The sequence below is a fragment of the Trifolium pratense genome, linkage group LG1 (assembly GCF_020283565.1).
Source record: "Trifolium pratense cultivar HEN17-A07 linkage group LG1, ARS_RC_1.1, whole genome shotgun sequence".
NCBI classification, from domain to species: domain Eukaryota; kingdom Viridiplantae; phylum Streptophyta; class Magnoliopsida; order Fabales; family Fabaceae; genus Trifolium; species Trifolium pratense.
This window is the reverse complement of record NC_060059.1, coordinates 29,975,791-30,119,969: the sequence shown is the minus strand read 5'-3', so window position 1 is coordinate 30,119,969 and position 144,179 is coordinate 29,975,791. Positions and strand designations below refer to the sequence as shown.

Below are 144,179 nucleotides of genomic sequence, written 5' to 3'. Positions count from 1 at the left end.
TTATTCTTTGATATTAAGAGTTTAACCTCTATACATACATAACACATGCAGATAGTTGATGAAGGTCTTCGTCTCAAAAACAAGGATTCTAAATTGTCTACTTCATTGAAGCATTTCTCTAGCAAACATCGTGTGCTTTTGAAGGGAACTCCTCTTCAGGTCTATTTTTTTTTTGGCCAATTTAGTAATTAAATTCCTTTTTTGAAATGATTTATGGATTTAATGAATTTCTTTCGAAAATCATTATGGATGGATTTTATTTTTTAATGGTTTAATTGACTATTTTAATCCATGCATTATAATCCAAACAAAATTGTGTCTAATACTTGGTAAATATTCTATTTAGATGATAGAATTAAATCTTGCTTTAATGGTATTGATTTTGAACATCTAAGCAAGATGTCAACATGTAGACATCATACCAGGTTGTTGGAATCTCTCACAGAGAAATTCTTAGGTGAGTAGAGCATCTAGACATCGAGGCAACACCCGTAAACATCCCAATCCTCTACCTATAACCTCCTTGCTTAAGAGCTTTGGAGTTAGTACACAACTTACAACTCAAAACCCTAGTCCTAAGCTTGCATCAAAGTGACACAAGAAAAAACTCACAAATAACAATGAACACCCTAAACCCTAAAACACACGCTTTGTGAAAAGACAGCTTAGATGATTAGAAAATAGGTTTAGGTCTTCATATATATAGTCGGAGCTAGCATGGGCTTGTTGCGCAAGTAAAGGCTTCAAAATACAATTGGATAGTGCGATGGTCAGCTCACAAGATTTACTCCTAAATAATTCTTCAAGAAAGATTCACTTCAAAAAATTAATTCTTCAAAAAAAAAAAAATTGATGCATTCCAAAAATATTGAAACATATTTTTGGACCGAATAAAATAAACAAAATAAGGTGCGTTTTGACGTACTGGATAAGCTCAAGCTTATTCTTGAATCAAATCTTCAAAAGATATTAGTTGAAAAAAAAGGCGCGCTTCTTAGGTGACATATGTTGGATGCACACGTTACATCATCTTGGTCCAACATCTGGCTATTGTTTGTTTTTGCAAAATTGTAGCGAACATACAAAACGCAACATCAACCATAGTCAGTGATTCGCTAACTTATATCGGCAGAATGATTACCTTCGCGGAAGATATGCCATCGAGTAATCTAAAGACCCAACATCAAACAATTACACCAACGGTTATGGAGATACCATGGTATGATGTTTTGTAATTCAAGCTTACTAAGGGATGTTGTAGAATCACTCTCAATCCATAAATAGTTCCAACCACGACGACTAGCAATTTTCGTGGCCATTATGATCACGAAGATTTCAACAAATAGAACTGAAACCTGTCCAAAATTCTTAGCAAAAGGTCCACACGAATTAGACATATAATCATGGAACAAACCTCCACAAGCAGCTGTAGCCGGCGTGCCCGTGACATATTCGTCTATGTTTGCCTTCAACCAACTTATCAAACGAGCTTTCCATAAAACAAGCGTAACCTTGGGGGCATTACGAAGATCTAGATCAAAACAAGCGTAATCTATGATCAAAACAATCCTCAAGCAGATGTTTGGCCATCAAATTCAGGAGTCAAAAGTGTGCTATCTAGGTTCAGGAGTTTACCTGAATTTGAACGAAGCAAAAATATGGTGGATCAAGAAGCCTTCTTAAGGGTAAGTGTAGAGAAAGGCTATTTTCAATTGAAGAAAAAAAAGGAGGAAAATAGGGGGAAGGAAATAGCCAATATAATTTATCATTACATTAATAATCGAGAATTTAGTAGTAATTTAATGAGCAATGGTGATCTCAATGTTTTTTCATGTTTCATTGATGAGAATTATCCGAAGGAAATTGATCGAAAGATGAAAGAAATGCAAATTGAAGCCCAAGATCCTTAGGATCGTATGAGATGTCAAGCTAATGAAGTTAAAAGAACACTTGTTGGGAGGAAACCCAATTTTTTAGTCCTTTGATGTTTACTATTTGAATAAAAAAATAATGTTTATTATTTTCGAAAGTTTCATTGATGTATGAATAAAATGGAATTTTACTTCTATTAGTTGTTCGTTAATAATTATAGGATAATTACATATGAATGAAATGAAAACATGTAACAAGGTGCGCCGCTAAATAAAAGTAATTATCCTATAATTATTAACGAACAACTAATAGAAGTAAAATTCCATTTTATTCATATATCCATGACTCTTTCGAAAATAGTAAACATTATTTTTTGACTCAAATAGTAAACATCAAAGGACTAAAAATTGGGTTGCCTCCCAACAAAAAATCTTTAAACTTCATTAATTGACACCTCATACGATCCTAAGGATCTTGGGCTTCAATTTGCATTCCTTTCATATTTCGATCAATTTCCTTCGGATAATTCTCATCAATGAAAGATGAAAAAACATTGAGATCATCTTTGCTCATTAAATTGCTACTAAATTCTCAATTATGGATGTAATGATCAATTATATTTGCTATTTCCTTCCCCCTATTTTCCTCCATTTTTTTCTTCAATTGATCACGACCTTTCTATACACTTTCCCTTAAGAAGGTCTCTTGATCCAACATCTTTTTGTTTCTTTCAAGTTCAGACAAACTCCTAAACCTAGATAACACACTTTTGACTCCTGAATTTGATGGCCAAACTTCTGCTTGAGGATTATTTTGATCATAGATTATTGCACATGCTTCAATCCCACAAAGAATGCACCAGCAGAGAAGACTGAGATAAATGATAAGGCAATTAGTGTCCAACCCATGTGGAGCTTTTGGGATTGAAACCATGCAATCCAGCCTGTTGTCTACCCATAATGACTGATGACCCTTCATATTTTGAAACTTCATATTTATTTTATTTGATGCATTCCAAAAATATTGAAACATATTTTTGGACTGAATAAAATAAACAAACCGCCTTTAGTAACTTGTAGTGGAAGACGCGTTTTGGCGTACTGGATAAGCTCAAGCTTATTCTTGAATCAAATTTTGAAAAGATATTAGTTGAAAAATAAGGTTCGCTTCTTAGGTGACATATGTTGTACCCACACGTTACATCATCTTGGTCCAACATCTGGCTATTGTTTGTTTTTGCAAAATTGAAGCGAACATACAAAACCCAACATCAACCATTGTTAGTGATTCGCTAACTTATCGGCAGAATGATTACCTTCGCGGAAGATATGCCATCGAGTAATCTAAAGACCCAACATCAAACAATTACACCAACAGTTACGGAGACACCATGGTATGATGTTTGGTAATTTAAACGCACTAAGTGATGTTATAGAATCACTCTCAATCCATAAATAGTTTCAACCACGACAACTAGCAATTTCCATGGCTATTATGATCGCGAAGATTTCAACAAATAGAACTGAAACCTGTCCAAAATTCTTAGCAAAAGGTCCACACGAATTAGACATATAATCATGGAACAAACCTCCACAAGCAGCTGTAGCCGGCGTGCCCATGACATATTCGTCTATGTTTGCCTTCAACCAACTTATCAAACGAGCTTTCCATAAAACAAGCGTAACCTTGGGGGCATTACGAAGATCTAGATCAAAACAAGCGTAATCTATGATCAAAACAATCCTCAAGCAGATGTTTGGCCATCAAATTCAGGAGTCAAAAGTGTGCTATCTAGGTTCAGGAGTTTACCTGAATTTGAATGAAGCAAAAATATGGTGGATCAAGAAGCCTTCTTAAGGGTAAGTGTAGAGAAAGGCTGTTTTCAATTGAAGAAAAAAAGGAGGAAAATAGGGGGAAGGAAATAGCCAATATAATTTATCATTACATTAATAATTGAGAATTTAGTAGTAATTTAATGAGCAATGATGATCTCAATGCTTTTTCATCTTTCATTGAAGAGAATTATCCGAAGGAAATTGATCGAAAGATGAAAGAAATGCAAATTGAAGCCCAAGATCCTTAGGATCGTATGAGATGTCAAGCTAATGAAGTTAAAAGAACACTTGTTGGGAGGAAACCCAATTTTTTAGTCCTTTGATGTTTACTATTTGAATAAAAAAATACTGTTTATTATTTTCGAAAGTTTCATTGATGTATGAATAAAATGAAATTTTACTTCTATTAGTTGTTGGTTAATAATTATAGGATAATTACGTATGAATGAAATGAAAACATGTAACAAGGTGCGCCGCTAAATAGAAGTAATTATCCTATAATTATTAACGAACAACTAATAGAAGTAAAATTCCATTTTATTCATATATTCATGACTCTTTCGAAAATTGTAAACATTATTTTTTGACTCAAATAGTAAGCATCAAAGGACTAAAAATTGGGTTGCCTCCCAACAAAAAATCTTTTAACTTCATTAACTTGACACCTCATACGATCCTAAGGATCTTGGGTTTCAATTTGCATTCCTTTCATCTTTCGATCAATTTCCTTCGGATAATTCTCACCAATGAAAGATGAAAAAACATTGAGATCATCTTTGCTCATTAAATTGCTACTAAATTCTCAATTATGAATGTAATGATCAATTATATTGGCTATTTCCTTCCCCATATTTTCCTTCGTTTTTTTTCTTCAATTGATCACGACCTTTCTATACACCTTCCCTTAAGAAGGTCTCTTGATCCAACATCTTTTTGTTTCTTTCAAGTTCAGACAAACTCCTAAACCTAGATAACACACTTTTGACTCCTGAATTTGATGGCCAAACTTCTGCTTGAGGATTATTTTGATCATAGATTATTGCACATGCTTCAATCCCACAAAGAATGCACCAGCAGAGAAGACTGAGATAAATGATATGGCAATTAGTGTCCAACCCATGTGGAGCTTTTGGGCTTGAAACCATGCAATCCAGCTTGTTGTCTACCCATAATGGCTGATGACCCTTCATATTTTGAAACTTCATATTTATTTTATTTGATGCATTCCAAAAATATTGAAACATATTTTTGGACTGAATAAAATAAACAAACCGCCTTTAGTAACTTGTAGTGGAAGACGCGTTTTGGCGTACTGGATAAGCTCAAACTTATTCTTGAATCAAATTTTGAAAAGATATTAGTTGAAAAATAAGGTTCGCTTCTTAGGTGACATACGTTGTACGCACACGTTACATCATCTTGGTCCAACATCTGGCTATTGTTTGTTTTTGCAAAATTGAAGCGAACATACAAAACCCAACATCAACCATAGTTAGTGATTCGCTAACTTATCGGCAGAATGATTACATTCGCGGAAGATATGCCGTCGAGTAATCTAAAGACCAAACATCAAACAATTACACCAACAGTTACGGAGACACCATGGTATGATGTTTGGTAATTTAAACGCACTAAGTGATGTTATAGAATCACTCTCAATCCATAAATAGTTTCAACCACGACAACTAGCAATTTCCATGGCTATTATGATCGCGAAGATTTCAACAAATAGAACTGAAACCTGTCCAAAATTCTTAGCAAAAGGTCCACACGAATTAGACATATAATCATGGAACAAACCTCCACAAGCAGCTGTAGCCGGCGTGCCCATGACATATTCGTCTATGTTTGCCTTCAACCAACTTATCAAACGAGCTTTCCATAAAACAAGCGTAACCTTGGGGGCATTACGAAGATCTAGATCAAAACAAGCGTAATCTATGATCAAAACAATCCTCAAGCAGATGTTTGGCCATCAAATTCAGGAGTCAAAAGTGTGCTATCTAGGTTCAGGAGTTTACCTGAATTTGAATGAAGCAAAAATATGGTGGATCAAGAAGCCTTCTTAAGGGTAAGTGTAGAGAAAGGCTGTTTTCAATTGAAGAAAAAAAGGAGGAAAATAGGGGGAAGGAAATAGCCAATATAATTTATCATTACATTAATAATTGAGAATTTAGTAGTAATTTAATGAGCAATGATGATCTCAATGCTTTTTCATCTTTCATTGAAGAGAATTATCCGAAGGAAATTGATCGAAAGATGAAAGAAATGCAAATTGAAGCCCAAGATCCTTAGGATCGTATGAGATGTCAAGCTAATGAAGTTAAAAGAACACTTGTTGGGAGGAAACCCAATTTTTTAGTCCTTTGATGTTTACTATTTGAATAAAAAAATACCGTTTATTATTTTCGAAAGTTTCATTGATGTATGAATAAAATGAAATTTTACTTCTATTAGTTGTTGGTTAATAATTATAGGATAATTACGTATGAATGAAATGAAAACATGTAACAAGGTGCTCCGCTAAATAGAAGTAATTATCCTATAATTATTAACGAACAACTAATAGAAGTAAAATTCCATTTTATTCATATATCCATGACTCTTTCGAAAATTGTAAACATTATTTTTTGACTCAAATAGTAAGCATCAAAGGACTAAAAATTGGGTTGCCTCCCAACAAAAAATCTTTTAACTTCATTAACTTGACACCTCATACGATCCTAAGGATCTTGGGTTTCAATTTGCATTCCTTTCATCTTTCGATCAATTTCCTTCGGATAATTCTCACCAATGAAAGATGAAAAAACATTGAGATCATCTTTGCTCATTAAATTGCTACTAAATTCTCAATTATGAATGTAATGATCAATTATATTGGCTATTTCCTTCCCCATATTTTCCTTCGTTTTTTTTCTTCAATTGATCACGACCTTTCTATACACCTTCCCTTAAGAAGGTCTCTTGATCCAACATCTTTTTGTTTCTTTCAAGTTCAGACAAACTCCTAAACCTAGATAACACACTTTTGACTCCTGAATTTGATGGCCAAACTTCTGCTTGAGGATTATTTTGATCATAGATTATTGCACATGCTTCAATCCCACAAAGAATGCACCAGCAGAGAAGACTGAGATAAATGATATGGCAATTAGTGTCCAACCCATGTGGAGCTTTTGGGCTTGAAACCATGCAATCCAGCCTGTTGTCTACCCATAATTGAAGGTGTGAAAACACAAGAAGGGGGGGGGGGTTGAATTGTGTTTTAGCTAAGTTAAAACTTTTTTTAGTTCTTAACTCAACTACGTTAGCAGCGGAAAAGTAACACAATAAATAACAAGATAAAGAGAGAGAGAGAGAGAGAGAACACACAAGCAATTTATACTGGTTCCTCTCACAAAACGAGAGTAGTCCAGTCCCCTTGCACTTCCAAGGGAGTTCACTATAATCACACAAGATTACACCTGCTCAAGCACACAAGCAAGAGACTTCTCAACAATGCTTAAGCACACAAGCTTAAGACTTCACACTTAAGCACACAAGCTTAAGTTTCACACTTAAGCACACAAGCTTAAGTTTCCTCAAGTAAATAGTAAAGTATATAAAAAATATACAAATGCTCTTAGATGAACCTAAAGTGAGCAAATACAAAGTAGTACAGAGTATTTGGCTAAAGTGCAAAAACACTTGACAGAGGTTCAGAGCTTGTATAACACAGAGTTCAGAGTTTGTTCAGCGCACGTTCAAATCTTGATAATTGTCTATATGATGTAGCTGAATCTTCTAGTATATATACCACTAGAAAAGAGTCGTTGCAAAAGGAACCGTTGGAGTTGATAATCTTTTGTCTTCAAGCAGTCTGTCTTGATGCAGTTTGGTTGTATCCAAAACTAAGAAAGAGTTTCAGTTACTTTGACTACTGCAGAGAAGACTTTCCTTATTCAGCTAACAAAACTGAAGACCCACGTTCTCAGGTTAGGACAGACAAAACAGAGGTAGCTGAACTGATCAGGCTTGAAAGGTCCTTTTCTCCATTGGTAGAAGAGTTGACTAGCAAAGGGAATCTTTACAGCTTTCAAAGAGATCTTCAGAGGTTGATGAAGCTTGTAGACAGACAAGAAGTTCTGAAGTCTTCATCCTCTGAATGTTGTAACTTCTGAAGTCTAACATCTTCTGAGCGCTTGTGAACTTCTGAATTCACATCCTCTGAACTTCACTCAGAGCTTATAAATAAATTTTTAGTCCTTCCAATTGTTAATTAATACTTTGTTATCATCAAAACCTTTATAGATTTAGGGGCAAACATTCTTAAATCAATTTTGTTCCAACAATCTCCCCCTTTTTGATGATGACAAACATAAGTATTAATTGACAATTGTTGTTAAATTAACTTATCATGTTTCTCTTAGGTTTATGAGGTTTGCAAGCTCCCCCTAAGATTGATACTTCATAAAGTCTGAACTTTATGTTTTATCCATGATATTTTAATTTAGTATAAGATTAAGATAATTTTGAAATAAAATAAGTTTCATATCTTTCTTCAGAGTGAGAGGTTTGCAAGCTCTCCCCCTAAGTCTCATAAGGCTAAGTTAAAATTGCACTCTTAACTTATCCTTACTTATGAAATTTATTTTAGTTTCAACTAACTTAGTCTCCACCTTGAAATACGTAAAACCACTTAAACGTAACAACTTTTAATCATAACAGATAAAAGCGAGATAAAAGGCGTGGTTTCAGTTTTGGAACTTATCAATTAATGCGTAACTACTCCCCCTTTTGTCATTATCAAAAAGGAAAAAAAATTTGATAAAACCAAGACAGTCAAAGAAAGAAGAGAGGTTGTTACAAAGGTGAATTAATGTCAAAAACGAAAACCAACGCGCTCAAGGTTTTATAAAAAGGGAAAAGAGTTAACATTCCTTCTTCGTAAAAACAAGAATAAGCAAGTGAAGCAAGAGAAGGTAGGAATAATGAAAAGATTTAGTTTAAGCATCGCAGAGTTTAAGAGAAAGAAAAACGAAGAGAAACGCGAAGACGAAGAGAAGGATAAAAAAGACAACAAGAAACCACAAGATGCTGAGATAATAATCATCTCATCAGATTCTGAAGCTGAAGAGAATGAAGATGATGCTGACTATGTTGAGTTCTTGGCTAGCTATGTTCCAGAAGAGGAACAGGAAGAAGAAGAACAAGAGCAAAACCCAGATCCCATTGAAATATCATCAGAGGATGCTGAGGAGAAATCAGAGATTTCTTCTGAGTTTTATCCATCTGATTAGGATTAGGTTGTCTTTTTCTTTTTCTTTTTACCAATGTACTCAACATGGTTAGAGCATTAATAAAAATTTTGTTTTGAAAAGCATCTTGTGTTCCTATGGTCTTAATTAACAACAAAACAAAAAAAATAGCGCAAGCAAAACAAACAAACCATATAACAAACCACATAATCAAGAAAATCAAACATAGCTTAAAAGAAAATTGTTCAGAGGATAATAAAGAAAGAAAACTTAAAAAAAAAAAAAAAAAAAAGGTGCATAGAATCCTAGGGTTTCTTAAGAAAGGCTAAGAGTTGGTCGAATTTATCATTCAAAGATCCCACATTGGAAACTAAACCATCCACCTTGGTTTCCAATGTCTCTTGAGCAGCTCTTTGACGCTCTAAACCTTCTTGCTGTTCCCTCAGGGCTTCTTGAAATATTTGCAACTGACCCGCCATAACAGGAGCTTAATCTTCAATCACAGGTTCTGGTTCTTCAACCAAAGGTGCCTTGCCTTTATCAGAGGGTTCACCTCCTTCTGGATAATCTAACATCAGGACATCATCCTGGTTCAGCACATTCAGTACATCCTCGCCTGTGGTATCTTCATTGTGTAGCTCATTTGCCAACTCAGCAACTCTAGCAGCAGCTTCTTTCAGACGTTCATTCTCAATCCGTTGATCCTCAAGACTTTGCAAAAGAGTAGAATCAACCCAGCAATCTTTGAATTCAGACATACGCCTCACAGCAGCAGCTATAGCGACAAGCTTAGCACGCTCATGCTCTTCATGATTGAATGGCGTTAACCTTTTCAACTCAACCCTAGCCAGACTGTCCCTCATGAAGCTTATACCTTCCAGATCCCGCTTACCAATAACAGCCTTAACCTTTGCAGCAGCAACATCCAAAGCATTGCAAAGCCTTGCCTTAATGCTTGAAACTTCGAGGTCCACATCAGAAGGACAAACTAAGAACCTGTCCTTTATAGTAGATAATCTAAGCAAATCTTCATGAAATTGAGTGGATAGATTACTAAAAGTGTTGGATGATGAGGGTGAAGGATTGGGAATGGTAGAGAGAATAGGTATTTCAGGAGTAGGCTTGGGAGCACAAGTGTGAATACGCTCAGGAGAAACATGTTCAGCACTTGGGTTAGGATGGGGTTCAGGGGTTGGTTCAGATGATGAAATGTCAGAAGTTGATTCAGGGTGAACATGTTCTGGAGATGGTTCAGGAGATTTATGTTCAGGGGATTTATGTTCAGGGGATGGGTCAGGATGTGGAGAGGATGGTTTAGTGACAGGAATATTTGGTTGAGGTTCAGATGGTGGAACGTCAGGTTGAGGTTGAGGTTGAGGTGATGTAGGTTTAGGAGGTGAGCTAGATTTGTGTTGAGTTTCATGAGAAGGAGGGTGATTATTTAGAGGGTCAGGACTAAGATGTTTTTCGAGTTCAGATAGGGGGTTATCAGAGGTTGGATTATCAGAGGTTGGTAAAATAGTTCTGAGAGGTTTGGTGTAACCTATTCCAATCTCATTTTCATTAAAGACATACTTAGTAGACTTACCTTTATCTTTGGAAATAGGAGCAGGTCTTCTACGAAGGCTTTCAGCAATTGTCTCTTCATCAGACTCAGTTTCATCTTCAGAGTCAGATTCCTCAGATGAACTGTCAACTTCAACAACCATAGGCTTTTTGGAAGCTCCTTCAGCAGCCTTGGTTGCAGTTTCCTCATGCTTCCTCTTAGTTCTCTGTTCAGCCATAGATTGCTCAACCTTAACCTTCTTCTGAGCAAGAAGATCTGGCTTAACTTGCTCATCCTGAGAATCAGCTTTCCTCTTTGGTTTCCTCTTAGGCTTATACATGTTTACAGGAGCTGGAGGAACCATACTTCTATCAACAACCAAACCTTCTTGTCTGAGCACTTCTAAGTAGTCCTGAATCACATGCTCAGCATCAGCTTCAGATATAACTGGGTAGCCTTCTACATACATACGATCTTCAGGTCTAACAGATAGCTCTTGTGGAGGTGCAACAGGCTTAGATGCAATAAGGCGCATCTTAGTAAGGAGACTAGCATGAAGAATTTCAGGAGTGAACTTCTTCTCCACAAGCTCTGGGTGAAATTTCTTTAGGTTCTGAACAACATGACCTTGATGCAGAAGGTCTGACAACAACCTAGGATAAACTATAGTAGTTTTCCTCTGAGATTTACTTGCAAAGATGGCTTCACAAATCCTTTCAAAGAAGTAATCTCCCAGATTTACCTTCTTTCCTGTCAGAAGGAAATACAGCAGATGACGATGCGTCCAGGAGATTGTATCAGTCCCACCAACCCTTGGACTGATAGCTGCTATGATGATCTTGAAAAGAACTCGACATTCATCAGTCAAACCCTTTACTTTCCCTTTTAAGGAGAAGTCTGTGCATATGAGATGCAGAAGATCATCTCTGAATCTTGTATCCTTTTCAAACACATCTAACTCTATTCCAGAGTTAGGCAGACCAAGAAGAGCATTGAAATGAATAGGCGAGAGTGCCATGTTCATCCCACAGATATTTGACCTAATCTGTACACCTGTATAATCCAGCAAACCCATTTCCTTCCTAGTTTTACCTTTCAGACTAGGGTCTCTTTCTATAGCAGCAAGCTCTTCCTTCTTAGCTTCATGCTTATCAAACACCTTTGCCTTCATCCAGAATTTCTTCAACAAATCTGGGTAGATAGGACCGTTAAGCATGTCGAAGTACTTATCCCAACCTTGAGTGATAAAGTACGGCTTAACGTCGAAACCATTAGCTTTCAAACCGTCGAAATCAACTATCTTTTCTGACAGAAATGTGAGTTCAGACTCTGGGAATTCCATCTCGTTCCCAACAATCTGAAGGTTCTTGAAAATAAACGGTGGAATCCTTTTTGACGAAGAAGATGAAGTACCAGCCATTGTTGGAGATTAGGGTAAGGTTTGGAAAGACTAACGAGAGAGAAAGAAAGTTTGTTGGAAGTTTAGAGAGAATATGAAAGTGTAGGTTGTGAGAGTGAATAGTGTGCAAGTGTATTGTGTAAGTTTTATTTAAATGCACACAGTTAACACGAAAATAGCAAATTTGGGAAGTTACGCTAATTGACAGAAAGTTGAATACCAAAAATCATCATTAACCACCCACTACCTGACACACGTAGACCACGTGCAGAAATTTACTCGGTAACTGTTATTTTAATGGACAACAGTTCAGCAGTGAATACTAAACGTTTCCCACTTAAATAGTTCAGAGCCTCTGAGTTATTTAAAATTCTCTATCAGAGTTAAGTACTTCAGAGCTTGTGTTTCAGATGTTCTGAATCATAAGTTCTGATATACATAACCTCTTACACTTTAATTGCCAACAAAATTTTCATTCAGAGATTGAAAACATGTTCAGATGTTTCTTTATAAAATCAAATCTTTCAACAGATAAAGCTTTAGTAAAAATATCAGCCCATTGATTTTCAGTATCAACAAACTTAATATCTATAATGCCTCTCTGAACATAATCTCTGATAAAATGGTGTTTAATTTCAATATGTTTGGCTCTAGAGTGTAGGATAGGATTTTTAGATAAATGAATGGCTGCAGTATTATCACAATATAAAGGAATATTGTTACTGCTTACCTGATAATCTTCTAACTGATATTTTAGCCAGAGTAGTTGTGTGCAACACTTAGCTGCTGAAATGTATTCTGCTTCTGCTGTAGACAAAGCTATAGTAGTTTGTCTCTTACTAGCCCAGGAGATAAGGTTTTCACCAACAAATTGACAATTGCCACTTGTGGATTTTCTTTCAATTTTATCTCCAGCATAGTCAGCATCACAGAATCCATTTAGCACATAATCATTGGATTTCTTATAGAGAAGTCCAAGATTAGTTGTTCCTTTCAGATACCTAAAGATTCTCTTTACAGCAGTAAGATGAGATTCTCTGGGATCTGACTGGAATCTTGCACATAAGCAAACACTGAATAAAATATCTGGTCTAGAGGCTGTCAGATAGAGTAAGGAACCAATCATACCTCTGTAGACCTTTTGATCTACCTTTCCTTCATCATCTGACTTGCCCATGTTGGTAGTTGGATGCATAGGAGTATTCATTATCTTGCAGTCATCTAGATTGAATTTCTTCAGAAGTTCTTTAGTGTATTTTGATTGATGAACATAAGTTCCTTCCTTCTTCTGATTGATTTGAATTCCAAGAAAGAACTTCAACTCTCCCATCATGCTCATTTCAAATTCATCCTGCATTATCTTAGAAAAATTCTTGCACAAAGCAGCATTAGTTGAACCAAAAATAATATCATCAACATAAATTTGAATGATTAAAATGTCTTCTTTGGTTGTTTTTCTAAAGAGTGTGCAGTCAACCTTTCCTTTTTCAAAACCTTTTTCAAGAAGGAAATTACTGAGTCTATCATACCAAGCTCTTGGAGCTTGTTTCAGACCATACAGTGATTTCTTCAGTTTAAAAACATGGTCTGGGTTTGAGACATCTTCAAAACCAGGAGGTTGCTTAACATACACTTCTTCAGAAATAAAACCATTTAAGAAGGCACTTTTAACATCCATCTGATACAAGGTTATTCCATGATTAACAGCATAAGATAGAAGTAACCTGATTGCTTCAAGTCTAGCAACTGGTGCAAAGGTTTCAGTATAGTCAATCCCCTCTTGTTGACTATAACCTTGTGCAACCAATCTAGCCTTGTTCCTTACCACTTCACCTTGTTCATTCAGCTTGTTTCTGAATACCCATTTTGTTCCAATAATGTTCTTGTGTGAAGGTTTGGGCACTAGAGTCCATACATCATTCCTTTGGAATTGATTCAGCTCTTCTTGCATTGCTACAATCCAAGCATCATCCTTCAGAGCTTCATCAATCTTTGAAGGTTCCATCATTGAAATAAGACCAACTAATGATTCCTCATTTCTCAGTTGAGATCTTGTCTTCCTTGGACTATCCTTGTTGCCTAATATCAGTTCCTCTGGATGTGATGACTTGTATTTGAAAGTATTTCTTGGGGGCTCATCATCTTCAGACTCATCAACATTAGGTTCAGCAGATGCTTCAGTTCTTGGTTGTTCAGAGTCTGTAGGAACTATTGTGTTCAGAGGTACTTCAGAGAATGGATGTTCTGAGTAGTTAGGAATATCTGAATATTGATCCTCTGATACCTGAAATCTAGACAAACCTTCCACAAGCTCTGACACTTGGTCAGGCTCTTTGTCATCAAATTTGACATGCATACTTTCTTCCACAGTATGTGTTTCAGAAATATACAGTCTGTATGCTTTTGAGCGTTCAGAGTATCCTATAAAAATACCCTTATAGCCTCTAGCATCAAATTTCTTTAGATGGACTTTGTTATTTAAGATGTAACATGTACATCCAAACTGATGAAAATAAGAAATATCAGGCTTTCTTCCTTTGAACAATTCATAAGCAGTTTTGTTCAACTTAGATCTGATATAGATTCTATTTTGAACATAACATGCTGTGTTTACAGCTTCTGCCCATAAAAACTTTGCTACATTTGTTTCATGCATCATGGTTCTGGCCATTTCTTGCAGAGTTCTATTCTTCCTTTCTACAACCCCATTTTGTTGAGGAGTTCTAGGAGAAGAGAATTCATGCAGAATGCCATATTTTTCACAAAAGTTTTCAAAAGGTTCATTTTCAAATTCTCCACCATGATCACTTCTAACTTTTAAAATAGTGTAGCCTTTTTCATTTTGAATTTGTTTGCAGAAGATGCTAAACTCATCATAAGCTTCATCTTTTGTTCTTAGGAATTTTACCCAAGTCCATCTACTGTAATCATCAACAATTACTAATCCATACTTCTTTCCATTGATTGAAGCAGTGTTAACTGGCCCAAAAAGATCAATGTGAAGAAGTTCCAATGGTCTTGAGGTAGAGACAATGTTCTTAGGTTTAAAAGACGATTTTGTAATCTTTCCTTTTTGACATGAACCACAAAGTGTGTTTGAGTGATATTTAATTTTAGGTAAACCTCTGACAAGGTCAAGCTTACTAAGCTTAGAGATTAACCTCCAGTTAGCATGGCCTAACCTCTTATGCCAGATCCATTTTTCTTCACTCAAGGTCAAAAGACACATCACTTTTTGTTCATTCAAATCAGAAAGATTAATTTTATAAACATTGTTCTTTCTCAGACCTTTGAATATAATGGAGTTATCAGATTGTTTAGATACAGTACATGATTCCTTATTAAAGACAACTACATAACCATTGTCGCAAAATTGACTTATGCTCAATAGATTATGTTTAAGTCCATCGACTAACCAAACATCATTAATAGATAGGGAGGAATTACCTACTGTACCTGTACCTATTATCTTTCCTTTCTGATTTCCTCCAAAGCCAACAGAACCTCCTTCTTTCATGGTTAGCTTGGAAAACAGTTGCTTGTTACCAGTCATGTGCCTTGAACACCCACTATCCAGATACCATGAATGATTCATGATACTTCTTTGAGTGATAGGCTGTATGAGAAACAACTTTAATCACTACGGTGAAACTCTTTATCACAGTTAATGATAAAGTCATCCCAATATTCTTCCTCTTCATTTATTAAGTTCTGATTGTTAACTGGAGAGCTTGTCAGCCATTGGTCAAGGACATAAGCCCTTCTTCCTTTGCATAGGACTTGTTTCCATACTCTAGGTAGGACATATCCTTTCCTAGTTGGTAAATCTGAATGATACATAATTTCAGCTTTTGGTACCCATCTTCTGGGTCCACGCTTGTTAGTCCACAATTGTTTACTGTGTTGTTGAGTGTGAGAGAAAGATTTTGGTTTGGAATAATAACTCTTTTGAAAATGTTTCTTAGTTTGAGTTCTGTTATTATTCCAGGACTTGGATTGTTTATGCTCCCAGAGTTTGTATTTATCACCAGTCCATTGATTTGACTGGTTATATTTACTGACTCTAGAATCATAAATAACCTTAGTCCTATGTTGCCTCTGAGGTTTGAGGTTTGACTTTCTTTTAAAAACTTCTGAGCCTTTAGGTTGACTTTTCTCATGAACTAGAATTCCTCTGGTTCCAGAAGTTGAAGCCTCAGATTTTGAAACTTTCAGAACATCTGAACTTATACTGTCAAGTTCTGAATAGCTTTTATCTTCTGAGCTTTTCTTCCCAGATCCTGAGGAACTTGGTTCCTCTGAGTTGTCATTTCCCAAATCTCTCAGATTATTATCCTCATCTTCCAGAGTACCAAATTTCTTTCCTTCTTCACTCTGAGGTACAACATAGTAAACCCAAGATTTTCCAACCTTTTTGGGATAGGTCTTTAGCTTTGAATATGTTCTACCATATTCATAGCCAAGTCCCTCTCCTCTATGTCTTATGACATTATAAACAAGATTAGCAGCTTTGCTCTTACCAAGGTTGAGATGCACAAACTGTTGAAGAGCCATTTCTTGCTCATCAGTAGGTTTGTGACACACAGCACAACCCTTTTCAAGATCATTTACTCTATTCAGAGTTTCTTGATATAGACCTTGAAAATGTTCTGCTTGTTCAGTCAGAGTGTTAAGGTTTTCTTGTAAAACTTTTTGTTTACTTAACACTCTGAGATGTTTCTCAATGACCTTGTTAAGTGCAGTTATGAGTTGAGATTTAGAGCAGTCAGAAAATACCTCATCAGTTACTTCTGAATCTGATTCTGATTCATCGTCTGAGTCTACATCTGAGTCAGTTGAAGCCATCAGGGCTAGATTTGCTTCTTCTTCTTCCTCAACTTCTTCCTCAGATGATAGCTCTTCAAAAGTAGCCATCAGACTCTTTCTCAGTTTACTCTTGAATTGTTGCTTCTTTGAGCTGTATCTTTTGCTTTTGTCTTTAGCAGACATTTCTGGACAATCAGCAATAAAGTGTCCTGGCTTCTTACAGTTGAAGCAGTTCTTCTGATCATCCTTTTTGCTGACAAAATTTCTGGAGCTGTTTCCTCTGAAATTTCTTTTGTTAAATCTGTTCCATTGCTGAAACTTGGTGAATAAAGCAAACTCATCCTCATTCATCTCATCCTCTTGACCATCAGCAGAAGATTCTTCTTCAATATCAAGAAGCTGAGTCTTAAGAGCCTTAGAAGTAGTCTTAGTTGACTGTAAAGCCACTGACTTAGACTTCTTCTTAGTTTCTGAGTCAGCATCCAGAACCATCTCATGGCTTCTGAGATTGCTTATTAGAGCTTCAAGACTCAGAGTCTTGAGATTTTGAGCTTCCTCTATTGCAGTGACCTTAGGTCTCCAAGCAATAGGAAGACTTCTCAGAATCTTCTGAACATGGTCATAGGTTGAATAACTTCTCTTAAGAGCTTTAAGACCAGATACAAGGATTTGAAACCTTGTAAACATAGTCTCAATGTTTTCATCTTGTTGCATAGTGAAAAGTTCATATTGTCTTATCAAAAGACTAGCTTTAGCCTCTTGAACCTTTTCATTACCATCATAGGTAGCACACATAGAATCAAAGATAGATTTAGCAGTAGACTTGTTCTCTATTCTGACATAGTCCTCATGTCTAATAGCACCAACAACAATGTCCTTTACTCTATGATGTTTTGTGTAGATTTTTAGGTTAGCTGGTGTGAGTAACTTTCTATTCTCCATGGACAACCTACCATGTTCATTCAAGTTTTCAAAAGTTACTCCCAACTCAACCAAATCCCACAACTCATGATCAATAGCAGTAATATTGCTATACAGTCTCTCTTTCCACCACTCAAATAATGAAGCATCACCATTGAATATAGGGGCTTTTCTATTGCCACTATGTTCATGTGATTCATTACTTAAGTAGTCATAACCAAAAGCATTTCTAGGACCACCACCAGCACCACTGGCCTCACCTTCACCAGTAGTTCTAGTACTACTATCATCTCCTCCAGACATAGTGTTCTCACAAGATCTTTACTGTCTCACTGTTAAGTGAAAGTAACAGACCAGGCGCTGATACCAATTGAAGGTGTGAAAACACAAGAAGGGGGGGGGTTGAATTGTGTTTTAGCTAAGTTAAAACTTTTTTTAGTTCTTAACTCAACTACGTTAGCAGCGGAAAAGTAACACAATAAATAACAAGATAAAGAGAGAGAGAGAGAGAGAGAGAACACACAAGCAATTTATACTGGTTCCTCTCACAAAACGAGAGTAGTCCAGTCCCCTTGCACTTCCAAGGGAGTTCACTATAATCACACAAGATTACACCTGCTCAAGCACACAAGCAAGAGACTTCTCAACAATGCTTAAGCACACAAGCTTAAGACTTCACACTTAAGCACACAAGCTTAAGTTTCACACTTAAGCACACAAGCTTAAGTTTCCTCAAGTAAATAGTAAAGTATATAAAAAATATACAAATGCTCTTAGATGAACCTAAAGTGAGCAAATACAAAGTAGTACAGAGTATTTGGCTAAAGTGCAAAAACACTTGACAGAGGTTCAGAGCTTGTATAACACAGAGTTCAGAGTTTGTTCAGCGCACGTTCAAATCTTGATAATTGTCTATATGATGTAGCTGAATCTTCTAGTATATATACCACTAGAAAAGAGTCGTTGCAAAAGGAACCGTTGGAGTTGATAATCTTTTGTCTTCAAGCAGTCTGTCTTGATGCAGTTTGGTTGTATCCAAAACTAAGAAAGAGTTTCAGTTACTTTGACTACTGCAGAGAAGACTTTCCTTATTCAGCTAACAAAACTGAAGACCCACGTTCTCAGGTTAGGACAGACAAAACAGAGGTAGCTGAACTGATCAGGCTTGAAAGGTCCTTTTCTCCATTGGTAGAAGAGTTGACTAGCAAAGGGAATCTTTACAGCTTTCAAAGAGATCTTCAGAGGTTGATGAAGCTTGTAGACAGACAAGAAGTTCTGAAGTCTTCATCCTCTGAATGTTGTAACTTCTGAAGTCTAACATCTTCTGAGCGCTTGTGAACTTCTGAATTCACATCCTCTGAACTTCACTCAGAGCTTATATGATGCTTATATCTGCACACTTAAAATAAATTTTTAGTCCTTCCAATTGTTAATTAATACTTTGTTATCATCAAAACCTTTATAGATTTAGGGGCAAACATTCTTAAATCAATTTTGTTCCAACAATAATGGCTGATGACCCTTCATATTTTGAAACTTCATATTTATTTTATTTGATGCATTCCAAAAATATTGAAACATATTTTTGGACTGAATAAAATAAACAAACCGCCTTTAGTAACTTGTAGTGGAAGACGCGTTTTGGCGTACTAGATAAGCTCAAACTTATTCTTGAATCAAATTTTGAAAAGATATTAGTTGAAAAATAAGGTTCGCTTCTTAGGTGACATATGTTGTACACACACGTTACATCATCTTGGTCCAACATCTGGCTATTGTTTGTTTTTGCAAAATTGAAGCGAACATACAAAACCCAACATCAACCATAGTTAGTGATTCGCTAACTTATCGGCAGAATGATTACCTTCGCGGAAGATATGCCATCGAGTAATCTAAAGACCCAACATCAAACAATTACACCAACAGTTACAGAGATACCATGGTATGATGTTTGGTAATTTAAACGCACTAAGTGATGTTGTAGAATCACTCTCAATCCATAAATAGTTTCAACCACGACAACTAGCAATTTCCGTGGCTATTATGATCGCGAAGATTTGAACAAATAGAACTGAAACCTGTCCAAAATTCTTAGCAAAAGGTCCACACGAATTAGACATATAATCATGGAACAAACCTCCACAAGCAGCTGTAGCCGGCGTGCCCATGACATATTCGTCTATGTTTGCCTTCAACCAACTTATCAAACGAGTTTTCCATAAAACAAGCGTAACCTTGGGGGCATTACGAAGATCTAGATCAAAACTAGCGTAATCTATGATCAAAACAATCCTCAAGCAGATGTTTGGCCATCAAATTCAGGAGTCAAAAGTGTGCTATCTAGGTTCAGGAGTTTACCTGAATTTGAACGAAGCAAAAATATGGTGGATCAAGAAGCCTTCTTAAGGGAAAGTGTAGAGAAAGCCTGTTTTCAATTGAAGAAAAGAAAAGGAGGAAAATAGGGGGAAGGAAATAGCCAATATAATTTATCATTACATTGATAATGGAAAATTTAGTAGTAATATAATGAGCAATGATGATCTCAATGTTTTTTCATCTTTCATTGATGAGAATTATCCGAAGGAAATTGATCGAAAGATGAAAGAAATGCAAATTGAAGCCCAAGATCCTTAGGATCGTATGAGATGTCAAGCTAGTGAATTTAAAAGAACGCTTGTTGGGAGGAAACCCAACTTTTTAGTCCTTTGATGTTTACTATTTGAGTCATAAATCCGGTGATCTAGGAGGAATAGTATGCACATAAGGTAAATCTACAATAATAAATACTGAAATTCCTGGCACACAGTGGACAGGTGTTGATCAAGGTGTATCAACACTTGTCTGTTGTAGACAGATGTTGTTACTGGTGCGCCAACACTTGTCTATAAACAGAGTACTTAACATAAAACAATAAAAACAATAAAGTAAATAACACACAAGAGTTGTTAACCCAGTTCAGCCTAAAGCCTACTCTGGGGGATACCAATCCAGGAATGAAGTCCACTATCAGCAGTATTACTTCGAAGCTAAACTCACCCGTTTACAACTTCTCACTTAATCACTACCCAATGACACTTCTACCTAGGAACTCCTAGATATGAGACCCCGTCCCAATTCCCACCTTAACAACACAGACAGCGTTGTTATAAACCTCAACGATTACAACAGGTGGAGACACACTCCTATGAAACTAGGATTCACTCTTGCTTAAAAGCTTGCGAGCAAACCACACAACACACTAGAAAAATCTCCGTACTTCAAAGCTTAGGAGAAGTTCACACTTACAACTCAATAACACTCAGGTCCTAAGCTTGCATCAATGAGACACAAGAAAGGCTCACAATTAACACTCTAAAATCCCTAAAACTCACGCTTTGTAATAACACGATTTTAGATGCTTGAAACCATATGCTTGCCTTCGTATTTATAGTAGTAGAACGACTTGGGCTTCAAGACAAAATTAGGGCTTCTAGAATTGCGGCAGCAGTGATATATTTTTGAAAATAATAGTTCTATTTTTGAAACACAAAAATATATTTTCCAAAAATATAATTCCTTTAGAAAATATAACTAGGATTTCGGCTGCCTCCTGAAACACATTAAACACGTGCGCCTTCCTCTGTAAGAAACCTTGAAACAATTTTTCAATCAAATCTTCAAACGATTGAGTAGAAATTAAAACCCGCTAGCTGGCGCGCACAGATACACAGACAGGTGTTGTTCCAAAGTGTACCCACATTTGTCACAAGACTTGGGGTTACCACATATGTCTCAACACTTGGCTAAAATATGTTTTTGCAAAATGTAGCCAACATACAAAAACCCAACAAATACAATAGGAAATTTAACTTGTGCGTCAGATAAATTGGGTGGAAGAAATGCACAAATGGTGAATGACAGCAATACAAATTTTTTATTGGTTTCCTTTTAAAAATAATTCTTAATTACCATTTATATCCATTTTGTCTATTCAAACAAATATTTCCATTAGGAGGGAGAAGTAAAAAATTCAAAAATTTATTATACCACCTTTTTAAAATTTAGGAAAATTTAATTTCCCTCTAAATTAAATCTTCCTTAAAAAAAAAAGGAGTTGTTTGTTTTTGTTTTCCACCCATTTGACTTATCCATAAGAAGAATAATATCATTTTATTTTATTTTATAGAGTATTTTATTTATTTTTGACTAAATATAGGATATTTCACAATATTTTAAAAGTCGGACCGATGATCGAACCGTTGTGACCTTTGGGTAATGGTTCGATCAGTTCAACCGTTATTAAACAAGTTGAACCCGAATATTAAATAAATTCATAAAAAAATGCACATTTCAACACCCAATTTTTTTTTTATTTAACATAAACAAGCATATTAGTAGGGAAAAAAAGCCCAAATGTATACAAGACCCAAAGCCCAAACCCTCTTCACTAACCTTAAATATAAAACAAAGTAACAACTATGCATATACTTTGTGCGGCCGCCACTCTCCCTTCTTCTTCTTCTTCTTCTTCTTCTTCTTCTTCTTCTTCTTCTTCTTCTTCTTCTTCTTCTTTAGGGTGCTATCTGAAGGCTTTCAAGGCCAAAATAATCAACTTTCATCTTCAATTGACAACGGTCTGAATGGACTGTGGTTGATTGAATACTTGCAGGTTCAACTATTAGAATTTATTCTTTTTGCTTATATGATTATGTTTTTGGTTAATGTACATGTTTTTGAACTTCGGATTTATTTGAAATTCATTTATCCCAAAATGTTATGCAGGAATTTTCATAGAAAAATGATAGTGGAATTCAAACTATTAGTCTTGAATTTAGATTCACTAATCATTGACTAAAGATGTGAGATTGGGTTTATGATTACAAGAAACAATCGTGGGAGATGGGGGCTTAGACCATTTTATAAATTATTGAGATTTTCAATAAAAATAAGTTTATTTCGTGAATCATTTCATTATCGTATTTTTTCTCTTGTCTTCTCCTTAAATTTTTATGAATCATGTATTTCAATTTCCTTCCTCTCTAAAATAATTTTATCATTTTTTGTATTAGACTTGTTAGATAATTTTCGAAGAGAATGTTTCTCCACATCTGGTGGTTGCTCCACTTTCTATACTACGAAACTCGGAGCACAATTTTTCAACTTGGGCACCTCAAATGAATGTGGTATGTATACTTGATTTCTTTGTATCATTTTTATTTATGTATATTAATGTGTGTTAATTTCTGTAGATTATGTATGTTTGTCGGATCTTCCCAAGCTCATGTGGCATTATTAGAGAACATATGGATTTTTTTTCCGGAGAAAAACAGGAAAAATAAATCTTAAAAATAGTTACTACATGAAAGTTGGAAAGCATTAAGTTTGAAATGATAAACCTTTTTTTTTTTATAAGTTGAAATGATAAACCTTGATACCGCATTATTGAATCCTATAAATAATAGTGCATGGTAAAATTCTACTCACTATTCTAGTAGAGCTAGTAAAATTATTTTGACAATTTAATTATATCTATGTTGTGCTGATCAGTGCATTATTCTTTGATGCTAAGAGCTTAACCTCTTTATATACATAACACATGCAGATGGTTGATAAAGCATTTCTCTGCAAAAGATATCGCGTGTTTCTGATAGGAACTCCCTCTTCAGGTTTTTTTTCTTACCAATTTAGTAATTAAATTCCTTTTATTAAACAATGATTACCTTCGCGGAAGATATGCCATCGAGTAATCTGAAGACCCAACATCAAACAATTATACCAACAGTTATGGAGATTCCATGGTACGATGTTTGGCATTTCAAATGCACTAAGGAATGTTGTAAAATCACTCTCAATCCATAAATAGTTCCAACCACGATGACTAGAAATTTCCATGGCCATCATGATCACAAAGATTTCAACATATAGAACTGAAACCTGTCCAAAATTCTTAGCAAAAGGTCCACAAGAATCAGACATATAATCACGAAATAAACCTCCCTAAGTAGTTGTAGTCGGCGTGCACATGACAGATTCTTCTATGTTTGCCGTCAATCAACTTATCAAATGAGTTTTCCATAAAACAAGTGTAACCTTGGACGCATTACGAAGTATAGGAGAGAGTTGTGCATTCGATAATATCTGATGTTCCAGAGAAGATCTAGAAGTAAAACCAATCAGAAGAGGAGCACTAGTTATCAGAGCAGTCATGATTATCATTTTGGCAGCACAAACAGTGAATCGAGAATTATATTTAAACAAATGTCCGATATACATCGTACCAAATCAGTACCCCAACATGTCATCATCGTCGACAATTAACACCAATATCCTCTTTTTAGGGTTGGTATTAATGAGTCTCTCTTTCAAAATTCCATTCAATATCCATTCACTATAACAGTTGTATCCTCTACAAATAATATTGTGTTGTTATTGTTGTTCACTTCTATTTTGAAGAATGGGAAAATAGATAATGAATTGGTTAATACCAACCCTAAAAAGAGGAGATTTAAGGTAGTTGACGACGACAATGATGATGGTGTTGGAGTTTGAAAAATGCGGAAGTTCAAAGTTTGGTTACCAAATAGAATGAGTGTCGAATTGACTAGTAAAGAATGCAGAAAATGTAATGTGTTTTTGAACGAGTGTGGAGTTACATAACATTCTTACATGTCTGTCTCGGATTGCAACTTTCAACATCTTGCAACGGTTCATAATTAATGAATCGGTTCACCTTTCCAGCTTCAGCAATCTGGCCCTAGTGCTTCCTGAACATGGAATAATTCATCCTGGAAAAAGCGACTTGTGAATTTCATGATTCTAAGCTAATCCTCACGGTTTCTAGACCAAGATAGACAAAGTGAGAAACTCTGAAAAAAGAAATTTATCACAAACTTGAGGAGTAATGCAATGTTTTTTCTCTACGGTCCTTAAAATATATATTGTGGTGTTATAGCATCACCACAATGTCTGGCGGTAGTACTTATGATGTGTTTGATCTGTTTGATCATTCCAATAATTATTACTATTATTTTTCTAGGTTGATATATCAGTATAAAACGAAAATAATAAACTTTTTAGGCGCCTTGCCTAAATAGCAGTGGATCACGCGGAAAAAGTTGATAATGTGATGCACATGGAAGCTTTTCTTCGTCCCAAGAGGATGAAGTATCTGAGTACTCATTAGTTTCATCCATCTTTCCTTTCCCTTTATCAAGGATGCTAGATTCATCATCAGCATTATTTGAAGCATTTACCATACCGTTAATTTGACTTTGCATTGGTGTAGAAATAATAATTCCACAAGCAAAATTAGTCTTTTTTGGAATCATATTTTCAACATTTTTGCTCAATTCTTCTACATGCAATTTTGGTGTTCTACGTTGCCTCATATTTTTTTCTTTGTCTTGCCGAAATCCAATTCCTTAAATATGTCAGATAGCATTCTAGTTTTTTTTGTACTTCCTCTACATTGGTTGAAGCTTCCCTTATTTCATCATATTTTTAATCGACATTTTTGTTGTGTAACCTCATCTATGTTCAAAAACATAACTTAAGCATAAATTTGCAACATGAAGAAAATGAGGTTTTGCAACATAGATGTCGATTCAAAATATGATGAGATAAGGGAAGCTTCAATCAATGTAGAGGAAGTACAAAATAAATTGATTGCTCTCTGATATATTCAAGGAATTGGATTTTGGAAAGATAAAGAAAAAAAATTAAGAGGCAAGTTAGAATACTAAAATTGCATGCAAATGAATTGAACAAAAATACTAAAATATGATTCCAAAAATGAGTAAATTTTGCTAGTGGAATTATTATTTCTACACCAATGCAAAGTCAAATTGAGGGTACGCTAAATGCTTCAATTAATGATGATGATGATGATGATTAATTTAGCATCATTGATAAAGGTAAAGGAAAGCTGGATAAAACCAATGAGGACTATGATACTTCATCCTCTTGGGACGAAGAAGAGCCTCCATTTGCATCACATTCTCAATTTTTTCCGTGTGAGCCACTACTATTTGGGGAAGACGCCTAAAACGTTTATTATTTTCATTTTGTCCTATATCAACCTAAAAAAATAATGAGTGGTAGTTATTAGAATGATCAACATATCAAACACATCCCAAGTCCTACCCATTGGACATTGCTGAAGCTAGAAAGATGTATTTGTTCATTAATTATGAACCAATGCAAGATGTTGAAAGTTGCAATCCGAGACAAACTTGAACCGGTGCAAGTGTGAAAAATTGGAATCCTAGAGAAACTTGAACCGGATCTTAAAAGATGATGGTGCATGCGCGAGATTTTTGAAGAATATGTTTTTATTTGTTTCTTGTTTAGGTAGATTTGTTCCTACTTTTAAAGCTATTATTTTTTCTATATATCGAGGACTTGTAACACATAGAAAAATAAAGATTTGAGGCCAACACACAAACAATGATTTGAAGTTAGGCAAGTACTTAATAAACGTATCTCTGATTTACTAACTATTGGACTAGCAGCTTGTATGCAAAATGGATTCATTGCATCAACTACAACTAGCAATGATTCTGTTGTGAACATATGGAAATGAAGCTCTAGTTAAAGATCCGATTGAGACAAAACAGAAAGAGTGAATGGATAAACAAAACGAATCGGGCTGGCCCGAAAGCCTGATAGTCTGTGTCATGCTGGGCTCGAATACTGTTTTTTAACCCACTTGGGTTGGTGCATTGGTATTGGCTTGAGACCTGGGAGTGTGCTCCTCTTGAGGTCTGAGGTTCGATTCTCTCTGGTCTCTTCAACCCGGTCCGATATAGCTAGAAGTTCGTTCAGGCTGCCCATTTTGGCAGCTCTGACGACGATGGTGCTATAAACATGTAATAAAGACTGGTATATGTTGAGTATAACATATATGATTATGCTTGAGAATTACATTTCACATATATTTCTTTATAATGTTTGAGATATGTAGGGTGCAAGGGTTAATATTCCTAAACCACGGGATACAATCATATCATATATCATATAGACATAAAAGGACAAAACAAGAAGAATAGACAACACTCATCACATAAAAGTCAAAAGCCAAATACAAATAAAATAGATAAAAATTAGAACTTAATGCACATAATGCATGATATGCAATTAGATAATGATCCAGATATCATTCAAATTAGGCTTAATAATTCTTTTTGAATAGCAAAACTCAATCTTTGAAAAACTACATTCCTAAACCTAGGCGTCACGACATTACAATGCTTCACCTTTTGAACTCTAGTATTTGGTTATGTTCAAAAGCTTAGAATCATACTTTAATGAGCAAGCTATAATAATTATTATTCGGGAATGAATTAAACACTACATAACTGAGTTGATCATATGGTAAGATGTGAAAATAATTGATAAGCTTCTAAGCATCACTGAAGTAATTTCAGTGCCCTAATAATAAATCATAGTTATTGATCTAACCTGTAACGACCCAAATTTATTATTCACTATGTAAGTGTTTATTTATTTGGTGACATGGTTTTTAAGTAAGATAGTAAATTTAAGTTATTTATCGAGAGTTTTAGTTAACGCGCGAGTAGAGTGAGTTAATGTGTTATTGGGCCAAGCCAATTGGGCTTGAGGCCCAATGGGCCTTGTGTGTGTGAGGGGCGCCCATAAGGGCATAGTGAGGAAGAGAATTCATTTCTCATGATTCTTTTGTGTTCTTGAGAGAGGAAGAGAGAGCTTGAGGAGCTAGGGCAAGGGGAGAGCTAGAGATTCGAGATCTTCGTCGTGTTTTCTTCGAATCCAGGTAAGAGAGTAGATTTCATATTCGTGGGTGATACGAGGAAGGGGAGAATGTCGATTTCTCCTCACCCGAACTTCCTCCACCCCATTTTCGTTTTAGCTTAGAACGGGTTTTCATGATGGAAATCGTTCCTAAGGTTCTTAATATGTTTAACATGCTTTTAACATGATTAATGAACGGATTTAATGGTTAAAAACGAGTTTATGAAAGATTAAACTCAAGAACTTTGTGTTCTTGAGAGTTTTGATGAAAAAGTGTTCAATCTTTACTTTTTCGATGTTTATGATGTAGATCTGAGAAATGAACTGTCCTTTTGTGTTTATCCTTGTTTGTTATGCTTGAATACAAACTCTTTTGGGATTTATAACATGAAAAATGGGATTTTTGGGTGAATTGGTGTGGAAAACGCAGGTTTTGAACTGTCCTGACAGGAGGCGCTCGCTAGGCCCTCGCTCAGCGAACGTGTGGCGAACAGCTCGCCACAGCTCGCTGCAGCTCGCCATGAGCTGGTGACCCACTGGTGTGGTTCGCTGTGTCTCGCTGAGCCTTCGCTCAGCGAAGGCCTCTGTGACAGCAGCTTTTTGATAATTGTTTTGAGTGCAATTAGGCACTTGTAATATGGATTTAAGGTATCCTAACATGCAATTAAGTGTTTGTAACCATGATTGATTGCTTGTTGATGAATTGTTGTTGATTGTGTTGATGATGTTTGTTTAAATATCAAAGAAGTATATTAAGATGTTAATCAACTTAATAAAGAAGGATATTAGAATTATGTTATTCTAATAAAGACGTATATTAAGGTATAGTGTTATCTTAATAAAGACGGACGTTGGATAGTGTTCCACGTTATTGTTGATGGGCTATATGCCAAAATTGTTGATGGATATATTCATGAGTTTTGAGTGCATGCATCATGAATATTTCGGGATATTGGCTTGTCCAATAAAGAAGGATATCGAACTATATTTGTTTGATAAAGACGGATATCAGAGGTGAGATACTCTGATAAAGACGATGGTACCACATGCATTACAGGTGTCTAGAGGACATAACATGAATGTGAAGCATTAGACTGCATTAGGGATTATGTGTGCATTTTATGATAAATGATGTTTGACACATACTTGGTAAATGTTGATTGTTAATCCGTATGTGAGGAGCAGAGTCCGTCATGACTATAAAATGAACAACGCAGGGTCCGTCATGACCATAATCTGAACAATGTATTTGTGGTGTTAGATTACATTAGCAACTTTATGTATATCCCTATTGTAATTGAATTATGTGATAATTGTTGACGTATAAGTGATGTTTGGATTATAATTTGTCTGGTAGATTATAATGGAATGATAGATGTTGGTGAATATGTATAGATGTATGATATATGCATGAATATTGAGAAGTGTTTAAGTACCATTTACTTACACTTATATTTTGAGTATGTTATCTAACTCTCTTTTATGTGTTATGTGCTGGACCGTTGGGGGTCCAGATTTACAGGTTTTGTGGTATTCGATGTCGAGTCGTTGGTGAAGCTCTGCTCTGATTGTGACACGGGAAAGGGTTTTATATTGTATATAAAGTCTATTGTCTAGGTTGTTTTGTATAATCAATAAATACATTATTTGATTCAAAGATTTGTATAAACACTGTTTTTACTAATTAATTACATTAGTATCATTTTGATTGAAGAGTGTAATACTCGAACCACAACTTTTATAATATCAAACATTACTTTCCGTTGCGTATTTTGAAAAAGATTTTATTAAAGGTAGAAATATATAAATAATGGGTTTGGGTGTTACATAACCTGTTGATCAGAATGAAGATGGCTGGTCCGTTGAGCAGTTCGTCCACCGGAGGGGGGGTTTGTACCTGCAGGCACTCCGATGCTTAAGTCAGCAAGAGAATGAGAGAGATACAAGTAAGAGAGAGAGTGAATAGAATAGAATACCTGGCTCTCCTGTCTAGGAGAGCTTATATAGTTGCCCCCGGCGCTGGGCCAAAGGTTGGTCTATTGGGCTGGAATAACCGGCCCAATAGACTCAACTGCCAAGATAGTCCATGTATCGTAGGGGAGGCGGTTATTCGCCTCTATCTTGGTTGGAGTCGTTCCACTATTCACGGATAATAGATAAGCTCCTTGACGAAGGCGTGGTTGAATGGATCAATGTGCGTGGATAGATGAGCACGTGTTTAACGTGATGCCTATATTATGTCGTGGAGGACACGTCATTGGCTGACGTGTCGGGAAGGTCTTCCCTTGTTGGGTTGTGCCCCAAATGTCGGGCAGGAGAGTGATTGGGCCAGCTTTTGGCCCAGTCCAGAACAGTTATTAATCAATCCATACCAAGTAAATGAAATGGTATCGATTTGTGATTTTATAAGTCTTACCGCTGACTACCCGAAGGCTACGACGATGACTGCTGGGAGTCACCGCAATGCACCGTCTTTCTGTTGTTAAAATGTCTGCAGTGTACGTCGTGTTTCTGTTATGAATTTGTGTCTGGCCGAAAATGGAAATGTCTAGTTAGAGGTAGACCTGTAAAATGGTCTGGCAGGGCCCGCCTCGACCTAGTGGGCCACCACATATAAGTAAACTGGACCGATGTGATTTTATTGCTTAATGGGCTACCAAAATTGAGCTCAATCCAAATATTAATTGGTTATGTAGTCCGATTATCAACCCGGCCCATATTTCTATTTGGGTTATGACATTTATTGTTTTTGGTGTGTTGAACGGAAAAAGAAAAGTATCTTTGTTGTTTATCGAATATATTTAAAAATAATAATAATAATAATAATAATAATATTAAAATATGGGTCGAGTTGATCATCAGACTATATAACCCATTAATATTTGGATTGAGCTCAATTTTGGCAGCTCATTAAGCAAGCAAATTACATTGGTCCAGTTTATTTATATGTGGTGGCCCACTAGGCCGAGGCGGTCCATGCCAGACCATTTTACAGCTCTACCTCTAAATTGACTTTTCCATTTGCAGTCAGACACAAAATCACAACTGAAAAATGGCGTGCACCGCAGACATTTCAACAACAGAAAGACGGTGCATTGCGGTGACTCCCGGCAGTCATCGTCGTAGCCTTCGGGTTGTCAGTGGTAAAACTTATAAAATCAGAAATCGCTACCATTTCATTTACTTCATATGATTAATAACTATGATTTATTATTAGGGCACTGAAATTACTTCATTGTTGATGATGCTTAGAGGCTTTCAATTATTTTCACATGTTATGATATAATCAATGCAATTATGTAGTGTTTCATTCATTCCCTAATAATAATTATTATAGCTTGCTCATTATGATTCTAAGCGTAGTATTTGGTTATGACCTTTTGATTATGATCAACTTTCAAAATGTCTTGATTGTTTTTATCTTATGCATTTTGAGACTGAATTTTTTATGACGTAACAAGTGAGATGCTTATGCAACATCTCATTTGACGATACGACTTGGTATAATTTAACAACTAATTTACATTTCTTTCTTCTTCTTTTTTTGACAATAAACATTTCATTTAAATATACATTAATCTACATGCATTTGATCTACTAAAAAATAGAGGACTGGACTGGACAACTTTTGTTGTACCCTGTTTGATTTAAAACTGGTTATGAGACTCAGAGACTGGACAAATTATGTAGCAAGGGACGAGATAAAATCAATAATTTTTGTCCCCCACTAAATCACATGACAACTTTTTGTCCACGGTACAACTATAAAAAATACAAAAATACTCATTTTATTTTCGAATATAAAAATATTATTATTATATCTCTCTCCGGTATAATTTTGTCATGTCCTGTATTATCTTATTATGTCATGTACTATTCTGTCCAGTCCTTACTGTTTTACGAATTTGTAAATTTGAGAATCAAACTTGTGGATTTAAAAACTAAAAAGATCATAATCGTGAATGACGTAACAAAAATTAATAATATTCAACATCTTCTTCGTCTGCCAACCCAAATTAAAATCCTTAATTTAATTTTTCTCTCTTTCATCTAAATTTTTTTTGGTCAAGCTCTTTCATTAAACTTTGTCCCTATAAATTTTCAAAAATAATAATTTCAACAAGTATACGGAGAGAGTATTGATCAAGATCTTTTTCAAAAATAATAATCAATGTATCTAATAAAAAAATTCAATGTGAAATATGTCTTGATAAAACTCCACGTAAGCTCATCTCTTATAATATAAGTTTATATACAAAAGCCTGTTCAAAAAAAGTTTATATACAAAAGCAAACACTAAACCTAATTTTTTTTTCCTTCATTTTTATATTGCAGTTTTTTATTAAAAAAAAAATACAACTTTGTCTTAACTAGGATTCGACCGCATCCATTTATTACAATACAACATTTCAACCACTATTACAATGCAACATTTCAACCACTATGTCATGTAGGCCAATTGAGATTAAAATTATGTCCACAAAGTGTTAAATCTGGCTCACGTTATGAATCAATTAAATTTCTTGCGAAATTAATCTCTTATATTATCTTTTATCTCTTCTCTTTTATTATAAGCTTGCTAACATAAGCTAACCCTAAACCTAATTTTTTTCCCTCTCATTTTCCCTCTCTTTTTATTGTAGTTTTATATTAAAAAAAATACAAATTTGTCTACAATGGGAATCGAACATGCATCTCTTGCTTACAATAAAGTCTTTCAACCACTAGAGCATGTGCTTTAATCATGATAAAAGTAGGAATTCTAATATGTTAACCCTGTTTTTTAATAAATTTGAACGGCACCATCTTTTATATTATAAGCTTTCTGACATAAGCTAAGCCTAAACCTAATTTTTTTTCCCTCACATTTTCCCTTTCTTTTTATTGTAGCTTTATATTAAAAAAATAAAAATAAAAATTTGTCTACAATGGGAATCGAACCTTCATCTATTGCTTACAATAAAACCTTTCAACCACTATAGCGTGTGGTTCAACAGTGATAAAAGTAAGCTTGCTAACATAAGCTAACCCTAAACCTAATTCTTTTTCCTCTCAGTTTCTCTCTCTTTTATTGTCTACAATGAGAATCGTACATGCATCCCTTGATTACAATAAAGTCTTTCAATCACTAAAACATGTGCTTCAATCGTGATAAAAGTTAGGAATCCTAATATGTTAACCCTGTTATTCAATAAATTTGAACGACATCATTTATTATCTCTTATATATTATAAGCTTGCTAACATACGCTAACCCTAAACTTAATCTCTTATATTATAAGCTTGCTAACATACGCTAACCCTAAGAAATACTCGACATAATTTTCTATATTTTTTTCAACTTTTCTTTTCCTAGCTATATGTTTGTACAAAAGTATATCCAGTCTCATATAGTCACAGTACTTTTGAATATTTGATTTGATGGTAACTTGTGATTGTTATCATGCTTACTAAGAGTTGGACAATATCATATATATAATATATGGCTCAAAGGAGTTGTTCATTCATGAGAATGATGCGGTGAAAAAATCTTGTCAAATTCATTTTGATTATGACGACTCACTTAGTTGTATACTTAATTACTACTAGTTGGTGTACGAGTTTGGATCCTCTTCGTCAAATATATATATATATATATATAACGGTCATTAGATTTATCCGATGATTGGTATATTTGGATGAGAGATTGATGTAGAGATTTCAGAAGGAGAGGATTCAGATCCGTTGGAGTACCTGTATAACAAATTAACAATACTATCTCTTTTTTTTTGGGGGGGTGGGATGGGTAGCTCAACTGGTTAAACTAGTTGAGCTAAGGGTTAAAGTAGTTGGAGGTTCGGGATTCAAATCCTGACAAGAAGAAAAACTAACATAACATTGTAATATACTAACATTTGCTTATCAAAAAATAAAAAACAATACTATCTTTTTGTCAAGAAAAAAACAAAGTTTTTTTATCTTATTAATCAACTTTAATATTGATTAAATTCTTATAACACATATCCTCTTTGTGCAAATTGTTGTCATGGGTCTTCCTCCACATATGTTGAAAGAAGAACAAATTGGAACACTCAGATGATTCCAAAACCCACCCGTATGTAACAATTGCACACGACAATATTTTTTTGACCTGAAATTCTTGAATTGGGTATTGATCAAACTATGAAACAATGATGCTTAACTCACATGCACCACTGTTTGAATGAAAGCAATTCACCACTAAGTAGTTGCACACCAAATAAGTTGTCTCACTTTCTTATGCCTGTTGTGCTTCAATATATCGCCAAAAGAAAGAAAATGTTCTCATTCCATCGTATTAAACGTAGTATCAAAACCCAGTCAACTGAAGATTTTGGTGATGTATAACTATCTGGTCTTTGTTTATTTGTTTCAGAGCTCTTTTGTGAGATAATTTCAACTGCAAAAATGAAAACATAATCGAGAATGTAATTGTTGGTGTTGTATAAAAAAACAAATTAATTGCAATGTTGGTCCTCCTAATTTTATTATTGTGCTTGTCTCCTCTTATTTTAAAATATAACAGTTTTGGTCCCTTTATTATAATTTTTAATAATAAATTGACGACGTGATATGTTTTAAACGACGTGAAATATAATCTGGCGATGAGAAAATACCCAACATTGATGAAATTGTAAGAAAAAACCTTTATAAGTTAATTTAAAACATGTGTTGGAGGACCAAAACTATCAAATTTTAAAATAATGGGACCAATTCTGCAAAATGGTGAAAATAAGAGAACCAAAATTGTAATTAAGCCAAAAAAGCTAAATTGTACTTTTGGCCATTTAACTTTCACAAACTTACGATTTTGACTCTCTAACTTTCATAATAGCACTTTTAATCCTTCATCCAAAAAAGGAGATAATTGTAATCCTTCATCCAAAAAAGGAGTTCTGGTGATAACTCGAGTCAAGACAGACCATTGGACCTAAAGCAAGACAAAAAGGGTTCAGAGCTATCTCATGCTAATTAGAGTCAAGACCCGAGTTCCGTAAAACTAAGATTGCGTGGAGTCGCATGTGCAGTCAAAGCTCCACGTATGCTACAGAAGAAGACAAAAGCACTACAGGATGAAGATAAGACAGCTGTCAGATTTCTCATGCGCGGATTGTACTGTCTGTTGTTATCTTAAGGGAATATGTCTTATTCCTTTGGGTTGTCTTATTCTAAGTGGTTATGGCCCATGATCCAAGATTGATCTCTATATAAAGGAGTCAATAACCCTAAATATGTATGCACGAGAAGGGAGTGCTAGCTTGGAGGCAGAATACCTAAGTTTCGTGGAGAGCTACTTGAGCCGCAGCCGCAACTCTGATGCAGTTCCAATAACTGGAGGCGCGACGCTGCTGACTTGGAGGTTGAGACATCCTCTCTAGGCTGTCGTGTTTGTAGGTTTACATTTCTTATCTCTTGTGATATGTAGATTTATTCTTGTTATTTGTGTTGTAAAGCTCACCATGAGCTAAACCTCTTGATGTTGGAATTATGTGAAGTTCAATGAAAGTTTAATGTCATTTATGTGATGTGTTGTGTGTTGTTATGCTATTTTGGTTCATTTGTTATTTTGTTATATATTTGATTCTTAGCTTAACCAACTTAGGATTAGATACAAGTTTATTATTATGAGACATCTAATAGTAAATGGATTGAATGAACTAATATGGTTAAATAGAGGATGGACACATACTTCTTACTCTAGGACTTAGACATAAGCCTTGAAGCCATAGTGATTTAAAACAAGCAAGATCTTTTCTGAACTTAAGTGAATTATGCATGACCTAGACATAGGACCCACCTTATCCCTCATTTTACTACCTAACGTTGTAGACATACACCATAAGGAAGCTTGTTCACAGTAGCCATGACAGCACTTATCACACATAGGCATTGAACCGTAGTTGAACTGATCATTGATTCCAACAACTTCCCAACTCTTGTTATCAAAACCTATTTTCCTTATTGTCATTTATATTTTCTTGTTATAAAAACCCCAAAATGATATTTTGTTACTTTTATGCTCATAAGTTAAGAATTGACCAAATAAGAATTGAAACTAAGTTCCACTCGCAATCCCTGTGGGTACGATACTCTATCTTATTACTTTTCTACAATTGACTGTGTATACTTTCACAAGTCTTACAAAAAGAGCCTGAACAATTTACATGGTGAGCCACCATATATACTTAATTATTATGGTATAAAGAGTAATGATATAGGAAACAAAGAGAAATGATATAGGAAAGAGTAGATAGCAAGTAAATTTGAATATTAGTAAAAAAATCCGGTGATCTAGGAGGAATAGTATGCACATACGGTAAATCTACAATAATAAATACAATAGGAAATTTAACTTGTGCGTCAGATAAATTGGATGGAAGAAATGCACAAATGGTGAAAGACAGCAATACAAATTTTTTATTGGTTTCCTTTTAAAAATAATTCTTACTTACCATTTATATTCATTTTGTCTATTCAAACAAATATTTCAATTAGGAGGGAGAAGTAAAAAATTCAAAAATTTATTATACCACCTTTTTAAAATTTAGGAAAATTTAATTTCCCTCTAAATTAAATCTTCCTTAAAAAAAAAAAAAGGAGTTGTTTGTTATTGTTTACCACCCATTTGACTTATCCATAAGAAGAATAATATCTTTTTTTAAAAATTTTATAGAGTATTTTATTTATTTTTGACTAAATATAGAATATTTCACAATATTTTAAAAGTAGGACCGATGATCAAACCATTGTAACCTTTGGATAATGGTTCGATCGGTTTAACCGTTATTAAACAAGTTGAACCCGAATATTAAATAAATTCATAAAAAAATGCACATTTCAACACCCAAATTTTTTTTTCTTTAACATAAACAAGCATATTAGTAGGAAAAAAAGCCCAAATGTATACATGACCCAAAGCCCAAACCCTCTTCACTAACCCTAAATATAAAACAAAGTAACAACTATGCATATACTTTGTGCGGCCGCCACTCTCCCTTCTTCTTCTTCTTCTTCTTCTTCTTCTTCTTCTTTAGGGTGCTATCTGAAGGCTTTCAAGACCAAAATAATCAACTTTCATCTTCAATTGACAACGATCTGAAAATTGGATGAAGATTTTGTTGTCATTCGACCTGAATGGACTGTGGTTCATTGAATACTTGCAGTTTCAACTATTAGAATTTATTCTTTTTGCTTATATGATTATGTTTTTGGTTAATGTACATGTTTTTGAACTTCAGATTTATTTGAAATTCATTTATCCCAGAATGTTATGCAGGATTTTTCATAAAAAAATGGTAGTGGAGTTCAAACTATTAGTCTTGAATTTAGATTCACTAATCATTGACTAAAGATGTGAGATTGGGTTTCTGATTACAAGAAACAATTGTGAGTGATTTAGACCATTTTATAAATTATTGAGATTTTCAATAAAAATAAGTTTATTTCGTGAATCATTTCATCATCGTATTTTTTCTCTAGTCTTCTCCTTAAATTTTGATGAATCATGTATTTCAATTTGCTTCCTCTCTAAAATAATTTTATCATTTTTTGTATTAGACTTGTTAGAGAATTTTGACACTAAAGTATGTTGCTATTAGACTTAGATTTTATTTTTTTTTGGAATTATTTTTTTTATTAGACTTGTTAGAGAACATAGCCTCAATTTTCTTTCAGGTGGTATGTGTTTCAACTGATCTATTAATTTGGCAATAGCACACCTTTTTTCGTTGTTTTATTAGATTCAAATGATGTTGATTTCATATATTTATCAAACTGAAGGTACACTACATCCATATCAACTCGAAGGAAACTCATGTTATACTTTCAGATGAAATGAAATGGGACTCGGTACTTAGTCTTTGTTCAACCTATTTATTCTCCCCTTAATATTTGTCTTCTTTACTTTTATTATTAATTTGGTGTTTCTAGCTAAAGCGTCACCTTGATGGTTTGGTTTTGTCATCTTCAGGAAAAAACCATATAAAGTATCCCTTTTTGAAAAGAATGTTTCTCTGGTGGTTGCTCCACTTTCTATACATAACACATGCAGATGGTTGATGAAGGTCGACATTAAAGCATTTCTCTGCAAAAGACATCGCGTGCTTTTGATAGGAACTCCCTCTTCAGGTTTTTTTTCTTACCAATTTAGTAATTAAATTCCTTTTATTAAAATTATTTATGGATTTAATGAATTTCTTTTGAAATGGATTATAGATGAATTTTATTTTTTAATGGAACAATATATTTGCTGTTTTAATCCATACATTATAATCCAAACAAAATTGTGTTTAACACTTGGTAAATTCTTCTATTTGGACATTAGATGAATTTTATTTTTTAATGGAACAATATATTTATTGTTTTAATCCACGCATTATAATCCAAAATAAAATTGTGTTTAACGGTTGGTAAATTTTTAGATGATAGAATTAAATATGGCTTCAAGAGTAGAGCTGTCAAAACGGGCGGCCTGGACAATTTCTGGCTGGCCCGGTCGGGCTCCGGGCTAAAAAGTCCGGATAAAAAACGGGCTACCAAAATTAGTGCCCGAGTCCGGCCCGGTACGGGTAGTCGGGCTTTCGGGCCGGCCCGGTTTATTTTAAATTTTTTTTTTTTTTTACTTTTAGTGCTCAAACTCAACCATGTAAATAGCATTAATAATTCTCGCGCGTCCTATTTTTTACTCATCCGCTATATATATATATATATATAATAATTCTTGCGCGCCGTATTTTTACTCATCCCCTATCTACGAGTTTCTCGCGCGCCATAATTTTACTCATCCACTACCTACGAGTTTCTCGCGCGTCATATTTTTACTCATCCGCTACATACGACTTTCTCGCGCACCCTATTTTTATTCTTCCTCTACGTACAAGTTTCTCGCGCACCCTATTTTTATTCATCCACTACGTACGAGTTTCTCGCGCGCCCTATTTTTACTCATCCACTACCTACGAGTTTATCGCGCCCTATTTTTACGCATCCGCTACTTACGAGTTTCTCGTGCGTCATGTTTTTACTCATCCGCTACCTACGACTTTCTCGCGCGCCCTATTTTTACTCATCCGCTACGTACGAGTTTCACGCGCGCCCTATTTTTTTTCATCCACTACGTACGAGTTTCTCGCGCGTCCTATTTTTACTCATCCGCTACCTACGAGTTTCTTGGGTGCCCTATTTTTACTCGTCTGCTACTTAAGTAACGGACGGTGTTTTATAATTTATATTACAAACTAATTTCAAATCATCCAAAATAAATTATTTATATTAATATTTTATTTTATTTTTTTAATTTTAATTTTAATTTTTTTCGGGCTTGCGGGCCGCCCGCGGCCCATTCGGGCTAGCCCATATTTTAATCGGCCTTTGTCGGGCCGGGCTAAAAAGCCCGGAAATAATTCGGGCTAGGATTTTCAATGCCCGAGCCCGGGAAAAATTCGGGCTTGGCGGGCCGGCCCATTCGGGCTAGCCCATTTTGACAGCTCTATTCAAGAGGATAAAGTATATGACTACTCATTAGTTTCATCCATCTTTCCTTTCCCTTTATCAAGGATGCTAGATTCATCATCAGCATTATTTGCAGCATTTACCATACCCTCGATTTGAATTTGCATTGGCTTAGAAATAATAATGCCACTAGCAAAATTAGTCTTTTTTGGAATCATACTTTCAACATTTTTGCTCAATTCTTCTACATGCAATTTTGGTGTTCTATGTTGCCTCATATTTTTTTCTTTGTCCTGTCGAAATCCAATTCCTTAAATATGTCTGATAGCATTCTAGTTTTTTTTGTACTTCCTCTACAATGGTTGAAGCTTCCCTTATTTCAGCATATTTTTAATCGACGTCTTTGTTGTGAAACCTCATCTATGTTCAAAACATAACTTAAGCATAAATTTGCAACATGAAGAAAATGAGGTTATGCAAAATAGATGTCGAGTCAAAATATGATGAAATAAGGGAAGCTTCAATTAATGTAGATGAAGTACAAAAAAAATTGATTGCTCTCTGATATATTTAAGGAATTGGATTTTAGAAAGATAAAGAAAAAAAATTAAGAGGCATGGTAGAACACCAAAATTGCATGCAAATGAATTGAACAAAAATACTAAAATATGATTCCAAAAAATAGTAAATTTTGCTAGTGGAATTATTATTTCTACACAATGCAAAGTCAAATTGAGGGTACGGTAAATACTTCAAATAATGATGATGATAATTAATCTAGCATCCTTGATAAAGGGAAAGGAAAGACGGATAAAACAAATGAGAACTCGGATACTTCATCCTCTTGGGATGTAGAAGAGCCTGCATTTGCATCACATTCTCAACTTTTGCCGCGTGAGCCACTACTATTTGGGGAAGACGCCTAAAACGTTTATTATTTTCATTTTGTCCTAATATATCAACCTAGAAAAATAATGAATGATCAACATATCAAACACATCCCAAGTCCTAACCGTTGGACATTGCTGAAGCTAGAAAGATGAATTGGTTCATTAATTACGAGGATTTGTAACACATAGAAAAACAAGGATTTGAGGCCAACACTCAAACTAGGGTTTATTGAGAATTCCCTTGTTCATAATTAATGAATCTTGCCCCAGTGTTTCCTGAACATGGACTAATTCATCCTGAAAAAAGCAGACTTGTGAATTTCATGATTTTAAGCTAATCCTCACAGTTTTTAGAACATGATAGACAAAGTGAGAAACTCTGAACAAAGAATTTATCACAAACTTAAGGAATAATGCAATGTTTTTTCTCTACGGTCCTCAAAATATTGTGGTGTTATCACTTCGCCACAATGTCTAGCAGTAGTACTTATGATGTGTTTGATCTGTTTGATCATTCCAATATCTATTACTATTATTTTCTAGGTTGATATATCAGTATAAAATGAAAATAATAAACTTTTTAGGCGCCTTCCCTAAATAGCAGTGGATCACGTGGAAAAAGTTGAGAATGTGATGCATATGGAAGCTTTTCTTCGTCCCAAGAGGATGAAGTATCTGAGTCCTCAATAGTTTCATCCATCTTTCCTTTCCCTTTATCAAGGATGTTAGATTCATCATCAGCATTATTTGAAGCATTTACCATACCCTCGATTTGACTGCATTGGTTTAGAAATACTAATGCCACTAGCAAAATTAGTCTTTTTTTGAATCATATTTTCAATATTTTTGCTCAAATCTTCTACATGCAATTTTGGTGTTCTACGTTGCCTCATTTTTTTTTTCTTGTCTTTCTGAAATCCAATTCCTTAAATATGTCTGATAGCATTCTAGTTTTTTTTGCACTTCCTCTACATTGGTTGAAACATCCCTTATTTCATCATATTTTTAATCGACGTCTATGTTGTGAAACCTCATCTATGTTCAAAACATTACTTAAGCATAAATTTACAACATGAAGAAAATGAGGTTTTGCAACATAGATGTCGATTCAAAATATGATAAAATAAGGGAAGCTTCAATCAATGTAGAGGAAGTACAAAAAAAAAACTTGATTGCTCTCTGATATATTCAAGGAATTGGATTTTGGAAAGATAAAGAAAAAAAATTAAGAGGCAAGATAGAATACTAAAATTGCATGGAAATGAATTGAAAAAAATGCTAAAATATGATTCCGAAAAAGAGTAGAAAGATGAAGCTAGAAAGATGAATTGGTTCATTAATTATGAACCAATGCAAGATGTTGAAAGTTGCAATCCGAGACAAAGGTGAACCGGTGCAAGTGTGAAAAATTGGAATCCTAGAGAAACTTGAACCGGATCTTAAAAGATGAAGTGGTGCATGCGCGAGATTTTTGAAGAATATATGTTTTTATTGGTTTCTCATTTAGGTAGATTTGTTCCAACTTTTAAAGCTTTTATTTTTTCTATATATTGAGGACTTGTAACACGTAGAAAAACAATGATTTGAGGCCAACACACAAACAATGATTTGAAGTTAGGCAAGTACTTAATAAACGTATCTCTGATTTACTAACTATTGGACTAGCAGCTTGTATGCAAAATGTATTAGAATTTGAGAGGCCTATACTCAACCACAAAAGCTAGCTTGAAAGTTGAGGTTTGCACTACACTTATAAAGGCTATCTTTACCATATCTCTAGCCAATGTGGGACTTCTAACACACCCCCTCACGTCCAGAATTGAACAAGCTGGAACGTGAAATCAACAACAACGGGTGGCCCAAATATGGGAGGTCTCCACAACAAACAACAAATGGATCTAGGATAGGCTCTGATACCATATTAGAATTTGAGAGGCCTATACTCAACCACAAAAGCTAGCTTGAAAGTTGAGGTTTGCACTACACTTATAAAGGCTATCTTTACCATATCTCTAGCCAATGTGGGACTTCTAACAAAATGGATTCATTGCATCAACTACAACAAGCAATGATTCTGTGGTGAACATATGGAACATCTTAATAATTTCAATCGCCTCAATTGGCACATCAGAACAAATCGCCCAAGTTGGCTTTAAATACTAATCGCCCCATTTGGCCTTCAGACAACATCTATATATCATGCTATGCATGCTATCTACAAAATTCTGAAAATTTTCATCAACTCGATTAAAATTCAAAATTTATTATAAGCAACGAAGAAACACCCTAATGTTTCACTTCAACAATAATTTTTTATTGAATATAATTTTAGTCTTTTTTTTTTAGTTTACGATTTTTGTTCCACTACTTTTAAATCAGTATTTTTGAATAGCAAAAGGTAGACGGGCAACATGTTGCGCCGGCGCCGCTAATTCTTTTTAAATAGCAAAACCTAATCTTTGGAAAACTGCATTCCTAGACATAAGCGTCACGACATTACAATGCATGACCTTTTGAACTCTAGTATTTGGTTATGATCAAAAGCTTAGAATCATACTTTAATGAGCAAGCTATAATTATTATTCGGGAATGACTGAAACACTACATAACTGAGTTGATCATATGGTATAAGATGTGAAAATAATTGAAAAGCCTCTAAGCATCACCAACAGTGAAGTAATTTCAGTGCCCTAATAATAAATCATAGTTATTAATCAATCCATACGAAGTAAATGAAATGGTAGCGATTTGTGATCTTATGAAGTCTTATAGCTGACAATGAGAATCGTACATGCATCCCTTGATTACAATAAAGTCTTTCAATCACTAAAACATGTGCTTCAATCGTGCTAAAAGTTAGGAATCCTAATATGTTAACCCTGTTATTCAATAAATTTGAACGACATCATTTATTATCTCTTATATATTATAAGTTTGCTAACATACGCTAACCCTAAACTTAATCTCTTATATTATAAGCTTGCTAACATACGCTAACCCTAAGAAATACTCGACATAATTTTCTATATTTTTTTCAACTTTTCTTTTCCTAGCTATATGTTTGTACAAAAGTATATCCAGTCTCATATAGTCACAGTACTTTTGAATATTTGATTTGATGGTAACTTGTGATTGTTATCATGCTTACTAAGAGTTGGACAATATCATATATATAATATATGGCTCAAAGGAGTTGTTCATTGATGAGAATGATGCGGTGAAAAAATCTTGTCAAAATTCATTTTGATTATGACGACTCACTTAGTTGTATACTTAATTACTACTAGTTGGTGTACGAGTTTGGATCCTCTTCGTCAAATATATATATATATATATATATATATATATATATATATATATATATATATATATATATATATATATATTATAACGGTCATTAGATTTATCCGATGATTGGTATATTTGGATGAGAGATTGATGTAGAGATTTCAGAAGGAGAGGATTCGGATCCGTTGGAGTACCTGTATAACAAATTAACAATACTATCTCTTTTTTTTTTTTGGGTGGAATGGGTAGCTCAACTGATTAAACTAGTTGAGCTAAGGGTTAAAAAAGTTGGAGGTCCGGGATTCAAATCCTGACAAGAAGAAAAACTAACATAACATTGTAATATACTAACATTTGCTTATCAAAAAATAAAAAACAATACTATCTTTTTGTCAAGAAAAAAACAAAGTTTTTTTATCTTATTAATCAACTTTAATATTGATTAAATTCTTATAAGAGTTTTTTTTTTTTGTTAAAAAAACGTCCTTTGCTATTTTAGGCATAAGAATAATATTAGTGAAATTCTAAAAATATATAATTCAATTTAAGTTTAATAATAAATATATTATTAATTAGTGAATGAAAAACCACTTGTGCATTTTTAACTACGTTATCAACGAAAAATAATAACTTTGGGAAGAAATTGTAAATTATAACCTTAACAAAAATCCTTATTTGTTTCCCACCTGCGTACAAACAACACATCATTCCTGCATCATATCTTCAAATTTATGGCCTCATGGGTCAATATTCCTTATTCACGAGATACAATCATATAGACAGACATAAGCAAAAATCTTTCCAAATCATTCAATGCTTGGAAGAGAGCTCACGTGCCGTGAGTGGTTTGTCTCCCTTGTTCATCACCAAGCGGCCATGAAGATGGTTCTTACAACCATCCACCACGATCATATTCTTGTTGATTGATCTTCACACATATTGAATCCTCTTTGACGCAAGGTTGATGGAGTTGTGACATATCTTCCGATCCATATTTGCAGGGGCGGCTTGCACATACGTGCAAGGTGTGCGACGGTATCGGGCCTCAAAATTTTGAGGGCCTCAGCTCAAAATTTTGAGGTCCTATAATATTACTTATATATTATTTATACCTATAAAATATCATATATTTATTAATAGATTAATTTTTAGGCCCTAAACTAATAGTTATATATTGTTAATGTTCATATAATATAATATTATATGAGTATGAATAGATTAATTATCTATACTCGTAAATATAGTTTTAGTCCATTTTAATCTTTCCATAAAATTTAAACATAGATTATGAGGTTCCTTTTTGACGTTATATACAAAGATAATTATTTTGTATTTCTTATCCCATTTGATTTGATGCAATTGGTTTAATATTGATAATCTATATGTTTACAAGAATAAAAATGATTTTTTTTATATTATACGCAATTTAAATCGACAGTTTTTTTTATAAAAAAAATAAATTTTTTATGTTAAGGGGCCACTTTTATATTTTGCACAGGGTCTCCTAAAATCCGGAGACGCCCCTGCAGATTTGACATATCCTCTTTGTGCAAATTGTTGTCATGGGTCTTCCTCCTTCACATATGTTGAAAGAAGAACAAATTGGAACACTCAGATGATTCCAAAACCCACCCGTATGTAACAATTGCACACGACAATATTTTTTTGACCTGAAATTCTTGAATTGGGTATTGATCAAACTATGAAACAATGATGCTTAACTCACATGCACCACTGTTTGAATGAAAGCAATTCACCACTAAGTAGTTGCACACCAAATAAGTTGTCTCACTTTCTTATGCCTGTTGTGCTTCAATATATCGCCAAAAGAAAGAAAATGTTCTCATTCCATCGTATTAAACGTAGTATCAAAACCCAGTCAACTGAAGATTTTGGTGATGTATAACTATCTGGTCTTTGTTTGTTTGTTTCAGAGCTCTTTTGTGAGATAATTTCAACTGCAAAAATGAAAACATAATCGAGAATGTAATTGTTGGTGTTGTATAAAAAAACAAATTAATTGCAATGTTGGTCCTCCTAATTTTATTATTGTGCTTGTCTCCGATCTTATTTTAAAATATAACAGTTTTGGTCCCTTTATTATAATTTTTAATAATAAATTGACGACGTGATATGTTTTAAACGACGTGAAATATAATCTGGCGATGAGAAAATACCCAACATTGATAAAATTGTAAGAAAAAACCTTTATAAGTTAATTTAAAACATGTGTTGGAGGACCAAAACTATCAAATTTTAAAATAATGGGACCAATTCTGCAAAATGGTGAAAATAAGAGAACCAAAATTGTAATTAAGCCAAAAAAGCTAAATTGTACTTTTGGCCATTTAACTTTCACAAACTTACGATTTTGACTCTCTAACTTTCATAATAGCACTTTTGACCTCTTAATTTTAGGCCATTTTGCAAAAGACTGGCACCCCACTTATTTTGAAAAGTCAATGCACACTGGCCAATGACTCACATCATGTGACTCACACCAGCATGTTGTGTGAGTCGTTGTCCGCGTGTGCGTTGAATTGTTGACGTGGCATGTAAACCACTATATGCATGTGCATTGAATTGCTGGTGTGTCGTGTTGAGGTATCGTGTCATGTAAGTCACTCTCTTCATCAAACTTAGTTTATGATAACTCACTTTATGTGATGTTTGTTATCTCTATTTACATTAGTTATTGTCTTACCATAAGGTGATCATTCAATGTTTTGAGTCATTTTGATGTATTTTGAGTCTAGTATGTAAATAGGAGATAATTGTAATCCTTCATCCAAAAGAGGAGTTCTGGTGATAACTCGAGTCAAGACAGACCATTGGACCTAAAGCAAGACAAAAAGGGTTCAGAGCTATCTCATGCTAATTAGAGTCAAGACCCGAGTTCCGTAAAACTAAGATTGTGTGGAGTCACATGTGCAGTCAAAGCTCCACGTATGCTACAGAAGAAGACAAAAGCACTACAGGATGAAGATAAGACAGCTGTCAGATTTCTCATGCGCAGATTGTACTGTCTGTTGTTATCTTAAGGGAATATGTCTTATTCCTTTGGGTTGTCTTATTCTAAGTGGTTGTGGCCCATGATCCAAGATTGATCTCTATATAAAGGAGTCAATAACCCTAAATATGTATGCACGAGAAGGGAGTGCTAGCTTGGAGGCAGAATACCTAAGTTTCGTGGAGAGCTACTTGAGCCGCAGCCGCAACTCTGATGCAGTTCCAATAACTGGAGGCGCGACGCTGCTGACTTGGAGGTTGAGACATCCTCTCTAGGCTGTCGTGTTTGTAGGTTTACATTTCTTATCTCTTGTGATGTGTAGATCTATTCCTCTTGTTATTTGTGTTGTAAAGCTCACCATGAGCTAAACCTCTTGATGTTGGAATTATGTGAAGTTCAATGAAAGTTTAATGTCATTTATGTGATGTGTTGTGTGTTGTTATGCTATTTTGGTTCATTTGTTATTTTGTTATATATTTGATTCTTAGCTTGACCAACCTAGGATTAGATACAAGTTTATTATTATGAGACATCTAATAGTAAATGGATTGAATGAACTAATATGGTTAAATAGAGGATGGACACATACTTCTTACTCTAGGACTTAGACATAAGCCTTGAAGCCATAGTGATTTAAAACAAGCAAGATCTTTTCTGAACTTAAGTGAATTATGCATGACCTAGACATAGGAGCCACCTTATCCCTCATTTTACTACCTAACGTTGTAGACATACACCATAAGGAAGCTTGTTCACAGTAGCCATGACAGCACTTATCACACATAGGCATTGAACCGTAGTTGAACTGATCATTGATTCCAACAACTTCCCAACTCTTGTTATCAAAACCTATTTTCCTTATTGTCATTTATATTTTCTTGTTATAAAAACCCCAAAATGATATTTTGTTACTTTTATGCTCATAAGTTAAGAATTGACCGAATAAGAATTGAAACTAAGTTCCACTCGCAATCCCTGTGGGTACGATACTCTATCTTATTACTTTTCTACGATTGACTGTGTATACTTTCACAAGTGTTACAAAAAGAGCCTGAACAATTTACATGGTGAGCTACCATATATACTTAATTATTATGGTATAAAGAGTAATGATATAGGAAAGAAAGAGAAATGATATAGGAAAGAGTAGATAGCAAGTAAATTTGAATATTAGTAAAAAGATCCGGTGATCTAGGAGGAATAGTATGCACATACGGTAAATCTACAATAATAAATACAATAGGAAATTTAACTTGTGCGTCAGATAAATTGGATGGAAGAAATGCACAAATGGTGAAAGACAGCAATACAAATTTTTTATTGGTTTCCTTTTAAAAATAATTCTTAATTACCATTTATATCCATTTTGTCTATTCAAACAAATATTTCAATTAGGAGGGAGAAGTAAAAAATTCAAAAAATTATTATACCACCTTTTTAAAATTTAGGAAAATTTAATTTCCCTCTAAATTAAATCTTCCTTAAAAAAAAAAAAGGAGTTGTTTGTTTTTGTTTACCACCCATTTGACTTATCCATAAGAAGAATAATATCTTTTTCTTTTAATTTTATAGAGTATTTTATTTATTTTTGACTAAATATAGAATATTTCACAATATTTTAAAAGTAGGACCGATGATCGAACCATTGTAACCTTTGGATAATGGTTCGATCGGTTCAACCGTTATTAAACAAGTTGAACCCAAATATTAAATAAATTCATAAAAAAATGCACATTTCAACACCCCAAATTTTTTTTCTTTAACATAAACAAGCATATTAGTAGGAAAAAAAAGCCCAAATGTATACATGACCCAAAGCCCAAATCTTCTTCACTAACCCTAAATATAAAACAAAGTAACAACTATGCATATACTATGTGCGGCCGCCACTCTCCCTTCTTCTTCTTCTTCTTCTTCTTTAGGGTGCTATCTGAAGGCTTTCAAGACCAAAATAATCAACTTTCATCTTCAATTGACAACGGTCTGAAAATTGGATGAAGATTTTGTTGTCATTCGACCTGAATGGACTGTGGTTCATTGAATACTTGCAGTTTCAACTATTAGAATTTATTCTTTTTGCTTATATGATTATGTTTTTGGTTAATGTACATGTTTTTGAACTTCAGATTTATTTGAAATTCATTTATCCCAGAATGTTATGCAGAATTTTTCATAGAAAAATGGTAGTGGAGTTCAAACTATTAGTCTTGAATTTAGATTCACTAATCATTGACTAAAGATGTGAGATTGGGTTTCTGATTACAAGAAACAATCGTGGGAGATGGGGGCTTAGACTATTTTATAAATTATTGAGATTTTCAATAAAAATAAGTTTATTTCGTGAATCATTTCATCATCGTATTTTTTCTCTAGTCTTCTCCTTAAATTTTGATGAGTCATGTATTTCAATTTCCTTCCTCTCTAAAATAATTTTATCATTTTTTGTATTAGACTTGTTAGAGAATTTTGACACTAAAGTATGTTGCTATTAGACTTAGATTTTTTTTTTTTTTTGGAATTATTTTTTGTATTAGACTTGTTAGAGAACATAGCCTCAATTTTCTTTCAGGTGGTATGTGTTTCAACTGATCTATTAATTTGGCAATAGCACACCTTTTTTCGTTGTTTTATTAGATTCAAATGATGTTGATTTCATATATTTATCAAACTGAAGGTACACTACATCCATATCAACTCGAAGGAAACTCATGTTATACTTTCAGATGAAATGAAATGGGACTCGGTACTTAGTCTTTGTTCAACCTATTTATTCTCCCTTAATATTTGTCTTCTTTACTTTTATTATTATTAATTTGGTGTTTCTAGCTAAAGCGTCACCTTGATGGTTTGGTTTTGTCATCTTCAGGAAAAAACCATATAAAGTATCCCTTTTCGAAAAGAATGTTTCTCTGGTGGTTGCTCCACTTTCTATACATAACACATGCAGATGGTTGATGAAGGTCGACATTAAAGCATTTCTCTGCAAAAGACATCGCGTGCTTTTGATAGGAACTCCCTCTTCAGGTTTTTTTTCTTACCAATTTAGTAATTAAATTCCTTTTATTAAAATTATTTATGGATTTAATGAATTTCTTTTGAAATGGATTATAGATGAATTTTATTTTTTAATGGAACAATATATTTGCTGTTTTAATCCATACATTATAATCCAAACAAAATTGTGTTTAACACTTGGTAAATTCTTCTATTTGGACATTAGATGAATTTTATTTTTTAATGGAACAATATATTTATTGTTTTAATCCACGCATTATAATCCAAAATAAAATTGTGTTTAACGGTTGGTAAATTTTTAGATGATAGAATTAAATATGGCTTCAAGAGTAGAGCTGTCAAAACGGGCGGCCTGGACAATTTCTGGCTGGCCCGGTCGGGCTCCGGGCTAAAAAGTCCGGATAAAAAACGGGCTACCAAAATTAGTGCCCGAGTCCGGCCCGGTACGGGTAGTCGGGCTTTCGGGCCGGCCCGGTTTATTTTAAATTTTTTTTTTTTTTTACTTTTAGTGCTCAAACTCAACCATGTAAATAGCATTAATAATTCTCGCGCGTCCTATTTTTTACTCATCCGCTATATATATATATATATATAATAATTCTTGCGCGCCGTATTTTTACTCATCCCCTATCTACGAGTTTCTCGCGCGCCATAATTTTACTCATCCACTACCTACGAGTTTCTCGCGCGTCATATTTTTACTCATCCGCTACATACGACTTTCTCGCGCACCCTATTTTTATTCTTCCTCTACGTACAAGTTTCTCGCGCACCCTATTTTTATTCATCCACTACGTACGAGTTTCTCGCGCGCCCTATTTTTACTCATCCACTACCTACGAGTTTATCGCGCCCTATTTTTACGCATCCGCTACTTACGAGTTTCTCGTGCGTCATGTTTTTACTCATCCGCTACCTACGACTTTCTCGCGCGCCCTATTTTTACTCATCCGCTACGTACGAGTTTCACGCGCGCCCTATTTTTTTTCATCCACTACGTACGAGTTTCTCGCGCGTCCTATTTTTACTCATCCGCTACCTACGAGTTTCTTGGGTGCCCTATTTTTACTCGTCTGCTACTTAAGTAACGGACGGTGTTTTATAATTTATATTACAAACTAATTTCAAATCATCCAAAATAAATTATTTATATTAATATTTTATTTTATTTTTTTAATTTTAATTTTAATTTTTTTCGGGCTTGCGGGCCGCCCGCGGCCCATTCGGGCTAGCCCATATTTTAATCGGCCTTTGTCGGGCCGGGCTAAAAAGCCCGGAAATAATTCGGGCTAGGATTTTCAATGCCCGAGCCCGGGAAAAATTCGGGCTTGGCGGGCCGGCCCATTCGGGCTAGCCCATTTTGACAGCTCTATTCAAGAGGATAAAGTATATGACTACTCATTAGTTTCATCCATCTTTCCTTTCCCTTTATCAAGGATGCTAGATTCATCATCAGCATTATTTGCAGCATTTACCATACCCTCGATTTGAATTTGCATTGGCTTAGAAATAATAATGCCACTAGCAAAATTAGTCTTTTTTGGAATCATACTTTCAACATTTTTGCTCAATTCTTCTACATGCAATTTTGGTGTTCTATGTTGCCTCATATTTTTTTCTTTGTCCTGTCGAAATCCAATTCCTTAAATATGTCTGATAGCATTCTAGTTTTTTTTGTACTTCCTCTACAATGGTTGAAGCTTCCCTTATTTCAGCATATTTTTAATCGACGTCTTTGTTGTGAAACCTCATCTATGTTCAAAACATAACTTAAGCATAAATTTGCAACATGAAGAAAATGAGGTTATGCAAAATAGATGTCGAGTCAAAATATGATGAAATAAGGGAAGCTTCAATTAATGTAGAGGAAGTACAAAAAAAATTGATTGCTCTCTGATATATTTAAGGAATTGGATTTTAGAAAGATAAAGAAAAAAAATTAAGAGGCATGGTAGAACACCAAAATTGCATGCAAATGAATTGAACAAAAATACTAAAATATGATTCCAAAAAATAGTAAATTTTGCTAATGGAATTATTATTTCTACACAATGCAAAGTCAAATTGAGGGTACGGTAAATACTTCAAATAATGATGATGATAATTAATCTAGCATCCTTGATAAAGGGAAAGGAAAGACGGATAAAACAAATGAGAACTCGGATACTTCATCCTCTTGGGATGTAGAAGAGCCTCCATTTGCATCACATTCTCAACTTTTGCCGCGTGAGCCACTACTATTTGGGGAAGACGCCTAAAACGTTTATTATTTTCATTTTGTCCTAATATATCAACCTAGAAAAATAATGAATGATCAACATATCAAACACATCCCAAGTCCTAACCGTTGGACATTGCTGAAGCTAGAAAGATGAATTGGTTCATTAATTACGAGGATTTGTAACACATAGAAAAACAAGGATTTGAGGCCAACACTCAAACTAGGGTTTATTGAGAATTCCCTTGTTCATAATTAATGAATCTTGCCCCAGTGTTTCCTGAACATGGACTAATTCATCCTGAAAAAAGCAGACTTGTGAATTTCATGATTTTAAGCTAATCCTCACAGTTTTTAGAACATGATAGACAAAGTGAGAAACTCTGAACAAAGAATTTATCACAAACTTAAGGAATAATGCAATGTTTTTTCTCTACGGTCCTCAAAATATTGTGGTGTTATCACTTCGCCACAATGTCTAGCAGTAGTACTTATGATGTGTTTGATCTGTTTGATCATTCCAATATCTATTACTATTATTTTCTAGGTTGATATATCAGTATAAAATGAAAATAATAAACTTTTTAGGCGCCTTCCCTAAATAGCAGTGGATCACGTGGAAAAAGTTGAGAATGTGATGCATATGGAAGCTTTTCTTCGTCCCAAGAGGATGAAGTATCTGAGTCCTCAATAGTTTCATCCATCTTTCCTTTCCCTTTATCAAGGATGTTAGATTCATCATCAGCATTATTTGAAGCATTTACCATACCCTCGATTTGACTGCATTGGTTTAGAAATACTAATGCCACTAGCAAAATTAGTCTTTTTTTGAATCATATTTTCAATATTTTTGCTCAAATCTTCTACATGCAATTTTGGTGTTCTACGTTGCCTCATTTTTTTTTTCTTGTCTTTCTGAAATCCAATTCCTTAAATATGTCTGATAGCATTCTAGTTTTTTTTGCACTTCCTCTACATTGGTTGAAACATCCCTTATTTCATCATATTTTTAATCGACGTCTATGTTGTGAAACCTCATCTATGTTCAAAACATTACTTAAGCATAAATTTACAACATGAAGAAAATGAGGTTTTGCAACATAGATGTCGATTCAAAATATGATAAAATAAGGGAAGCTTCAATCAATGTAGAGGAAGTACAAAAAAAAAACTTGATTGCTCTCTGATATATTCAAGGAATTGGATTTTGGAAAGATAAAGAAAAAAAATTAAGAGGCAAGATAGAATACTAAAATTGCATGGAAATGAATTGAAAAAAATGCTAAAATATGATTCCGAAAAAGAGTAGAAAGATGAAGCTAGAAAGATGAATTGGTTCATTAATTATGAACCAATGCAAGATGTTGAAAGTTGCAATCCGAGACAAAGGTGAACCGGTGCAAGTGTGAAAAATTGGAATCCTAGAGAAACTTGAACCGGATCTTAAAAGATGAAGTGGTGCATGCGCGAGATTTTTGAAGAATATATGTTTTTATTGGTTTCTCATTTAGGTAGATTTGTTCCAACTTTTAAAGCTTTTATTTTTTCTATATATTGAGGACTTGTAACACGTAGAAAAACAATGATTTGAGGCCAACACACAAACAATGATTTGAAGTTAGGCAAGTACTTAATAAACGTATCTCTGATTTACTAACTATTGGACTAGCAGCTTGTATGCAAAATGGATTCATTGCATCAACTATACAACTAGCAATGATTCTGTGGTGAACATATGGAACATCTTAATAATTTCAATCGCCTCAATTTGCACATCAGAACAAATCGCCCAAGTTGGCTTTAAATACTAGTAATTTCAGTGAAGTAATTTCAGTGCCCTAATAATAAATCATAGTTATTAATCAATCCATACGAAGTAAATGAAATGGTAGCGATTTGTGATCTTATGAAGTCTTATAGCTGACAATGAGAATCGTACATGCATCCCTTGATTACAATAAAGTCTTTCAATCACTAAAACATGTGCTTCAATCGTGCTAAAAGTTAGGAATCCTAATATGTTAACCCTGTTATTCAATAAATTTGAACGACATCATTTATTATCTCTTATATATAAGCTTGCTAACATACGCTAACCCTAAACTTAATCTCTTATATTATAAGCTTGCTAACATACGCTAACCCTAAGAAATACTCGACATAATTTTCTATATTTTTTTCAACTTTTCTTTTCCTAGCTATATGTTTGTACAAAAGTATATCCAGTCTCATATAGTCACAGTACTTTTGAATATTTGATTTGATGGTAACTTGTGATTGTTATCATGCTTACTAAGAGTTGGACAATATCATATATATAATATATGGCTCAAAGGAGTTGTTCATTGATGAGAATGATGCGGTGAAAAAATCTTGTCAAAATTCATTTTGATTATGACAGGGCCGGCCCAACACTATATGAGGCTTAAAGCAAACTTTGAATTGGGGCCTTTTATACTCTAAAAAAAAAATAATTATAATATTTTTTAAAAATTTACTTTTCGAGCTTTTTGAGATGCAAAATCATTTATTAAACTATTATAATCAATTTCAGTTAACATTTCTTTTTCTATCGCTAATAAAGCCAATCCATTTCTTTTTCATTGCTAATAAAGCCAATCCATTTAACTAGTTCGACAACTACCTCTTCTCGGTTTTCATTTTCATCCTGGTTTACATGAGGATCATTATCATCTATATTGTTAACTTGTACGACAACTACCTCTTCTCGATTTTCATTTTCATCCTGGTTTACATTATTAACTTGTTCATTCACGTTGTTTGTTTTAACAAATTTATCCATAGCCCCCTTTTGTGATTCAATCAATGCTTCAACTCTTCTCCTTTTTTTAAGTTTCGAATAACCCGATTCATATTTTCTAGTTGACATTTATATATTTTAAAACAAGTAAACAATTCAATCAAAGATTAAACAAGTAGATTAAAGAATAAAAATGTAATAGACTAAACAATTTTTTTGTCTGTTTGCCTACAATCACTAAACTAATAGATTAAATAAAATAAAAGAGAATAAAAAGAAAGAATGAACCTGTTTGCCGACAGAAACAACAAATCACTTATTGGAGATGGATAATAATAAAGAACCCAGAAAGCCACTTGCTAGAATTGCTGGCTTGCTGCAATACAAAATCTGAGTCGGCAAGAATTGCTGCAATCACTTATTGGAGATAGATAATAATAATAAAGAACCCAAAAAGCCTCAAAGCCACTTGCTAGAATTGCTGCAATAGAAATTGAAAAGGCCTCCAACAAGAGTTGCTGCAGCAGTAGTGTGATAGATGGTTTCACAATATCACAATTTCACAGTTACTAAAATTGCTACACAAAATCGGCAAATCGCAGTGGAAATTGGAAAGTTTTTTGCTTTTGAGGATTGAAGAAGTATGGTGAAAGTTGAAACTTGGAATCATTCTTTTAAAGTAGAAAGTTTGAAGGGAGAATTAAATGATAGGAGGAATTTTGTGAGAAATTGATGCAAGAGACGTTGGTGGAGTTATTGTGGGAAGAAGAAACGATTCACGCGGCCGGCAGAAAATAAAAAGCGTATTCCTTTTTTTCACGCGTGCAGCAGAACATATTTAGGAATAGGGATTTTTTTTTTGGAGGCCTATTTTTCTTTGATAAAAAAAAAATTTTGTTGGGCCTAAAGCCCTAGCTTTGGCAGCTTGGCCCAATGGCCGGCCCTGGATTATGACGACTCACTTAGTTGTATACTTAATTACTACTAGTTGGTGTACGAGTTTGGATCCTCTTCGTCAAATATATATATATATATATATATATATATATATATATATATATATATATATATATATATATATATTATAACGGTCATTAGATTTATCCGATGATTGGTATATTTGGATGAGAGATTGATGTAGAGATTTCAGAGGATTCGGATCCGTTGGAGTACCTGTATAACAAATTAACAATACTATCTCTTTTTTTTTTGGGTGGAATGAGTAGCTCAACTGATTAAACTAGTTGAGCTAAGGATTAAAAAAGTTGGAGGTCCGGGATTCAAATCCTGACAAGAAGAAAAACTAACATAACATTGTAATATACTAACATTTGCTTATCAAAAAATAAAAAACAATACTATCTTTTTGTCAAGAAAAAAACAAAGTTTTTTTATCTTATTAATCAACTTTAATATTGATTAAATTCTTATAAGAGTTTTTTTTTTTTGTTAAAAAAACGTCCTTTGCTATTTTAGGCATAAGAATAATATTAGTGAAATTCTAAAAATATATAATTCAATTTAAGTTTAATAATAAATATATTATTAATTAGTGAATGAAAAACCACTTGTGCATTTTTAACTACGTTATCAACGAACTATACTAAATATTTAATATTGGAATACCAAAATCACACATTGATACTTAAGGTCATAAGTATATACAAATTATATGTTTGGTTTCTGAGAAGGAGAATTGCTCGAAGGTTTGATAGTTGCTCATACTTATTGATTTCTTCATCTATGTCACCATCATATACATGATTCAATTTCTTCAACACATCATCCCCGTCAAAAAATCATGTGAACGGGAAAGTCACCTAAAACTAATTTTCACAATCCAGGACCTCCAAATTCTCAAAATTTGTCTAATCCAATCCACCGTATCTTCAATTCATTCCCTTTTCTCTACTCCTTTCCTGTTTCAACAAGGCTCGGGAACGATCGTGTAACCAAAGTTTGCAAAAGGTGTAAAGTATATTGCACATATACTGTTCGATAAAATTCCTCAACCATGTCAGTGCAATTTACAACAACATCATGAGTTCTCGATCATTCTAGAATGGTGGAACAGGTTTTTGTTTATTGATCTGTACTCTTTTTCCCTTCTATAGGTTTTATCCCACTGGGTTTTACTAGGAAGGTTTTTTAACGAGGCAGATCATACTTTGTTTTGCCATTGAAACTAGAATTCCGTGAATCCGAGTTTTTAACTCCTGATATGTCTTCTCCCTCCTCTCTCACAGTTTTCAACGTTGATTGACTAGCCAAACAAGAGTTTAAAGTCCTAGCCCGGTTTCTCCGGCAACGGAGTTACCCTCGGTTAGGGACCAGTTTTGGCGAAGCAATTGAACGGCGAAAGCTTCTTTTCTGAAGGATGGGGGAGGAAGATAATAACGGATGGCATACTGTTAGAGGTAGACAACGACATCAAAGAGATAACAACAAAAATCACAATTTTGATATAGCAACGGCAAGGGGCTTTAATAAGGAGAACATCAAATTGCTTACGACGTATTTCTTTACCGACTTCCCAGATAACGTCAGGGCAAAGACTTGTTTCAATGCCTTTCTTTCTTACGGGGACATCGCAGAGGTGGTTATACCAGCAAAGCGAGACAAGGGAGGTAGAAGGTTCGGATTCGCACGGTTTGATCGAGTGGCTGACCCACGCAAGCTTGAAATTGACATGGACAATATTTTAATTGGGAGAGTCAAAATCTCAGTTAACTTATCAAGGTTTCACCGACCGGAAGGGAACAATAGTGGTGAAGACAGGAACGCAGAGAGGAAGGGGAAGCATGTAAACAACCATTACGTGCATAACAGACCACGCTATTCATCAACAAATGGCCGGCAACAATCACACCATTCCCGTGAGAATATGAAGGATTCTTACGCTTATGCGGTACGGTCGGGGGATGCATCGAGACTGGGAGATAGACAACAAACTATTGTTCTATCATATGAGGCAGAGAAGAATGATCTTTTAAGGCTGCAGAAGGCGTTCATAGGGGTTGTCGTACATACAGGAATGACATATAACATTCAAAATGCCTTTCACGCGCAAGGATATTTTGGGGTTAAGGCTACACCTCTAGGATCCAATTTAATTTTGTTAGAAGGTCAGGAGGATGGGGAGATGGAAGCGTTGATGGAAGATGCAAAAGATTGGTTGGATCAATGGTTCAAGGAGATTCGACCATGGAATCCAAAGGATGTAGACGTTGCAAGACTAGTGTGGCTACGTATTTTCGGTGTTCCGGCTCACGCGTGGAATGATCTTTTCTTTGAGCAGGTTACGAAACCATGGGGAACTTTTTTGAATACAGACGACGTCACAAGCAAGAAATTAACAATGGATGTTGCTCGCATTTTGATCCGTACATCTTGTCAAAAACCGGTGGATGAATTCTTTGACGTTAAAGTTAACGGTGAGATTTTTCACATGCGACTCATTGAAGACTCAAATGGACCTATGAGACTGATGCTTCCTCAGCCCCAAGGCAAGGATGGGAGAGATTCTGCTAGAGTCCTAACCGAAGACGAGGAGGATGAGACGGAGGAGGAGGAGGAGGAGGAGGAGGAGGAAGAAGAAGAAGATATTGTGAGGAGAATGTTATCGGTGGCGGACGGATTGGAGAGAGAATCAGAGGGGGAAGGAGAAAATTTATTAGCGTTAAATTCTTCGGTTAATCCTAATAATACTACACTCATGGAGGTTGATCATGCCATTGTCACTAATTTTTTAAGGGAGACGGGAGAGGAGAATTCAAATCACTCAATTAATTTAGATACTAATCTAAATTCATGTAGAGTCATTTCTGAAAATTTGAATTCTAAAAGGGGTTATGTGGTTTCGGAGGGAGGCGAGGAGTTGGTGGACAGTTTGATTGTGAAGGATGGAAAATTGATGGGCCGGGAGGAAGGTGTAGGTGAGCCTACGTTTTCTGTCCTTCCAAAACAAAATGTCATGCGGGTTACTGGTAGAAGAGGTTCTACATCTGTGGATTTGGGTCAACTCCATAGTTCCAACAATCAGTTGGGCTGTGTTAGTGGCGATGCAGGAGATTTAAGGGGAGGTGTTTATAGCGATGGACCAAGAGCGGTGTATAATAAATTAAATAGTGGCCCTTCGATGCCCAAAACTCCACAGAAAAAAAAGAGAATGCAACATCAGAAAGGGAAGTTTGTTAATTCAACTGTTCTTCCTTCAGCTGCTTTAAGAAAACAACAACAACTAGCACGCAGCTTACATTCACGGAACTCCCAATCTTTTTCTTCTAAATCAGCCGCGAACAAGTCTGATGCATCAGAGACTAAACATCGTGCAGAACAGGTGTGTGAGGGGGTTACTCGATCGTTACCGAATGGTAAAGATGCCCGGAAAATTTCGTCGCATTCGGTTTCTTCGGCAGGTGAAATTTTGTGTTGCAGTTCCATTAATTCGTCTGATATTCGTAACTGCAACAAAAAATTCTTAAAGAATTATGATAAGAAAGTGGTGTCTAAAGTTTGGCGTGGAGCTTTAGAATTGGGAGTCGAAGTGACATCGAATATTCGGCAGGACAATCAGGAGGCAGGGGCTATGGGAGAGATGGAAGAGGTATGTCTTCAAGAAATACAGGATAATGAAAAAAGAGATTCGGAAGAAAGAATCAGAAGGGAGCAACGACAATATTTACATAAATGAAAATCGTCTCTTTGAATATGAGAGGGTGGGGAGGGAGTGCAAAAAGGAGAAGGTTGAGTTTGTTTCTACAAAAAGGAGCTTTTGATGTTTGTTTGCTTCAAGAGACAAAGAAAACTTCAATAGATGATTTTCTCATTCATAATTTATGGGGGCATCAGGATGTTGGATGGGTGGCAAAAGATCCAGTGGGTCTCTCAGGTGGATTGTTAGTAATTTGGAACTCTGTCACTTTCAATTTACTTAACAACTTTTCTGGCGAAGGTTTTTTGGGCATTAGTGTTGAGAAAGAAGGTGAGGTGATGCATATTGTTAATGTTTATTCTCCTTGTAGTGCTTCAGGTAAGAAAAAGCTTTGGGAAGATTTGTTGGCACTCAAGCAACAAAACAGTGTAGGGGAGTGGTGTGTGGGAGGAGACTTTAACGCAATTCTACACTCTTCGGAAAGAAAAGGAAGTAGTGCTGTCAATAGACGAGGTGAAAAATTGTTATTTAATCGCTTCGTAGAAGAGATGGAGGTAGTAGATGTCCCGGTGTTAGGCAAAAAAAATTCTTGGTTTAGCGCCGATGGAAAATCTATGAGTCGGATAGATAGATTTTTATTGTCCGATGGTTTCATTGTCAAGCATGGTATCTCTGGACAGTGGATAGGGGATCGCGATATATCTGACCATTGTCCAGTTTGGCTGATTGTTTCTCCCGTTAATTGGGGTCCTAAGCCTTTCAGAGTGATCAATGGTTGGTTGGAGCATCCGGATTTTTTGTCGTTTGTGGAGACTTCTTGGAAGAGTTTCGCGGTACATGGTAAGAAGGCTTATGTGTTGAAAGAGAAATTTAAGTTATTGAAGGACTGCTTGAAAAAGTGGAATAAGGAAGTATTTGGTTTTCTTGACCTCAACATTGAGAAGACGGTGAAAGATTTAAACGATATCGAAAACATGATGGATGGAGATGTTAGGGATGTAGAGTTAACAAGAAGAGAAGGGTTAAATAAAGATTTTTGGAAACAACTTCATCTAAAAGAGAGTCTTTTAAAACAAAAATCTAGATTACGGTGGGTAAGAGAGGGTGACTCAAATTCTAGATTTTTTCATGAATCTATCAAAAGTAGACGAAGGAAGAACCAATTGGTGGCCTTAAAAGATGGTGATCAATGGGTTGAGGGAGTGGATGAGGTGAAGGGTTGTGTAAAGAATTTTTATGCGGATTATTTTCAAGAGAAATGGCTAAACCGACCGAATCTTAATGGTTTACAGTTTCAAACTCTTTCCGATGAAGACAATCTTCTTCTAATGGCACCTTTTTCAAGCGAAGAAGTTAAAGAGGCGATTTGGAGTAGTGACGGTAACAAATGTCCAGGACCAGACGGTTTCAATTTCACTTTCTTGAAGGCTTGTTGGGATATTATTAAAGGTGATATTATAGACTTTCTTCATGAATTTTAAAATAGTGCAATACTTCCTAAAGCCATTACTGCATCTTTTCTGTCTCTCATTCCCAAGAAGGATCATCCGCAAACTTTATCGGATTATCGACCTATTTGTTTGGTTTCTAGTTTGTACAAGATTTTGTCAAAGGTCTTAGCGGCAAGATTGAAGAAAGTTTTGGGAAAGGTAATCTCGACCGTCCAATCGGCTTTTCTGCCCAATAGGCAGATATTAGATGGTGTGTTGGTTGTGAATGAATTGATAGATTTGGCAAAAAGAAAGAAAGATAAATGCTTGATGTTTAAAGTAGACTTTGAAAGAGACTATGATACGGTGAACTGGCATCTTTTGGATTATATGATGGTTAGAATGGGTTTTGCAGAAGGTTGGAGGCGATGGATACGTGCTTGCGTTTGTCAGAGTTCTATGTCCGTACTGGTCAATGGCAGTCCTACGGAGGAGTTCAGTGTTGGTAAAGGATTGAGGCAGGGTGACCCAATGTCACCGTTCCTCTTCTTGATTGTTGCTGAAGGTCTTTCGGGACTTATGAATAAAGCGGTTGGAAGCGGCTCTTTTCATGGTTACAAGGTAAACAATAATTTAATGTTTCATACTCTGCAATTCGCGGATGATACCATTATAGTAGGCGAAGGCAATTGGGACAACCTTTGGACTATTAAAACTGTGTTGAGAAGCTTCGAATTAGTTTCTGGATTAAAGGTAAATTTTTTCAAAAGTAAGCTTTATGGTATTAATTTGGATGATAGTTTTTTGCGCGCATCTTCGTCTTTTTTGCATTGTGGTGTGGATTCTATCCCTTTTCGCTTTCTTGGCATACCGGTAGGTGCTAATCCGAGAAGAAAGGCTACTTGGCTACCTATTATTGATTCCATGAAAAAGAGACTTGGTGTTTGGAATAGTCGTCTTTTATCTATTGGAGGGAGAGTCACTCTCATAAATTCAGTTCTTTCTAGTTTACCTCTCTATTTCTTCTCTTTTTTTAAAGCACCGGTTTGTGTGTTGAAGGAAATGGTGAGCATTCAAAGGAATTTTTTATGGGGTGGAGGAATGGATAGATCAAAAATATGTTGGGTTAGTTGGGATAATATTTGCCAACCAAAGGATAAAGGAGGGTTAGGCATAAAAAATTTGGAGTCTTTTAATGATTCACTCTTATGTAAATGGAAGTGGCGGTGTCTGAATGATTTGTCTGCTTCTTGGTTCAATCTTTTGCATTTTCGTTATGGTTCTTTTGCCGCTAATTTCTTATATGGGGAAGGGAGGGAGAGTCTCAAACATGCTTCAATTTGGTGGCGGGATATGTGGAAAACAGGAGGAGCGGAGGAAGGGGGTTGGTTTGTTAATAATATTAGTAGCATTCTCGGCGACGGTAATAATATAGCTTTTTGGAAGGAAAAATGGTTAGGAATGGAACCGTTAAGTGAACTGTATCCATCTTTATTCCAAAAATCAACTCATAAAGATGCTTGCATTTCAAATATGGGGATATGGAATAACAACATGTGGTCTTGGAAACTTAATTGGATGGAAGCACTTGATGATGCAGATATTGAATCCCTCAATGAATTGCATCAATTGCTTGAACAAGTTCGGCCTAACAGAGCTTCTAGCGACAGGCGAAGATGGTCATCAAATTCTGATGGTTCTTTTTCGGTTCGATCAACGTACATGGTTTTGCAGGACAAACGTGTAGGTACTACTCTTGATACAAATACAGTGGCAGCATTGAAAAGATTATGGAAGAACAATGTTCCATCAAAAGTTAGCGTTTTCGGTTGGCGGTTGTTACTTGAAAAATTACCAACCCGGAAGGCTTTATTTTGCAAAGGTATTATCACGAATAATCATGAGAGAAGTTGCGTATTTTGCTTCAAAGAGGTAGAGGACATACAACACATCTTTTTCACTTGCTGCATTACTTCACAAATTTGGCAGAAAATATTTGTTTGGTTGGGCACTAATGTGATCTCTTTTGAGGACGTCACAAGCCATTTCACTTTGTTTGGTGAATTAGCAAAAGGCAACCATAGCAAGCGAATTCGTCATATAATTTGGCTGGCGACGACATGGAGTATTTGGCGCACGCGTAATAACATTATTTTTAGAGGAGACTGTGTCAACATATCATCTTTAGTGGAGCAAATTGTTTATTTTTCTTGGTTTTGGTTTATAGGCCGAACAGGGAACAATGTTAATTTAGTTTTCTCTGAATGGCGTAATAATCCTTTAGATTGTTTTCAACGCATCTAAAGTGATCTATTCTGAATTGTAAGGGTTGAGTACCCCTTGTACTCCTTATAATTCATTTTTTTGCTTATCAAAAAAAAAAAAAAAAAAAAAAACGAAAAATAATAACTTTGGGAAGAAATTGTAAATTATAACGTTAACAAAAATCCTTATTTGTTTCCCACCTGCGTACAAACAACACATCATTCCTGCATCATATCTTCAAATTTATGGCCTCATGGGTCAATATTCCTTATTCACGAGATACAATCATATAGACATAAGCAAAAATCTTTCCAAATCATTCAATGCTTGGAAGAGAGCTCACGTGCCGTGAGTGGTTTGTCTCCCTTGTTCATCACCAAGCGGCCATGAAGATGGTTCTTACAACCATCCACCACGATCATATTCTTGTTGATTGATCTTCACACATATTGAATCCTCTTTGACGCAAGGTTGATGGAGTTGTGACATATCTTCCGATCCATATTTGCAGGGGCGGCTTGCACATACGTGCAAGGTGTGCGACTGTATCGGGCCTCAAAATTTTGAGGGCCTCAGCTCAAAATTTTGAGGTCCTATAATATTACTTATATATTATTTATACCTATAAAATATCATATATTTATTAATAGATTAATTTTTAGGCCCTAAACTAATAGTTATATATTGTTAATGTTCATATAATATTATATGAGTATGAATAGATTAATTATCTATACTCGTAAATATAGTTTTAGTCCATTTTAATCTTTCCATAAAATTTAAACATAGATTATGAGGTTCCTTTTTGACGTTATATACAAAGATAATTATTTTGTATTTCTTATCCCATTTGATTTGATGCAATTGGTTTAATATTGATAATCTATATGTTTACAAGAATAAAAATGATTTTTTTTATATTATACGCAATTTAAATCGACAGTTTTTTTTATAAAAAAATTAAATTTTTTATGTTAAGGAGCCACTTTTATATTTTGCACAGGATCTCTTAAAATCCGGAGACGCCCCCGCAGATTTGACATATCCTCTTTGTGCAAATTGTTGTCATGGGTCATCCTCCTTCACATATGTTGAAAGAAGAACAAATTGGAACACTCAGATGATTCCAAAACCCACCCGTATGTAACAATTGCACACGACAATATTTTTTTGACCTGAAATTCTTGAATTGGGTATTGATCAAACTATGAAACAATGATGCTTAACTCACATGCACCACTGTTTGAATGAAAGCAATTCACCACTAAGTAGTTGCACACCAAATAAGTTGTCTCACTTTCTTATGCCTGTTGTGCTTCAATATATCGCCAAAAGAAAGAAAATGTTCTCATTCCATCGTATTAAACGTAGTATCAAAACCCAGTCACCTGAAGATTTTGGTGATGTATAACTATCTGGTCTTTGTTTGTTTGTTTCAGAGCTCTTTTGTGAGATAATTTCAACTGCAAAAATGAAAACATAATCGAGAATGTAATTGTTGGTGTTGTATAAAAAAACAAATTAATTGTAATGTTGGTCCTCCTAATTTTATTATTGTGCTTGTCTCCGATCTTATTTTAAAATATAACAGTTTTGGTCCCTTTATTATAATTTTTAATAATAAATTGACGACGTGATATGTTTTAAACGACGTGAAATATAATCTGGGCGATGAGAAAATACCCAACATTGATGAAATTGTAAGAAAAAACCTTTATAAGTTAATTTAAAACATGTGTTGGAGGACCAAAACTATCAAATTTTAAAATAATGGGACCAATTCTGCAAAATGGTGAAAATAAGAGAACCAAAATTGTAATTAAGCCAAAAAAGCTAAATTGTACTTTTGGCCATTTAACTTTCACAAACTTACGATTTTGACTCTCTAACTTTCATAATAGCACTTTTGACCTCTTAATTTTAGGCCATTTTGCAAAAGACTGGCACCCCACTTATTTTGAAAAGTCAATGCACACTGGCCAATGACTCACATCATGTGACTCACACCAGCATGTTGTGTGAGTCGCTGTCCGCGTGTGCGTTGAATTGTTGACGTGGCATGTAAACCACTATATGCATGTGCATTGAATTGTTGGTGTGTCGTGCTGAGGTATCGTGTCATGTAAGTCACTCTCTTCATCAAACTTAGTTTATGATAACTCACTTTATGTGATGTTTGTTATCTCTATTTACATTAGTTATTGTCTGACCATAAGGTGATCATTCAATGTTTTGAGTCATTTTGATGTATTTTGAGTCTAGTATGTAAATAGGAGATAATTGTAATCCTTCATCCAAAAGAGGAGTTCTGGTGATAACTCGAGTCAAGACAGACCATTGGACCTAAAGCAAGACAAAAAGGGTTCAGGGCTATCTCATGCTAATTAGAGTCAAGACCCGAGTTCCGTAAAACTAAGATTGCGTGGAGTCGCATGTGCAGTCAAAGCTCCACGTATGCTACAGAATAAGACAAAAGCACTACAGGATGAAGATAAGACAGCTGTCAGATTTCTCATGCGCAGATTGTACTGTCTGTTGTTATCTTAAGGGAATATGTCTTATTCCTTTGGGTTGTCTTATTCCAAGTGGTTATGGCCCATGATCCAAGATTGATCTCTATATAAAGGAGCCAATAACCCTAAATATGTATGCACGAGAAGGGAGTGCTAGCTTGGAGGCAGAATACCTAAGTTTCGTGGAGAGCTACTTGAGCCGCAGCCGCAACTCTGATGCAGTTCCAATAACTAGAAGCGCGACGCTGCTGACTTGGAGGTTGAGACATCCTCTCTAGGCTGTCGTGTTTGTAGGTTTACATTTCTTATCTCTTGTGATATGTAGATCTATTCCTCTTGTTATTTGTGTTGTAAAGCTCACCATGAGCTAAACCTCTTGATGTTGAAATTATGTGAAGTTCAATGAAAGTTTAATGTCATTTATGTGTTGTGTGTTGTTATGCTATTTTGGTTCATTTGTTATTTTGTTATATATTTGATTCTTAGCTTGACCAACTTAGGATTAGATACAAGTTTATTATTATGAGACATCTAATAGTAAATGGATTGAATGAACTAATATGGTTAAATAGAGGATGGACACATACTTCTTACTCTAGGACTTAGACATAAGCCTTGAAGCCATAGTGATTTAAAACAAGCAAGATCTTTTCGGAACTTAAGTGAATTATGCATGACCTAGACATAGGACCCACCTTATCCCTCATTTTACTACCTAACGTTGTAGACATACACCATAAGGAAGCTTGTTCACAGTAGCCATGACAGCACTTATCACACATAGGCATTGAACCGTAGTTGAACTGATCATTGATTCCAACAACTTCCCAACTCTTGTTATCAAAACCTATTTTCCTTATTGTCATTTATATTTTCTTGTTATAAAAACCCCAAAATGATATTTTGTTACTTTTATGCTCATAAGTTAAGAATTGACCGAATAAGAATTGAAACTAAGTTCCACTCGCAATCCCTGTGGGTACGATACTCTATCTTATTACTTTTCTACGATTGACTGTGTATACTTTCACAAGTCTTACAAAAAGAGCCTGAACAATTTACATGGTGAGCCACCATATATACTTAATTATTATGGTATAAAGAGTAATGATATAGGAAAGAAAGAGAAATGATATAGGAAAGAGTAGATAGCAAGTAAATTTGAATATTAGTAAAAAAATCCGGTGATCTAGGAGGAATAGTATGCACATACGGTAAATCTACAATAATAAATACAATAGGAAATTTAACTTGTGCGTCAGATAAATTGGATGGAAGAAATGCACAAATGGTGAAAGACAGCAATACAAATTTTTTATTGGTTTCCTTTTAAAAATAATTCTTAATTACCATTTATATCCATTTTGTCTATTCAAACAAATATTTCAATTAGGAGGGAGAAGTAAAAAATTCAAAAATTTATTATACCACCTTTTTAAAATTTAGGAAAATTTAATTTCCCTCTAAATTAAATCTTCCGAAAAAAAAAAAAGAGTTGTTTGTTTTTGTTTACCACCCATTTGACTTATCCATAAGAAGAATAATATCTTTTTTTTTTAATTATATAGAGTATTTTATTTATTTTTGACTAAATATAGAATATTTCACAATATTTTAAAAGTAGGACCGATGATCGAACCATTGTAACCTTTGGATAATGGTTTGATCGGTTCAACCGTTATTAAACAAGTTTAACCCGAATATTAAATAAATTCATAAAAAAATGCACATTTCAACACCCAAATTTTTTTTTCTTTAACATAAACAAGCATATTAGTAGGAAAAAAAAGCCCAAATGTATACATGACCCAAAGCCCAAATCCTCTTCACTAACCCTAAATATAAAACAAAGTAACAACTATGCATATACTATGTGCGGCCGCCGGCCGCCACTCTCCGGTCTGAAAATTGGATGAAGATTTTGTTGTCATTCGACCTGAATGGACTGTGGTTCATTGAATACTTGCAGTTTCAACTATTAGAATTTATTCTTTTTGCTTATATGATTATGTTTTTGGTTAATGTACATATTTTTGAACTTCAGATTTATTTGAAATTCATTTATCCCAGAATGTTATGCAGGATTTTTCATAGAAAAATGGTAGTGGAGTTCAAACTATTAGTCTTGAATTTAGATTCACTAATCATTGACTAAAGATGTGAGATTGGGTTTCTAATTACAAGAAACAATTGTGAGAGATTTAGACCATTTTATAAATTATTGAGATTTTCGATAAAAATAAGTTTATTTCGTGAATCATTTCATCATCGTATTTTTTCTCTAGTCTTCTCCTTAAATTTTGATGAATCATGTATTTCAATTTCCTTCCTCTCTAAAATAATTTTATCATTTTTTGTATTAGACTTGTTAGAGAATTTTGACACTAAAGTATGTTGCTATTAGACTTAGATTTTTTATTTTTTTGTTTTGGAATTATTTTTTGTATTAGACTTGTTAGAGAACATAGCCTCAATTTTCTTTCAGGTGGTATGTGTTTCAACTGATCTATTAATTTGGCAATAGCACACCTTTTTTCGTTGTTTTATTAGATTCAAATGATGTTGATTTCATATATTTATCAAACTGAAGGTACACTACATCCATATCAACTCGAAGGAAACTCATGTTATACTTTCAGATGAAATGGGACTCGGTACTTAGTCTTTGTTCAACCTATTTATTCTCCCTTAATATTTGTCTTCTTTACTTTTATTATTATTAATTTGGTGTTTCTAGCTAAAGCGTCACCTTGATGGTTTGGTTTTGTCATCTTCAGGAAAAAACCATATAAAGTATCCCTTTTCGAAAAGAATGTTTCTCTGGTGGTTGCTCCACTTTCTATACATAACACATGCAGATGGTTGATGAAGGTCGACATTAAAGCATTTCTCTGCAAAAGACATCGCGTGCTTTTGATAGGAACTCCCTCTTCAGGTTTTTTTTCTTACCAATTTAGTAATTAAATTCCTTTTATTAAAATTATTTATGGATTTAATGAATTTCTTTTGAAATGGATTATAGATGAATTTTATTTTTTAATGGAACAATATATTTGCTGTTTTAATCCATACATTATAATCCAAACAAAATTGTGTTTAACACTTGGTAAATTCTTCTATTTGGACATTAGATGAATTTTATTTTTTAATGGAACAATATATTTATTGTTTTAATCCACGCATTATAATCCAAAATAAAATTGTGTTTAACGGTTGGTAAATTTTTAGATGATAGAATTAAATATGGCTTCAAGAGTAGAGCTGTCAAAACGGGCGGCCTGGACAATTTCAGGCCGGCCCGGTCGGGCTCCGGGCTAAAAAGTCCGGATAAAAAACGGGCTACCAAAATTAGTGCCCGAGTCCGGCCCGGTACGGGTAGTCGGGCTTTCGGGCCGGCCCGGTTTATTTTAATTTTTTTTTTTTTTTACTTTTAGTGCTCAAACTCAACCATGTAAATAGCATTAATAATTCTCGCGCGTCCTATTTTTTACTCATCCGCTATATATATATATATATATATATATATATATATATATATATATATATATATAATAATTCTTGTGCGCCGTATTTTTACTCATCCCCTATCTACGAGTTTCTCGCGCGCCATATTTTTACTCATCCACTACCTACGAGTTTCTCGCGCGTCATATTTTTACTCATCCGCTACATACGACTTTCTCGCGCACCCTATTTTTACTCTTCCTCTACGTACAAGTTTCTCGCGCACCCTATTTTTATTCATCCACTACGTACGAGTTTCTCGCGCGCCCTATTTTTACTCATCCACTACCTACGAGTTTCTCGCGCCCTATTTTTACGCATCCGCTACTTACGAGTTTCTCGTGCGTCATGTTTTTACTCATCCGCTACCTACGACTTTCTCGCGCGCCCTATTTTTACTCATCCACTACGTACGAGTTTCTCGCGCGCCCTATTTTTTTTCATCCACTACGTACGAGTTTCTCGCGCGTCCTATTTTTACTCATCCGCTACCTACGAGTTTCTTGGGTGCCCTATTTTTACTCGTCTGCTACTTAAGTAACGGACGGTGTTTTATAATTTATATTACAAACTAATTTCAAATCATCCAAAACAAATTATTTATATTAATATTTTATTTTATTTTTTTAATTTTAATTTTAATTTTTTCGGGCTTGCGGGCCGCTCGCGGCCCATTCGGGCTAACCCATATTTTAATCGGCCTTTGTCGGGCTGGGCTAAAAAGCCCGGAAATAATTCGGGCTAGGATTTTCAATGCCCGAGCCCGGGAAAAATTCGGGCTTGGCGGGCCGGCCCATTCGGGCTAGCCCATTTTGACAACTCTATTCAAGAGGATAAAGTATCTGACTACTCATTAATTTCATCCATCTTTCCTTTCCCTTTATCAAGGATGCTAGATTCATCATCAGCATTATTTGCAGCATTTACCATACCCTCGATTTGAATTTGCATTGGCTTAGAAATAATAATGCCACTAGCAAAATTAGTCTTTTTTGGAATCATATTTTCAACATTTTTGCTCAATTCTTCTACATGCAATTTTGGTGTTCTACGTTGCCTCATATTTTTTTCTTTGTCCTGCCAAAATCCAATTCCTTAAATATGTCTGATAGCATTCTAGTTTTTTTTGTACTTCCTCTACAATGGTTGAAGCTTCCCTTATTTCAGCATATTTTTAATCGACGTCTTTGTTGTGAAACCTCATCTATGTTCAAAACATAACTTAAGCATAAATTTGCAACATGAAGAAAATGAGGTTATGCAAAATAGATGTCGAGTCAAAATATGATGAAATAAGGGAAGCTTCAATTAATGTAGAGGAAGTACAAAAAAAATTGATTGCTCTCTGATATATTTAAGGAATTGGATTTTAGAAAGATAAAGAAAAAAAATTAAGAGGCATGGTAAAACACCAAAATTGCATGCAAATGAATTGAACAAAAATACTAAAATATGATTCCAAAAAATAGTAAATTTTGCTAGTGGAATTATTATTTCTACACAATGCAAAGTCAAATTGAGGGTACGGTAAATACTTCAAATAATGATGATGATAATTAATCTAGCATCCTTGATAAAGGGAAAGGAAAGACGGATAAAACAAATGAGAACTCGGATACTTCATCCTCTTGGGATGTAGATCAGAGCCTCCATTTGCATCACATTCTCAACTTTTGCCGCGTGAGCCACTACTATTTGGGGAAGACGCCTGTTTATTATTTTCATTTTGTCCTAATATATCAACCTAGAAAAATAATGAATGATCAACATATCAAACACATCCCAAGTCCTAACCGTTGGACATTGCTGAAGCTAGAAAGATGAATTGGTTCATTAATTACGAGGATTTGTAACACATAGAAAAACAAGGATTTGAGGCCAACACTCAAACTAGGGTTTATTGAGAATTCCCTTGTTCATAATTAATGAATCTTGCCCCAGTGTTTCCTGAACATGGACTAATTCATCTTGAAAAAAGCAGACTTGTGAATTTCATGATTTTAAGCTAATCCTCACAATTTTTAGAACATGATAGACAAAGTGAGAAACTCTGAACAAAGAATTTATCACAAACTTAAGGAATAATGCAATGTTTTTTCTCTACGGTCCTCAAAATATTGTGGTGTTATCACTTCGCCACAATGTCTAGCAGTAGTACTTATGATGTGTTTGATCTGTTTGATCATTCCAATATCTATTACTATTATTTTCTAGGTTGATATATCAGTATAAAATGAAAATAATAAACTTTTTAGGCGCCTTCCCTAAATAGCAGTGGATCACGTGGAAAAAGTTGAGAATGTGATGCATATGGAAGCTTTTCTTTGTCCCAAGAGGATGAAGTATCTGAGTCCTCAATAGTTTCATCCATCTTTCCTTTCCCTTTATCAAGGATGCTAGATTCATCATCAGCATTATTTGCAGCATTTACCATACCCTCGATTTGAATTTGCATTGGCTTAGAAATAATAATGCCACTAGCAAAATTAGTCTTTTTTGGAATCATATTTTCAACATTTTTGCTCAATTCTTCTACATGCAATTTTGGTGTTCTACGTTGCCTCATATTTTTTTCTTTGTCCTGCCGAAATCCAATTCCTTAAATATGTCTGATAGCATTCTAGTTTTTTTTGTACTTCCTCTACAATGGTTGAAGCTTCCCTTATTTCAGCATATTTTTAATCGACGTCTTTGTTGTGAAACCTCATCTATGTTCAAAACATAACTTAAGCATACATTTGCAACATGAAGAAAATGAGGTTATGCAAAATAGATGTCGAGTCAAAATATGATGAAATAAGGGAAGCTTCAATTAATGTAGAGGAAGTACAAAAAAAATTGATTGCTCTCTGATATATTTAAGGAATTGGATTTTAGAAAGATAAAGAAAAAAAAATTAAGAGGCATGGTAGAACACCAAAATTGCATGCAAATGAATTGAACAAAAATACTAAAATATGATTCCAAAAAATAGTAAATTTTGCTAGTGGAATTATTATTTCTACACAATGCAAAGTCAAATTGAGGGTACGGTAAATACTTCAAATAATGATGATGATAATTAATCTAGCATCCTTGATAAAGGGAAAGGAAAGACGGATAAAACAAATGAGAACTCGGATACTTCATCCTCTTGGGATGTAGATCAGAGCCTCCATTTGCATCACATTCTCAACTTTTGCCGCGTGAGCCACTACTATTTGGGGAAGACGCCTAAAACGTTTATTATTTTCATTTTGTCCTAATATATCAACCTAGAAAAATAATGAATGATCAACATATCAAACACATCCCAAGTCCTAACCGTTGGACATTGCTGAAGCTAGAAAGATGAATTGGTTCATTAATTACGAGGATTTGTAACACATAGAAAAACAAGGATTTGAGGCCAACACTCAAACTAGGGTTTATTGAGAATTCCCTTGTTCATAATTAATGAATCTTGCCCCAGTGTTTCCTGAACATGGACTAATTCATCTTGAAAAAAGCAGACTTGTGAATTTCATGATTTTAAGCTAATCCTCACAATTTTTAGAACATGATAGACAAAGTGAGAAACTCTGAACAAAGAATTTATCACAAACTTAAGGAATAATGCAATGTTTTTTCTCTACGGTCCTCAAAATATTGTGGTGTTATCACTTCGCCACAATGTCTAGCAGTAGTACTTATGATGTGTTTGATCTGTTTGATCATTCCAATATCTATTACTATTATTTTCTAGGTTGATATATCAGTATAAAATGAAAATAATAAACTTTTTAGGCGCCTTCCCTAAATAGCAGTGGATCACGTGGAAAAAGTTGAGAATGTGATGCATATGGAAGCTTTTCTTCGTCCCAAGAGGATGAAGTATCTGAGTCCTCAATAGTTTCATCCATCTTTCCTTTCCCTTTATCAAGGATGCTAGATTCATCATCAGCATTATTTGCAGCATTTACCATACCCTCGATTTGAATTTGCATTGGCTTAGAAATAATAATGCCACTAGCAAAATTAGTCTTTTTTGGAATCATATTTTCAACATTTTTGCTCAATTCTTCTACATGCAATTTTGGTGTTCTACGTTGCCTCATATTTTTTTCTTTGTCCTGCCGAAATCCAATTCCTTAAATATGTCTGATAGCATTCTAGTTTTTTTTGTACTTCCTCTACAATGGTTGAAGCTTCCCTTATTTCAGCATATTTTTAATCGACGTCTTTGTTGTGAAACCTCATCTATGTTCAAAACATAACTTAAGCATAAATTTGCAACATGAAGAAAATGAGGTTATGCAAAATAGATGTCGAGTCAAAATATGATGAAATAAGGGAAGCTTCAATTAATGTAGAGGAAGTACAAAAAAAATTGATTGCTCTCTGATATATTTAAGGAATTGGATTTTAGAAAGATAAAGAAAAAAAATTAAGAGGCATGGTAGAACACCAAAATTGCATGCAAATGAATTGAACAAAAATACTAAAATATGATTCCAAAAAATAGTAAATTTTGCTAGTGGAATTATTATTTCTACACAATGCAAAGTCAAATTGAGGGTACGGTAAATACTTCAAATAATGATGATGATAATTAATCTAGCATCCTTGATAAAGGGAAAGGAAAGACGGATAAAACAAATGAGAACTCGGATACTTCATCCTCTTGGGATGTAGATCAGAGCCTCCATTTGCATCACATTCTCAACTTTTGCCGCGTGAGCCACTACTATTTGGGGAAGACGCCTAAAACGTTTATTATTTTCATTTTGTCCTAATATATCAACCTAGAAAAATAATGAATGATCAACATATCAAACACATCCCAAGTCCTAACCGTTGGACATTGCTGAAGCTAGAAAGATGAATTGGTTCATTAATTACGAGGATTTGTAACACATAGAAAAACAAGGATTTGAGGCCAACACTCAAACTAGGGTTTATTGAGAATTCCCTTGTTCATAATTAATGAATCTTGCCCCAGTGTTTCCTGAACATGGACTAATTCATCTTGAAAAAAGCAGACTTGTGAATTTCATGATTTTAAGCTAATCCTCACAATTTTTAGAACATGATAGACAAAGTGAGAAACTCTGAACAAAGAATTTATCACAAACTTAAGGAATAATGCAATGTTTTTTCTCTACGGTCCTCAAAATATTGTGGTGTTATCACTTCGCCACAATGTCTAGCAGTAGTACTTATGATGTGTTTGATCTGTTTGATCATTCCAATATCTATTACTATTATTTTCTAGGTTGATATATCAGTATAAAATGAAAATAATAAACTTTTTAGGCGCCTTCCCTAAATAGCAGTGGATCACGTGGAAAAAGTTGAGAATGTGATGCATATGGAAGCTTTTCTTTGTCCCAAGAGGATGAAGTATCTGAGTCCTCAATAGTTTCATCCATCTTTCCTTTCCCTTTATCAAGGATGCTAGATTCATCATCAGCATTATTTGCAGCATTTACCATACCCTCGATTTGAATTTGCATTGGCTTAGAAATAATAATGCCACTAGCAAAATTAGTCTTTTTTGGAATCATATTTTCAACATTTTTGCTCAATTCTTCTACATGCAATTTTGGTGTTCTACGTTGCCTCATATTTTTTTCTTTGTCCTGCCGAAATCCAATTCCTTAAATATGTCTGATAGCATTCTAGTTTTTTTTGTACTTCCTCTACAATGGTTGAAGCTTCCCTTATTTCAGCATATTTTTAATCGACGTCTTTGTTGTGAAACCTCATCTATGTTCAAAACATAACTTAAGCATACATTTGCAACATGAAGAAAATGAGGTTATGCAAAATAGATGTCGAGTCAAAATATGATGAAATAAGGGAAGCTTCAATTAATGTAGAGGAAGTACAAAAAAAATTGATTGCTCTCTGATATATTTAAGGAATTGGATTTTAGAAAGATAAAGAAAAAAAATTAAGAGGCATGGTAGAACACCAAAATTGCATGCAAATGAATTGAACAAAAATACTAAAATATGATTCCAAAAAATAGTAAATTTTGCTAGTGGAATTATTATTTCTACACAATGCAAAGTCAAATTGAGGGTACGGTAAATACTTCAAATAATGATGATGATAATTAATCTAGCATCCTTGATAAAGGGAAAGGAAAGACGGATAAAACAAATGAGAACTCGGATACTTCATCCTCTTGGGATGTAGATCAGAGCCTCCATTTGCATCACATTCTCAACTTTTGCCGCGTGAGCCACTACTATTTGGGGAAGACGCCTGTTTATTATTTTCATTTTGTCCTAATATATCAACCTAGAAAAATAATGAATGATCAACATATCAAACACATCCCAAGTCCTAACCGTTGGACATTGCTGAAGCTAGAAAGATGAATTGGTTCATTAATTACGAGGATTTGTAACACATAGAAAAACAAGGATTTGAGGCCAACACTCAAACTAGGGTTTATTGAGAATTCCCTTGTTCATAATTAATGAATCTTGCCCCAGTGTTTCCTGAACATGGACTAATTCATCTTGAAAAAAGCAGACTTGTGAATTTCATGATTTTAAGCTAATCCTCACAATTTTTAGAACATGATAGACAAAGTGAGAAACTCTGAACAAAGAATTTATCACAAACTTAAGGAATAATGCAATGTTTTTTCTCTACGGTCCTCAAAATATTGTGGTGTTATCACTTCGCCACAATGTCTAGCAGTAGTACTTATGATGTGTTTGATCTGTTTGATCATTCCAATATCTATTACTATTATTTTCTAGGTTGATATATCAGTATAAAATGAAAATAATAAACTTTTTAGGCGCCTTCCCTAAATAGCAGTGGATCACGTGGAAAAAGTTGAGAATGTGATGCATATGGAAGCTTTTCTTCGTCCCAAGAGGATGAAGTATCTGAGTCCTCAATAGTTTCATCCATCTTTCCTTTCCCTTTATCAAGGATGCTAGATTCATCATCAGCATTATTTGCAGCATTTACCATACCCTCGATTTGAATTTGCATTGGCTTAGAAATAATAATGCCACTAGCAAAATTAGTCTTTTTTGGAATCATATTTTCAACATTTTTGCTCAATTCTTCTACATGCAATTTTGGTGTTCTACGTTGCCTCATATTTTTTTCTTTGTCCTGCCGAAATCCAATTCCTTAAATATGTCTGATAGCATTCTAGTTTTTTTTGTACTTCCTCTACAATGGTTGAAGCTTCCCTTATTTCAGCATATTTTTAATCGACGTCTTTGTTGTGAAACCTCATCTATGTTCAAAACATAACTTAAGCATAAATTTGCAACATGAAGAAAATGAGGTTATGCAAAATAGATGTCGAGTCAAAATATGATGAAATAAGGGAAGCTTCAATTAATGTAGAGGAAGTACAAAAAAAATTGATTGCTCTCTGATATATTTAAGGAATTGGATTTTAGAAAGATAAAGAAAAAAAAATTAAGAGGCATGGTAGAACGCCAAAATTGCATGCAAATGAATTGAACAAAAATACTAAAATATGATTCCAAAAAATAGTAAATTTTGCTAGTGGAATTATTATTTCTACACAATGCAAAGTCAAATTGAGGGTACGGTAAATACTTCAAATAATGATGATGATAATTAATCTAGCATCCTTGATAAAGGGAAAGGAAAGACGGATAAAACAAATGAGAACTCGGATACTTCATCCTCTTGGGATGTAGATCAGAGCCTCCATTTGCATCACATTCTCAACTTTTGCCGCGTGAGCCACTACTATTTGGGGAAGACGCCTAAAACGTTTATTATTTTCATTTTGTCCTAATATATCAACCTAGAAAAATAATGAATGATCAACATATCAAACACATCCCAAGTCCTAACCGTTGGACATTGCTGAAGCTAGAAAGATGAATTGGTTCATTAATTACGAGGATTTGTAACACATAGAAAAACAAGGATTTGAGGCCAACACTCAAACTAGGGTTTATTGAGAATTCCCTTGTTCATAATTAATGAATCTTGCCCCAGTGTTTCCTGAACATGGACTAATTCATCTTGAAAAAAGCAGACTTGTGAATTTCATGATTTTAAGCTAATCCTCACAATTTTTAGAACATGATAGACAAAGTGAGAAACTCTGAACAAAGAATTTATCACAAACTTAAGGAATAATGCAATGTTTTTTCTCTACGGTCCTCAAAATATTGTGGTGTTATCACTTCGCCACAATGTCTAGCAGTAGTACTTATGATGTGTTTGATCTGTTTGATCATTCCAATATCTATTACTATTATTTTCTAGGTTGATATATCAGTATAAAATGAAAATAATAAACTTTTTAGGCGCCTTCCCTAAATAGCAGTGGATCACGTGGAAAAAGTTGAGAATGTGATGCATATGGAAGCTTTTCTTCGTCCCAAGAGGATGAAGTATCTGAGTCCTCAATAGTTTCATCCATCTTTCCTTTCCCTTTATCAAGGATGCTAGATTCATCATCAGCATTATTTGAAGCATTTACCATACCCTCGATTTGACTGCATTGGTTTAGAAATACTAATGCCACTAGCAAAATTAGTCTTTTTTTGAATCATATTTTCAATATTTTTGCTCAAATCTTCTACATGCAATTTTGGTGTTCTACGTTGCCTCATATTTTTTTTTCTTGTCTTTCCGAAATCCAATTCCTTAAATATGTCTGATAGCATTCTAGTTTTTTTTTTGCACTTCCTCTACATTGCTTGAAACATCCCTTATTTCATCATATTTTTAATCGACGTCTATGTTGTGAAACCTCATCTATGTTCAAAACATTACTTAAGCATAAATTTACAACATGAAGAAAATGAGGTTTTGCAACATAGATGTCGATTCAAAATATGATGAAATAAGGGAAGCTTCAATCAATGTAGAGGAAGTACAAAAAAAAAACTTGATTGCTCTCTGATATATTCAAGGAATTGGATTTTGGAAAGATAAAGAAAAAAAATTAAGAGGCAAGATAGAATACTAAAATTGCATGCAAATGAATTGAAAAAAATGCTAAAATATAATTCCGAAAAAGAGTAGAAAGATGAAGCTAGAAAGATGAATTGGTTCATTAATTATGAACCAATGCAAGATGTTGAAAGTTGCAATCCGAGACAAACGTGAACCGGTGCAAGTGTGAAAAATTGGAATCCTAGAGAAACTTGAACCGGATCTTAAAAGATGAAGTGGTGCATGCGCGAGATTTTTGAAGAATATATGTTTTTATTGGTTTCTCATTTAGGTAGATTTGTTCCAACTTTTAAAGCTTTTATTTTTTCTATATATTGAGGACTTGTAACACGTAGAAAAACAATGATTTGAGGCCAACACACAAACAATGATTTGAAGTTAGGCAAGTACTTAATAAACGTATCTCTGATTTACTGCATCAACTACAACTAGCAATGATTCTGTGGTGAACATATGGAACATCTTAATAATTTCAATCGCCTCAATTGGCACATCAGAACAAATCGCCCAAGTTGGCTTTAAATACTAATCGACCCATTTGGCCTTCAGACAACATCTATATATCATGCTATGCATGCTATCTACAAAATTCTGAAAATTTTCATCAACTCGATTAAAATTCAAAATTTATTATAAGCAACGAAGAAACACCCTAATGTTTCACTTCAACAATAATTTTTTATTGAATATAATTTTAGTCTTTTTTTTTTAGTTTACGATTTTTGTTCCACTACTTTTAAATCAGTATTTTTGAATAACAAAAGGTAGACGGGCAACATGTTGCGCCGGCGCCGCTAATTCTTTTTAAATAGCAAAACCTAATCTTTGGAAAACTGCATTCCTAGACATAAGCGTCACGACATTACAATGCATGACCTTTTGAACTCTAGTATTTGGTTATGATCAAAAGCTTAGAATCATACTTTAATGAGCAAGCTATAATTATTATTCGGGAATGACTGAAACACTACATAACTGAGTTTTTTTTTTTTTGACAATAACAAAATGATATTCATTCATTCAAATTGATAGATTACATCAAATACAACCACGAAATCAACATCGCTAAAATCATAAAGGATGAATCTGCGAACAAAACTCACAGCATCCGAGTTAATAGCATACAACGGCAAAATGCCTACAACAAATAATATGATAAAGTTAAAGTCACCGAAGTATCCATGCCTCCGGATCTGCAGCGTTGAAGCCCAAATCATTGGTTGAATCTGTAATTGACTGAAGCCGATCTTTTCAATAGAAATCAAATGAACACCGCAACAATACGGGACAACAAAAACGTCGCACAAGACGACGAACAACACAACGCCGCACTCAGACGGTGAAATCACAAAAAAGAAAACACAAAAGAAAAACTCGATCAATGTGAAGATCACTTATTTAAATAAAAAGAAAAGGAAAGACAATTATGAGGGGTGATTTTGGGTCAAAAATTGACCCTAAAACCACCCCTCCTTGGTAGATCAAGAAAAAAAACTAGGTTAAGGTGGAGGTGGCGGCTATGAAGAAAATGAGAAGAAAGGTGAGTGCAAGTTTATTTACTACATAACTGAGTTGATCATATGGTAAGATGTGAAAATAATTGAAAAGCCTCTAAGCATCACCAACAGTGAAGTAATTTCAGTGCCCTAATAATAAATCAGAGTTATTAATCAATCCGTACGAAGTAAATGAAATGGTAGCGATTTGTGATCTTATGAAGTCTTACAGCTGACAACACGAAGGCTTCGGCAATGGCTGCTAGGAGTCGCCGCAATGCACCGTCTTTCTGTTGTTAAAATGTATGCAGTGCACGTCGTGTTTCAGTTGTGATTTTGTGTCTGACTGAAAATGGAACAGTCTTGTTAGAGGTAGAGCTGTAAAATGGTCTGGCACGAAATCCAAATATTAATTGGCTGAGGCGGTTCGTGCCAGGCCATTTTACAGCTCTACCTCTAACTAGACTGTTCCATTTTCAGTCAGACTCAAAATCACAACAGAAACACGGCGTGCACTGCAGACATTTTAACAACAAAAAGACGGTGCATTGCGGCGACTCCCAACAGTCATCGCCGAAGCCTTTGTGTTGTCAGTTGTAAGACTTCATAAGATCACAAATCGCTACCATTTCATTTACTTCGTATGGATTGATTAATAACTGTGATTTATTTTTAGGGCACTGAAATTACTTCACTGTTGATGATGCTTTGAGGCTTTCAATTATTTTCACATCTTATCATATAATCAACCAGTTATGTAGTGTTTCATTCATTCCCGAATAATAATTATATTATAGCTTGCTCATTATGATTCTAAGCTTAGTATTTTGTTATAACCTTTTGATTATGATCAACTCCAGTATTTGGTTCTTCAACTTTCAAAATATCTTGATTGTTTTTATCTTATGCATTTTGAGACTGAATTTTTTATGACGTAACAAGTGAGATGCTTATGCAACATCTCATTTGACGATAAGACTTGGTATAATTTAACAACTAATTTACATTTCTTTTTTGTTTTTTTGACAATAAACATTTCATTTAAATATACATTAATGTACATCATAAAAACAGTTAAGTTGATGCAAGATATCCTCTAGGTAAATTCTTATTTTACAACTCATTTTGATGTCATCAAATAAGTGTAGCATTAACGTTTCACTTTTCACATAATCAAACTTTAATCTCAAAATATATAGGTGAGGAAAGAATCTAACATTTTGTAAATTTGGGAATCAAACTTGTGGATTTAAAAACTAAAAGGATCATAATCGTGAATGACGTAAAAAAATTAATAGTCTCTTAAAGGAAGCAACTCCTTAAAGATGCTCTAAGAATCAAATATTTATAATAAATTCTATCCAAAAAAAATAATTCTATTGAATTTTGAATCTAAATAGTGGAGCTGTATTAAAACTCTTAGTATATATAGTCATATATCTTCTTGGATGTTTTAGTCTTCGCAATTACATCCCTTCAAATTGTATTTTCTTTCTCGTTATAATAAATAAATGTGATTTTCACATATTTCTTTTGATTTCCCGTCTTTTTACCGTGTATTTTGTTGTCCCGTCTTTGTGTGATGTAATTTTGTTTTCCCGTCTTTGTATGGTGTTCATTTGTTTCAGGTTGAAGATTAGTTTCGATATAGTATAAATCCAATCAATGTCGACTTTGGTGTGATCAATGCTACGACTCTGGATGCAAACTTCAATATAGTCATATCCGTAGGCTTATGCAAGATGTCGTTTCATGCTATTAACATGGATACTGTAAATTTATATTCACAAATTTATCCTTTTTAAATTTTAGCAAATTTAAATTTGTATTACAACAATATACTCTATTAATTTGAATAAATGAATAGAAAAATTCACACAAAAAAGTGATAAGCAATTAATTTTGTTTTACTAAAAAAATTGTTATTATTAATGAAGAGTTAGTAGTTGGATTAAGAGATGACCCTAGAAATACATACAACCCTCTAGAATTGAAGTTTGAGATCTCCTAGTAACATGGGGACCACAACCTCATTGTAAAACTATACAATATACAAGTCATATTTGTATTATAGACTTTTAATCAAAAAAACTAAAAATCAAAGCCACCAATATATGTGGTTCCAAATGCTCCTATGTTATGATTCACACTATACTCCAATTCTAAACCATTGGTTCTCAAATTTACACCCAAATATCCCTTCCTTCACATACAAATATTATAAACCATCACAACCATGTATTGAAAAAGCTAATCTTTCCAACAAGCTAAGAAAAAAACCTCTTTTCTTTTATATTCACATAAACAAAACAAAACAAAACAAAAAAAACATAGAAGAAAAAAAACATCGTAGTAACCAAAATGGCTACTTCAATTTCTGTTGGTTCTTCATTTTATGGAAGTTGGGGAACTTCAATGTATGGTGAAGATTATACCTTGTTGGCTAAGTCAGTTTCATCACAAGTTCGTATTGGAAGAAGTAATAAGCCAGTGAGGTTGCAACCTATGATGAAGAATGTTAATGAAGGGAAAGGTATTTTTGCTCCAATTGTTGTGGTTACTCGTAATATTGTTGGAAAGAAACGTTTCAATCAGCTTAGAGGCAAAGCTATTGCTTTACACTCTCAGGTGAATTATATTCATATTGTTCTTGTTAATAGTTGTTTTTATTGTTAGTATAATAATTTTGCATTATTTTTTTAGAATTTTTTTGAGAAATTTCTTTCGGAGGTGTTGGAAATTTTAGTGTTATAACTTATAACTTAGAAACTTGTTTTCTTTGCTTAATATGATTATTTTGGATTAGATATGTGGTTTATATGATAAGAGGAAAATGGATTTGAAAAATGCATTTATAGGAATATAAAGACAAAGAGAAGATAAATATTAAAGGGTTGGAGATGGTTTTAAATTAAGGTTGTGGTCGTGGTAATAGTCATGGTCGCATAGTAATTGTCGATATTGTGGAGAGTTGTGGTCAAATTTTGTTGATATTGCCACAGTTGAGGTCGTGTTGCAGTCGTATAGACATTAAAAACCTAGATTTTATCGGTTTTGGTGTTGGTTAAAGATTGATGGATTGGAATAAATGGAAGATGGATACACACATTTTATGTAATTCATATGATAAGGGATTGAGAAGTGTATGGAAGTGGCCTATGAAACACATCAATACTGATACTAATTTGGAAAAATGAATTAATGAAATGTAATCATATGTGTCGTGTGGTGTTCGGACAACGGACAAACCTTTGATCAAAAGTGTTGATGCTATAAAGAAATAGACTGTTTGAAAATGTTTGGTACCCACTTTATGTGAATACAAAATTGATTGAAGCATGTACTTAATTTTCATGTTTTTCATGTTAGGTAATTACTGAATTCTGCAAATCAATAGGAGCAGATGCAAAACAGAGACAAGGGCTGATCAGGTTGGCCAAGAAGAATGGAGAATGGCTTGGTTTTCTTGCATGATAAATTTAACAAATGTATCACATTTTGTAATTACAATCCTATAAACTTTCATGTTTAAAAACTTGATGGTTTTCAATTGACAGCAGAATGTAAACTAGGAACTCATCTCTAGTTTTGAATTTCCATTCTTATATAATAGCTGTCTATTATTTTGTTCTTTAGAGTTTAGATACATGAATGTCATAAAATTTAATGAGGTTTCTCTTGTCTATCAAGAAGTACTGAAATAGAGGAAAATTTTACAGCATATTTTGTCCTTAAAATTTTTCATTAACCACTTGATTCCAATCATTTGGCTTTTTCCTCGATTCCTCTAAACCCTCACATTCGCTTCCTCTTTAGGAAAAAGGAACAAGTTTCATCCGAGACACCAACATGGTTAGAGTGAAAAGCATTCACCACATTTTGAGAGTCACTCTCAAATATGTCATGTACCATCCCTCTGTGTGCAGCTTCACGAATCCTCTCTAACAAAGCCATAGCCCACACTTTCAATTGTTTAGTGAGAGTCTCTCAAGCACCCATTTGGTACCGCAAGATTAAACCGACCGAGCACCCATTTGGTACCCGCAAGGTTAAACCGACCGAGACCTTCTACCATACACCACCCCCAACTTGTTGGTCAGGTAGCACTGTGGAATCCGACAAAGTTTCTCCTAGTTTTAGATTTACATTAATCTTCTCCTTTACTCTTTCCCATCACCACACTCCACAAAATTGAGATTTTTTGAAGACTTCCTAATTAAGGCTCAGGGTCATAAACTCCCCAGTGGCTTATCCCACTAATATGATTGTACAAGCAACACAATTCAAACTCATTGAGAACTGGACTAGAAATATTCAAAATTTCAAGCTTTTGATAACGTTACAATTAAAAGTGCAAATGAACTATAATGAAAAATGACAGAAAATCTCAAGAATTGGAGGGGAAAAAAGGTATAATAGTATTACACCCAAAAGAGGGAAATGGGTACAAAATTAAATTTGAAGTCTCAACCAAAATAGAAGTGCCTTCTAATACACATGGCGTACAACAGCTTTGCCAGTACAAGCGCGGAAAAATGCTCTGGTAGTGTTTATACAGTGTAACGAGCCTTTGCACCCCGATTTTTAGAATCTTCCTGTAACAAATGAACAAGTAAGAATAACAGATATTTATGCATTAACCATTTAAAATTTATTATGAGCAGAAGTTTACATGAAAGTTATAGGTCAACTTGTCGCTAACATCAATGATCTCCTTCCACTTCCTTCCGATGCCCATCTGCAAGATAAAATTCCCAAACAAAAAGCTCATATCAAATGTCATCTCCTACGAGTTTTGGGATAACACTGGAATACATTTATAGAGACAACTAGGTAGTGGTATAGCATGTAGCTGTATCTGATATGGCGACTAGATTGAAGTTTAGGGAAACAATGCAAGAAATTTATACCATACACATAAAAGATAAAAAAGAGAAAAAACACAAAACTAAAAACATTCGTAACAAATAATAAAAGTTGATTATTACCAATATTCAAATGAATATAAAGCAAATAAGTTTTAGCCTCCAAGGCTTAAAATAACTCATCTAAGCAATTAAAATAAACACAAGAGATTATTTTAATGCAACCAGGCAACCACAAAATTGCAGGAAAGACCATCGAGAAACCTCACAAGGTGAGGAGGGGAGATGAATTCCATTCGAAGTAGATGAAATGACAAGACAGGAGGGCACAAATATAAGGGTGAAACAGAAATGACCAAAAAACCCCAAAAAAAAAGAGAACTATAAATTGAGGGCGCAAAATACAACTATCTTATAGTGAAATGACCAAAAAGTTTTTAAAAAATTACTAGAGCTTCACTGTAGCAGCTGCAATTGGTGGCGCCACGACCACCACTCAAAACCGCAATGCAGTGGAGTTTTGCATAGCGGATGGCCACCATGGACTACAGAGGAATACATAGATGACTTCAGGGAAGGAACTTGTACTTCGTTAGAATAGTGCCATTACAATTCTGGAACTAAAATTTATATGATACGATACATTCACAAATTCAAGATGAAACAGTTACTGACATGCATTAAGAAGGCATTTCAAAGAGCTTATTTGGGATTATTTTAAGCCAAACACTTACATTAGTGTTTGGAAACTTTGGATACACATTAAAAATAACTAAAGTTGTTTTCAGCTTACATTTTTCAATAAATTTAACAGAAAAATATTATAAATAATCCTTAAGTAAGCTGTCTGGAATAGCTTATTGAATCTATTCTTAGTCAAACTGTTAGCCCAAACACACCCTAAGTCAAAAAGTTACCAACATTCGCCATAATTGTTTGACATGTCCCTCACATTGTGGAGGTTTTCTACCAGAAGTAAGAACTAAGAAGAATTACTCACCCATACCATTGACTAGTTACATAAATAGAAATTAGAAAATCATATAAATCCAAGATGACAAAAATTACAATAGCACATAAAATTTGCAAGTATCATTTAATTATCATTAATAAGAGTAACAACCGACCTGGACAGACTCATTAGCTGCTGTTTTTGTCCACAATGAAAGTTTGTCCTGCCACTGGCGCACACTCACAACTACGCCGCAAATGTCTTCGGAGTCTCCAAATTGCTCCCCAATTAAAGCCATCAACTATTCAATAGGACCACCATAATTAGTCACAACAATCTTAAATACCATATCACCCCCAAATTCTTTATAAAAAAGGACAGGTTTAGTAACAAATTACAGTTTCAAGCCACGTGGTATCAAGGTTTCCCTTTCCTTTGCTGGTGAGGGTCCACTTTCCTCCATTGGCACATTCAGGATCTTCCCATTTTGGTTCAATCCCATCCTTAAACAAGTGAAAATCAGCATTGCCAGGTAACTTGCTTGGCTTGAATATCTGATCATGCAAACTACAACATTTCCAAACCACAGTTTCATCAAATTTCTATCAGTATTTACCAAAACCCGAATGTTAAAACACTAATCAATAATAATAGCAGCAATAAATAATTTATTTTTTAGAAAAAGTGCTCATATATATGGGATTTTACCAACAAACAGAAGATATGACCCTTTAAGGGCACATTTGACTACAATAAAAGTTAGGCTCATGCTAAGGTATCTAAAATTAGAAATTAATGAAGTACGGACACTCCTCGGATTCGCATGTCTCGATGTCGGCCATGCGTCAGTGTCTGACACATATGATTACATTGAATTATGACATTTTCTCAAATTATCCGTGTGGACGTGTCATAGTGTCCTATCTGGTGTCCGTGCTTCGTTATCAAATGATTTTAGAGATTGTTATTTGAAGCAGAACCTGGTTTGTGTTTATTTATAACAGTTAAACTGAAAATCACTTTTTATAATCTTCTCTCTTTTTTATACACACACATTAAAATCAAATTATTCAGAAGCTAATAAAGACAACTTTTCATTCAAATCAAGAAAATCAAAATTGGTTAGAATCTGATTAATTCAAAAGGTTAAAAAAGTGAATTTCTATCAAATAATCTATTAAAAACAGACTATAAATTTCACACTCCTAAGATCTACAAAAGTTTCTATTGCATAAATCAAATTGAAACAGAATATTTCAGATTACAAGCTAAAACGCAATCGAAAAGCAACAAATTCAAAAGAAAATAACAAAAACAGGAACAATCCAATCAATAAAACGTACCACCAGAACTCTTCAACGGTATCGAAGGTGTAAACCTTACGAAGAGATGTTCCCCAAGCAGCACCTTGTTTAGGTTTGGATTGGTTATCGAACCAGAAAGTCCACTTTCTCTCTAGTTTGTGCTTTAACCCTGCTTCTGGTGCCGGTACGGCTACCGCCGCCGCCACTTCTTCTGCCGTGGAACCTTCAACGAGTGGTTCTGTTGTTGCCATCTTTTCTTTCTGTCGAGAAAGAAGGAAAGAGATTTGTGAGGTTTTTGGTTTGTGTTGTGTGAGAATTTTCTTTATGGGTTTTGTTTTGGCCTGTTAACTTTTGGCCCAAATTAAATGAGAAAAAAAAAATATATTTAAATAAGTTTTTTCTTACAATATCTTTTAAATATATTTTGTCACAAATTTTTGGAAAACTTAGGTGTATTATTTATGTTTATAATATTATAAGAATATCTTGTATAAAAATTTAGACTTTTTTAACAAAGGATAAATTAAATACTATAAGTTTTTAAGCGTTAGAAACTTTGATTAAAAAAAGCATGAAAGACTTAAAAATTCATATTTAATTTATTCATTGTTAAAAAAAAACTTCTATAATGTATGTACTAAATATGAACATGAAAGAAAATTAATTTTCGAATGATACACGTGAATTGACGTAAAATTAGGATCAAAAGTCGTGACGAAAAATATCTAAGAACCAAAACTTGCTGAAACTTTTTATATAACTAAAAATAAAATTTGAAATATTTATAAAAAAAAATATTTAACCTAAGATAAAATGATGAATCAAATTGAAACTCCAAATAAACCCTTTTTAATATTTGGTGAACACTTTGATAAACCATAATTTTATATTCATAAGTCTAAGTTCAACTGTCAATCGATATTGTTAGGTCAGATGTCTTTATATGAATTTGAAGAATTTGATGTGTGAGTTTCAATAGTTTCAATATATACACATCATCCACGCATTTATAGTTAGATCATAGTTTTATATTAATTTATTTTAAATGTGTCTATAGCTTAGTTAAAAATTAAAAAAAAAAAAAGAGTCTATATAGATAGCAGATCTCCAACCCACTATCGTGATCTTTATATGACATACAAAAGAGTTACAAAAAATTAACTTCAAGAGTTCTCTAAAAACAAGCCTTGATTTCTATCTTTTTCTTTCAATCTCAACAGCAATGTTGTTACAAAAGTGACTAAGAAGTTGTTTTCAATAATATCCAAATTACTTTCCTTTTTTCTCAACCCTTTGATGGTTTTCACTCGATAAGTCGCTAGAAAAAGTTTTTATCCTTCATCAAATCATTCGTTGCTACCAAAGATGTTTGGAATGTATTTCACAATTCTAGATATTATCCAAAAACATTCAATTGGTTCCCATGTTTCCCTAACAATTCCTCTCTTGGCGATGACCTATATAGCCCTCAAAGTCTCAAAACTCTATCAAAAAAATCGGAGAATATATACCAAACTTGACGCAGGAGCCTCCATAACATGAAATCATTCTGTCCTAGGCGCGTCGCAGCCTCTATCATCCATCTCGCATATTAGACAACCATTAGATGGTGTAAATGAAATGCTTTATTCTAACATGAGTTTTTAAAGCGCACACAGTATTAGGGGGTGTATTCAATTGGGATTTCATGGGATTTTAAAAGACTTTTTAAAAATAAAAAAGTCTTATGGTATTCAATTAAGACTTTTATTAAATATAAATAAGTCATGTGGTATTCAATTAAGATAATTAAGATTTTTTTTCAAGGCAATGAAATCTGTTGGTATTCAATTGAGATTTCTTGTCATTTATAAAATGTCTATTGGTATTCAAAAGTCTACCGATTTTCATGGATTCTTTTCTTGAATGGATTTTGTAAGACTTTTTAGTTGAAAATATAAATACTAGACTCTTTCAACAATCCCACTCAAAACCCTGAGATTGTTGATTCACACATCAAGACTTTTTTTTCTCTACCATCAAGTTGAAATGCAACTTCTCCTGCAACTTGCTATATTGTTCTATGTTATTTCTATGTTTTTGCTGCTAAACAACCAATAACAGAAAACATAGAAAAACAAGATTATGCTCTCACTTTTCTTTGTAACAAATTATTTCCCTCAGCAAGATTATTCTCTCATAAAAAACCAATTGCTATATTATTCATACATGATACATATACTTTTCAATCAATTTTACTTATTTCTTTTGAATGGCGATTGATTATATGGCAATCAAACTTTTTTTATATGATTCATTGTTTTTTATATTATAATTGATTCGTATTTTTTTTCCCAGTTTCTTCAATTTATGTTTTTTTTTACGACATTAATTTTTTTACCAGTAATTTTGATAACATTAATTGCTACTTTATTATTATTATTATGACAATAAAAGTCATTTTTAATTAGAATCTCTTTAAATCTTAAAAGTCAATAAAGTTATTGAAATCCTAAAAATCTCTGTTATAAATCCATCAAAATCCAAATTAGAAAATCTTGATTGTAAAAAGATTTTTAAAAAAAGTTTTAAAAGTCAATACAATCCTTCCAAATCTGTTAAAATCTTCATGACTTTTTTTGCCAAAATTGTCTATCAAAATCCCAATTTTTAGAAGTGACATTAACAAATTATATTAATTTCTCTTTACACAATATAGTTACATTAAAATTTTCTTTGTAGTTATCATTTAAAATTTATGCAAACAATACACAAGTTAAAAAAAAAAAAAAGACATGACATGATACTATTCAGATTCTGTATATGAGTTAAAAATTAAGGCATTAAGTTTGATTTAGTAGTTAGGAATTTGGATAGTATGTTAGAGGTACTATAGGTTCGATCATCAACTCCATCGTAAAATACAATAAAAAAATATAGGGTAAATAGGGTTTTACCCCCTGCAAAATAGCCGAGTTTTGCATTACCCCTGCAATATTTTTTTTTGTGATTACCCCCTGTAATATGAAGATTCATTCAATTACCCCCCTAAGTTGCCAACTAGATATGAAATCTTTATTTTCGATGATGTGACACGCATATGTGGATTTTATTTTTATTTTAATTTATTTTTATTGTTATAATGATTCCAAATCATTTTTATTTTAAAAAAAAAATTTAAAAAAATCTGCAACAACATTGAAATGAGTTCACCGAAAATTCATCTTCTTCCATCTCCTTCTTCATCATCTTCATCACAATTGTCATGAGTTCATCACATAAACTCAGAAAAATTCATTGAAATGCAGTTCCCAGAAAAACTCTCTCACTCACAACAATATCACCTTAAAACTTAAACTCAAAAATTAAAACTTGAACATAGAAAAACTCATTCCTTAAAACACATCCAAACAGATCAAAATCGTGAGAGAGAGAGAGCAGTTTTTGCAATTCAATCAAACACGGATGCTTCTAACTCAATTATCGATCTCTAAGAAAGCAGCTTTTCCAATTATCGATCCACCTCCGCCCCTCCACCGTCTGCAAAAATGAAATCAAGAAGCGAACTCATACAACTTTGTTCCGCCGCCATGCACCGGGTAGCCAAAACCGTCGATGAAGTCGCCGCATATGACGAACTAAGCATCACAAAGTTCAACGGAATCGCTATTCTTTAAGAGTAGGCAGAAGAAGAAAGAAGAGGTTTTGGGCATGGTGTGATTTTCCAGATGTATGATTTTGAGAGCAAAAGTTTCATTTGGATTTGAGTTTGAATTTTGAGTAATGGAGCACAAGGCTACTGTTTGTACATAGTTTGGGTTGCTAATTTGTTATTGAAGAATAAACATAAAGAATTAAGAAAAGATGGGGTAAAGGGTGTGAGAGGGATAAGAGTTAAAGATGAAGATGTTATTTGTTCTTCCTAATCTTTCTTTTTTTGTTGTTGCAGATTTTTTTTTATATATAAAAATAATTTGAAATCATTATAACAATAAAAATAAATTAAAATAAAAATAAAATCCACATATGCGTGCCACATCATCGAAAATAAAGATTTCACATCTAGTTGGCAACTTAGGGGGTAATTGAGGGAATCTTCATATTACAGGGGGTAATCACAAAAAAAAATATTGCAGTGGGTAATGCAAAACTCGGCTATTTTGCAGGGGGTAAAACCCTATTTACCCAAAAATATATTAAAAATTGTAGATTAGTTTTCCTTTTTTCAGTTTGTCATAATATAAAATCATTAGTTAGTAAACTAGTACTACTTTTTATCAGTTATAAAATCATTAGTTAGTAATCTGGTAGTACTTTTTATCCCTTTATTTTGTATATAAAAAATTTAATACTTTGTACTATACACAATAATAATCATTTCAGTATTTATTTATTATAAATACAAATTTAAATCTTTATACAATAAGCCTAAAATATTTTAAGTTTAATAAAGAAATAAATAATTTTAAAAATAAATAAGGGTAAATGATCATTTACCCCCCTGCAAAATAAGCAAATTTTCGTTTACCCCCCTGCACAGATTTTTTTTCTGTTTACCCCCTTGCAAAAAATAGATTCCCTCATTTCGCCCCCTGGTGTACAGCAGGACAAGTGACTATGCAAACCTATTGACGTGGCTTGTACATGTGGAAAAAATCATTTATATTTATTTTTTAAATTCCACGTCAGATAATATTTTTTAAAAAAAGAAAAAATATTTTTTTCCTACAAAATAAAAAAAAATTCTGTTTTGTTTCCCCAAAATTTTTTTAAAAAATTCCTACAAAAAAAATTATTATTTTTTTCATACAAATGATTTTAAAAAAATTTCCAACAAAAAAAAAAATTCCTCCCAAAATAAAAAAAAAAAGAATTTTCTTATTTTGCTCCCAAAATAAAGATTTACTCCAAAATAAAGTTTATTTCCGAAATAAAAATTTTAAAGATTTGTTTTCAAACTTTTTGAATTAAAAAAAACATAATCTTTATTTTTTAAAAACAAAACTTTATTTTTTGTTATTCTCTTTGAATTAAAAAAAATAGAAAAAGATTTTCAAAAGCAAACGATTACGGCGATTGAAGATGATTTCGGCGATTGAAGAAGACGACGACGAATACAATCATGACGGTGGAAGCAAACGATTACGGCGAAGATTCTGTTTTTTTTAATTCAAAAAGATTTGAAAATAAATCTTTATTTTTGGAGTAAAATAAGAAAATTCGTTTTTTATTTTATTTTAGGAAAAAAATACTCAATAATTTTGTATGAAAAAAAAAGTTATTTCTAGGAAATGTTTTTTAAAATTTTGAAAAAAAAAAATTCGTTTTCTAAATTTTGTAGGAAAAATAATTTTAATTTTAATTTTTTTAAAAAAATATTATTTGACGTGGAATTTAAAAATAAATATAAATGATTTTTTTCCATGTGTACAAGCCACGTCAGCAAATTTGCACAGTCACTTGTCCTGCTGTACACCCAGGGGGCGAAATGAGAGAATCTATTTTTTGCAGGGGGGTAAACAGAAAAAAAATCTGTGCAGGGGGGTAAACGAAAATTTCCTTATTTTGCAGGGGGGTAAATGATCATTTACCCAATAAATAATTATTTCATCCATATGACACAAGTATACACATTAGTTTAGGCAACATAGTACATTGGATTTGGTAGTTTGAATGTCATTCTAGGACTTGGAATTCCCTCAATACTGCTATATTGGTCACCAAGAATGCCCCAAATGCGATAGCCACCATTCACTAACTTTTTTCTTACATCAGACTTGTACTTTTTCACTGATACAAATTCATTAGCAATATCTCTGCATGCAAAAAGGGGGAAAAATCAGTACAAAAAGTGACAAAACATAACTTATGGATAGCCAGGTTACTCAGTACAAGAAAACATAACTTTTGTTTACTAATTATAGGTGCAAGAAAACATAACTTATTTATATATTTTAAAAATAATTAAATTAAAAAGTCAAATTTGAGTAAAGTAGAAGTGTTGTTAATGGTAAAGGATAAAATGGAATATTTTCCGTCTCTTATAAAGTACTATAAAAGTGGGGAATATTTTCCCTACAAAATAAATTAAAAAAGGGAATATTTTTGTTTCACTATTTATCTAGAATCATTGGTAGAGGCAAAACCTCCAATTGGCAGCTCAATTGGTAGAGGCAAAAAATTCGCTATTTATCTAGAATCATGGGAGACGAGAAGACAATGAGTAAAAAGGCGCTCCCCTATGCTCTCTAGATAAATAGCGAGTTTAAAACTTTGAAGATAGGTAACACGTTTCTTGAACTTCCACTATCAATTGAGCCCAAAGACTACCACTAGAGAGTAGAGATTCTCTCCATTTCTTAAAATAAATGGACATTACAATTACTAAAATTTTGGTGTATAAATATTATATTAACAATTCTCAAAAAACGTACCACTACAAGAAAATCCTTATTTACCGACGAAATTTACTGAGGGTTTAAGCCCTCTGTAAGTTATTGAGGGTTTAAGCCCTCACTAACTAAGAAAACCCTCACAAAGTACTCATACATTAAAAAAAAAATAGTAACTTTTATTTTGTGGCGGCTAAAGCCGCCAGTGAGTGGTTTTGCAAAAAATGTGACATTTTGTGGTGGTCTAGACCGCCAATAAATGTGCTGCAATTTTTTTATTTTTATTTTGATATAATTTGTTGCAGGTAATCTTTTACTCTCTCCCTCATATCTCACCTCCTCAAACCAACCAACCACCAACACAAACTCTTCATTCACGTTCAGAAAATAAAAACACAAACTCTTCATTTCTAATGTTTCTTCTCATCTCTTCTTTTATTTTGTTCTTTTCTCACTATTCTTCCTCTCTCTCTCTACGAACCACACCAACAACAACTACCACACCAAGAACAAATTTCACTCTTCTCATCTCTTCTAATGTTTTCTACCACACCAACAACAAATTTTCACTATTCTTCCTCTCTCTCTCTCTCTGCGAACCACCACCAACAGATCTATTTCACAAATTTTAGATCTATTATGAAGCAATTTTAGATCTATTATGAAGCAATTTTAGATCTCTCTGCTTTCAATTTTTTTTTTAAATTACTAGGGAGTTAATGAAACAATTTGGAAGAAGTTCAAGAGCATGAATTGAATTCTATTTTTGCAGGAACAACAAAAAGACTGAATGAATTTAGGATCTGGATTCAATTTGCCTAAAAAAAGATCGCAAATTGCTTACGGCCAGATCTGCGTAAAGAAGAAGGAATGAATTTTTGATTCTTCAATTTGCGTAACAAAAAAAAAAGCACAGATCTGCTTTCAATTTTTTTAATTTTTTTTTTAAATTGCTTGGAGTTACTGGCGGCTTGGGCCGCCTATAATGGGTCGATGTCCAACTTTCCATTTTGTGGCGGTTTGGGCCGCCAATAAATTTACCGGCGAGTCATTTATTGGCGGAGTCTGACCGCCAGTAAATTTGGCCATTTTCATTAGTTTCTGGCGGTTTTTCCCACTTTTTGAGGGTTTTTGGCCCCCAATAAATGATCTTTTTCTTGTAGTGTACATTTATATTATTCATATATTTCAAAATTATAATAATGAACATCTCTATTTCTTTTGAAAAATGGAGAGATCTCAACTCCCACCGGAGAGATAATATTTATTATACTAAGTGAAAGAAATAAATTAAGAATAATTATTTCTTATACTGACCTAAAGAAAATTTTAGTCCAGCCATAATAACCAACATTGACAAGGTTGTCAACTGTGGCTGATCTTAGATGTTCCCTCCTTGCAGTGATCAAAATAATTTGAATACCTCTTGACTTAAGTTCATTGAATAGCTTCAATGAGTGATCAAGAGCAGTTGCTTTACCCTTTCTCATCCATTCCTCAAGAGATGTCACATTCAATTTATTTCCCCTATAGTCAATTAAAAAAAAAAAAAAAACCACTAAAGCATTACCAGGATTGAATTTGAATAAGGTAAGAGACAATTTTCACCTTACAAGTCAATTTTTTACGATTGAGTTAGGTTCAACTCTCAATTTTAAGGGAAAAAAGAACACTTGAACAATCATGGAAACGTTCTTGGATATAGATATTTAATTTGAACTAAATAGTAACCAAATAATTAGCACATTATTTTTTTAAAAAATAATAATAATTAGCACTGCACATTATTAAAGAGGAAATTTGAAATTTACCCATATTGATTGTTCTTGTAGTAAGGAACAGTTGAAAGAAGAGTATCATCAATGTCAAAAATCCAAGCATCTTTACCATCATTCTTCAAATTGCAACTTGTGCTAAGATAAATCAAACATTCTTCAGTTGCCCTTTCAGAATCAACTTTATATTGTGTGGACTTCATATATTTCCCAATATATTCAATGCATTCTTCAGGCACAACTTCAAATTCTCTAATATTGTGTAACTCAACATTCATTCTCCAACTTTCACAATAATTCTTCAAGCTAATGTTCAATCCATTATGTGATAGCTTCAATATGTTCCAATCTGCAACTACTAATAAAGGAATTAAAAGACATATGAAAACTAAACACCATCCAATTGCTTTCCTCATTTTTTTTTTCTTTGACAAAATGGAATGCAAGCAAGCATGGGTCTTATAGGAAATTAATAATGGAACCAACTACTTAAATTTATATGTGTGTTGTATGAAAATGACTAATAATCAATGTCACATGGATCTTATAAGTAGCCACAAACCTTGACATGCACCACACTCACATGCTGCTTGGTTGGCAAAATCTTAATGAAAACCCAGAGAGAAATGTCAATTATGAGGAGCGACGTGCCTCCATGATTTCTTTGAGGATTTTAAATTTTCACACAACAACCGATCGTTATGGTCCAGTGGTGATTGATGCTGACTTGGTAGGATTACGGTTCAATCCCCGCGACTACGATCAGGAGGGAGCTGAAACCACTTAATGTCAGAACTGACCTCCGACCGAGTACTGTGGTGAAAAAAATTCACACAAGACATAATGACTCTGTTTGGCAAAAACAGTGGATAGCTGATAAGATAGCTGATGTCTAATAGCTTATTGTTGATATGGTTGTTGATTGATGGCTGATAAGCGGGAGGGTTCCAGAGGGTGTTCGAGATGAGCGACCGCACATGGGCCCATAATATTAGGGACACCAATTTTTTTCACTTAGTGTGTGTTTATGTGCGTGCGTACAATCGGGCATGCGTGCTTCTATGTGTTAAAATAAATAAAATAAATAATTATTAAATTAAATTTTAAAATAAACTTAGACTCTTATGATCTTGATAGTGAAATCTATTTGAAAAATTAATAATTATCAAAGAAATTTTAACAATTCAAAGCATAATTTTTAACTTTTTTTTTCACGTTATATATTTTTTATATGACTTATAAAATAAATGGGACACCAAAATTATAATTTGCATAAAGCACTTAAAATCTCTTTCTTTCCGTTATCAATCTTTTCTCTTGCTTTCTTTCCTCATACTTTCTTTTGCCATCCAAACAAAGCCGTTGTTTTCTATCAATCCTTTTTCATCTATTCCAAACGCTCAATTGCTAAACTATCCCCGTTCGGTTTTGATTGGAATTGGAATTCCATCGCCGCATTTAGTTATTCTCAAAACCCTAATCCGAACCCCACTTCTCAGTCCTTATAAATATATCCCCAAACACAAACCCTAATTGCACCAATTGTTTCTACCAGCAAATAATTCATCCCAACCAATCTCAAATCAATGTAAGAATTTCTCCATCATCACTTTCTCCTATTCCAATCTCATTTTCTGTAAGTTAATTTCAAGCTCTATTATATCAAATTATTATCAAATACATTCTATGATATGACTTTATAAATTCATGATTATTATGAGGATATGATGATAGTAATTGTCGCCCCAGTCTTAATTTGCACTATCAAGTGTAACATGGTGACTGACATTTTATCTGATCCTCTTATTATAGTTTTATAATTTTTAGTTTCAATTTCATTATACTCAAATTAATTAAATTTTGCTTGTGTTTGTTTATTTTTGTTTTAATTTAATTCTCAATTTGCAACATTGATTCATTGGGATATGAGGATAAAATCTTTAAATGTGACGTCCAGTCTTACTGTGAATTTCATATTTGGTGAAAGATCGACTATCTGATCCCATCTTACCGATTTTAATTTTTTAATGTCAAATAATTTTTGTTTTAGTTAAGAAAATAACTTTTTTTTTTTTGGTTGTCTTTGTTTAGATTTAGTGTATGTTTGGATTCTGGTGAGTTTGGAAAAATCACGGCCAGCCATGATATTGAAAAAGCTACACTCATTGCATTTGGTGGCATGTGTTTTACAAATGGAAACCTTTCTGCTTGAGACTTCTCTTTATATCTATGGAGATGCGCTCCAATGTATTTGGCTCACAGATTTATGTAGTTGTTCATAACTCATCTCCTTAAATAATCCATGTAATCTGTACATTACTTGAAAATTGATCTTTTTATTATTTTCTGGCAAAAAAAGTAAATCGCACTTAGTTCTTCTTGTTAGCATTGTTTAACAAAAATTGTTTCCAGGATTTTATCTGTGCGTATATCAAGTGTAAAGCCTTTCTGCTTGAGGCTTCTCTTTAAATCTATGGAGATGTTCTCCAATGATATTGGCTTACAGTTTCAATTTTTTCTGGTCCAGTTTTTACCATATGTTGTCTGTATTCTGTCCAGCTAAAACCCTTTCTGATCGAGCATATTTGTTTATCCATGGAGATGTTCTCCAATATGATTGGTTTATAATTTCCCTTTTTCCTGAATCCTTTTTCAAAATGTTGTAATTTCATTTCTTTTGTGCATAGTAAGATAGAGGTCTGTTTGTTCTTGGCTTAGACGCTAGTTTTGGTAAAAGTGTTTAGTTTGGTTTTGTTGTTTACTTGTTTGATCTTGATGATTGTATAATTGGTACCTGGTTATCTAAGCAACCCTGCTTGTTTTTTTGTTGTTGATATTCTTGGCTTTTAAAAAAATGCATTTCTACTGTGAATAGTTCTGCAAACATTAATAGCCAAGTGAATTTTTGGTAGAATTTACCATTTTATGTTAGTTAGTGCACTTCAGAATAACCAAAATTGTAAGATGATAATATTATCATCCTCTTATTCTAATTTATTTACCGTGTAATTACATGCTTATTTTTTGCATTTTGGTTATATTTGCAGATGTTTTGAACCCGTGACTAGAAGGCAGATGCATTATGGAAGTTAATTTTTTGATCTTTTTGTAACTCTGAATAGAATAGTTTTCTTTTTTAAGACAATGAATGAACATCTTTTTATCTATCCATAATTTTGGTTTGAATCTTAATCTCAAATAGATTTTTCCCTTAAAAATGATTTACATTGGGTTCCATTGTTTTCCTCTTAAAAATGATATTGAAAAAGCTACACTCATTGCTTTTGCAAAATCACACATGCATTTGGTGGCATGTGTTTTACTAAATTTGTTTGAAAAATCATGCCATTTAGATTTTTATATAGCATATGTTTTGTTTAGTCATGATTTAATTTTAAATAAAGATAGTTTTTTGGCATGAAATGCAAGGAGATATGATGATATTTATCCAACGGTTCTGTTATAGATGATGAAACAAACATGCACTACCATCTGATCTTTTGCAAGTTTTTTTAAAGCATTCATAAGTCTCTAGATTTCTTGAATTAAGCCTTTTTTTCTCACTTTATGTATATTTATTTGCCTATGGTATCTGATGTCCAGAATTCGGACTTCTGTCTTGTCGCTGGACATTTCGTTTTTACGGGCATACATTGAACTTTTACAGGTCTTGCGACACAGAGGTTTTCTACAATATTAGCCTACTGTTACTAATTCCATGTTTATATTTTTTACATATATTTATAAAAGAGAAGTTGTTCTCTTAACATATATAGATCTTGAAATTGTCATCTTTACAGCGAGCTAGTTATTCATACTTGACTTTCTCGTGTCTGAGGATGACAATATCATCTTCACATCCATTGATGCCACGCTTTGTTTGCCAAGGAAACAAAATTTCCTTGTTTACCTAGGTGTTGATGGTACATTTTCTTTACAATGCCCACTTAGTTTTATTAACTCAATCTAGGAGTCAAAGTAGTTAGTTATCAAAGTTTTTTGTTTTTCCACCTCTTGTAAACTATCTACCCTTCTTGGATTATGTTGTGTCTGTGTTGATACTTCAAAACTTGTAGTTGAGTTTGTTTGTATTTTATTTGTTGAAAATTGTGATTTATGATTGTGTAGGAGCCTTGAGTTTTTAGGAACAATTGTTACAATTATATTGTAATTTGTTTTCTTTTGATACATGAGCATTACCATCTTCCGACTGCTTTGTTCATTAGCTTTGAGGAGTTCATTTTTATAATTGCTCTAAATAAATGTTTGATGGAATTAGTTAGGCTTCTTGCGCTGATTGTAAATGTGCTTGGAGTTTGGATTATTCCTACATTTTGTGTTTTTCAATTCTATCATTTGAGGTGTTTTTACTTTTTAACTTGTTTCCTTGAAATTTATTCTTTGAACAAAGTTTTTCACCGTAATTTTTTGGTGAACAAAATATTGTAACTTGTTTTGTTTAGATATGATCATTAGGTTTGAGGAGTTCATTTTGATTATGCTCTAAATGAATATTTGTTGAAATAGATGATGTTTTGTTAACAAGCAGGGATAGTGTGTATCGGTGTTTTGCTATGATCAAATGCATTCTTCCGAAAGTGTTCCCTAGCAATATTAATTTTGGAAAATGGGCAGTTGTGTTTCATTTTAAAGTTGAAAATCACAACAATCATTTTCCCTACATTTACAACCCCCATTTTGTTAATCTTTTACAAAGTTGTTCTCTTAACATTTATAGATATTGTTTGTTTCACCCATTTTGGGTTAATGTTTTCATAATCTAATTCATAAAATGAAATTGATTGTTCAGGTATGAACTTTGATTCTCTTCATGTCCTGAGTCACGATTCACTCAGAAGATGCACATTTTGCTGGTTTAGCAGTGTGTCATGATACGTGCACATCCAATTATTAATTGGAATGAAGTGTGTAATGATTTGATACTGGTTCATCGTACCAGCTATATCAAGCCATATTATCGAATATATCGAGTTGGATCTCTTGTGGGATCTTTCTTTTCGCAATTCGATACTTTATTTTCCCTCAATTTTCTCATTCTTTTTTATTTGTCTTCAATCAACCATGTTTTTACTATCTGTTGATGTTTAATAAGAGTAAGGTAATGGATTTTGATAGTTTTTCAACAAAGGTTGCTGGTAATGTAGTGTGGAAATTTTCTTTTTCAGGTTTCTCTGCACTTCCCATGACCAGCTACATTTAGAGCTTCCAACCACCCCTACCCGGATGATTTCTTTTCTGTATCTTATCATCCCTGTCAAGGTTGGAACATTTTGGATTTTTTTTTTTTGAAGTTTATATCACTTTGTATAATTGGTGTCTTTTGTGGTGCCATATTTCAGCAATTAGTTGGATAAATATAAAATAGTTAGAACTCACTGCCTTTTTTTATTTTATTTTATTTTCTGTTTTGCATTTTAAGTTTTTGGTTCTCTGATATATACTTTACTGACTCCAGACTTAAGTCATGTGTCCTTCTATCATACCATTGTTGATACAGTTACTAGTCTGGAAAATTAACGAGTCCATCGTTACAGATGAAGTTTTCTTTGTGCTTGCATCTGCTCCATTTGGACTCTACAGTTCTATGTCCTCAACTATGTTCGCTTGTTGTTATGGTTCTGTTTGGTTGGAAGAAAAGAAATGGGAAGGAAGGAAAATACGGAAACCGAAGAATGAACTTGGTCTAAATTGTAGTTTAAGTTCACTCATTGGTTTCCGTGTTTTCCTTCCTTCACACTTTCTTTCCTTCCAATCAAACGGAGTGTACATGAAGTTTTCTATAGCAAAATATATTCTTAAATGTGGGTCTCTCACTTTGGATTAAGGTCCCACATAAAGTGATGAGACCCACATGACTCTCATTCAATTAGAAAGTGAGTGTTAGAGAGAGAGTTGCTAGCACTCCTTTCATGTGTTTTAAGCATTTTTGGTCATTATTTGTTGAAACATAGACTTACATCACGGTTAAATAGCACAAATGCTACACATTCATTATAATCAATAGATAGAATCTCGATAATAATATCTAAGTGAAACTATATCAATTATTGATATTATTGGTTGTACAAAAAGTTATGCATGAAACATAAACATTGAAAATTAAAGAAATATTACCTATAAGATATATTCCTAATTCATAATAACATGCTTGTTGCACTTTTCGCAGTAATACATTTTAAAGTTAAGGTAAACAGATTTACTATAAACACATACAATATATCCCTTTTTTGGGTTAGTATGCTAATGCCAAAAATGATCACAATTAGTGGTATACTGTCTGTGTATGCAGCAAACTTGTTTATTTAAACTCCAAAATATATTTCTTCGAAAAATGCAACAAACATATAATATGAATATACTTTGTAGGTATATAGATATATTTCTCTATTTTTATGTTTTAGTTACTGCACTATTTTTTGAATAAACAATAATCATAGTAATTGGTATTTGTTTCATTTAGATTCTATATCAAAGGTTTGGTGCAATTTTTGTGTTGTTTGATTGCGATGTAAGTATTACTTTCATCCAATCATGTGCAGAAGTGAATCACATGGTAATATTGTGATCTGTGTGAAGTAATTTTGTAAATTCTGATCTTATTTTATCTGTTAGTATTATTCATGATCTGTGTGAAGTAATTTTGTAAATTCTAAGTGGTAACATTACTAACAAGACTTATTATCGAATAATCTGTTATTACATCTTCACATTTTTTTTAATTCTGCCTATTGAATTATTGAATACATTCTTTGATATAACTTAGTAAATTCGCAAAGAATTGGATGTGATGATAGTAATTGTCGCCCCAGTCTTAATTTGCACTTTCAAGTGTAACATGGTGACTGACTTATTATCTGATCCTGTTATTTTATCTTATATTTTTAAGTGTTAATTTCATTATACTCAGAATGGAACAAATTTTGTTTTGTTTATTTTTTTTTTATATTTAAAATACCTTGCAGTTTGCAACATTAATACATAGGGATTTGTGGATAACATCTTTAAATGTGACGTCCAGTCTTACTGTGAATTTCATACTTGGTGAAAGATCGACTATCTGATCCCATCTTGGTGAAATGATCGCATCATGTAGTTTTTTAATATCAAATAAATTTTGTTTTAGTTTTAAGAAATTAACTTTTTTTTTTTGCTTTTTTTTGTGTTGAATTTGGCAAAAACATAGTTGCAATTTGCAAAAGCTACTTTTTAGAGCTTCAACAAAATTGCGGTGCCTCCCTAATTTTGACAAACCCATTGAGTATTTGATTTGATGACATGTTTTTTATACCAGTCTTATTTAACTTTGATGATATGTTTTTTACTATTTTTGTTTTTAAAAATTTTGCCATTTAGATTTTTATATAGCATATGTTCATTTAAAGATGATTTACTTTTTTTTTTTTTGAAACCTAAAGATGATTTACTTTTAAATATAGTATGTTTGCATGAAATGCAAAGAGATATGATGATATTTATCCAACGGTTCTGTTATTACTATAGATAATGAAACAAACATGCACTACCATCTGATCTCTTCCAAGTTTTTGAAACCATTCATAACTCACACCAGATTTCTTGAATTATGCATTTTTTATTTCTCATTTTTTGTTTTGCTCTTAACTTTTGTGTATATTTGGATATGGTATCTGATGTCCAGAATTTGGACTTTTGTCTTGTAGCCGAACATTTCGTTTTTATGGGCATACAGGGAACTTTTACGGGTCTTGTGACACATGGGTTTTCTTCAATATAAGCCTACTGTTACTAATTCCCTGTTTATATTTTGTATTTTAAAAAGTGAAGGGTTATGCTAATTCTTTTTTTTCTCTTTATTCTGATGCATACTCAAAGATTTTCTGGCTTTAATCATGGTCCTGTGTTAATTTAATAATGCACAAAGTGAACTTGGGTTAGGTGTATAAATTTTTTTACAAAGTTAGTTTTGGTGTAAGGCTGAGGGGTGTCTTGACTCTGAATTTTCCATGTTGTTATGGCTCTTGTCCGAGTACAACTTATTCTTGGGTCTGCGTAGTCGCAATATATTTTTGCCGATTCAAAAACAAGTTTTCCTATGTTTTTTTTTTATTTATCTTCAGTCAACTACTTTAACTATCAGTTATTATTTAATAAGAGGAATGATTGGGGTTTGATATACTTTACACAGATTGTCGGGATGGTAATGTGGAGATCTTTTTCTTTTGGGTTTCTCTAAACCTCCCATGACCAGCTACATTAGAGCCTCCGAATCCAATCTTTCAGGTTTCTGTACCTTCCATTTTCTGTTTTGCATTTTGGTTTTTAAGTTTTTGGTTCTCTGATATATACTTTACTGACTCCAGACTTAAGTCATGTGTCCTTCTATCATACCATGGTTGATACAGTTACTAGTCTGGAAAATTAACGAGTCCATCGTTACAGATGAAGTTTTATTTGTGCTTGCATCTGCTCCATTTGGACTCTACAGTTCTATGTCCTCAACTATGTTCGCTTGTTGTTATGGGTCTGTTTGGTTGGAAGAAAAGAAATGGAAGGAAGGAAAATACGGAAACTGAAGTGTATGTGAAGTTTTCTATAGCGAAGTATATTCTTAAATGTGGGTCTCTCACTTTGGATTAAGGTCCCATATAAAGTGATGAGACCCACATGACTCTCACTCAATTAGAAAGTGAGAGTTAGAGAGAGTCTTGCTAGCATTCCTTTCATGTGTTTTAAGTATTTTTGCTCATTATTTCTTGAAACATACACTTACGATCAAATAGCACAAATGCTACACATTCATTACTATCAATAGTTAGAATCTTGATATAATATCTAAGTGAAATTATATCAATTATTGATATTATTGGTTGTACAAAAAGTTATGCAGGAAACATAAACATTGAAAATTAAAGAAATATATATTCCTAAAGAAATATATATTCCTAATTCATAATAACATGCTTGTTGCACTTTTCGCAGTAGTACATTTTAAAGTTAAGGTAAACAGATTTACTATAAACACATACAATATATCCCAATTTTCTGGGCTAGTATACCAATGCCAAAAACGATCACAATTAGTGGTATGCTGTCTGCGTATGCAGCAAACTTGTTTATTTAAACTCCAAAATATATTTCTTCGAAAAATGCAACAAACATATAATATGAATATACTTTGTAGGTTATTCAAAAAAGAATTTACTTTGGAGGAATACAGGTATATTTCTCTATTTTTATGTTTTAGTCACTGCACTATATTTTTTGAATAAACAATAATCATAGTAATTGGTATTTGTTTCATTTAGATTCTATATCAAAGGTTTGGGTTCTTGATAACATGTTGGTGCAATTTTTGTGTTGTTTGATTGCGATGCAAGTATTATTTTAATCCGATCATGTGCAGAAATGGATCGCATGGTAATATTACTCTTGAAAATGCTGGAAAACCACTCTTCACTCATTCCAATTCCGATCTTATTTTATCTGTTAGTATTATTCGTGATCTGTGTGAAGTAATTTTGTAAATTTTAAGTGGTAACATTACAAACAAGACTTATTATCAAACAATCTGTTGGTATTTCTTCACTTTGTTTTTTTGTTTTTTGTTTTTAATTCTGCTATTGAATTATTTTATTGGACATTCGTTGATATAACTTTGTAAATTCACAAAAAATTGGATGTGATGATAGTAATTGTCGCCCCAGTCTTAATTTGCACTTTTAAGTGTAACATGGTGACTGACTTATTATCTGATCCTGTTATTTTATCTTATATTTTGTAGTGTCAATTTCATTATACTCGGATAAAATAAATTTTGGTTGTTTTTTCTTGTTGGTTTTACTTCTTTTTTTTTTATATACTATTTAAAATACCTTGCATTTTGAAACATTAATACATTGGGATATGAGGATAACATCTTTAATGTGACGTCCAGTCTTACTGTGAATTTCGTACTTGGTGAAAGATCGACTATCTGATCCCATCTCCAGATTTTAGTTTTTTAATATCAAATAAATTTTGTTCTAGTTTAAAGAAATTAACTATTTTTTTGCTGTGCTTTTGTGGTGAGTTTGGCAAAATCATAGTTGCAAATTGCAAAAGCCACTTTTTAGAGTTTCATCATAATTGCAGTGCCTCCATGATTTTGACAAACCCGTTGAATGTTTGGTGACGTGTATTTTATACCTAATCTTGTTTAACTTTGATGACATGTTTTTTACTAAAAAAATTTGCCATTTAGATTTTTATATTGCATATGTTCATTTAAAGAGGATTTACTTTTAAATATAGTGTGTTTACATGAAATGCAAAGAGATATGATGATATTTATCCAACGGTTCTGTTATAGATGATGAAACAAACATGCACTACCATCTGATCTCTTCCAAGTTTTTGAAATCATTCATAACTCACCAGATTTCTTGAATTATGCATTTTTTTTTGTTTTGCTCTTAACTTAAGGGGTTAGGTTAATTTTTTCTTTTCTCTTCATTCTAATTCAGACTCAAAAACAAGTTACCTTGTTTTTTTTTATTTATCTTTAGTCAACTACTTTACACAGATTGCCGGGACTGTTAACATTGAGATCTTTTTCTTTCGGGATTCTCTGCACCTCCCATGACCAGCTACATCAAAGCCTCTGATCTTTCAGGGTTTTGTAACATGTTATCCATGTAAAGGTTAGGGCATTTTGGTTTTTCTTCTATATCTTGATTCTGTTTTTGGAAGTTCAGTTCATTTTAAAACTTGAGTGTATTTTGATACTGAAACCATCTTTAAGCAACTAATTGGATAAATATAAAATATTTTGAATACAGTTGTATATTGTTAGTGTCTCCAGACCTCATCCTCAACATACTATGGTTGATGCAGTTACTAGTCTGGGAGATTAATGAGTCCATACTATGTTTAACCAGGCTCTGATACCACTGAAGAGAAATCGTGTTCATAAAGGCAGCGGAAAATAATTTATTTTTTATTATTTCCTTTTCTTGGATCATTAAGAATTTGAAATGAATTAGTGATGGAATTGTTACCTCTTAATTGCAGAAAAAAAATCTCGATCACAGCAAAGCAACGTAGCAGTGCCTCTACTCGTCCAAACAAACAGTTCTCTTTGATCCTCTGATCCGCTTGGCTAGCACCGGAAACTAGAGGAGAACTGTTCGTGTGGGCGAGTAGAGGCACTGCTCCGTTGCTTTGCTGTGATCGAGATTTTTTTTTTTTGCATTTCAAGAGGTAACAATTCAATCACTGATTCATGTCAAGTTCGCAATGATCCAAAAAAGGAAATCGGAAATTTTTATTTTCTGCTGCCTTTATGAACATGATTTCTCAAGAGTGTTGTCAACAAAAAAGAAGAATGAGATTTTATTGTGCCACTGATATTAATCTTATTCAAATTTATTCTCTTTGCAGATGTTGTTATTGTTAACCCAAGCGTGAGATGAAAGGTTTTTAAATTGTCATTCATTTTGCATATTTTTGCAATGTGCTGATCGTTGGCCTAGACCAAGAAATTGGCCTTTTTTTGCTTGATTCTCTCAATAATATGAACATTGACCTTATTTTTATTATATTGGGAGAATCAATTATACAAAAAGTTATGCTTGAAACTTATAACATTGAAAACTAAAGAAAAATACATATATAAAATATGTTCATAACTTGTTTGTTACATTTCTCACATAAGTACATTTTGGAGTCAAGATAAACAGATTTACTGTAAATACATACAATACATCACCAATTTTTTGGGTTAGTATTCTAATACAAAATGATGAAAATTGGTGGTATACTGTCTTTGTATGCAACATATTTATTTAAACTCCATAAATTTCTTTTTGTGAAAAATGTAAGGAACAATATATACGAACCTATTTCATATGTATACAAATATATTTCTTTAACTAGTATCCGGACCCGTGCCAAGCACGGGTAAAAAATATATTTATAAAAGAGTTAAAGAAATTTTTCATCTCTATAAATATTTTAAATTTAAATTTTAGTCCCTGTATTCTTTTTAGCATATTTTAGTCCTATAAATATTTTTTGTCACAATATTTGATTCTTATGCACTCTTTATATTTCTGAAAGAGTTTTTGTATTCATGTTTATGTTTATATTGTTATAAGAATCTCTCTTATCGAAATTTTGAATTTTTGAATTTTTTTCACAGTCATATTTATTAAATATATAGAAATCTATCTTGCAAAATTTTAATTGTTTTTAACATGGGATGAGTTAAATATCAATTTTTAAGTTTGTGACGCTTAATTCGTCAAAAAAAAAATTGACATTTAAAAATTCATCTTTTGTTAAAAATTTTATCGAAATTCTCCTATTGAAGTTTAGAATTTTTAACAAAAGATGAGTTGACTTAAAAGCAGAGACTAAAAGTCATTACGAAAAATAAGACAGATGAATTGACTTAAAAGCAGAGACTAAAAAGTTATTAAGTCAATAATGAAAAATTGTAGATAAATAGTGGAATTATCATGAACCTTTAAAGTCAAATTTTCATGTTTTTATTTTGACCACTAAGTAAATTTTCATAAACAATCATTTTAACGTTCGTCAAGTGGAATCATTTTGTCCACATAAGGTGGATGATATGAGAATTTCAAGTTTAACACATGTTAGAGTTATTCGTATCATGTGGCAAAGAAGCGAGAACTTAAAAACTTAATTAGTTGAGTCTAAAATTAATTCTTTACCTTTTGTCAAAAAAAAATATAATCAATTTTTGGTTATATTGCACTTTTGGCCCCGTAAGTTTTGGAAAGTTGCAATTTTGGCCTTCTATGTTTCAAAATAGTACTTTTGGCCCCCTATGTTTACCCCATTTTGCAAAAGGTTATTTTGACTAAGTCAATGCTGATGTGGTAAACTTAAGTGACTCAGCTGCCACATCAGCTTTTTTTTTAGTAATACGAAATATGAAATAGGTAAGTCACTTAAACATATAATGGAGTGTAAACAGATAAATATTGTCGTTGCCCTAATGTTTTCTGAAATTTAAAACGCCAAAATTAAGTATAATTATGATTTTGAGGACTATATTTGAATGGCTCAAAATCTTAACTTCTGGGATGATAAAGTTCTCATTGTCAACAATCCTAAAAAAAAATTGAGTATGTATTAAATTTATATTTTAAAATGTAAATCATTGATGATTACACCTGTTAATTGTAAAGTTAATATCTATATATATAATTCCTAGATAGTTCTCCTACTATCCATCTTAACTCTAATTCACATCACCCACTTACATCCAATTAAATCACACAATAATGCCACATCACTTCCTTATATTATATCATTTTCATCTCTATTTTTATTTTTTATATTATATCAATCTCATAATCTATATATATAATTCCTAGATAGTTCTCCTACTATCCATCTTAACCCTAATCCACATCACCCACTTACATCCAATTAAATCACACAATAATGCCACATCACTTCCTTATATTATATCATTTTCATCTCTATTTTTTTTTTTATATTATATCAATCTCATAATAAATAATAAAGAATTATGTTTCTCCAATTATCCAAAAATTGATGTCACAAGATGTTACAATTTTCTACATTATTATTGAATTATACCTCTCCAATTATCCAAAAATTGATGTCACAATATGTTACACTTTTCTACATTATTATAACATTTCTTAGTGACAATGAAGATGAACATAGTTGGATTCTCTTTCAACATTTATCCCATTTAAATGTCAACCGTTTTCATAGAAACAACAAAGAGTTTATAATTTAGTCACACAAAAAAATACGAAGAGTGTATACATTATTGACTTAATTACATTATAATTTTAGAGAAGAGTGAAGGTTATGCAAAAAGTTAGGTTATGAGATTGAAATATATAATAACCATTATCATTATCATATTTCATTCCATTTTAGTGTGTCGCCTATGCGTTGCACTATTGCATTGGCTGGCGCACCCCACAAAAAAAAATTCATTCAATTTTGATGGTCCGTACTCATTCTCTATACATATAGGTATATATATTGGTTGGAGGAAGTGATAAGTACATCACTTTTATATTATTATTATTATTATTATTATTATTATTATTATTATTTTCATTTTATAATACTTATTGTTACAATTTATACGAATAATTTTTCAACATTATAATATAAAATACGACATAACACCTGTGCATCGCACGGGTGTGGGACTAGTAATAACAAATACCTTGTAATGAGTTCATCAGCCACCTCAAAATTAGGGTTCAACATCAGCTTAGACGATAATCATCATTATGTTGTCTTTATATTAATAAATAAATTAATATCTTAATCTATGTTGTATCAATAAAACTCATTATGTAATAATGAAACACGGCAAAATGACAATATTTATCTGTTCACACTCCATTATATATTTAAGTGACTTACTTATTTCATATGTATACAACGACAATGTTTCTTTAATACGAACCTATTTCATATGTTTTACTAATACAAACCTATTTCAGCTTTTTTTACTCCATTATATGTTTTACTAATACGAACCTATTTCATATGTATACAGATATATTTCTTTAATTTCAATGTTTTGTTAACCACATTACTTTTTGAATAAACAATATCATAGTAATTGATATTTGCTTCTCTCTTAGATAAAATGATAGTGCATTGAAATTGTTTAAGTCTCACATTGACTATGTGTGGGAAGAATGTTGGATTTTTTAGAGAGGTGACCCATTAACCTAACACCTTAAGGTTTTGGGTTGGGATGTGGCGTCTCCCTCTTTTGTGTGGTCCTGGAGCATTGACCCATTGTTTCTCCGGAGCTCCCCCGGACTCCCCAACAAGTAAAAGGAAAATGTGGGCATCATAAGAGAAGAAGGCACGATGAATTTAAAGGTGCTGTAATTTATTTGAGAATCTGAAAGCATGTACATTTATAGATCCGAATCTGGGTACACCGATTTTAGTATTAAGTTACATCTTTCAAATTGTGAAATTTCATATATACGCTAGTAAGAAAATGGAGTTGTTTGATTGTTTCCATCAAGGAGAGTTTCTTTTGCAGCTTTACCATTTTATCAAACATCATTTGCTATTAAAGTAATGGACTTCTTTTTTTCCTCAAATTTTTTATTTTTACTCTTTCACTACTTAATAGCGGATGAGTGAAAATATGCTCGCGAGAAACTCGTAGGGTGGCCATTGGTTCAATTTAAAAATAAAGGCCTGCATGAAACATTTTAGGTTACCTATTGAAAGAAGAAAATTTCCCTCCCCCCACGCCCCTCCTACATATTTTTTGTCTCCTGAAATTTCAATTTTGTCTTTCAATAAAAATTTTGGAATGCGGTTTTTGAAGTTTTTCCAGTTCAAATTTTAAAAAAATGAAAGTGTTCATTTGGAGAGTAGCAAGGGGATGCCTACCAACAACAGAGAATTGTACAAATAATTGTGAACATTGTCAACATAACTTTGTGAATGATTGGCACCTTTTCTTTGGTTGTGTGAAGGCACAAGAAATTTGGGAGGCAGCTGGACTTTGGCCTCTAATTGAAGGAATGTTTGAATCAGAGGACGAGTTTGTTTCTCTCTTTTTCCATTTATTAGTACTACTGTCACAAAATGAAATTATATTGTTTTTTGCTGCCCTTTGGAGTAGTATTGACGCACATCCAGCGGTATCTTTCCAAATGGCAAAGAGATGTTATGCACAATTGGCAAGCAGTCCATAATTCACGACAACAACAACAGACCAGCGCGACGTTGGAGTTGTCAAATGCATGAAACAAGACTGTTACCGGGGTCGGAACAGGTGCAGAAACAGTAGCAGCAGCTGGACACGAAAGGTGGATACCACCGGACCAAAGAACATACAAGTGTAATGTTGACGCAACGATATTTAAGAAGTAAAACCGTTTGGGAGAGGGGGGGTGCATAAGAGATCATAGAGGATCCGTGCTCAAATGACGTGGACCTCACCCACATGAAGCAGAGGTATGGAGTTTGAAAGCGAGGATATCTTGGTTACATGACTTGGGATTTTCTAGTATTGTTATAGAACTAGATTGCAAACTAGTGGTTCATGACATTACTGGTAAGTTTAATTTTTGTATAGAATTTGGCGCTATGTTACATCTTGTATTGAATTTTTATATACCATCCTGTATTGAATTTGAGTTGATGAATAAAATGAATCGTAGTGAAAGAAGAAAAAAAAAACTTATGTAAGCTATTTATATTTAAGAAAAAATTATACATCATCCCAACAAATAGTCAAAAATATTTGAAAAATGTTTGGTGGACATCATATAATGTGTACACCTTCAAGAGAGAAAGAGACCTAGAGTGATGTGACAGGTTCATAGTTTGATAAAAAAAAAGTGATAGTTAAAATCACGAGTTAAAATGAGACGCTCCTTTTGAAGATCAATAAAAAGGTTTTCTCATTAGATAAAGTATCTATATGTGGCATATCTGAGGTGTGTTGGCGGTGTATCGAGGTGTATTGACAACGTATCAAAATATTTGTTTTTCAAATAAATAAATCGGATACTCCACCGACACGCATCGACAAAATATTGCAATGTATCAGTGTATTGGTAGGTAATATAATTTGAAAGTCATTTTGGTGTATCCGGACTTTAGAGATTTAGATCAAAAAAAGATCAAAAACATGTCATTCAAAAGCATAATGAATTTTATGGGGCAACCTCTTTTTTTTTTCATGTGTTAAATACAAACAACTTTGTTCATAGTTACAACATAGAAAAAGACATATCTGCAAAATTGTATACATTTTTCTAATTTCTGTGTGATCCTAACTCACTTATTGGTATATAATATTTGGACCCCGATTATTTAGTTACCTCAAACCATCCCTAAAGATGGAAAAGGGCCCTACAAAAATCTACACAAGCTAAATATATATTATTATTATATTATATATATAGATCATATACATATACTACTAGTCAAACTATATATTAATTAATTCAAATCAAGGATTGGATGGAATAGTTGCATTTGAAGGAGTTAAGTCCACTGATATGTGCAAAGATATCTGAGGAATCAACCATATCATCTTCTTCTTTAACAGCTATCTGCAAGTACAAAGTTAAAAGAATATATGATTAATTAAGAACTATTCCGTCAAATAATTGAAATGGAAAGAGACTGAAAATGATTGAGAATTTTTTCTTTTAGACTAAGTCAAGATGAGAACATTTTGATGTATTGAAAAAAGTATACAAATAACTGTGATTACGGATAGAGTTCAAATCCTCTCGACAGTTGTAAAATTATCGTTAATGCCGGTATATCACTTTATTAAATAATTTTTGGCTAGGGAATCTTACTTCATCATCATCTTCATGGTTGCTACTAGCTGGCCTTTGATTCTCTCCAAAATCATCATTTTTTGCGAACCTTCCTCTAACTCGCGGACGGCTATCCGCTAAAGTTTTTCGACAAGCATACTGCACATATATTGCATAATTAGTTAGCTGAATTTTGAAAATACAAATAATTTTTGGTTGACATATATGCTTGAATCTATGTATGATATAATGTAAGATTTCAAAATTTTGTTACCTTGATTTTCTTACTGAAATTTCTTTCATTTCTCTTCTTCATATATCTATGAATCTTCTCTTTCCTTTGCTCAACAGAAAGTTTTCCAACCTTCAAACTAGAGTCCTCCAAGTGTGAGATTTCTGGTGCTAAATTGGCAGAACCAGCAGCAGCTACTAGTTTGTGATTCTCAGTACCAAGTGCCTGTAAAAGAAAATACAATTATAAACTATAAGCACCGACACAAATACAGACGCTGGACGAACCCTCGATCAGAAGTGTCGGTTCAATATGTACAAGTTATGAAGCACTGACACATACACGCACACCAGACACACATTCGATCAGAAGTGTTGGTTCAAATGGTATAAGTTATGAAACACTGACACAAACACATGCGGGCATCAGACACATCTTTGATCAGAAGTGTCCGTGCTACAGAGATTTTAAAGATCATTCATAACATGTAGCACCGATACTTCAGATCAATGACGTGTCCAGTGTCTGACGCGTGTCAATGTCTTACATCGACACATTGCATTCAATCATGTCTATTTGTTTAAATTATTACCGACCTCTACGTTTAATGACATTGTCATATCTAGTGTCTATGATTTGAAGTAATAAAATAAATTCTATTAGAGACTGTAGAAAGAGAACCAAATCATGAAGATGGTCATTTCTAATGATGCTTTTGTTTATATTATCCTTTCTTTTCAATTTTTTTAGCTGAAAGTGATTATTCCTTTTTAGGCCAAATCAATAGTGTTGTTTAATGCAACTGACTTTATAAAAGAACTTATATTATATGCTAGCTATTACTGTTTGATGTATATTGTCACCATTGAGTTTTCAGCTTAAGATATTTGTGGACCATGGACCCAACACTTCTAATATAGTCTCTTCTAATTTTTTAACAACTTCGCATTTACTTTCTGAAAACATTTTCTAAAATCGCGTTTACTTTCTGAAAACATTTTCAAAATATTGTTTTTGGTGTTTCTGAAATAAGTTGTACAGAGAACGCAATTTCAGAAACACCAAAAGCAATATTTTGAAAATTTTCCAAATTTTAATAAATATTCAATCTAAGTTTAAAATGCATTTTCAAAAACTTGGATAATGTAAACGCGAAACACAAAAGTAAACTAGAAGTAATCAAGAAAAAAGTTGATGATACCTGAAAATCTTGAGGATTAAAAACTTGTTGAACAGAATCTGTACAATAAATTCCAGCATTTTCACCTTGATAATCCAAATCTTGAGTCTGCATTTCAGAACCTAATAGAATTCCTCCACCAAATAAGCTAGAACTATCAGCAGATAAAGCAGTATTTAGATTTCCTTGAGGCATATACAAACCTAAACCATTACTAAGATAAGAATTACACGAAGGCGAATAAGAAGGAATTGAAGATATGCAATCATCTTCAAACACAGAAGGGAACGAAGCACCACCGATAAGCTGCGCTGGTGCTGAAACAGGACTAATATCAGTTTGATATTGAGAAGATAGCCCTTTCAAAACAGAACATGTTGATAGTTCAAGAGGTTGTGTTGAAGAGAAATCAAATTGTTCTTGATGAGTTGTATTGATCTGAAGAAGGGACGGAACCAGAAAAGATGACGATGATGTGAAGTCTATGGAAGCTGATATGTCATTGTCGATTTCTTCTTGAGAATCGAAGATGATTGAGAGGTTATTATTGGTATTATTCTTAATGTTGTTCGTGTTGGTAGTGCTAGTTGTGCTCGTTGTTGTAGCGGTACTATTACTATTGCTATTATTGCTATTGATGTTATTATTTTCTAAATCTAAAGCTTGTGATATGTTGTTTAAGGTATACGAGGAATTATTGTTGTTGTTGATGTTGTTTTCGTCTTGACAACAATTTGAGCTTGAAGTAACATCGGAATTTTGTTGCAAGGAGTCGTGGAACAAATCGGGGTCACAAAGTTCAAAAATTTGTGCACTAATATTTGGACTTGAAATTTCATCCTGCAATGTGTGACATATAAACAATGTAAGTAACATGTTTACTAGAAAAATATTGAACACATAAGGTTTTAGAATGTAAAAATGATCCAAAGACACTTGTGTATAAAAACAAGTTAGAAACGTGATTCTGTATTTAATTTGGGGTTTGAAAACTGAATCTAATTCTCCTTTTTGTTGATAGACATGAGACTGATCTGATCACTTTGAACAGAAGAAAAAAAAGAAGTTCAAATTTCAAAAGCTAACAATATTCTTTAATCAAATTGAAACTTTGGATAGTGATTGTCTTCACCAATTAGTAGGTAGTATTCTAAAATGAAAAGCAAGCCATATACAATTAGTATCTATATATCTATCTTTTAACACTATGGACCACAGACGCATACACCTGACACAATACTAAGTAAATATCGGAAATAATTTTAAAACATAAAAGTAATTGAATGCAACAACTACTTCAAATATGTATCTCAATTTTTGAGATGGATTTGAGAGAGAACTAACTACATAACTGATTTCTTTTTCAAGTTATTTATTGTGAAAAAGATTATTTATTGTGAAAAAGAAATATGCAATTGCATATATGCTTCATGATTTGAACTAACACTTTCATAATTTCAATGGGAACTTGTCCTCTCAATTTTTGAATGCAACAACTACTTCAAAATGTCCCAATATTTTGGATGGATTTCAAATGATTATTCATAAATGATTCAAAATTTTATTTTATTATTGTTTTGTCGGAAATCCATCTCAAATTTCAGAAACAAATTTCTTGTATGTCTCATCTTTGTTCGAAATATTTTTGGCACAATAATTTAAGATAAAATTGGGACGGAGAATTATTCCATCTCAAATCTGTTAAATATCCATTTCAAAATTTAATGTAACTTGGAATGAAATACGTTCTATCTGAAATTATGTCTAACACATGAAAAAGAAAAATTTAATAGTGACGGTGTTAGACACTAACACATATTAGACATTGGACACACGTCAATCCGAGGCGTGAGTGCTTCATATCTTTCACACTCTTACTTCTTCATTGTCAAGATGAAAACAAAACAAACCAATATATGCAAAGCTTTCTTGGGGAATTCTACATATAACTAGTTGGTTGCATAGTCTAGTCAGTCATTGTCCATAATTGATAATAGACATACAAGAAATTCTCCTAAAAGTGATTTCTTTTTCAAGTTATTTATTGTGAAAAAGAAATATGCAATTGCATATATGCTTCATGTTTACACGTTGGAACCAAATTACCTAATGTTATAACATGAAAATACAACAAAGTAAAAACAAAGAAGAAACCCTTTAATTATGTTAGATGTTATTTTTCTTTTCACTAAATGGAAATTGTCCTTCAATGGAGATTGAAAGCCACTTAAAGTAACACTTTCATAATGCTATGCCTATATGAACTTTTTTGTCATTACATTAAAAACCCTTTCTTCCTATCTTATTGAATAAAGAATATCAAAATTAGGAAAGCTTACAAATGAAGCTCTAAAGAGATATATATTCCACAAGAAATGAAAGCTATGTTTAAAATGACTATCAAGGAAATGTTACACCATTTTACTAATTTGACCTTAGAAAATGACATTTTGATGTAAGGGCATTGTCTTGAATAATAGGATAAATATTAGAAAGAACAAACCCTTGCTCTCACGGAGTCTTTGATTCCTTCTTATTTTTTTCTAGTCAAAGAAAAACATTATGCTTGCCAACCATATAAATAGAGGAAATAAAACATTATAGTCCTATAAATTGTGAGAGTATCTATGCATGTATGGCTACTTTGTTTTGATATAAATAATAGTAACAAATACTTATAACTAGCTATGTAACAAACTATTTAGAGACAAATTAATTAATGTAACAAACCTTTTTTTTTTACTAAAACATATAACAAACATAAGAAAATCATATTCATGATTCTAATGCATGTAAAGATGATAAATTGCATGAAGACATAAATAAAATAACCACTACTTTGGCTACAAAAAATTAATAGTGACCCAAATGAGCCATTCAAAAAAAAAATAGTGACCCAAATAATGAAAAACAACCATCTTCCCAAACAAATTAACTATTGAGAAGGTGCATGCATGCATGCCATAATTAAAGATTATCATATAGTTCTATTCCAACACATGCATGCATTGATATTAAATATTATTGAGATAAAAGATATAATAATTAATAAGGTTGAGGAAATTACAATGGATAGTTGATCATCATGTGATGGAGGATGGATAACATCTTGCAACATGGTGATGAATCCTCTTGAATATGGAATGGAGGCAATGAAGGTCTTTATTTATATACAAATAAATTAATATATGGTTGATTTGGTGATATGTCCCACACAAACCAAGTGTTCCTAACCTAACCTAGAAATTGGCTACTTAAAAGAATGCATGATGAAATAAATAAAAAAAGGGGAAGGAGAGAAAGTGAGGAATATATGTAAGGATTATATAGAAGGAGAGAATTAATGTGAAATGGTTTAAGGGGGGAAGAGAGAGAAAGAGAGAGAGTAGTTAGCTAAGATGATGGAGATGTAGTTAGTATGAGGGTGTCAAAAACAGAGAAAATTAGTTATGTGCATATATAGACAAGGAAATTAATAGGGTGTCAACCCGATATTGCCGTTGGCCCATTCATTGCCTTTCTTTGGGTGAAATGTAAGTGTGTAATGGAATTAGATGGGTCCTAACTTCAATTTATAATAATAATTAATATTAATGATATCGTCGTCCACAAATCTTAGCTCAACTGACAGAACTACTGAAATTACTAGGTCGGACGTCATGTTCGGAGTTCGATCTCCAGTCCATTTGGATATGATGTGTCTGTTTGTCGGCTCTTCTTGAATAAAGATAATAGTCGGTTTTTTTTTTGTTACCATGATATGGGTATGAAGTTTCCACCGTCGTTGGTGATGACTAATCTCTGTGGGAAACCTGTGAAGCACACAACGTGGGTTCTCCCCTCCCTACCAAATTTTTTCTCTACGCATGAGTCATAAATCAAACCCCTGACAACATGCTTAAAGGGACCACGATCATTATCACTTGGACCAATTCATTATTGGTTAGTTTTATTTTTGTTCAACTGGTTAGTCAATTTTTATTATCGCAAGTTAAACTTGAAGTTGCGAACAAAATTCCATCATTTAATTAGTTTTATTATTTTTTTAAAATGGACAATATTAATTTTGTTAATAATTGTTATTGTTGTTGAATATGTTGTTTTGTTGGAGATTATTTGAAGTCTCACATTATTTAGGTTCTCGGTTGTTGAGTATATAAATATGTGAAATTACTATGATAAATGGAGATGACCATAGGCGAGCTGATGGTGAGAAATGGCGATTTGAATGTGGCTAATAAAGATGGCTTCACTATGATACATAAGCAAGGAGTGTTATCTAAACACAAAATTTGGGGACACAAAATTGACACACCTTTTTACCACTCACATGCACGGAAATCGATGTATGCAAATAATATTAAAAAAAACAAAAAATATATATATTTGTTGTATTTTTGTTTGAAAATTGTGTTGAAATAATATTTTCCTAAACTCTTACTATTCCTTAACTCTTAGTACTATGATAAAGATGGCTTCACTGTACATGCAATAAAATAGTGACTGGAAAAATCAATATCAATATATGCAATAAACTGTACATTGAATTTCACATTTAAGGAATTCATAATACATAATCGGCACAAAAAAATATAATTTTTTTTTTTGTGATCTTTATATATAATAAATTATTTAAATGTGAAATCAGCTCCAAAAAAAAATATGAAAATGAAACATTCTTATTCGTTCTACACACAGTAATTATACAAATTGAGTCTTTGTAGGAGTTTTTAACATTTTCAAATATTGGTCAACGGTGGTAATCAACATTAGAATTTTCTTATCAAATTTAATAAACCATAAAAAAATGTGTTAGTGTGTTAGTACTTTTGTATAGTTTAGCACGTGCTTCTGCTGTATCCCGTATTTATGTCTTTCATAAGATTCATATAAATGGTTGGTGCCAACATGCCTATCATATATTGTATGTTGTGTCTCTTCTTTTTCTTTTCTTTTTTACAAAAATGTCGTGTCTCTTCTAACAACATGAAAATTATATTTCATTTATATGGAAATAGGTTTTTTATTACAAAAATATGCAATTAAGTTTTAAAAATGCTTTATCCATGTGTCTACTATATATATATGTACCTATGAAATTTAACATTAACTCTTTTTTTAAGGAAATATGTAACCCTAAGACTTTTCGGATATGGAATGGTAATTTCAGTTTGTGTCTCTTTTTACGACCAAGTCACAATGGCAAGTATCTATTTGGGGATGTGCTGCTGTGGTGGCGGGCGTGATATGAGGACATGCTGGAGGGCCGTTGCGAGATCAACGCCCAGGGCGGGGTGGGAGGAACCAAAAAATGAGATTAAAAATTAGATACCATATTCTTTTTTACTAAAGGATACCATATTCTTGTAAGGTCATTTTATTGAAACTATACAACAAATTAAATATTGTATAGATATCTAATTAAATTTCATAATATTCATATTTAAATTGCGCATATATTCTTTTAAAAAACATTATAATTACATGACACACAAAAAATATAATTAGACTTAAGTGTAAACTTTTTATATTGTCGTTGTCGCGTTGTTACATAATAATTAAACAATTATTTAAAATATTAACTTTTTGTCCCATAAGTGTAACTCAAATGGTAGCTACTAGGGACATTATTGGAGTGGTTGGGTTTTGAACCCCGAATTTCACATTTATCCACATTTAAATGTGTGAGAGTCTAGCCACTAAACTATTTGACAAAAAAATATTAACTATTCAAAAGACAATTATTATGGGAGAGCAATTTAAAAAAAAATGACAGAAAGCAACAAAAATTATTACTTCTTAGAAATTTATTTTATTTCTGATATATATTATATATATCATTAAAATAGTTAGGTTGATACCTTAACCAACAAAATTAAGATATAAACTATGGGTGCGTTTGATATGTTAAAAGATAAGTACTTGATAGAATAGTACAAGACAGACCAGCACAACACATAACCAAACAACGCAGAATAAACTTTTATGATATTTAACAATTTTTTATCTTATACGATGTTGGGTGAACAAAATGGAATTTTAATATTTTAGATAACTTGTATTTGGAACAAAAAGTTGTATTGTGATTTGGTGAAGGACAAAAATTTATCTCTTGCCTACCAATTGGTCCAGAAACAGGTTTACAATCAAATACAATATAATTGGAGTTGTTTTGTTTAATCCTTTGTATTTTAATAGATCAAAGCACCTCCCGAAGATATGAGTTATACCATCTGATATTATAATTAATTATGCCAACATTATCTGTGTACATTATCCGAATTAGATCAAATGAACCTTGAGACTTTTTTTTTGGACACAAATGAACCTTGAGGTGCTTATTTATCCATATCTGCAATTTATTCCAATTTGATCAACATATATATCGGGGCAGCACAAAACTAAAACCAAAATTCTACCTGTTCATTCTTAAAGGACATGTTGTCGAACTGTAAAATTAGCCTTAATAATCGATTATTCTTTAATCAATTACGTCAATGAATATTATAAATATATAAATTTGAGGATTCTTAATGAATATTGAAGTAATAATCGGTTAGTTTTTTTTAAAAAAAATTATATTACTTCAATAATGTCAAAAATGTCAAATGCAAATGGTATGAAAACATTTTATTTGCCAGAACATGTTTTCTCATATTTAACCACTTTATATAAAGTAGTTTGAAGGATTGTCTGTCCTACTCATTTTAGCAACTTATACAATTAATTAAGAAACTGATATATGAATTATACCATAGGATATTGTATGTGTACAATACAAAAATAAAGTTATATTGGGTTTTTTTTTAAAATTATATTTTTGACCTCCTAACTTTCATAAACTTGTAATTTTATTCTCTTAACTTTTATAATAACATATTTTGCCCTTAACTTCAGCTCATTTTGCAAAAAAAAAATTGGTCCCCACTAATTTTGACCAAGATATGTTGACGTGACATATGAGTAATTGTATAGATATGCATTGATTTGGTCAAAATCAATGGAGAAATCAGCATTTTGCAAAAGGAGCTAAAGTTAGGGGGTCAAAAGTACTATTATAAAAATTAAGCGGTAAAAATTGTAAATTTGTTAAAGTTAAAGGACTAAAAGTACAATTCATCCTAATTTTTTTAATAATATTTCTCTTTATTTTTATGCAATAGAAAGAAACAACAATGAAACAACTACATTAACTTCGGACCGGGGGAAGGAAATCCTCAAAGAATCGGCAAGAAGAAAGGTAGAAAGAGGAGTTGGGCACTGCCTCCAAGAGATCATGTGTCCCTCCAATCTTGCTCCATGTTTAGCTAACCAATCTGCACAACTATTACCTTCTCTCAAAGAATGATGGAAAGACAAGAGTCAAGGATAATTAATGAACCTCTTGATGAGCTCAATAACATGTGCTCAAATATAAGTGCACAAATATAATATTTCTCATTTGTATACAAATATAAGTGCACATCATTTTCTTATTTCAAATTATTATTCAAAGTAGAAAAGTAATCCAACAAACGTGCAAGTCAAAAAGATAGCATATAATTAATACATAAATTATCTCCAAGAATAACTTAAGATTTTGATTAACAAAGTAAAGCTCAGAGATTAAAGTAACATATCATGTCAAAACAAATTCTCCAACCAATGTTGATAAAGAAGACAAGCCAACCAATCATACAAATTGCATGTGAGAAAACAAAGCATATATTTGATATCTAGCTAGTATATAGCTACTTTGCTTTGCATCAACATCTATCTATATCTACATCTACATCTACATATAATATAATTCGATTTTCCTCACACACTCTTCTCTTCATATATAGACACGTATACTAGTTTCAAATATTGCAATGTGCATTTGTCTAGCTAAACAAGTTAATATATGTGACATTGTTTTTGATATTCATATGTCAAAGTATTGATTTCAGGTCATTTATGTCCCCTCTTAATTTATCCTTGGAAATTCCCTCTAGATAGCTTCCATTTTGCTCCTTTTGGCAAAAAGTTTTGGAGCATGAAATGGTTCCCTAGCTTAATGGAAATTCCAATCTTAGTGATTTGGATTCTTAGGATTGTGTTCCTATTTTTCTTAGTGTTAATTTATTATTCCTAGCTACATCCATTGGACAATTAATTTAGATTCCAAAGGGTGAAAGGACCAAAGGTTGTACGTACTTAGCATCACCAACCAAAACTTAAATGATGGCATATGTGCAAAGGTTCTTGACTATAAATCAGCATCACTTATGCTTGATTCTAACCAATTGAATAGACTAGCTAGCAATATATATATATATATATATATATATATATATATATATATATATATATATATATATATATATATATATATATATATATATAAGTGAAGGAATACAAAACAAAAACTAATAAGGACCGACTATAGTGGAACCAGTAATAATGTATTCATACATGAGATTAAGTATAAGTATATATAAAAATAAAAATAAAAGTATAATGTATTCAATTGCTTATCATCAAATTCCTTTAACTAAGTCGGAGATTGTTGCATTTGCAAAAAAAAAAAAAAAAGTTTTTTAAAGTTAAAATCAATTCAATCCATTTAAAATAAAATAAAAAAGTGTTTTTTTTAGTATTTACACAAAATTACGACAAAAAACTAATTAAAGTCAATCCAATCCATTGATATTTTAGATTAATCGATATGTATCTCTTAATATTTACACAAAATTATGACTTATAACTAAATAAACTCTATTTGATCAAATTAAATCTACATAATGTATTGTCAACTTTGCATAACCCTTTTAAGATATAAAACTATAAACTCTTTTTTTTTTTGACAAACAAAAACAACGATATTCATTCATTCAAATGGGTAGATATTACATCAATCAAAATCATTACATATTCAAAATCGCTAAAAACTAAAAATGATGAATCTGCGAACAAGCCCACAACATCCGAGTTAATAGCATAAAACGGCTTTATCTCTAAGCCTACAATTGATATGACGAAATACAAGTGTCCGGAATAGTCATGTCTCCAGATCTACAACGTTGAAGATGCTAAAGTCATTGAATCTGTATTGGATCTGGATCGAAGCAAATCTGCAAATCTGAACAAAACAAACACCGTACAAAGACGGGACTCAAAACAAACACCGTACAAAGACGGGACGTCAAACAACACGGGACAAATAAATCACAAAGATGAAAAACTCAAACAAACTCAAGAATATGTGAAAATCACTTATTTGAGTAAAAACATAATTAAAAAACGATCAAGAGCGGTGATTTAGGATCCTAAATCATCCCTCTCAAATGGATGAACAAGAAGAAGAACAAAGAAAATTAGGCCTTTTTTGCTTTAAAAACTATAAACTCTTTTTAAAATATGTAAAACAAAGTATTCATAGATTATTTTTATTTATTAAAAAATTGGAAAAGATATTTTTTTATTAGTTAATTAAAGGTAGAGACACAACATACAAGGGTCGGAGGTAGAACCCGGAATTCTTCATTTGTTTACCTTAATTAAAATGTGAAATTAATTCTAGAATCCGAACTAGGGAATGGTTGTTAGTCATAGTCTTGATCTTTGATCGGTGACCTTTTTTTATTGGTTCGGCGTTGCCACTTATCCGAAGAATCAATTTTCTTTCTCTCGTCTATAAATATTTCATTTCATTCTCATCCTTGTTCTTTGATGATGAGGTGTGAGAAAAATATATTGATCTGGCGCGTTGCCACTTATCTGTGGTTGATTAGTCATAAAGTTTGACTTAATTTTGCTTTATGTTGTAATAAATATATTTAGTTGTAATTTTGTTTTCCAATATATTTTTAGTTCCCATAAAACATTAATTGGTTCGAATTCTAGAATTCAAAACCTTCCATTTCATATTCTAAAACTTGAAAACTCATGAGTCATAAAACACGCTTTGAGTTTTAAAATCTGAACAGAATATTTTGAATTTTTTAGCGAGACGCGAAAAGCTTAACAAAAGAAAAAAAAACCAAACCAAAAGGACTCGGATCAAATGACTTTCCTGATCCAATTCAATCCACGAGTACCCTAATCTAGATTCTCAAGAAAATTGTCTAATAACTCTTAACTCACACCAGCATAACAACATCTACCATATTTGTGCCAAACAACATTTCGTTTACTCTATCAAATGTTACAATACCAGTAAACAAATCCAGGAAGACAGCATTCACAAAATGGAATCTCAATCATTCCTTTCCACTTCGTCAGATATTTATGTTGGTGAAGCCAACAGCGTGAGATATTATTGTTTGAATCATCTGCACATAACTATAGAAATTAATTCCTCAAGCTAGGGCTAGCCTCGACAATTTGGAGGTACAGCACCAAATATTAAAAATGAAACATTCAATAAAAAATGCAAAAAAAAAACCTCAAAGAATAATATTCATTTAAACTACTATATTCTTGACTAACTTATAACTAACTTAGAAACAAAATGTTATATAAAATACTATATTCTTGACCAAAAAAAAATTACTATATTATAATCAATAACAACAAAATATATTTTAGCTACCTAAAAAAAGCATTCCTTCTAACATTGGAACGGAGAAGGAAGATACACACATTTTTGGTTGTGTTTAAAACATGACAACATTTATTTTGTTTATTTTATTTTTCTGAAAAAAAGAATCTAGCCACTTTAGATTAGGCGGAAAAAATAGATTAAAAAAATATACGAACTTCTTATTTTATTTTTTTTAATCATCCTTTTTTAAAAAAACACATGCTTACCATATGAAAATATTTTTTAGGCTCAAAAAATAGAGGTCCGACACCTTAGGGTACTTTGCACCCCTCAAAGCCGCCCCAGTCTCGAGCATTGTGGGAGCCAAACGGGCGGCAAATTCAAGTTAGGATTATCTGCATTTTATCTCACCATTAATATAGTTTTGAAGAATTTTAGAATGAATATTAAATAATCGGACCCACTAAATGCCACATTATTGTATTTATATTTCCAAAACTTTTTTTTTGACACATTATATTTCCAAAACTTTAGTAATTTTAAAAATTGAGAGGATCCTTACTCTGCAAATTCTCCTTAAGAGTTTTAACGTTGTTTGTTTTATGTATAAGTTAGAGATCGAACTTAGGACCATGGTGAAGTTATCAGAGCTCACGCCATCTCATCTAAACGCTTTTGAGAATTATTGTTTGAATTTTAATAAATAATGTAAATCGTAAAACTAACTAAAGTTGCATGCTAGCATTAAATAGCCTTGAAGATTAATATTTTTTTGCTATTAATTAATCTTCCAATTTTCCCGGGAAGGTGTCTGATAATTTAAAAATTGATTGTGAGGTAAGTAAAGTTTGCAATTAAAATCAAATTCTTTCAAACGATTCGTCCTAATGAAATTCATTAACCACTTGAGTCAAATCATTTAATTAATCAATCAAGGGAACCCCAATCACTTGAAAGATTAGTATGTGATTAATCAATCTAGGGAATTTTTAGAATTAGACAAACCATTGAGTTCCATTCTTTTTCTTAGATAAAAACTTTTCAGTGATAGAGAAAGTTAGTGATCCTCACAATCTATGTTAAAATTAATACGTAGAGTCTAATCAATACGTAGATATATTAATTAATACGTTTTCTACAAGTAATTCAAAGTCTTGGTACATATACTCTTTTGTGTGTATCTAATACAGCTTTTAAATCAAGCTGTGATTTTGGCACAGGATATTAAGCACACAGAATATGTATAAGCAAAGTAGCAAGGTGTTTGGAATTATTGGATTTCTCATACTTCAAATTAAATTCTTACTGATTTTAAGGAATTTTAAGATAAAGGATGTGTTTTAAGATAAAGGATGTGTTTTAACATTACAGGATAAAGGGTATCTATATCTTAATTATATTCTTTCAAATTAATTTTTTGCTGTTATTATTCAACTAACAATAGATTTTTTATGAATTGTCAACAAAAAAAAATTGTATGAAGAAATGGTTTTTTTTCTTTTTTTTTTTTTTTTTTTTGGACGGGATCTGAAGAAGTGGTTGTTAAAATAATACAGGTAGGCATTGATATTTGTATCTAATTGTTTTCCATTAAAAATCATCATAAAATAGGTATTTGTAGATATTTTTACACGAGAATTCGGATGAGATGGTAAAAAATATCTTTCGATTTAACTAAAGGTTCTGGATTATTTGACATCCCTTGAATTTTCTGGTGCGCCTGCTAAAATTACCAAAAACACTATCGATTACTTAAGTAGCGGACATTGTAAAATATTGAAAATTTTATATTGTGTTGTTATTTTTAAAATTTTTTTCATTTTTATAACATCCGAGAAAAGTACAAGGGCGCCAAAAGAAACTCTCTTGTAAAAAAGTTTAAACAAGGTTGAAATCTCTCAGTTGGATGTAATATCAAACAGGCCCATAAATTATGACTCAAATGTTCAAATAATTATATATTTATTTAAATTTTTTGTGATAAACATTCATTTCAAACTAAGAATTTGTTAGGGCAGGTATAATCCGTTTAGTACACATCAAAGCTTACACCAATTTATTGAATCGTTAGTTTTTCTGCGCAAAAAATCATATATAAAAAGTCTTGCATGTGATTTACTCAAAAAGTTATTGATCTTTTAACAAAAAATTCATGTAGCAATGGCCAATAAATTACATTATCTCACTAGTCAGTAATCAGATTACAAACTATCTGAGGGACAATACAGACTTCAGATTTTCATGAAATGCAAATATTACAACATGTCCTTTAGTAATGTTGCTGCAGAAAGCCTCGAGTATATTTGCAAGGAACCCGACTTAAGAATCAAATTAACTGAAACTTAAGAATCAAACTAACCAAAACTTTCATTCACTTTTCCAACCAATGAAACTAGAGACAAACACTAATAGCAGGTAGCAACTGTCCCACCAGCAGCATGACTATGGAGCACAACTTGCGGCAGGTATATCTTCACCAGGTTGGCCGAATATTCTAAGATTCCGGTCCATTGATGCAACTGCTAAGTATTTTGAATCTGGGCCAAATTTTACACATGTGGATTTCCCTGGAAATAAATGGTTCAAGTTGAATCTTAATAACTGTATAAACATGAAATCAAAGTGTGCAGTGGAGAAATAATAAAAGATTAGAATAGGGAAAAAATTAAGACAGCACCTGTTCCAGATAAATCGGGAAAAGTTTTGATCAAGTTCCATTCAGATTTCACATTTGCAACTTGGTATATCCTGCATAAAGTAACAGGTACGATAAATTAGTTCAAGATAAGACTAATGAAGTAGATAAACCAAAGCAACATAATACTACAGTTACATTTTGAAACCATGACCAATCTAATGGGTATCTGGGTAAACATTAACTCCATAAATTTTTTTTTAACAAGCCATTAACTCCATAAATTATTATCATATATATGAGCAAAGAGGCATAGGATTAGTGCTACTAGATGTCCTCTGATGTCTACTAGTCACTATGATGTCTTATGCTGCTCTTAATTTACCTAAAAATATACAATTATCATACAAGAGTTTACAGTTTATTTCAACAATAATAATAAAAAACATTGTAACCTTCACCTAAGCTATGCAAAAACTATTTCTATACACTATCTTGTTGCCGTTAAACCCGTGAAAATAAACTGAAAATGAAAACAGCTTATAGAATATCACAATACAAGTACTTGAAAACTATTTTTATGTTCTAAGATAATCTTTATGCTTTTCCAATGCTAGACATTATTCCTCACCTTACATCCGAGCCTCCAACTGCAAGGTAGGATCCACTGTGGTCAAACTCCACTGCAAGATACAGAGCATTAGATGAAGACCTAATGAAATAGGTACAAATTTTTTACCATATATACAGTAGGGCCGTTGAAAAAAAGTGAAATCAATACCAGAGTTTGTTGGAGTTTCTTTGTCATATGGGGCAAAATTCCGGAAGTTTTTCAACTTGCGTAGATCCCAAAGCTTTACACCGTCATGAGCTGCAGTCTATCAAATTTAAGAGTACAATAAGAATACCATATTAATGATCATCCTGCTTATACTAGTTACATTTTCTCACGTACCGCAAGGTAGTAACCATTCTCAGAAAAGGATATTGCAGTCACATGCCCCTGGTGTCCATCAAATTTAGCAACATTTGCCTGCAACCAATATAATTTTGGAGTAAAATTAATATTGAAATTAAATAATAAATACAGCAAAAGTATGAGAATAATTGCTATGCATCTAGTATAAAACTTTTTCACATGCATCCAATTATATCACACAATAGTGTCACTTTTACAGGTTCATTCATAAAATATCTCCACAAATAGGCACATTTAAAATAGTTTTACATTGTCTGTGTATACAAATTTAAATCCAAAATATATTGTCTACCTGACTTTTAACATCCCAGATCTTAACAAGAGAATCTGTAGTGCCAGTTCCAAGAATAAGACCATCAGGATGAAAAGCTGCAGATGTATAGCCTTCGGAAGAGTCCGAAACCTATAAATGTCAAATCATTAATTGTCAATTCAGCACTTAGGTAGGAAATAATGCAGTAAAGGGTAAAACCTGTTATGAAATTAAAAAAATGCCCCACATTCTTTAGACACCTCTAAAAAACTATTTCACAAAACCCTTATGCATCAATATTGATTAAAAAAAATATAGAAGACAAAAATGCTATTTAAAAAAAGGTTCATTAGCATGAGCTTTTTTTCCTTTTATTGCCAGTAAGAATACAGAAATAAAATAAATCAGACCTGGGTCAGACAAGTCCCTGAAGACAGTTCATAAAAGCACCAAGTGCCATCAAGTGATGCAGTCACAAAGTAATTATTGGTGGCATGGACAGTGACAGCTTGCACCTGAAAAATTGGAAAGGAAAATTATTCTTGCATCACAACAGAGTGCAAGTATATGAGAGAAGCATAACTGAAGGGAATAAGGATTCATAAATGCATAGATTTGAAAGAAGTTCCCCCCTCATAGTTAAGAATAGCAATCATAAAGGCATTTATAACAGAAGCTTCGCTGTTTATGAAATCCAGACTCATGGGTTGAAGATAAAGATAAATTTTTTTGTACCTCGAATTTAAAAAACTTTAGCATGACTACTAAATTTCAAACTAGAGAACACCAAGTTATAGTGATGTGAAGGTACTCATATGAAACTATGACTAAAGAGGACGTGCATCAGTCATAAAAGTGATTGACCAGCAATATTTAATATATTAAAAAAAACAGTAGATGAAATATAATCTGATGTTGAAAAGAAATATCAATATACAAAAACCTAGCAGTCAAGAGTTTCTGGGTTTCTTTCAGAGCATGTAAACAATGATATAGCTGCTTTTTGCATGAACTATTCAAATTCTGATTCAGGATTGAGGATTTCTTAACGGGTACAGAATGGCGTGCATTTGTTGTGTGCGGGTGACTGTGTACACAATTATTTGACCAGGGTGGAGAGGATGTTGCTAATAAAAGTACTTTAAGTGAGATTCTAACTAATTGAAGTTCAATGTGCATACATTCTTTTGTACAAAAAACAGGACACATAATTAAGTGCATGTTTGTTTTGCTATAAATCTGTTAATTAAGAGCTGTTTGTGAGAATGCTGGCTTTACAACAAGGACTTCCCAGGCCAAGACATTACACCTTTTTGTCATGGTAAATATGGTAAGTGATCTAATTGGCATAACCTATGAGAAATAGATTTGGCCACAATTCACTGATCTAATTGGCCACAAATTCTCATCTCTACAAATTTATTTTCTTCTTATCTCTTTGCCACCCAAGATTCAATTTTACACCGGACGAATGCACAAACAAGTAATGTGTAAGCACAACATAGGTCTGCCTTGATTTCACTAAACAAATATATGAAAGAAAAATCTATCTGCTCATTTTTGCAGAAGAGTATAATAACCTAGAGCAAATTAACGAATGTAAAAACGCAAACAAGAAACAACAAAAAATTAGGGACAGCAATAGGGTTAGATTTACTTACCTCAGCCGAATGATCTTTCAAGGTCTGTCTGCAGGTATAGCGACCATCATCTGACCCTTGCCACAAACGAACTGTCTGCAATAGAAAATAAAAAAATACACAAATTATTGACCACTGGGGAATGGAAAAATAGCCAAAAACATGCTAATTAAGATAAAGAGTTAATTGCGTTGAATTTTCTTGATGACAAAAAAAATCAACTTGTTCCTTAAACCACCCTCCATAGGAGCTTATTTTGTGGCAATAGTAGTGTTATTGGAAAACAAATCCAAATTAATTGAAGGTTATTTTAGGACTAGACTAGACAAATATCTTTAATTGAATGTCATGTTTGGAATGTTATTCATCTCAAATTATGTCACTTTAGAATATCAAGATAGTATTTATATTAAGAAACCTTCATTTATTTAAATAGCCCATCCAACTTACTAGACTGTTGCTACATCATTTTACACTTTCACAATGGTTTTTTTTTTTTGAACAAGCCAAAATACACTTTCACAATGGTATTTCAGTCATAACACACTATTCTAGTATAGAAATCAACATAATTAATCATTTTTCTTTAAGTGTCCATTACTGGCTACTAGCTGAGCTGATAACTACAGACGAGGATGATTTATCTCAAAAAGGCTTTGACAAGCTCAACAGAAACAATAGTGCAAGACCATTTTAATAAAATTGGCTAGTTACCACCACAACTATCAGTCTTAGCACTTACAGCACAAAACCATGTCTTTTCAGTGTAACTCAAAGTCACTATTTTAAGATGGGCAAGTGAGAGTGACACTCAAAAGACACAACCATTATGGGTACAAAATGCGGATGTAAATCGCAAGAAACTGATAAACATCAGACGCGGATGATGTATCTCAAAAAGGCTTTGACAAGCTCAACAGAAACAATAGTGCAAGACCATTAATAAAATTGGCTAGTTACCACCACAACTATTGGTCTTTGCACTTACAGCACAAAACTACGTCTTTTCGGTGTAACTCAAATTCACTATTTTAAGATGGGCAAGTGAGAGTGACACTCAAAAGACACAACCATTATGGGTACAAAATGCAGATGTAAATCGCAAGAATCTGACAAACATCACATATGAATTTCGGGTTCAAGTTCACATAAATTTACAGGTTTGGATTAAGTGCATCATGCAAAACACGATTGGTTATGCGGCCGGAGAAAACAAGGAATGTTAGAATACATGGATTGATATGTGTGTCATGCTCTAAACTGTCTGCTCTTAGCTGAAAGAGGATGATGAGATAAAATAGTCCCATCTTCCAATCTGTGAAACCATACTACTTTATAATTAGATAGGTATAGCACTTTACCTTATCTGCTGAACCAGTAATGATAGATTCGCCCTGACCTACAAACTTCACGCTGGTTACCTAACAAAAGCATCAATGGTCAGCTAATAGATTTTGAAGAAAATACAAACCCATCAATTCTAACTAAAATAAGACCTTTTTAGAGTGACCGCTGAGTGTAGCTAATACTTGCCCTGATGGACGGTCAAAAATAACAGCATTTGTATCAACATTTCCAGTTGCAATCAAGTCCTGTCCAACAAGGAATGAGTTAATCATCAGTCAATTCCCATTAGTTTTCTAATTAAACAATATTTCGGTTTTGAATATATCTAGATCCAACTTACAGAGATTAAATGCAATACCTTAGAATAAAGGATATCAAGAGATATAATGCCTTGTCTGTTTGTTTTGTTTAAGGGATGACTAGATATCTGGGTATATGTCTCTATAGCATCAATAGGGGCCAAAGTCGCAGAAATCTGAAATAAACCATAGAACATGCCACAAACAAGTAAAATGCAAATGCCACTAATATATATTAATAAATAATTTCAAATTTTTCAAAGGCTAAAAAAAAACCAAGATCATAAAAAAATCAGATGGTACAAAAATTGAAGCACTTCTATATTATAATGAAGGATACCTGTCGCTTTTTCCTCTGCTGTGAAAGAGCAACATTACAGTTTGTTAGCTCAGTAATTATGCTAGAAGAAATTCCAGGATGTAATTTCTTCGCATTAGGTGCTAGCTCCTCATCATCAGCAGCTAAAATGTAAAAGAGACGATTCAGATGCGCAAAGTGCAAGATTTAACAGCAAATAGGGGAAACTCGTCAAAAATAAGGTGTCAAATCTTAGTTTTTGAACTCTTTCAACTATAATGGGTACAAGGTTTTTTATTGAAATTTACTTCAACCAAAATTTATAAAATGCTTTGCAATAACGAAAAACAATGAAATCAACAAGATGATGAGATGTAAAACCTCTTTTCCCATTGCTATGAACAGGAGCATTTGCAGTCGCATCATTTGGTGTAGAAATCGGGAACTGCCTTTCTGCCTGTGCAAGTATAGACCTAGCTTCGTCTCGTTCCTTTTTAAGTCTTGCAATCACACGGCAAGCAGCATCATGCTACACATTAAAACTAAAATCAACAACTCCGGCAAAGGAAATATGGCAAAAGGAACAGGTTGTGAAAATTTGAGACCAATATCAGACAAAGAATCTTATCAAGAAATCATATGAAGGACTGAACAGTTGAAGCGAAAATAACTAAAGCAGATATTATCTGACAGCTCGATTCACTTGTGTGTGTTTTTTACTAAACATCATAATTACAAAATATAGGGTACTCTTCAGCAGGGTATAGGTTTGTGGTATGCAGTACGTTACAAGTTAAATAACCGGCATGTGGGGGTTTACCTAGTTAATACTTTAACATGGTTCCGGTATGTGTTACAATATCAAAAGGCACAATATAGTCATAAAAAATTTAAATTATAAAATTAAAAAATATGTAATATATTCATTTTAATTTTATAATAATTTCGTATAAAACTATAACATGAAGATACCGCTCACATGAACACAAATCCCAGTACACAATTTATAGGGAGTGAATGAATTTGGTAACTATGTTAAAAATCACATTTTTCTCATTTTTCATTAGTAAAAGAAATTAGAACAATTAAAATTTGATTTTGTCAAGAAGTTCTATGAGATGCTAAAAGTTTACACCTTTTATATATAAAACTAGGAGCTTCAATGGAATCTCACAACAAATAAAATGTTATAGGAAATATTAATATAACCTAGCTTTAGGCTGTAAACATCCACAATTCTACAATTTGGCAGAACTGTTACTCTTACCTGATATAGAGCATGACTTAACTCTTGCCTTGCTGTATGCAATTGCTGCTCCAATGCAAAATTAGATAGCATCAACCCATCCCATTCCTATAAATGAGAAAAAAGAGTTCTTTGTAATGAGTAGAGAGATTACAGATTTCTAAGCATTTCATCTCATTATTTATCAGGAAAACTTATCAACAGAAACCACTATTAAACTCCTGGAACAATTAAGTGAAGCTTAAAAAATAAATTTTAAGATTTTCTACAGTAAACAGTCTCAAAAAAAGTTGCCATACATAAATATTGCAATGCTTCATAGCCTAAATACTATACATACATTTTGGAACATCCCGATCATGCCAGGAATGCTAGCTGCCTGCACTGGTCTAGGCTTCACAATCTGCATGATAAATTGTCCAGATTAAATTAGCAAACTGCAAGTAAACATTGGAAAATAAAAGAACCGCAGAAAACATGACCGGCTTAGTCCCCTTATAAACTGCAATATAGAAAGCATACAACTAATACCATTACCAACATACCTTGCCTGTTTTGATTGGTACAATGTCATCCAAAGTAAGTGGTTCTCCAGTAACTGGACACTTCCCATAATCCTACTCAATTTTTTCAACAAAATTGAATATGAAGTATAAAAATCAGATTAGTAATAACATATGACAAGCCTGAAATACATCATCATGAAAAAATAATTGCATCAAAAGTGGCTGAAACACCTTGCATAACAAGAACATTTACAGAAATATAAAAATAAAAACCACTACAAACATGCTACACGATTCACTGGGTATAAAACCACCCCAATTTTTTTATTCCCCAATAGATAAGACATAAACAACAAATAGAAAACAAAAAACAAAGTAATAGCTACAAATGCTTCCAAATCTACCAAAACATAATACATATATTAGAACTAATACAAATTCAAATCACATTTAGGCGGTTCGGCACTCCTACCCTTTTAACTTTCAAATCTCCTATCTCCTAATAACAATACAAAAATCGGCATCCAAAATGAAAGATTAGTTGTCTCCTATGAAGCACAAGCACTCCTATGTCCCGGTGTCGAACACTCATCAGTGTCCAAGACCGAAACGACACCGACAAATTATTTTATTGAATTGTCATTTCTCAAATTATTATAGGTGTCAGCTCAACGTGTCATGTCTAGTGTCTATGCTTCATAGGTTGTCTCAGCTCAAATAAAATATAATCTAAAATTCCAGTCATGGGTTGTATAACTAAAACCCATTTCAAATTTTGATTTGCCACTACTAATTTCCAATACTAAAAACTTTAAACAACTTAAAAAGACCAAATATTTTCCACCCAAAAATCCAATTTTCTCAAATTACACCTCTACTCTACACTATTGTTCACAAATTGAATTACAAAAGCTAAACATACAAAGAGAAAGAACCATTACCGCAATATGTCTCTCGATTAACCTCTTCTCAAAGAGAAGACCGGAGCCTTTTGACACCACAGGCTCTTCCGGAACCTCACCGGAAACTGCAAAAAAACAAATCACAGATCAATAAAGTTGAAATTCGAAATCAAAATAGATAAGAACTGTAAAAAGCGAATCAATCATGAAGTAATGAAACAGAGGAAGAAGAAATTAACTGGAGCAGTTCATGGTGCAGTGGAGAATTGAAAATTAGGGTTTTGGGTTTTGGAGAAGTGAAAGGGAAGTGAGATGGTGCAGAGAAAAAAAACGAAGGCGAAGAAAAAACAAAATAAAAACCGGGACAAGGGTTCAGATTTGGTAGTTCTTTTATAATGGAAAAAGCCCGGCCCAATTACCCGGTCCAGCGATCCACCTATTTCGTTTTTCGGTCGGATCTAATCATCTTTAAAATCCTCTTATAAAAATCATCTTTTGATTTGACTTAAAACTTCATGTAAAACTCAAAAATCAATCTAGAAATTTCAAAAAAAAATCTATGTTTAGTAAGTGATGTAGGAGGATTTCTTCTGTATTTTATTATTTTAGTTAGATTTAGTTTTATTATATTTTAGGTTGATTCCTTATTTTTATATTTCACCTAGGTTAGTTATTTTTATATTTTAGGTAGATTTGTAATTTTTATTAAGCTAGGTTTGTTATTTTTATTTTTACAATCTTTAGGAGATTTGTTAATTTTATTTGTCACTCCTATTTAAGCTAAACTAGTATAACTTACCCGTGCTATCGCCCGGGTTAATGTTCTATGAAAAATATAGATTATTTTTTTCACACATGAAAAATATGGATTATTAAAATTTTAATATTGTGATTTTTTTAATTATTTGTAAAATTAATTTTATATGTAATGTAATAGTTTATTTAAATATGATAAAATATCCAAATTTTAGAGATTTTAAGGAGAAATGGCATAATGGAGAGTGATACTCCACTCCCCGTTCCAAACTCACATGTTCATCTATTTGTTCTTTTATTTTCATAAAAAAAGGTCATTATGCAAAAACTAATCTAACGGTTAATATACTTGTTCTTAATCGTCATCTCTCTCCTTTAGACATTTGTTTTCTTCATGAGTATTTTATCTCATGTCCCCGTGTGAAAAAATTTCACATTTGAGAAGCAAAATGGACCGATTTTAATATTATTTATTTAAAAGTAATGAACAGTAGAATTGTTTGTCATAAATATTTTTTTAATTGAATTTGAAGACCATAAAAATTATTATATCCAGCTGACAATTATACCTAATTAGTATATGCAGTTGGCAATCTTCCATTCTTAAAAAAAAATTTAAAAACAATTGCTTTGGTACAAAAATAATTTTTTTTTGACGAAATTGGTACAAAAATAATTATTAGAGTAAATTTATGATTTTCAGTCAACAAAAATAATGACTATATAATTGCTTGATATATATAGCACTTCAAAAACAATTCCTTTTGTAATAATGCAAAAAAAAAAAATGAAAAATCATATAAAGCATTTAATTCATTTATGGCCAAAAATATGGGAGAAAAATGCATTTGGGAACACCATGTGTACAAAATCCTTCTATCAAACCCTCCCAAATAATATAATAATAATAATAATAATAATAATAATAATAATAATAATAATAATGATAATAATAATAATAATAGATAGATAATAGATAATGGGGAATGATTTGAATTTATTTTTTGGTAACAAATGATTTGAAATTTTGAATTCACATTAATTGAGAGATCGTGTATTAATGATTTTGAATTACTACTTGATTTGATTTAGTTGAAATCATTTGATTGATTTGTGGAATTGAATTTTTTTTAATGTTTATTTATTTTACGGTGAAAGCAACCTGTATGCATGTATTAATAATAATAATATGTTAACATTATTTCTTTAAAAAATATATATTTGAAGTTTATATTGACGGTAGTTATTTTTTTTATTTTATTTTGTGTATTTCAAGTGTGCTTAATAATATGAAATAAGTTTTTTTTCTAAAAAAATAAAATGGATTGGTAAAATAAATAAATAATAAGAATTCATAATGATTGTAAAGAGAATTGGTAATGTTGTTAAAAAAAATTAAAACGTATTCGATTGTTTCATTTTGAATGATTATTTGTAAATTAGCATTAAATTTTGATTCAGAAAAACACTAAAGAAAAAATATTCCTTATATGAGTACCGCACATAAATTCTATTAAAGATGCTCTCTAAATTGCCATATAGAAAATATGTTCTCAATTGTTGCCACATAGATTATGATGAATGAGAGGATGCCACATTGGATTAATAAAAATTAAAATTCATAAGAAAGTGACACGCAGATTTGTTTCATTGAGAAAAAACTCTTAAACATATAAATAATAGATAGATTCACAAAAATAAAGATCTCCTTTTTTTAAAAAAAAGAAGTATAAAATAAAAATTGCAATAGAAAAATATACAATAATGATGAACTTAATACTATTGAAAAAATACATCATTTGATTAATTTGTTAATAGATTCATCAAGTAAATACATCATTGATATTCCAACTTGTATCCAAGACATCATTGATATTGATAAAGTGCTATAAGCAAGATTTTATAAAAAAAATAAAACTACAATTGTTAAAACAGACTCCGAGCTCTCAATTCAATCCATTTTGTGAGAATGTGATGCATTTCGTCTTGCCTCTCAATTATTTCTCTGTCACGAAAATAAATAGGATTAATAAATAAAAAGATGACCAAAAGAAAATAATCTAAAAGGTAAAACAAACATTATATTAAAAATATAAGAAATATCGAACAAAGAAGAAAAAATAAAGAAATTTAAAAAGGTGACAGTATACAGAAAAAATAGTGATTATCGAGAGAGATGAATAAGAGATAATGAAGATTGAAAAATTGTGAGTTGTAGAGTTCAGACAAATGTTATATATATAGTAAAAAAAATGGACAAATGAGTAATTTTGTCTTTAATATGAAATTAAATTCATTAAAGTCAAATATATTGATTCCATTTTTAATTTTAAAAATATATTAGTAAATTAGTAATTAGTAAATTAGTAAATAAGACATATTTCATTATACTATAAATAAATTAAATAAATTAATGCACATGAATATAACACACATATTCCAATTTTTTTAAATAATATTAAAATATTAATTATATTATGTGACTCTATATAATTATAAAATTATGAAAATATATAATTTTTTTTTTACCGTAATACAATATATATATATATATGTGACCTTAATATTTTGATACACGACCATTTAGAAAAAAATTTGTGAGAGAATAATTTGGAGACCATAAAGATTTAATATTTTTTTAATTGAATTTGAAGACCATAAAAATTATTATATCCAGCTGACAATTATACCTAATTATTATATGCAGTTGACAATCTTCCTTTCATAAAAAAAAATTTAAAAACAATTGCTTTGGTACAAAAATAATTTTTTTTTGACGAAATTGGTACAAAAATAATTATTAGAGTAAATTTATGATTTTCGGTCAACAAAAATAATGACTATATAATTGTTTGCTATATATAGCACTTCAAAAACAATATTTATTTAAATGGATTGTCCAACCAAGAATCAGAAAGTAAAATGTTAACATGATTTTGATTCAGAAAAACACTAAAGATTCTAAGTAAAATTATTTCCTTTTAAAATTATTTTTAATAGGTGCATTAAATTCGATTTATAAATAATAATTGAAAAATGATTGAATTTCCAGATTAGCCAAAGATTCTAAGTAAAATGATATCATCATGTATTAGAGAAATTGCAAAGGCCTTCATAGTTAGCCACATAGGAATTGGAGAAATATTAGAATGCCACATAAGACATGAATCAAGGAAATGGTGCCACATAGGAATAAGACCATGAGAGAGAAACTCCTAAATATATAAATAATAGATTATTGTAGCCTTGAAGGCAACTTTTTGATTGAATAAAAATTCGGAGATTTTTCTCAAATTTGGTGGACTCCAAATTACTCTTTCGGTGGACTCCGAAACCCTATTTTGACAAGTTTGTGTTTGCGGCTTGTCTTTATCCATTAGGTTTAGCGTTTTGCTAACCTAGCGCTTCCGTACTGCGTCAGTTGGTATCAGAGCAGGTTTCTCCTGTTCTTTTCTAACGTGATCAGATGGGAGATCAACCGGTGACGAAAGCAGAGTTTTACGGTGCCATGACGGCTTTAACCGCGGCCATAACAGCTCTGACAACACAGGTGACAACGTTATCCAACAACAACCGAAACTACAACAGCAATAGAAACAATAACAACAACAGAAACGGCGACAACAACCGCAACAACCCATCTACTGATGACTCGAGTTCTGAGGATGAGGAAGTTGTGTCCGAAGAGGGAGGTGAAGAGAATCCAACTAGGATAAAAAAAATTGTCTTGTGCAAGTCTGGTGATCCACAACTTGATGTCGACCTACCTGTGGCGGCTCCGTTTAAGCCAGATGTATTTGTGCGAAATCCGGCAACAACCTCACCGCCACTAGAACCTCCGGACACTAGGATGCAGGCGGCGACTTCCATCTCAGCAAAACCGCCGCATCACAGCCGTCACATTGAACTCAAGGATTTCCTTATAGATCGGGTTCAATTCGGATTTTACCTTAAATCTTATGGTTTAGGCACTAGCTCAAACATGTTAACTGAGTTGGGTCAAATACCCTTTTGTGATAAATTTCGAATTCTGTGTTCTATCTTTGAGCAATGGAACCCCGGTGGTTATTTGGATGTGTTGACACGAGACATGTCCTCTCACTTAATTCAATGGGATCCAGGAGGGTGGTCTCTTGTTCATTGGAGGAGTCAACCTGCAAAGGAAGCTCTTTATCAAGACGAGAACTCGGGGTCGAGTTCTTTTGAGGTAGAGGAGTCTGATGTAGGAGGATTTCTTCTGTATTTTATTATTTTAGTTAGATTTAGTTTTATTATATTTTAGGTTGATTCCTTATTTTTATATTTCACCTAGGTTAGTTATTTTTATATTTTAGGTAGATTTGTAATTTTTATTACGCTAGGTTTGTTATTTTTATTTTTACAATCTTTAGGAGATTTGTTAATTTTATTTGTCACTCCTATTTAAGCTAAATTATTGTAGCCTTGAAGGCAACTTTTTGATTGAATAAAAATTCGGAGATTTTTCTCAAATTTGGTGGACTCCAAATTACTCTTTCGGTGGACTCCGAAACCCTATTTTGACAAGTTTGTGTTTGCGGCTTGTCTTTATCCATTAGGTTTAGCGTTTTGCTAACCTAGCGCTTCCGTACTGCGTCAGTAAGTGTAGATGTCATTCAAAAGTAGTTAATGTGGCGGTGTTTGGTAGCGCGACAAAGTCACTTGACAGATTTGAACTGTCTATTTTTAGAGCGGAAAAGATATTGTGACTTAGTGTTTATTTCATCTATGTTGCTCTATCACATTTTAATTATCATTTTTCTTTATCTTTCTCTCAAAATAAAAGCTAATAGATTATATATAGGTTCTAACAAACTTAAGAGCATCTCCAAACGGTTATTTTGTAAAGAATCTACTTTGAGTTTCGTATACAACTAATAGTTGGTCCCTACAATATCATATCATATTCATGCAACTCGTACAAATTTTGCTCCAAAGATACAAATTTATGTGATTTTTAAGCAACTCATACTTTCATACAAAATTATTTAAATTGACTCGCTTAAATAAGTTTACATTAAATGATGATATGATAGCTTAAATGAGATATTTAAATCATTTCTTTGTTATTCACTCTACTACATAATAGCTCCTATAATGAGAGGGAAAAAAGGTACAGATCATCATTCTATAAAACTTACTTAAATCATTGCATTACAGATGCTCTAAGTGATATTAAGTACACTAAAAGGAATGAGGTATCAGTCTCCGTGAGCTTAGCTCACTTGATAGGGAGATAGCATTATATCAGTCTCCGTGAGCTTAGCTCACTTGATAGGGAGATAGCATTATATGTGCAGGAGCCCGAGTTCGAATCCGGGACACTTAACTTATTTACCTTTAAGGTGGATTTTCTAGCCACTAGGCTACTTGACAAAAAAAAAAATAAGGAATGAGGTATCATAGTCATTGATGCATGTCACTCATTCATCACCTATTTGTTTGTATTGATTGTGTTAGACATTTAGATTATATCTCCTCTTCAATAATGAATATAATTTGATTTTGAGGATCTCAATCAGTAATTAGCTAACAATCAATATGTACAACTAATGACAATTAACCGCTGATATATAGAGTTAACCAAATAATTCAAATTCAATTGAGATCAAAAATTTGACTATGTTGGAGATGCACCCCAAATAAAGAATGACAGTAAATGGTACGTTAAATGTTTTGTACATTGAAGTCATGTGGGGTGAGAGAAATCATAATTGTTTTAGGTTTTTGGAAGAGATACCGATAAGTTTGAAATCTATGAACTTATTGGATTGTTTTACAAAGTAATCTGGGGAAAATTCCCTAATTTATTGTAAATATTAGTTATTCGACTTTTGAGTGTCAAATTAGTTGTTTTCCCCTATTTAATTTTCATATGTTTTGTAGGTTTTATTGCTCAAAAATAATGAAATTTGAATTATCAAGAACGTATGAGTATCATGCAACTCGCTATGCGAGCCAAGGCAGAAAGTGAAGAAAACTAGATGTTGTCAAAATCGCTAATCGAATCTAAAATGACTTAGTGAATCTAAAAATCCAGTTAAAATTCATAAGCGAGACAATAATCGCTTATCGAATTTAGGCACAATATTGCGGATGCAGACGACACAAAAACCGCATCATACCACAATTGCAGTCTGAAATAAAATCACGTCTAATGCCATAATGAATCGTTGAACGATGATCTAACCATAACGAAACTGAAACAACACCACGTACCCACAATCCCCTATTAAATATTATTTTTCAAAAAACTAACAAAAAAAAAACAAAGAATCTCGCAACAACAAAGAATGTCACACCGCATAAGTAATTCATAAAATCAAAGAAATCAATAACGAGGAATCTCACCTGTACTGGGGCTTTTTGTCATTTGAACCGAGAATCTCTAAATCACTCGTAAGTAACACATAATCACAGATCTATTGTGCTTCTGAATGAGTGAATCATTGTGAGTTGTGTCATGCCTCCTTGGTTGCTCGTTGCTTCTATCATTATAGTTCTCATTCCTTTTCAGTTTTTACTGAGCTTCATGTTCCTTCCATAACAAAGTTTTGGTTAGGTATGTAATTCTTTCTTTTCTCTTTCATTTTTGTGTCTTAGTTGGGAGTTTGGAATCATGTGAGATGAATCTTGAATCATATGGGTGGTGGGATGCTTTTGGTGTTAAAAATTGGCGGAAGAAGGGGGTGATTTTTCTGGTTAATTTTAGGTTACACGGGATGAGGGGGAGGCGAGTTTGTGAGAGGAGGAGGAATGTGAAACACGGGTATAAAAGAGAAAAAAGGAAAGTGGAACGAAAATTAAATGGGTGTCACTTTGTCTCAATTAATTTATACCCATTAAAAGTAAATATAAAAAATCATAAAAAAGTGGAGGGAATCGACCGAGAGGGAAGTGATATTTTGGTTAAAAATTTGGTCGGTGGAGGTCAAGGGAAATTAAGAAAGAGATAATGAAATTTAGTTATATCCACAGAAAGACAAGAAAAAGACTGAAGTACGAAAAGTTGCACAAACTTATCTTGACACATTACAACATGTGAAAATGATGGATAAATAGAGGAAAAGTCGAGAAGAAATAGAAGCAAGCTTTGATACTATAAACCTTGATAATGTATTTCAAGAATATATGTATGTCAATGGATGAGAGAGAGAGTACGCTTTAGATATTTTTTTATTTCATCATTTAAGAGCATCTAGAAACCAAGATAGGGACAGACATCCCAACTTAATTGGCATCTCTATCATTCCCTGTCCTCCACCTGTCTCTCATATTATTAATAAAAATAAAATAAAATACAAAAACCAGGGGACATAGACCTAACCCAGTGAGGCACACAAAAGCGCGTGAAACAATAAAATATATCAACTTCTAGTTAATCCTAAAAGACAGAATAGAAGTCCTAGATAATCGAGGTGAATAGACCGACTGTCAACACGGATACAGTCCACGTACCGACACTACTCCCTACGGCATGCAGCAAGCAATGATTTTTTTTCAAGCAATACTGTCAGAAATCACTGAATGACACGAATATTGAAATATCAACCTCCGAAGAAACAAATATTTTTTGCACGGATATGAAATCTGTTTAAACCATAACAACCGGAATATAGCAGAACCAATGAACCATACATGCACACAACCTCTACAACAATGGCAGTTTCGTGGTTCCGACGTTAGAACTAACACGATATGTGAAACCACAAATAGAGAAGGTAATGGAAACTATCGTGGCTGTGCAGCGGCGATTAACGGACCCCAGAGGGTTAACGACCCCTATTGCGGTCGAAGGTGAAGCAGAGGGTGGTCTTGGGCCACACATCGTCGCCTCCACCGGCGGCATAAACTACATCTCCTCGGTGGTTGTTTGATGGCGGGTTAAAGAAAGAAGGTCGAGAGTTCATATATATGATCGAGTTACAGAGAGAGGAGATGATTTGAGTGAGGTGTTACGGTGAGCAGAGAGGAAGTGGCGATGGCTAGGGTAAGGTTGGAGAAGACACGCTCTGTTTCCTTGTTTATAATAATTATCAATATAGTTTTAGAGAAAATGTCAGAATGCAACATCAACAAACTCTTTTTTTATTGCAACAAAAATAAAAACGAAGAATGCGATATGTGCATGAAACGTTGTTGATCTTGTTGATGTGGTGACTGAAAACATGAGAATGATGGGGACACCGGCGACGTCGACGATGGTTTGAACGGTTTTCATGGTGTTGGCGAGTGAAGGTTCAACTTCAAAAACGACGCAGACGAAGGTTTTGAGAGAGATCAAGTTTGATGACTCCATCGTTTTCTTGGATTTACTAGGATAAAGTTTGGATTGAAGGGGATAAAATTTGTTTTTGTGGATATTATGCATAAAGAGTGGCGAAGTTTCTGGGGTTTTTCCTTGTGTTTGCATGAATAGTAGTGATGAATATCTGGATAGGTGTGTGAAGAATGGATGATTTTTTTTTCTAATTTATTAAATTTATTTTATTCAATAATACTAAATAAAAATGCTAAGTAATTAAAAATCGTTGACAAGACGTGTCACATCATCAATCAATTAATTTGATACATTCAGATGCTAACAAATACAATAAGGGACTAAAAACGAGGAATTTTTATATTTTTAAGGGTGCCATCACAAAACAAAACAAAAATACAACATGAAAAACCTAAAATAATAATAATAATAATAATAATAATTGATACACTGAATTATAGCGAATTTTTATTTATTTTAGTCTTTAAAATAAAAATGGAGTGTTTTGTCTTTCCAAAAATTTTCAATTTGTTTTTGGTCCTTAATAAGAACAAAAATTAAAGTCACTAGGTTTGGTCTAGTGGTGAGAGATTTGGGTAGTATGTTATAGGTTCTGGGTTTGATTTCCCGCTCATAAAAAATTAAAATTAAAATGCAATATATTGCCTTCGCATAGCTAGTGTAGTGAGCATCACATTCTCTTGACTACACTGAATTTTCAGGACACCTTCGTCAAAGAAATCTTTTATATTATAAGCTTGTATACATAAGCAAACTCTAAACCCTAATTTGTTTTTCATGTTTTCCCTCCATTTTATCTTGCAATTTTTATTAAAAAATAATACAATTTTGTCTTGACTAAGATTCGAACCCGCAACCCTTCAGTGCAAGACAATATTTCCAACCACTACGGCAAGTATACTAATTGTGATTAAAATTATGTGCAATAATTGATAAGCACCATCAATTTTAAAAGTATATCATATCAAAATTATTGTTGACTATATTATTCATCACGAAATATTTGTCGGCATGTGAAGCTGCTTGGAGGATATTTTCTTTTGATATACACTATAGAGAACCTACGGTTGAGCGGCTTAATTATCATCTTGAAGATGAGCACACTGTTTTATTTGAAGATAACGAGCGTATTGAAGACGTTTTAAACTAACCAAATAGTCGCACATCAAAATTTTTGGCATGGATGGATGCAAACAAGAAATTTCCAGAGGCAAAAAAATTAACATATAGTCAATTCCCAACTAAGTTTGTGTGGAAAGAAAATTTGCATCAGTGGGCTCCAAGACAAAGAGGTTTTTCAATCGGAAGAGTTTACTTTGCACCACCTGGTGCGGGTGAAAGATTTTATTTGAGGACGTTGTTAAACTACGTCAAAGGGCCTACTTCTTTTGATGAATTAAAAACAGTGGATAATTTCAAATATGATAGTTTAAAGGAAGCCTATATTGCAAGGGGTTTGCTAGATGATGATAAGAAGTATATAAAGGCAATAAAAGAGACAAGCCACTGGGGTTCAGGGACTTTTTTTATGGATAATGTTTGCAACATTATTGGTGTCAGATCAGATGACCAGACCATAAATAGTTTGGACAAATACTTCACATATTTTGATTGATGACATTTTGCACAAACAGAGACTCTTGCTTGGTGCTCCAGGCATAAAATATTTTCACCTATTTCTATAAAACCATACTTAT

The 144,179-nt window shown here is 32.9% G+C and overlaps 5 protein-coding genes, 3 long non-coding RNA genes and 7 other non-coding genes across 20 annotated transcripts; 11 read left to right on the top strand and 4 right to left on the bottom strand.

The window, feature by feature from the left end:
* Positions 1–47,936: 47,936 nt before the first annotated feature.
* Positions 47,937–49,045, top strand: LOC123899617. The gene is made up of 3 exons (XR_006805690.1): positions 47,937–48,000; positions 48,694–48,762; positions 48,886–49,045. It is a non-coding gene; the product is annotated as an uncharacterized LOC123899617 (long non-coding RNA).
* An 18,273-nt stretch (positions 49,046–67,318) lies between these two features.
* LOC123902412 lies at positions 67,319–80,526 on the top strand. Of its 2 annotated transcripts, none has more exons than XR_006807571.1 (3): positions 67,319–67,529; positions 67,653–67,810; positions 80,447–80,526. It is a non-coding gene; the product is annotated as an uncharacterized LOC123902412 (long non-coding RNA). The 2 variants fall into 2 exon arrangements; XR_006807570.1 differs by lacking the exon at positions 80,447–80,526 and adding an exon at positions 79,299–79,591.
* A 525-nt stretch (positions 80,527–81,051) lies between these two features.
* Positions 81,052–82,453, top strand: LOC123883941 (protein PROTON GRADIENT REGULATION 5, chloroplastic). Its single transcript, XM_045932918.1, has 2 exons — positions 81,052–81,446; positions 82,188–82,453. The coding sequence occupies exons 1-2, from the start codon at positions 81,180–81,182 to the stop codon at positions 82,290–82,292; spliced, it is 372 nt and encodes a 123-aa protein (XP_045788874.1). The 5' UTR covers positions 81,052–81,179; the 3' UTR covers positions 82,293–82,453.
* A 665-nt stretch (positions 82,454–83,118) lies between these two features.
* On the bottom strand, positions 83,119–86,298 carry LOC123883932 (eukaryotic translation initiation factor). Its single transcript, XM_045932908.1, has 5 exons — positions 85,979–86,298; positions 85,034–85,202; positions 84,811–84,936; positions 83,491–83,556; positions 83,119–83,413 (listed from the first exon to the last, which is right to left on the bottom strand). Exons 1-5 carry the CDS (start codon positions 86,188–86,190, stop codon positions 83,369–83,371), a joined length of 618 nt encoding a protein of 205 aa, XP_045788864.1. The 5' UTR covers positions 86,191–86,298; the 3' UTR covers positions 83,119–83,368.
* Positions 86,299–91,523: 5,225 nt separating this feature from the next.
* Positions 91,524–94,542, bottom strand: LOC123884457 (acid phosphatase 1-like). The gene is made up of 3 exons (XM_045933551.1): positions 94,122–94,542; positions 93,628–93,837; positions 91,524–91,734 (listed from the first exon to the last, which is right to left on the bottom strand). Exons 1-3 carry the CDS (start codon positions 94,499–94,501, stop codon positions 91,557–91,559), a joined length of 768 nt encoding a protein of 255 aa, XP_045789507.1. The 5' UTR covers positions 94,502–94,542; the 3' UTR covers positions 91,524–91,556.
* A 1,010-nt stretch (positions 94,543–95,552) lies between these two features.
* Positions 95,553–103,811, top strand: LOC123903080. 4 transcript variants are annotated; one of them, XR_006807813.1, is made up of 6 exons: positions 95,606–95,721; positions 96,177–96,389; positions 97,133–97,768; positions 99,272–99,365; positions 102,271–102,365; positions 102,446–103,670. It is a non-coding gene; the product is annotated as an uncharacterized LOC123903080 (long non-coding RNA). The 4 variants fall into 4 exon arrangements; XR_006807811.1 differs by lacking the exon at positions 102,446–103,670 and having other exon boundaries at positions 96,177–96,353; positions 102,271–102,432; XR_006807812.1 differs by lacking the exon at positions 102,446–103,670 and having other exon boundaries at positions 102,271–102,432.
* On the top strand, positions 95,806–95,886 carry LOC123903454. The gene has a single exon (XR_006808027.1). It is a non-coding gene; the product is annotated as a small nucleolar RNA U31b (small nucleolar RNA).
* Positions 97,513–97,587, top strand: LOC123903391. The gene has a single exon (XR_006807967.1). It is a non-coding gene; the product is annotated as a small nucleolar RNA Z195/SNORD33/SNORD32 family (small nucleolar RNA).
* Positions 98,628–98,771, top strand: LOC123903459. The gene has a single exon (XR_006808031.1). It is a non-coding gene; the product is annotated as a small nucleolar RNA snoR135 (small nucleolar RNA).
* Positions 100,887–100,967, top strand: LOC123903455. The gene has a single exon (XR_006808028.1). It is a non-coding gene; the product is annotated as a small nucleolar RNA U31b (small nucleolar RNA).
* Positions 101,562–101,642, top strand: LOC123903389. The gene has a single exon (XR_006807965.1). It is a non-coding gene; the product is annotated as a small nucleolar RNA Z195/SNORD33/SNORD32 family (small nucleolar RNA).
* Positions 103,761–103,841, top strand: LOC123903453. Its single transcript, XR_006808026.1, has one exon. It is a non-coding gene; the product is annotated as a small nucleolar RNA U31b (small nucleolar RNA).
* A 553-nt stretch (positions 103,842–104,394) lies between these two features.
* On the top strand, positions 104,395–104,469 carry LOC123903390. Its single transcript, XR_006807966.1, has one exon. It is a non-coding gene; the product is annotated as a small nucleolar RNA Z195/SNORD33/SNORD32 family (small nucleolar RNA).
* Positions 104,470–110,783: 6,314 nt separating this feature from the next.
* On the bottom strand, positions 110,784–116,219 carry LOC123902136 (myb-like protein O). 2 transcript variants are annotated; one of them, XM_045951827.1, is made up of 5 exons: positions 115,883–116,219; positions 112,837–113,655; positions 111,678–111,860; positions 111,443–111,562; positions 110,784–111,187 (listed from the first exon to the last, which is right to left on the bottom strand). In XM_045951827.1, exons 1-5 carry the CDS (start codon positions 115,931–115,933, stop codon positions 111,080–111,082), a joined length of 1,281 nt encoding a protein of 426 aa, XP_045807783.1. In that variant the 5' UTR covers positions 115,934–116,219; the 3' UTR covers positions 110,784–111,079. The 2 variants fall into 2 exon arrangements, with proteins under 2 accessions (XP_045807783.1, XP_045807853.1); XM_045951897.1 differs by lacking the exon at positions 115,883–116,219 and adding an exon at positions 114,629–114,687.
* Positions 116,220–125,477: 9,258 nt separating this feature from the next.
* Positions 125,478–133,812, bottom strand: LOC123909178 (pre-mRNA-processing factor 19 homolog 2). The gene is made up of 18 exons (XM_045959959.1): positions 133,667–133,812; positions 133,467–133,552; positions 132,565–132,636; positions 132,360–132,422; positions 132,041–132,127; positions 131,155–131,302; positions 130,816–130,937; positions 130,535–130,651; positions 130,326–130,421; positions 130,191–130,250; positions 128,851–128,925; positions 127,600–127,704; positions 127,229–127,339; positions 126,913–126,990; positions 126,739–126,835; positions 126,589–126,640; positions 126,000–126,070; positions 125,478–125,889 (listed from the first exon to the last, which is right to left on the bottom strand). Exons 1-18 carry the CDS (start codon positions 133,677–133,679, stop codon positions 125,765–125,767), a joined length of 1,578 nt encoding a protein of 525 aa, XP_045815915.1. The 5' UTR covers positions 133,680–133,812; the 3' UTR covers positions 125,478–125,764.
* Between the last annotated feature and the right edge of the window lie 10,367 nt (positions 133,813–144,179).

What these genes read in the sequence shown, in the direction of transcription:
- LOC123883941 (XM_045932918.1), top strand. Translation starts at nt 81,180, where the DNA reads ATGGCTACTTCAATTTCTGTTGGTTCTTCATTTTATGGAAGTTGGGGA. An exon ending in CTATTGCTTTACACTCTCAG is followed by an intron (nt 81,447 to 82,187) that starts GTGAATTATATT and finishes TTTTCATGTTAG; the next exon opens with GTAATTACTGAATTCTGCAA.
- LOC123909178 (XM_045959959.1), bottom strand. An exon ending in AGAAACTCCAACAAACTCTG is followed by an intron (nt 126,641 to 126,738) that starts GTATTGATTTCA and finishes TGTATCTTGCAG; the next exon opens with TGGAGTTTGACCACAGTGGA. An exon ending in TCCCGATTTATCTGGAACAG is followed by an intron (nt 125,890 to 125,999) that starts GTGCTGTCTTAA and finishes ATTTATTTCCAG; the next exon opens with GGAAATCCACATGTGTAAAA.
- LOC123883932 (XM_045932908.1), bottom strand. Translation starts at nt 86,190, where the DNA reads ATGGCAACAACAGAACCACTCGTTGAAGGTTCCACGGCAGAAGAAGTG. An exon ending in ACCGTTGAAGAGTTCTGGTG is followed by an intron (nt 85,203 to 85,978) that starts GTACGTTTTATT and finishes GAAATGTTGTAG; the next exon opens with TTTGCATGATCAGATATTCA. An exon ending in CAGCTAATGAGTCTGTCCAG is followed by an intron (nt 83,557 to 84,810) that starts GTCGGTTGTTAC and finishes TTTATCTTGCAG; the next exon opens with ATGGGCATCGGAAGGAAGTG.
- LOC123902136 (XM_045951827.1), bottom strand. Translation starts at nt 115,933, where the DNA reads ATGTTGCAAGATGTTATCCATCCTCCATCACATGATGATCAACTATCC. An exon ending in ATGATGATCAACTATCCATT is followed by an intron (nt 113,656 to 115,882) that starts GTAATTTCCTCA and finishes CACACATTGCAG; the next exon opens with GATGAAATTTCAAGTCCAAA. An exon ending in ATTTCAGTAAGAAAATCAAG is followed by an intron (nt 111,563 to 111,677) that starts GTAACAAAATTT and finishes ATATATGTGCAG; the next exon opens with TATGCTTGTCGAAAAACTTT.
- LOC123884457 (XM_045933551.1), bottom strand. Translation starts at nt 94,501, where the DNA reads ATGAGGAAAGCAATTGGATGGTGTTTAGTTTTCATATGTCTTTTAATT. An exon ending in TACAAGAACAATCAATATGG is followed by an intron (nt 93,838 to 94,121) that starts GTAAATTTCAAA and finishes AATTGACTATAG; the next exon opens with GGGAAATAAATTGAATGTGA. An exon ending in TGGACTAAAATTTTCTTTAG is followed by an intron (nt 91,735 to 93,627) that starts GTCAGTATAAGA and finishes TTTTGCATGCAG; the next exon opens with AGATATTGCTAATGAATTTG.